This window comes from Muntiacus reevesi, chromosome 1 (genome assembly GCF_963930625.1).
Source record: "Muntiacus reevesi chromosome 1, mMunRee1.1, whole genome shotgun sequence".
In the NCBI taxonomy this organism is placed as follows: domain Eukaryota; kingdom Metazoa; phylum Chordata; class Mammalia; order Artiodactyla; family Cervidae; genus Muntiacus; species Muntiacus reevesi.
The window spans coordinates 91530567-91669785 of NC_089249.1; the positions used below are offsets into that span (position 1 = coordinate 91530567).

The 139219-nt window shown below is 42.5% G+C and overlaps 6 protein-coding genes and 1 pseudogene across 9 annotated transcripts; 3 read left to right on the plus strand and 4 right to left on the minus strand.

The window, feature by feature from the left end:
- Positions 1-14493: 14493 nt before the first annotated feature.
- Positions 14494-15018, minus strand: LOC136144755 (ferritin light chain pseudogene; annotated as a pseudogene).
- Positions 15019-21528: 6510 nt separating this feature from the next.
- On the minus strand, positions 21529-24594 carry OLFML3 (olfactomedin like 3). The gene is made up of 3 exons (XM_065906647.1): positions 24353-24594; positions 23133-23418; positions 21529-22824 (listed from the first exon to the last, which is right to left on the minus strand). Exons 1-3 carry the CDS (start codon positions 24464-24466, stop codon positions 22004-22006), a joined length of 1221 nt encoding a protein of 406 aa, XP_065762719.1. The 5' UTR covers positions 24467-24594; the 3' UTR covers positions 21529-22003.
- A 1553-nt stretch (positions 24595-26147) lies between these two features.
- HIPK1 (homeodomain interacting protein kinase 1) lies at positions 26148-78636 on the minus strand. Of its 2 annotated transcripts, none has more exons than XM_065906667.1 (16): positions 78484-78636; positions 67499-68576; positions 56927-57050; positions 48115-48234; positions 47278-47364; positions 46431-46615; positions 45902-46064; positions 44855-45080; positions 40861-40982; positions 39748-39882; positions 37015-37154; positions 36430-36612; positions 35747-35953; positions 34111-34352; positions 31961-32091; positions 26148-30885 (listed from the first exon to the last, which is right to left on the minus strand). In XM_065906667.1, exons 2-16 carry the CDS (start codon positions 68572-68574, stop codon positions 30397-30399), a joined length of 3630 nt encoding a protein of 1209 aa, XP_065762739.1. In that variant the 5' UTR covers positions 68575-68576; positions 78484-78636; the 3' UTR covers positions 26148-30396. The 2 variants fall into 2 exon arrangements, with proteins under 2 accessions (XP_065762739.1, XP_065762732.1); XM_065906660.1 differs by having other exon boundaries at positions 37015-37157.
- Positions 77184-91206, plus strand: LOC136144827 (uncharacterized). The gene is made up of 5 exons (XM_065902762.1): positions 77184-77201; positions 77979-78341; positions 78431-78939; positions 79793-79845; positions 90694-91206. Exons 1-4 carry the CDS (start codon positions 77184-77186, stop codon positions 79821-79823), a joined length of 921 nt encoding a protein of 306 aa, XP_065758834.1. The 3' UTR covers positions 79824-79845; positions 90694-91206.
- Positions 91207-98852: 7646 nt separating this feature from the next.
- On the minus strand, positions 98853-106670 carry DCLRE1B (DNA cross-link repair 1B). The gene is made up of 4 exons (XM_065906680.1): positions 106242-106670; positions 105247-105412; positions 104566-104748; positions 98853-102011 (listed from the first exon to the last, which is right to left on the minus strand). Exons 1-4 carry the CDS (start codon positions 106428-106430, stop codon positions 100924-100926), a joined length of 1626 nt encoding a protein of 541 aa, XP_065762752.1. The 5' UTR covers positions 106431-106670; the 3' UTR covers positions 98853-100923.
- A 302-nt stretch (positions 106671-106972) lies between these two features.
- Positions 106973-121072, plus strand: AP4B1 (adaptor related protein complex 4 subunit beta 1). Of its 3 annotated transcripts, none has more exons than XM_065906721.1 (11): positions 106973-107162; positions 107249-107436; positions 109150-109374; positions 109814-109944; positions 110472-110619; positions 111200-111696; positions 113039-113122; positions 114315-114418; positions 115166-115373; positions 115795-116076; positions 116322-121072. In XM_065906721.1, exons 2-11 carry the CDS (start codon positions 107324-107326, stop codon positions 116747-116749), a joined length of 2220 nt encoding a protein of 739 aa, XP_065762793.1. In that variant the 5' UTR covers positions 106973-107162; positions 107249-107323; the 3' UTR covers positions 116750-121072. The 3 variants fall into 3 exon arrangements, with proteins under 3 accessions (XP_065762793.1, XP_065762776.1, XP_065762784.1); XM_065906704.1 differs by having other exon boundaries at positions 106973-107148; XM_065906712.1 differs by having other exon boundaries at positions 106977-107117.
- A 2071-nt stretch (positions 121073-123143) lies between these two features.
- On the plus strand, positions 123144-130069 carry BCL2L15 (BCL2 like 15). The gene is made up of 4 exons (XM_065906731.1): positions 123144-123360; positions 123668-123789; positions 126636-126863; positions 127771-130069. The coding sequence occupies exons 1-4, from the start codon at positions 123234-123236 to the stop codon at positions 127786-127788; spliced, it is 495 nt and encodes a 164-aa protein (XP_065762803.1). The 5' UTR covers positions 123144-123233; the 3' UTR covers positions 127789-130069.
- The last annotated feature ends 9150 nt before the right edge of the window (positions 130070-139219 follow it).

Genomic DNA, 139219 nt, shown 5'->3' on the forward strand with positions numbered 1-139219 from the left:
CAAACCATTCAACATCACAGTAATCCAAATATGCTCCGACCACTGATGCTGAAGAAGCTGAAATTGACTGTTTCTATGAAAACCTATAACACCTTCTAGAACTAACACCAAAAAAGATGTCCTTTTCATCATAGTCATGAAGTCCAGAGATACCTGGAATAACAGGCAAGTTTGGTCCTGATTATTACTCATTTTGGAGTACAAAATGAGGCAGAGCATAGGTTAATAGAGTTTTGTCAAAAGAACATGTTTGTCATAGCAAACACCCTTCTCCAAAAACCCGAGAGATGACTCTACACATGGACGTTACCAGATGGTCAATAACATACAGTCAAACTATGATTTTTCCAGTAATCATGTTCAATTCTCAGATGTGAGAATTGGACCATAAAGAAGGCTGAGAGCCAGAGAATTTATGCTTTTGAATTGTGGTGCTGGAGAAGGCTCTTGAGAATCCCCTGTACTGCAGGGAGATCAAACCAGTCAATCCTAAAGGAAATCAACCCTGAATATTCATTGGAAGGATTGTTGCTGAAGCTGAAGCTTCAATACTTTGGCCACCTAATGCGAAGGGCCAACTCATTGAAAGACACTGATGCTGGGAAAGATTGAAGGCAAAAGGAGAAAGGGGTGGCAGGGGGTATAAGGTGGTTAGATAGCATCACTGACTCAATGGACAAGAAACTAAGTAAACTCCAGGAAATAGCGGAGGACAGTCCATGGGATTGCAAAGACTCAGACATGACTTAGCAACTGAACAACAACAATGCTTCATTAGAAAGGAGACCTTAAGCAAAGGTTGAAGCAGGTAAGGGAGTGAACCTTGTGAACATCTGGAGAAAGATCATTCCAGAGAGAGGAAAGAGAAGGTGCAAAGGCCCTGAGGTCGGTGTGACAGGCATGTTCAAGGGTCAGCTAGTAGTCGGTGTGGCTGAGCCAGGAGAGGCTGAGTGGGAGACGAGGTCCCAGAGACAATGGGTCAGTCTGGGGGCCTGATGCTTCATTGGTAATGGCTTTGGTCTTTACTGGAGTGCAATGGGAAACCTTAACTGAAACTCACTTTTCACCTTCCTCACTGTAATGGCCTTCTGTCTGGCCTCCCTGACTCCAGTCTTCACTGGTCAGTGATGCCAGAGTCAGCTTTCTAAGGTTCATCACTCCCATTCTTAACACCTTCAACAGGCCCCCGCTGTAGACAGAAAAGAATAGTTTCCTTGTTGAATTTTTAAAACTTTGTGGTTCAGGTTTAGATACACCTCTCTCATCTTCCTACAGTGCTGTCCAAGGAGCAAGCCCTGCCTTCAACCAGCCGAAACCCATTCAAATTCCTGTGTGGGGCCCCACCTCTCACACTGTATTTGTTTCAGCTGTTCCTTCTGCTTACAGTGTTCAAGCCTTTCCCTTCCATCTCTTCTGGCCACTCAAGTGCTCCCCTAACCAGCCTGGCGGTGGGGAAGGACCAGGAGGTTCCCATCTTGCGCATACCTCTACCACAGCCCTGTTCCATTGTTTTCTCATGGCTCATTCATCCGTCTGAGCCAGAGAGTGCTCTGAAGACTAGTGTCTTTTTCAACTCAGTATCTCTAGTTCTCAGTGCAATTCCTTGCACGTAGTAGCCGCTCAATTAAATTTTAGTTTAAAAATGAATGATCTCTTTCCTTCCCTCTTCAATCCCAACCCATTAAGCTAGAATTAATCTCTCCACTGCTCTTAAGCACCCTCTTGCCTTTGATTTTTAGCAGTTATCACAGTCCAACCTTCATTAATTTTGTGTGTTACAGCCCCTCCTGGATTATAAACTAACTGTCCAGGAACATTGGAATTAATCTTGGTAACCACATTCCATTCTCATCCCCTCACTACCTAGAATGATGCCTCTCACAGGGAGATTCTAATAAAATTAAGAGCATGAGCTCTGGGATTGAACTGACATTTGGTTCTCAGCTTCTAGGTCTGTGAGGTCTTGTCCAGCCACACTTTGTCCATCCTTTTTTTGGAAAATGAAGATGAAGATGGTGATGCCTATTTCAAGAAAAATTAGCACAGGGCTTGTCTGCTCATCAAGGGCTCAACAAAGGCAGCTGTGATCATTAGAGGCCCTGTGCAGAATTTCTCAGATTTGTGTGAAGTTCAGCCCTCATTCCGACCCCACCTCTTAAAAAATATTTATTTAATCATTTATTTGGCTGTGCTGGGCCTCAGTTGAGGCATGCAGGATCTTTAGTTGTGGCATATGGGATCTAGTTCCCTGATCAGGGATTGAACTCAGGGCCCCTGCATTGAGTCTGCGCCACTGGACTACCAGAGAAGCCCTACTCAGCCCCTTTTATTCCTTTTCTTCCCTTGGCTGTGCTGTGGGGTATGTGGGATCTAAGTTCCCCAAGCCCTCTACAGAGGAAGTGCAGAGTCTTAACCTCTGGGCCACCAGGGAAGCCCCTCGTCCTTCCCCCCACCCTTTTAGACCCTTTCAAAGGGGACAGTTTTTCATAGGCTCCCTTAGAACACGAGTGCAAAGACAGTGACTTAAAAATATCTATAAATTGTGTCTGTATAAAAGGTGTCAGTAAATTTCTAAAACTTACCTTAGGACTGAAAAGTCAAAATTCAAGCAATTGTTGAAGAACTTGCTAAAGCTCGAGCTTGTGTCCACAGACCCTAATTGAGAGCTTTTGTTTACTAAGTGGACTTGGGACAGAACCAAAGGCCCAAAGGCAGAGGGGTGGCTGGGGGAGGCAGTGGGCGCGGGAGGGGGTGTGGGGAGGGGCGGTTGGGAGTCCTTTGTTCTTCCCATGATGGGGAGGGGGACGCTAGGGAGGAGGAGTCAAAAAGCTAGCGGTTTGTCCCTGGAGACTCTAGCCTGGTGTACAGCCAGCTGGTGGGAGTGAGGAACCTCCCACCAGAGCCCCCGGAACCAGCAGTGCCTTGCACAAGGCTAAGGGGAGATCAACTGTGGGCAGAGGCAGGAAGAAGTCCTGGGAAAACTATGTAACTCAGAAATTTTTATCTGCAGCAGATGGGAAAAATCACCAAGTCAACAGAGGGTCATCCAAGCAAAGAAGAACCAGGGCAACTAAATATGAAGCCAGATCCCTGCTTCTTCCTGGCCCCATACCCTGCCGGAGCCAAGGCGCCTTTGGGGGCTGCTTCATTGCGGGTCTCTAAAGACCACTTCTCAACCCCAGGCCTCCTAGAACACACGCCTCCCCTCTCCTCTCACCTGGCAGAAGTCAGTTTCTGGCAGTGACCCTGGCCTCAGACCCAGAGTGGAAAGATCGAGAGATTCTCAGAGATCGAAAGAACCCCCTCCCCTGACCCCAGCATCATATGGCAGCTTCTCCCACAGTCAGACAGGCCTTGCCCTCCACAGTAAATAGACCAATCACGTATTATTCCCCTTCCTCAGGACCTAAATAAACATCTAAATGATCCAGACAGCCACAGGCCGACTCCTTCAGCAACTGCAAACAGAGATCATTTACATTCCGAATGAATCTGCAGAGGGCAGCGGCCTCTCCACGCTCTTTTCACATTGGAAGAGGCTATCGAGATGGGGATGTTATTTTCCTCCACTCAGGAGACTTCAGAAGAAGTGCAGATGTGCAGCTAAGCTGAGCACCCTTAAACATTCCCAGTGGCATCTCTGTGGGCTTCCCAGGTGGTGGTCATGGTAAAGAGCCCGCCTGCCAATGCAGGAGACAAGAGACCTGGGTTTGATCCCTGGGTTGGAAAGATCCCCTGGAGGAGGGCATGGCCGCCCACTCCAGTATTCTTGCCTGGAGAGCCCCATGGACAGAGGAGCCTGGTGGGCTACAGGACATGGGGTCGCAGAGAGTCAGACACGACTGAAGTGACTTAGCAAGCACAGCAGCCCCGCAGGGGCAGACGTGTCCTTTTCCCACAGCCATCGAATGTGACACAGCTCCTGGGAGCCCTCTTTCCCCGGCGGTCAGATCCTTAGTTGCCTCCTGGAGGAGCTGTAGATGAGCGGAAAACAGCTCTGTTCCAGGTGCCTGTAGTGTAGATCAGGATCCGAACTTGGAAAAGAAACTCAACTGCTGACCCAGAGCCCAAAGGCCCAAGCAGAGCTCCCTTGCCTTCCGTCACTGTCTTCTGCCCCTTCTTCAACCCCCTCGCTCCTCCGTTCGCCACTGGAAGTTGGAACCCTTTTCCAGAGGCCTATTTGGCAACAGTGTGTGCCAAAGGTCTTACTGAGTCTGATTTCTAGGAACTATCCCAAGAAAAGAATGTTTTGTTTATATCCGGGAGTGTTCTCTTTGAAGTGTTATTTATATTAAACATAAAATGACCCAACAGTAAGGGACTGAGTAGATGATGGTATCCTTATACACTAGAGTATCATAAAATCTGAGGGAAAAAAATATAGGGGAAAGCCCAGGCTACACTGGGAATTGTTTAGAAGCATTTTCCAATACATTATTTCTGCATGTTGCCAATGACATAAAGATAGAGGAAAGCAAAAATATGTACAAAAGAGGACTAGAAAGTTATGTTGTTGTGTGGGGGGTACATGGATGGTTTCTTTGCTCTCATCTTTTTTTCCACAGTTAGCATGTCTTATATTTCAGTCAGAGTGTAAAAAGCAATTAATTGTCCATCTTTCTAAAACACAGACACATACTTTTACCCAATACATGTATTTGTAGAGCAAACATCTTAGTGGATGGTCTTCTGAGAAAAGCCAGAGCTAGAAAGGGCAGGTGACAGAGCAAGTGATAGATGAGTGAAAGAATCACTAGCTGGTAGGTCTAGCTCCATAACTTGCAGGACCCAGGACACAATGAAAGCAAGGGGGCTCCTCTTTCAAAAATTACGAACCCCAAGACAGCAAGAGCAGAGCATTAAACAAAGTGTGGGACCCGTCTAAGTGTGGGGTCCTTTGCAACCCCTGTGCAGGCATCACACGCCCAGGAAGCTGGTTCTGTTCATCGGCCTGGAGCCGAACACTGTGGCCCAGCAGGTGAGGATGTGCAGATCAGCAACAAGCTCGGAGGAACTGATCAGAGGTCCCACTGCCTCCTCACCTGTTGCTGAACAGGTTTTCATTCTTCATGAATTCCCCTTCCCAGCAATCAACCTCTGAAACAGAGGCAAACTTCATCATCTACATGCAAATCAGAAACCAGCCAAGATGACTTACACCCTGGATCATAACCTCCCCCACCTTTTTTTTTTTTTTAAGGTAACTGCTTATTTATTCTAAGGATAACAGAAAGATGCCAAACCACCTTCTACCCTGAAATTAATGACAGTCCCTACTGAGACTAGAATGTGGACTTTTTTTAACAAAAATCAATTTCTGATTGTTTTCTCTCCAGAATCATCAAGAACCCAATTTGCACAGTTTAATGGTCTTTTTCTGGTCCCAGTACCTCCTCCTTTTTTTTTTTTTTTTTTTTGCCAGTCCCTTTATTTTGCAAGCAGAGAGGAAATTCATTAACGAATTCACTACAGAGCATTATTCATTCCACATGTCTCATTCGGAGGTTTTTAATATCAGGAGTTACAGTAAATCACCCCTGAGTTGTGATCCTGTAAATCTAACAAGGTTCACAGAGCAGCATCCCTGCTAATGACCAAACGAAGGCAAGGTTGGAGGAAAGTGTTTTGATTCCCTTTGTCTGGGGAGGAGCAAACTCAGTAACTAACCCTTGGATTAAATTATGTGCAAAGCAAATCTCTCCTCTGCAGCCAGTCACAGAGGCCACCTGCTGCAGAAATGCAAACAAGTCGGATCCAAACCACAGCCAGACACCTGCCTAAGCCAGAGCTTGTGAAAAATGAATTGGGAGTCACTCAGGCACAAATGCACACACCAAACTTCTTCCTCCAACTTCTCCGGGAGACCCGAGGCCGAGTTCAGGGGTGGGTGGGGCAGGACGCAAGTTCTACCTCTCACCCTAGTGGTCAGAAGAGCCTCACTCAATTTCTAAGGTGTAGCATGTGGAACTTTGCCCCATGGCCAGCCATTCCAAGGCCTTTGAACTCTTCTCTCTTGACTTTCCTCTTTTTAATCTTGCTGAAAACTTTAATAAAATTTGAATGTTGGAAAATATTGTGAGGGGCATCTATTCCACTCCTCTAACACTTGCCTTCCTCTGTTAAGCCCCACCCAACTTTCATCCAGCCTTTGCTTGAATACCTCCAGGAACAGGGAGCTCACTACCACCAAAGGTAACAAAACATTCTAGCACAGGGCTGACCATTCTTCCTTTTGTTAAATGGAACTCCCTCTCTTTGTGTAACTTATCTCTACTGAGAGCTTTGCTTTATACTTATGCGCCAGATGAAACAACTGTTATGATAGTCTTTCTCATATTTGAAGACAGGGCTCTTACTTCCCACAGGTCTTCTCTTCAGTGGATATTAACAATGCCAGATCCCAGTGACCTTGCCCTGTGACAGCTTCTTGGAGGCTCAATTTTCTTGCTTGCAGAATAGAGATAATAACATCAACTTTTCAGTATTGTTGTTGGGATTAAAAAGAAGGCATGCAAAGCATCTCACAGGAGCCTAGCACCCAGTAGGTACCTAATAAATAGTAGCAGATCTAATTAGCCTCTTCACCTAGAACAGAACAGAACACCTAAAGCAGAAAAGAACATTCCTTCTCAGACCTGACCTAGCAGAGTGACCAGACTGATTCCCGCACCCCCCTACCCCCCACCCTCCACCACCCCACTAATGCTGTGCTTCTCTTCATTTGGCCTGAGATGTCTCATCTTCAGGGGCAGTCACACCACATACAGCACCTACTAATATAAACCTTATAGCAACTCAAAGCCTGAAGTCTTTTTGTTTGTAGACTGTCATGCTACCGAAGGTGACTGTGAAACGGGAAGATGCCTATCAAGGGCATATTGTAAAGGCTCAAAAACAGTGAGGAGCTGTTAGCTGTTACCAGTCGACCAATATTGTCCAGGAGGGGAAGGGGAGGCTGGCCACGAGGCGAGTTGCTGTGGACCCCTGGCAAGTTTCCCTGGCCCTCACTTCTCAGCCATATCTCTGTCATCTCTTGCTGCCTTGGCGCCAAATTCCCTTTGGTGTTGGCTGTTCCCTAATTTTCCTTCTCAGACTTAGAGCTAATTCCCAGCCCCTCACCCTCACCTTTGCAACAAGACTGATTGTTTCTAACATCAACTTCCTCCATTTCACTCGGTATCTCATCGCTTTGCTCTTCTCCAAGAAGCCTCCTACCCACATGCCTGTTCTTATCCTGTGTGGGCTGGTTCTCTCTCTCCATCACACTGACCGTCAACTTCTGCCCAGATGCCAACCTTTCCCCTTCTGGAGACAAACACTGAGGAGAAACAGGAATGAAGCAGCACCCCCACTTTGGGAAGTCCCAGTGCCCTGTGAAACCCAAGGCAGATGCACCATGATGCATGGCTCCCTTCACTTCTGGGGTCTGTCCAGGACCCTCCCACATGGACAGGGATGCCTGAACCAGGATGCGCCACACCGTGAAACAGTGAGAAGTGCAAACAATGGGCAGGAGGGGAGAGGCGTGGCGTAGGAACATAGCAGGGGTCAAAATGAAGGAACCTGAGCTCTGGGATCATCCTGGGCAAGCTCCAAAATAATGCTGGAGTTTAAAAAGATTGCATACATGTACTTAATAGAAGGTACTTCCCTGGTGGCTCAGCAGTAAAGAATCTACCTGCCAATGCAGTAGACCCAGCTTCAATCCCTCAGTGGGGAAGATCCCCTGGAGGAGGAAATGGCAACGCACTCCAATATTCTTGCCTGGGAAATCCCATGCACAGAGGCACCTGGTGGGCTACAATGCGTGGGGTCCCAGAGTCAAACATGACTGAGTGATGGAACAACAATAACATTTATAGAAGATACTTTTTATGTGAATTTTAAAACATACAAAATAATTCTACAAGCTGACTTGGTACAGATATGTGCAATAAACACACAAGGGGATGATACTAATTTAAGGATAGTAATCACCTGTGAGGAGAGAGGTGCGGTGAGGGTGGGGAAGATAGTTAACTGAATCTGTAAGCTTATATGTCTTTTTTTTTTTTTTAAAAGAAAGAAAGATCTACAGTAAGCATCAGAAATGTTAACATTTTAAGTCTGAGTGGTGATTCATGGTTGCCAATTATATTGTTTTCTGTACATTCAAAATATCAATATTTCATAATTTAAAATACTTAAAACTTCCCTCAACCCTGCTTCTCTTTCTCTCCCGCCTCCTGCCCACCACACCTGCCTGTTGAACACCCAGTTTCTTCAATGAATAGCCTTGTTTCACTGCCTCCCCTCCTCTCACCAGCTTGCACTTCACAGCAAACACCCTCCAGCCTCCCTCCAGCTGTTTCCCTCACCTTTCTGACCTCTCCAAATGTTTGAGGGTCCTGGCTGCCTCCTGTTTCTTGGTCCTTCCTCCTATCAGATTTAGAGATGAGGACTTTTCCTAGTTCTACTCAGTCTCCTTCCTCCACTGGCTCCTCTTCATTCTCCCAAGCCTGCTAAGTCCCTTCAGTCGTGTTCAACTCTTTGTAAACCTATGGACCATAGCCCCCCAGGCTCCTCTGTGCATGGGATTCTCCAGGCAAGAACATTGGAGTGGGGCGCCATTTCCTCCTACAGGGGATCTTCCCCACCCAGCGACTGAACCGGTGTCTCATATTTCCTGTGTTGGCAGGTGGGTTCTTTACCAATAGCGCCATCTGGGAGTCCCCTCAACAAGCTTAGTTCGTTAGTTCAGTCACTCAGTCATGTCCGACTCTTTGCGACGCCATGGACTGCAGCACACCAGGCTTCCCTGTCCATCACCAATTCCCGGATCCTACTCAAACTCATGTCCATCACATTGGTGATGCCATCCAACCATCTCATCCTCTGTTGTCCCATTCTCTGCCCACCTTCAATCTTTCCCAGCTTCAGGGTCTTTTCCAATGAGTCAGTTCTTCACATCAGGTGGCCAAAGTATTGGAGTTTCAGCTTCAGCATCAGTCTTTCCAATGAATGTTCAGGACTGATTTCCTTTAGGATGGACTAGTTGGGTCTCCTTTCAGTTCAGGGGACTCTCAAGAGTCTTCTCCAACACCACAGTTCAAAAGCATCAATTCTTCAGCACTCAGCCTTTTTATAGTCCAACTCTCACTCCATACATGACTACTGGAAAAACCATAGCTTTGACTAGGTGGACCTTTGTTGGTTAGCTCAACTCAAAAAGAACTCCCTTAGCAATATGGCCTGATTGGGGGTTTGGGGCTTTTACTTCACTGTACACCTTAGAGGCAATTTATATTCTCATAAAACTCACCTCTTTCCTGACTATACTTGCATCCAACCATCTCCACACCTGGGCTTCTGCCAGTGTCCTCTCCTGGGACACCCTTTCAGTCCAGCCCTTCCTCTGAGGCCACCTCAAACACTACCACTTGATGGTACCTCTTAAAATTCCCCTTGTGGAGTATGACCACTCCCTCCTTGGAACTCTCATGAAGCACTGCTCTCTGACACCACTTATCCTAAACTACTCCAGCCACAGGCAGAGGAAAATCCATGCCTGTCTTATCATTCTATCCTTGGCCACCTCCGCATTTCCCCATCCCAACTAAGTAGTCAGTTTCTGAGGCCCAGAAGTCATCACGTCTTCTCGGCCCCCAGCACAAAGTCTGGCTCTCATTAAATGTGTTGGGAACCACTGCTTTGAGGATTGAAACCACCACGTTTGTGCTGTGTAGGGTGGGTGCCAAAGGCTCCGTAAACAGTGTCCTGTTTATTATTTCTGTGGGTGGCAGGCCTGGAGGTAAGTGCTCTTCAGAGGCTGCAGCCCAAGGCCAAGATGAATTCACAGGGGCATCCAGTGAGACTTGCTCCTGGGGATGCACAACCGGCAACAAGGTCCTGCTCCTAGGAGACTTGTAAGGCAAACTGTGTGCAAAAAAAGGAGAACTGGCCAGGGCTCTGGCTGCTGGCTCTCTCATGAGGGAAGCTGCTCTCCAGGAGAGCTTGTGTGCTGGCGTGTGCTCAGTCGTGTCTGACTCTTTGCAACGCTGTGGACTGTAGCCCGCCATGCTCCTCTGTCCATGGGGTTGGTTCTTCAGGCAAGAATGCTGGAGTGGGTTGCCATTTCCTACTCCAGGGGATCTTCCCGGCCCAGGGATCAAACCCGCGTCTCTTACATCTCCGTCACTGGCAAGTGGATTCTTTACCACTGAACGACCTGGGAAGCCCGCAGGAGCACCTACACCTGTGCAAACTCCCAGTCCGAAGCACTTGCCTTCAAGCTCACGGTGAACCAGTTTGGAAGGAGAGGACAGCCCTGGACGGTGAAGACCCTCCTTCCTCCCTTTGTGTCGTTTCCTCTCCCTGTCCTTCTCAAACATCCATGAAGCCTGAGGAGTAGCTACCACAGCTATAGGAGGAAGTCACGGTCGAGTCTGGGAAGACGGGTCCGTGAACAAGCAGTGACACACAGCAAGACAGAGTGACAGGTGCTGGAGCCAGGAGGGACTCCGGGGCAGGACGTCAGCAGGGGCACGCCTGCAGTGGCTCAGCTGAGTGATGACGAGTGTGGCGGCGATGGTGTGCAGAGGGGTCCTCCCTCCAGTCAGGCTGAGGACCCTCCAGAAGCTGACAATCCTCCCCCCACCACCACCACGAACAAAGTCCTCTTGTAGCACAAGTCTGACCACACTGCAGAGTGGCTTCTATTGATTCACGTCTTTAAACTAGCAGTCCACAAACTGTGAGACACGTTCTGCTGCCACTGCCGCTCAGTCGGGCCAGTCATGTCCGACTCTTCGGCACGGCAGGCAGGCAAGAAGACTGGAGTGGGTTGCCATTTCCTTCTCCAGGACAGGACAGTGAAAAGTGAAAGTGAGGTCGCTCAGTCGTGTCCGACTCTTCACGACCCCATGGACTATAGCCCACCAGGCTCCGCCGTCCATGGGATTCTCCAGGCGAGAGTACTGGAGTGGGTTGCCATTGCCTTCTCCAGAAGACATGTCCACACATGTCTTATTCACTGTTGTGAGGAAGCACAAAGTATATACTTCACCAATATCCATTACATTTATCACTAATCAATTGCCTGTCCAAGCTGGCTTTGACATTACAGTGCTCCCGCAGGTGCTGCTTTTCACATAAGCTCCATTCAGATTTCAGCATCTCTCAGTGACCTCCCCTAACTCAGATGTGTGTCTCACCTCCAGATTTGCTTCATGCTCTATAACTAGGCGGGCTTCCCAGGTGGCTCAGTAGTAAAGAATCCACCTGCCAATGTGGAAGCCACAGGAGATGTAGGTTCTGTCCCTGGGTTGGGAAGATCCCTTGGAGGAGAAAATGACAAGCCACCCCGGTATTCTTGTGTGGGAAATCCCACAGACAGAGGAGCCTGGTGGCTACAGTCTATGGGTCGCAAAGTTGGATGCGACTGAGCATGCACACACTATAACTAGGCGCTGGGCTTCGCTCACCACTGCATGGTGTTCTGACCTTGCAGTCTGAATGCCATCTATGACAGCATTTTCTGCTTTCTGATGACCACTCACAGCGGTTCAATCTCATAACAGGGTCCAAGTTCCATGGAAATCATATCCCCTTTGAGAGTACCTATTACAAGTTCCTTTTGTTTGTAATAATCAACTTTCCTAATGGTGCCTTTTTTATTTGTACAACGTCCCCTTTATCCTTCTTGCCAGTTTTCTCGACCCGTCCCATTCCCAGCAGTCACGAGGCACTCTATGATAAATCTTAACAGTGATCTGAGCAGCAGGTCTGTGTGTGGCTCTGTGATTTACAAAACACTTTCACATGTGCTATCTCCTTTTAGTCATCACACTGCCCCTGTGAGGGAGATACGAATATTGTTTTTACCTTACAGATGAGGAAACTGAGATTATGCAGGCAGAAAAGAGCTGAAGTACAACTTGAATTTCAGATGTCTGCTCTGTGCCCTGCCACTGTCCTGTCCTCAGGGAACTGGTAAGCCATGCTGATCTCTTCCAGACCATGAATCAGTAAGAGTGATGAGCTGCCTCCCTTGTCCTCATTAGAAACCCACAAAACATAAATCCCAATTTGTGGCTGATAATTTGTCTGCAATTTACAGGCTTTCAAATGAATACTAAAGCCCAGTTTAAATGAGATTACTTCTACCTCAATTTAAAATCCAGTGATAAAGACTTCCCTGGCCGTCCAGTGGTTAGGACTCTGCACCTTCACTGCTGTGAATCCAAGTTCAATCCCTGGTTGGGGAACTAAGTCTGCAAGCCACAAGTGACAGCCAAAAACCAAAACAAACAATCAAAAAAACCCACTGATAAAGCTAGCATTTCCCTTACCTACCTGTTTCTAGCTTACAACATTAAAATTTCCCTTAGATATCTAAACAATATACAGCAGTAAAAAATATTTCACCTCAATCTGGACTAAGCAGGGTTGGAAAGGATGGAGAGAGAAAGAAAAGGGAATTTGTAGGTCATAGTCAGGAATGAGAGGAAAAATCCACAGTTGTGATGTTTACCTCCCCTCTGCTGGGAGGAAAAAATGCTTAAGAATCCAGGTCATCAGGCAGATATTCCAGGGGTAGAACATTGAATCCTCAGTCACTACCAGCATAAACCGTACACCTGCTCCACAAATCACTGAGTAAACTGATCACATCATGCTGGAAGGCGCTGGAAGGCACTGGAAGGGCGTGGTGGGCTATAAAATACTTGCATGATTTGGTGACATTAAGCCTCTTCCAGATTAAAATAGGCCATACTTCCAGTCTGTAGAATACTCTGCCACTTTCCTTGTGACGCCAATAAAAGTACCTGGCATGACTGCCAACTTGAAATTTTTCAAAGCCCTTTAACTCTTGTTCCGTCTAAGCTTAAGTGGACGGCTGATTAGAAACAGTGATGGAGATTTCTCAGAGTGGCCCCAAAGGCTACAGGGAGAACTAACAGGTGACAGTGAAGGAGGAGAGAGGAGAAACATGGAGAAGAAAAGCATCATAGCCGCACTGTACACAGCATAATTGGTTCTGAAGGCATCAGGGCAAAGTGACACCATGCAGTAATTGATGCTGATAACCCTGAGTCACCAAGAGGTTAAATCATAGGTATGTCACTGCGAGCTGATCACTCAACTCATTTACAAAATATTTATCAGACACCTCATGTGCGCCTGACTCTGCCTGGATCCCCAGCATAGCAAGATGAATATGACATGGTCCCTGCCCTCAAAAGGCTCTCTGGACTTCAATTTCTTCGAGTGTAAAATGAGGGAGCTAATCTCAATGATTCCTAAGATTCCTTCCTAGAGGTCCTAAAACCTTTATGCATTAGGGCTTGAACCTCAACAGTCCTATGAGACAGTAATCCAGATAACATAATCCTATTTTGCTAATGAGCACCGAGACTCAAGGCGGTTAGCATCTGACTCAAGGTCACACAGTGGATGAGAAGCAAAGCTTGGACACTCAGCCACACAAACCCATCACACTGAGATGGAAAGGTCTTCTTTCTCCCTTCCCTGTGCTCGCTCCACACTGTCTTCCTTCCTCCAAGAGGACAGGCAGAATAGATGGAAAACAGCTCATGCATTTGACAGCTGCCTGGATTTCCAGGTCTCAAATACAATATTCAGAGCCACAAAACAAAAATCATGTGCAATTGGACAGTAATAAGTATCTGTAAGACCAAGTGCAACCAAAGTGCATCGAAGGATCTGTCAAAACCAACAGCAGAATAAATCCAAAAAGTCAACAGTGATGGCTACTAGGGACATGTGCTGAACAACTAAAATATCTCCGAGGGAGAAAACGTGGTAGAAGAGAAAACGCAGCTTGGGAGCACTGTATTTTTTAAAAAAGAAGAGAAAACTAAGACCCAAACACACACATCACTGCTGGTGGAGTTGGCTCAGGTGCAGAGGAAGGGTGGAGGTGCTTCCACACAGCCGGCTTTCTTCCCTCACCGCTGGCATAGGACGCCTGTCAACCCTGCTGTTGTTGATCATGTACCGATTACGGTGGGAAACAAGGGCTCTGTCTTCCAGTAGACAATGTACAAGTGGAGAGCGAAGGCAGCCAGAGAGCCAGTGGATTGAGACAGACGGCTGATCACCACACAGGATACCAGCTGCATACTGTCTGACATGAGACTGCAATTCACAGCCCTGGGGACAAGCATCCAGTGAGCACCTTTATTCTCCTGGATGTTGTGTTAGATATTTTATACACAGTAGTCCATCTACCACTCACAACACGTTTATGAGTGGGTAACACTCACTGACACTCAGAGAATTGATTTGCCCAGGATCATACAGCCAGTGAGTGGCTGAACAAGGATTATTTTTTTCCCCTTGGAGGCAAAAAGCTTTATTGTTTCTATTTAGTCCAAGGGTTGGGAGAGGGCTCCAGGGTGGTTTAAAAGCTGCCTAGTGGTTGCAGAGAGGGGCTTCAGACAGAAGCCCTATTAGGGGGGCTCCTCAAAGGCCGCTGAGCTCCTGAAGCTCCTAGCCGTGCTTGAGGGTGAGCCTTTGGAAGAGATATTCGCCCAGCCCAGCATGGGGACCAGCCAGCCTGTGGAAGTTGGTCAGGTGGTCACCCATCTTCTGAAGAGTTTCACCTCCTCATCTAGGAAGTGGTTCTCCAGGAGGTCACCGAGGTGGGTTCTGCGTGGGCAGAACCTAGGCCATGCAGATCCAATATGGCCAGGTTCGGGTTCTTCTGTACGAGAAGGGTGGCTTCCATAGTGTCCTGGGTTTTACACCACTCATCTTGAGATGGCTTCTGCACATCCTGGAGGAGGACATGACCACCCCACTGGTTTTGCATTTTCAAGAGACCCTTCGCACCCTCATGCTTCTCCTCAGCCAATTTGTTAAAAAAAGTGGCCCAGGCCCTCCAGAGCCACATCATCTCAGTGGAAATAGAAGCCCAGAAAGAGGTAGGCGTAGGAGGCTGGCAGACATGTTGACCAGGTGGTGGACAGCGGGTTCCACCTTAGCGGAACAATTCTGACAAATGTGGGAGTTCATCAGTTCAGTTCAGTTCAGTCACTCAGTTGTGTCTGACTCTTTGCGACCCCATGGACTGCAGCACGCCAGGCTTCCCTGTCCTTCACCATCTCCTGGAGCTTGCTCAAACTCACGTCCATAGAGTCAGTGATGCCATCCAACCATCTCAACCTTTGTCATCTCCTTCTCCTGCCTTCAGTCTTTCCCAGCATCAGGGTCTTTTCCAATGAGTCAGTTTTTCACATCAGTTCATGGTTGATCAGTAGTAAGGAGTTAAGCTCAAAATATGATGTTGGCTAAATATCGTATTTTAACACATATACATGGGATCTAGAAAGATGATACTGATGAACCTATTTGCAGGGCAGCAATGGAGACGCAGACGTAGAGAACAGACTTGTGGACACAGTAGGGGAAAGAGAGGGTGGGGCGAATTGAGGGAGTAGCATGGAAACATATACATTACCACATGTAAAACAGATAGCCAGTGGGAATTTCCTGTATGATGCAGGGAGTTAGAACCGGTGCTCTGTGACAACCTAGGGGAGGGGGTGGAAGGTGGAAGGAAAGCTCAAGAGGGAGGGGACATAGGCACACCTGTGGCTGATTCATGTTGATGTATGGCAGAAGCCAATACAATATTGTAAAGCAATTACCCTCCAGTTAAAAATAATTTTCTTTAAAAAGCAAAAAAAAAAAAATGGTGTTGGTTGATAGAGGACAACTGAGTGGCTGATTCCAAAGGCTGCAACTGGAAAAAATGTTGGAGGATGGTCAGAGCCTGGAGCAAGGGCCCTGCCTGGGTCTTTTTCATCCAAGCACGAGACAGATCCATGGGACCACGGCGGCGCACAGCACCTGAGCAAGGATTTGAACTCAGCTTGCATTCAGAGCTCCAGCTCTTCCAGCTCCTCTGCATAGCCTCTAAGACTGTTTTCTGGCCCCACAACACTTATCACGATGCAATCTTAGACAAATCATTAAATCTCTTATAATCCTCAGGTTCCTGAGAACTGCCTGTCTCATGGAATTGTTGTAGAGTCCGAGGAGATAAAAAGCATGAGCCTTTCTTAATCTGAGAAGACTCCTGAAATCAAGATGATGGTGATAATAATAACAATGCTTATTGAGCACCTATTATGTGCCAGGCACTGGTTTGCTGCTTTACAAGGATTACCTCATTTGGTTCTCACAGCAATATATGGTATTGGTATTATCTGCATTCTACAGATGAAGAAACCCAGGCTCGAAGAGAAGTGATAGGAAATGGCAGGGCTGAGGAGGGAATGGGCTTAACTACCCCATGATGCCTGCTGTGAACCAGATGCTGAACAACAAAGGTCTCCCCACTGCCTTCTGTAGTTTTATTGCCTTCCTCCCCTGTGGCCACAGGGCTTAGCCTACTTTGAGACGTTCTCCTTAGATGTAGGAGCTAGAAATTGTCACTGTGAGAAGGCCAGCATGTCCCGCAGTTGAAAAGAGACTGCATTCTGTTTTTATCTGTAGCTTGTCTTTGTCCAACTGAATTGAAAAATGCCATCAAAAACGTTTACTTCTTGTCGACCTGAGTTAAGGGGCAAATTTGCAGAGTTCCAAGGGTTCACAATCTCCTGGGGGACCACGAATACAGTATTTATTGAGCCCCATCTCTGAGCCAGGGTCTGGGTGAGGCCCTGGGGACACAAAGAATAGCAAAACACCACACATGGTGGTACCGGCTCCACCTGGTATGTGCACAGGTAAATCAGGGCTCAGAGGGAAAAGACCTTGACCCTGCGGGAGGGTGGTGGGGGCCAAGGGAGATTGGAAACAGCCAGGAAAGCCTCGCAGTGGAAGTGGGGCTTCAGAGCTACATTCTGATAGCCTGCACTGCTAAAAAGTTGGCATATATCGTCTCTAATCCTCATTGCAACAATCCTCTTGGGCAGGTGTTATTATCTCATAGATAAGGTATTAAGTAACTTGCCCAGAGCATCAGAGCAGAGTCAGATTGCTGACCCAAGGAGCGCTGTGACTCCAAGTTTGCCAGACCCTAAAGTCACATCAGGCTGCTGCAGAGAATACAGTGTTACAAGCGAGGATGGAGAAAGAAACACACACCACTTGAGGGGCTAGAACAGAGGAGGGTAACTGAGTCGCCATCTGTGAGGTGTCATGAAGGACAAACGGTGTGAGCCAGCCATGGTACAATGACTCAGGACAGGTCTGCAGAGACCCTTCATTATTCTAGTGAGTCCTCTAGGTCCTAGGCAGGGAGGAACACTCTAAAGCAGGGGTCCTCAACCCCTCTAGCAGACCCCCTGCCTGTTAGGAAGCAGGCCACACAACAGGAGGTGGGCAGTGAGGAGGGAAGCTTCATCTGTATTTACAGCTCCTCCCCATAACTCCCTTTAGTGCCTAAGCTCCCCCTTCTGTCAGATCAGTGGAGGCATTAGATTCTCATAGGAGCGCAAATCCTACTGTAATTGCTCATGCGAGGGATCTAGGGATCTAGTTTGCATGCTCCTTATGAGAACCATCTCGAAACCATCTTCCCCACACCAGTGCGTGGAGAAACTGTCTTCCACAAAACTGGTCCCTGGTGCCAAAAAGTCGGAGGTCACTACTCTAAAGAGTCAAGGCCTCAAGGCCATGTGCCCAACAATTCAGGGGATAGGGTGATTTTTTTTGGTGGGAAGGTAAGGTAAGATGAGGAATCAGATTTGGGTTGTAGGAAACCTACTCATATGACTTGAGCAAAAAAAATAAGAAAAGCAAACCAAAAAAAAGGGACTATTTAAGGATTGGGGCATTTTGTAGAGGTATTGTGACCACAGGAGGGCTGGTTGAGATCACTGCTCACGGCCGCACCAGCTGCCCCCTCCCTCCTGCCTCTGCTTCTGTCTGGTGTCTCCTCGTCCTTTGCCCTCTGTGGTCTGGTTCTCACTATCTTTCCGTGGCAAGGAAAAGATGCTTCCAGACAATCTCTCAGACCTGACGTCTCTGATTGCAGTTCTAAATCCCCAGGAAAGAGAATCTGATTTGTTCCCCTTGGGCCACACAGTTGTGGATGAGGAGGTAGGGTGTCCACTCTCAGAGAAGGCGGAGTTGGGGAGGCTGGAGGTCCTGACCCGGAGGTCATGTCAGGGTGTTCTGGAGATGTGTCCAACTCCAGATATCGTCAGAACCCATGTTCTAGAGAGAGGCTGCCAAGAGGCTTTCATTTTGACTTTCTCATTCTGCTCTGCAAAGCAATACACTGGCTTCCACATTTATAATTCTTCTGTGGCATAATTAAATCCATAAATAAAGATTTAATCTTTGAAGCTCTGCATTGTGAGGGCAGAATTTAAAGAGCAGGCAGAGGAGAGCTTACCAGCCCTGGTGGCCGGGGCAGCAAAGGATGCATCCTGGCTGCTGGGGCAGAGGAACAGGAGAGGCTGAAGCTGCAGAGAGCAGCCAAGGGCAAAAGGATGGCTCCTGCCCTCTGGCTGACGCCTGGAAGAGCCCTCCTGGAGCAGAGACGGCACTGCTGAGGCTTAAGGTCCTATCCTGCAGGCTGGGAGACACACCAGGACGGTCTCCGCAGCTCTCATAGTGAGCATGTTCTGACCTAAAGCAGGTAGAGATATAAGGATCGGAGGAAGAGGATGCTTCCAGGAGACTTGGGGAAGGGTCCCTATGCAAGGAGAAGGAATCCAGAAAGTCTGAGACTGGAGGAGGAAAAGGGAAAGGACTCTGGCTCCTGTTTAGCTCAGAGCTCGATCCTGGAGGAATCACTGCCAGCTGAATCAACAACTTCATTCCTTATAACTCGGCCCTCTCCCTCCCCACCATCTGGGACTCAGACAACACTGGCTCAGGTTCCTCCATGAAAAAGTGACAATATGAACATGTTGGTTTCTCTCATGGGCAGACACAAAGGCCAGCACTGGGGAGGAGAGGATATTGAGAATAAAGAGGAGAGCTGGGAAGTGAGAGTGGGGAACTCTTGAGGGCAGAGTAGGGGTAAAAGGGACCCTTTCAACCCTGCTTGTGATGCAGACACGCCTGGACCCAAACATCTGGCAGACAGCTGTCCCCACAGCAGCAGCACCTCCTGCTTCTTGACTCCATTCCTGCATCCCCATCCCTGGTGGTTATTGTCTTCGGGCTGGGGGTTGGAGGCAGATGTGGAACTTCCCTATGGACTCTTAGCCCCTCTTTCCCCCATTAGGGCCTCTGCTTCCCACTGTCTTTTGTTCAACCCAAACCAGAGGTCATAACCTGCTTCTGTCAAGTGACATGTAATGGAGGGTCTGAGAAGGGGCTGTAAAGCTGTTTTCTGATGATAGGATTCAGCCACCAAGGTGCTCTCTCTGAGCAGCAGTTAATTTCTGTTAATGAATTTGGACAGTTCACTGGATCTGCCCACACAGTTCCACTCACCTTCTTAAAACGGCTTCCAAAATAGCGCTAGCTATTGTATGGGAGCCAAAAAGGAAAAAAAAGAAAAAGAAAAGCAAAAAGTAAGAAGTGACAAGACCTCAGAGATTTCTGTCCTTTCAGAAAAGTCTGAGTGAAATTTTCCAAAAAAATTTTAAGCAAAAAAAAACAATAAAAAAATAAAAAAGCTGCTTTTTTCCTCATTGAGGAACCCGGGAAAGAAAAATGACATAAAGATAGGCACACACCTGGTGAGGTTGAAGGACCAGTTTTTAGTCCTCACTCCTCACACTGACGGAGAAGGCAATGGCAACCCACTCCAGTACTCTTGCCTGGAAAATCCCATGGACAGAGGAGCCTGGTAGGCTGCAGTCCATGGGGTCACTAAGAATCGGACACGACTGAATGACTTCACGTTCACATTTCACTTTCATGCATTGGAGAAGGAAATGGCAACCCACTCCCGTGTTCTTGCCTGGAGAATCCCAGGGACGGGGGAGCCTGGTGGGCTGCCGTCTATGGGGTCGCACAGAGTCGGACTGGACTGAAGCGACTTAGCAGCAGCAGCAGCCTCACACTGATGTCATTTACACAGAGTCCCAGAGCTATTCCCTCCTCAGGGTCTTCAAAAAGCCACTTCTGCCGTTTGGTGCGGTAGCAAGATACCACTACAGACAGGGCCCCGTCCTCTGTCCAGCAGCTTAGGGTCCGGCCCTTACCGCGGGTCACCTTAAGGAGCAGAGCTCCTCCCCTCCGCCCCGCCCCGTGTACACGCCCCCTCCTCGGAGCCGGGACCCTGCCTCCGGGCCTGCGGGAACTCCTCCCTCCTCCACAGCCTCTCGTGCGCTGCGGAACCAGATGTTCCGTGGGCAGACCCCTCTGTGGGCTGACAGGTGGTGATTACTGCTGCCAGCCTCACATTACGGAGAACTGAATGGGAGCGAGCCCCCACCCGTCCCGGGCTCCCCACAATAGGGCCTTTGTGAGGTGCTGCAGGGCTTTCTTTTCCCCTGCCGCCCCAACCCACGTCAGGAGCAGCTCTGCCTGGGGAGACAAGACAGAAGGAGGATCGCAGGGCCCTGACAGAAACCTTACCCTGGGTGGGGGCTGGGTGAGGGAGAGAGATATCCTCAGGGGAAAAGACCAGGTCCCTTTCCCCTCCTGCCAGGAGATTGATAACCAAGAGGACCCCCCACCCCCACCCCCAGGGCTGCTCGAGGTCAATTTCACTGTCAAAGAAGTGGATCTTGTCCATCAGAGGGCCTTGCTCCTTGATGTTGGACGTGAGGATGAGGCTGGAACAGGGCCTGGTACCGAGCTTACCAGATGCCTAGAGAATGGGCTCCAAAACCTGGGTTTCCGTCTCCTGTCCCTTCTCCCTTCCTGCACTGGCCTTCTCCATGTCTCGACCAGAGGCCAGGGTGCTAGGCAGCAAAGGGTTAAGTTTCCAGGACTTCTGGACAGACTTCCCCGAGGTCAGGGCCTGGGGTAGGTAGGTGGGGGCGAGGTGGGTGGAGAGGAGGATGTGTTGGGAAACTGGTAAGGACGTGGTCACTGCCCCTCCTCCTCGCCCAAACCGCAGACGCCATGGCAGCCGGAAAATCAGAGCGCTGCAGACCGGAGCACAGTTGAGCAACGGGCCCTGGGCCATGCCAGAGATGGGAGCGGGCTTCAGCGTGGGGGCGGCGCAGAGTCCACTTCAGAAGTGAGACAGTTCTTACCGAACACACATGTATATTCAGGGCTCTAGTTCCCACATTCGACTGCAGTGTGACTAAAATCCATTTTCTGCCTCAAAACCTCAGGGAATTGGAATTAGAAACTCTGCCCCTGGGCCCTGGTCCCACGGCCACAGGCACGGTGCCATTTGGGGTTCTGGGAAGGCTGGTGTGGGCGATGGTGGGTGTGGAGGGAGGCCTTCTGCCCAACCTCCCTAAGTGGTGGATACTCCGCCTCCCCAGGCGCCTCCTGATGAAGTCTGTAACTAGAGAAGCCCCTCTGCCTCGGCCTGGGAGCCCAGCCAAGGCCCTAAAGTGGCTTAAGGAGTGGCTATGTGGCGGAGGAGAAAATGGACGATCATGGGGAGAAATCTGATCCAAGGGCTACCCCAAACACACACAGGCGAGGAGCAGTGGATTTTCCTTTTAATGCAAAAGTCTGCAGTACAGAATGAGTCCCATTCTCTAGGGCACTGAAGAGAAAGGGAGAGGGGGCAGAGCTAAAAGTCTCCTCCTCACCCTCTCTCCCCTGACTCCCACTGAGGCCAGAAATACTCTGTTGCCTGATCATTGGGGTTGCCCCCATATATTTAAGGGTCAGAGCTCTGAAACTGGGTCATCTTTCACTGGTTTGTAGTTTGTTTACATGGGGCAGCAGAGGAGTGAACATTTGGGGCTTTCTCTCTTTTAGCTCAGAAAGGATTCCTTAAGATCTGGAGTCCCATGTGAAATGCATGGGGCCAGGAGAATATAGCTTCCGTGGATTAAAAACACGAGATTTGAATCACAACTTGTCCACATCTGGAGAATGAGGAGCAGGAAATTTAGTCAGGATATAAATGTATGGAGGTGAAAGAGATTTAAAAAAAACAAGACCAGCTCCCTCAAACTTCTTCCTCTTTCTTCCTCATCTCCAGCTTATAGACAATCTGGTAGCCATCATCCCAGGCGTAGAGCTGGCGCTCACGGGGGTTGTAGCGCAGGCTGGCATGGGCACCATATCGGCGGGGGAAATAAGGGAGTGCTGCCCTTTCCGGGGTCAGGGTGCCGCTGGCATCAAAGGAGCATTGGATGCGAGCCCGACTGGCAGGGCGGGTGTTATAGACGACGTAGAGGGTCCCACAGATGACAAAGGCGGCCTCGGCGTTCTCTCGGGGACATGGGGTATCCCATTGCTGCTCTGTGTCCAGTGTCTGTGGGTCTAACTTGGCCAGACACAAGTGCCTGTCATCCTCCTGGGTGGCATAGACAGCCCAAAGGCCCTCCTCGTCAGCCGCCAGGTCTATGTATGTGTCTGCCGTCAGCCCGTACGGGGGGATCAAACCCTCTGCTGGGAACACTGAACTGTCCACCACCGTCCGGTTTGCCAGGTGGAACTTGATGAGCTGCAAAGTGTTCTGCAACTCACCGCCCCCTCCAGGTCCTCCAGGGGGCCTCCGGGCATAATACAGAAAGCCACCATATACCAGCTGGCCCGTGCCTACCCAGGGGAAGGGCACCCGGACCCGGGAAGCCTTCCGGGCGGCCATGGCAAGGGTGAAGTCACGCAGTCTTGGGAAGACAAAGGCTGTGTCGTTCTGGGTCCCATCTAACACGTAGATCTTCTCTGCTGGGCCCAGTGGATCCTTTGTCCATAGACCGGCTGGGCCACCGAACCGCTTCAGGATCTTCATTGATCTCACCTGAGAGATCGTGTAGCCACAGTCTCGTGGGAAAGGAGAAAATCACAGGACAAGGAAATACAGGCAAGAGTTAGATGCTCACTGCAGGAACCTCGCTGGGTGGGCAGTTTGGACAAGAGCGGGCATTTACCCAGTGGATGCCTCTACTCTATGGAAGATTGGGAGAAAGGGCATCAGAGGCCTGGGTCCCAAGAAACTCTCCTTAATGAGCCTGATATTACAGAGACTTCCCTAAAAGAGACTCCAGAAGATAGAGCCAGATAGACTGGGATAAGGAGAAAAAAGGGAAAGACTCAAGGAAGAACACAGGGGTCTGTTTCAGATTGCTTACCTGTTATCATATCGTACTTCTCATTTCTTCTGCCCTTGCCTTTGGTCCCAGGGCCTCCGGTCACCTTCTCATCAACCTCTACACAGGGTAGGGCTGGATTCTGGGTTTCCAGATAGTCCACCTCCCGCTCCAGACGGTCTACTCTCCCGGAGATGGTGTCGGCTTCGGTTCTGAGTGCCTCCCGCTCCTTCTCAGCCACCTCCAGCAGCGGCAGCATCTTGTTCTTGAAGTCCCGCAGCTCAGCAGCATGCCGACTACTCTGGTCCTGGCACTGGGCCAGCCGTTCCTGAAGGGATGGGGCAGCGGGAGGGAGGGCTGCAGGGTCACAACTCCCAGGCAGGAAGAGGCCCGAGCAGGGAGTCAGGAATGGAAAAAGGCACAAACTCAGGCAGGCATCAGCATTCCCCGCAATCCCCAAAGGAAATAAAATGTTCAAGATGCTAAATGTGCAAAGAGCCAGGCTAAGACCCATGCAGGCCCCTATCCTGACTTTGCATCCTCTGGCCTACTGTCTGTGAGCAGTGCCACTGAATCATCTGAGCCTCTAGGGCAGTCTAAGTGCATGAAGGTGAGAAGGAATCTCTGCTCCGTTATGCTATCCCCCTCTTAGGAATTAGGATGCTACAGGCTCCAAGCCATTAAATAGGCAGAAAGTTGCAGATTCTCTGAGAACTTCCAACTTTTAATAGAACCATCAGCTCCTCTTGAGATGGATAAATCCTTGCAATTCTAGCTCTCACTTCCACTCTGTTCCCTTATCCCATTGAATCCCAGAGCTGAAACACAGAGGTATATTTGCTTTGGAACTGCGCTATGAATGTGGGCTTCCTTGGTGGCTCAGTGGTAAAGAATTTGCCTGCAATCCAGGAGATGCAGAAGACTTGGGTTCAATCCGTGGGTCGGGAAGATCCCCTGGAGTAGGAAATGGCAACCCATTCCAGTATTCTTGCCTTAAGAATCCTATGGACAGAGGAGCCTTGAGGGCTACAGTTCACGGGGTCTCAAGAGTCAGTCAAGTCTGAGCACACATGCCCTGCACTCTATGGATGTGGGGAAAGAGGAAGGTTTGCAATTCTGAGAATCCTCTTATTAAAAGATGGAGTTTTCTGTAGGTACTTACAGAGCCTAATTTGTCATCCATCCCCAGGTCCCTGACAAACTGGGTGAATCAACTTAGAAGATATGGAATCCTTCCGGGCTGGGCCAGAAGAGTCACTTACCTCCAAGGCAGCTAATCGGCGTTCCATGTATTCCACAAGGTGGTGCTGCTGTCCTTGAAGGGGTCCCAACCATGCCCAAAGGAACATGACGAGGAGCAGAGTGCGGGGCCCCATGGCAGTGGCAGAGTAGGGCCAGAGTGTGTAGTCGTGTGCGGTCGGCCTCTTCCACTCAAGCCGGCGGGTTAGCTCTGGAGGCGGGGTGGGGGCGGTGCCTCCTCTCCTTCTCCATCCCTGGTCTCTCTCACTACTCTGGAATGCTTTCACAGTCTCTTTAAGGCCCTCCTCCTTTCCGCCTGGATTGATCAAACACAGATGGCCCTATTGCAGAGCAGCCAGAAGCTTTAACCACTTCCCGCCTAGGCTGCAGGCTCCCCAGGAGAGGAGAAGCGGACTGGAAACTCTAGGGCAAAGGCCTTCTGGGCAGTCATCCAGGAAAAGGAGCTAGAAGGGGGAGGCAGAAACCCCAGAGAAAACTCAGCAAACTCTTTATTTCTGCTTTAGAATGCTTCCGATGCTGACTTCAGAAACATTCTTCATTTATCCTTTCCTTTCCCAGCAGTAACAGCATGGATTGTTTTCTGCCTTTGGTGGAAGCTGGAAGCGGGGGTCTGAGAAGAGGTGGGAAAAAAGGCCATAGTACTCACATCTGTAGGACCTTCCTCTACAGCTCGCTGGCGCCATCTTGTGCTAAGCACCTGGTGTCAGCTCAGAATTAGCAGGAAAACCAAGGCTTAGACTTCACCTCCAGTGGAAAATTTTCCACAAGGCAAGCCAAGTAGGCCGAATTTACAAGGGTTTTCATGATTAAAATGCACCTTTCCCCACAGACTATCCAATTACTTAAGGAGCCTCTCTTTGATTTAGACTAAGAAAGACAATGTAACTGAGATTAAAACGAAAGAAACAAAAAACCCAAAACAGGTCATTGAGAAATTCGTAAATTAATTCTTGATTATCTGGAAGAGAGTCTGACAGCAGTCATTCTATATAGTCTTCCTTTGCCTGAAAGCTCCTAGAATATTATCTTACCAAAACTAGAGAGTGTTCACTGAGTTCACACTAATTTTACACTCATTTAGGAGGGAAAAATCTGAAAAATTTATGTTTGTAGTCTAAATTAAATGTACTCTGACTTCCCTACTAATGGGAGAGAACAGACTATTGATAATTTCTTTTGGTTATGGCTCCAAAGGGCGTTTCTAACTGTTTTCTCATTTCTATATTCCAACTATGACTGCAGGAGCCCCAAATGAATTAATAGCCACTGTAAGATAGACTTGTCTTGAAACACATACGTCAAAAGAAGTCAAATGAACATAGCATGTATTCAGAGACCCTCAGTGATGAATCTAGACAAATCAGGAGAAATTTAATTCACTTTAATCATGAGAAATCTGATCAGAAATTCTCCTCTAAAAAACAAAAACTAGTCTTCTAACAAGGCAGCTTGAAAGTAGGGGAAAATAGCATCATCTTGTGGTTATTCTTATTTTCATTTTGGTACTTTAAATATTTGGTGGAACATGGTAGGAAGCAATTTCATTAATGAGTGTCAGAAGTTTCTGCCTTTTCCAAAGGGCTAGATCCAGATGCTCTTAAGTTAGGGCCCCGCACACTCCATTCTGGGGAAGTGTCCCCTACCAGGCCCTAGTCAGTTCTGCTGTGGAGACTTGTATGAATAAGGAACTTGTCTCTAACATTCTACCAGTCTTCAGATGCAACGTATTCAGCCACTCCAAAGATGCCATTGTTGATCCTCTTTGCACCCTTGTAATATAAGTCAAAACCAGTCACATGAATCAGAAAATTTACCCATTTTATTGATGCATTGCAATTGCTCTACATTTTACCATATTATGTAGAAAATACTGAAAATACAAGCTACTTTGTAAAACCAAAGACAAACATTGAATCCAAAGATAAACTATGTTTTACACAATGGACCCTTTTCCCGTAGTTAGTATTAAATTTTAAATATCTATTTTTTTTTGTTTGTTAAAATGATTATTTTACATACTCCCTAAGTACATCTGCATTACAAACATAGCTCAGTAATTCTCAGAAACTGTTTCTAGAGGCTTGTTGTAAAAGGAAGCGCACAACCAGAAAAGGGAGAAAGCAAAAAAAGTTTAAATCGCACACAATAACTAGCATATCAAATACATTTAATAAAGTTGGAATTCCATTGCAATATCAAGGATTCAAAGCAGAAATACTAACGTTACATATAATGTACATAAAATGTACTGCTACATGTAGTGAGATTATTTTTCAAGCTGAATCAAAACCACACATTATATAAAGTTTAGCAACAAACAACCATGTAGACATGCTGCACCATCCATCAGTTTAAAAAAAAAAATTGAAATAGGAAGCAGGCTTGGGTCATTCCTGTCACTGAGAGGCAATTTCATTTCCTATCCTAAAACAAACCATCCTAACCAGTGGGTTTCTGCGTAATAATGCTGAATAAAACACACGTTACTGCACTTGCCTGGCTAAGGGCAGTCAAGCTAGCCCCTCCAGTGGAGGACGATGGATGGCCAGAACTGTTTAAATGGTGTTCTCATTCCTGGGACTGGGGTTTTAGCTGAGCACTGACCAACTCTGGAGTGTTGGTGAGCCTGATGAGCCTAGAGGGGCTGCACCTTCCCACTTTCTCTCTCCCCCCTGAAGTGGGGAAGTTGGAAATACAAGTTCTGAGAGGACTTAAAGTCTTAAGCCGGTCTGAGGTCAGGCCTCTGTGACCGGGGCCAGCTGCTCACTTTATTACGGGGCTTCCCTCATCCTGTCAGGGCCAGCAATGTTAAGCCCCAGAGACAGAATCTAAGCCACATTGAGCATATACGCATTCAGCAGACACAGATGCATTTCATCTTGGTAAATCTGAAACGCCAATTTGCAAAATTAAGACTGAAGATCTCTAAAATTCTTAAAGCCACACACTGCTAGTAAGGTGACTATGGTAACACTATAAGCTCTGGGTATTAATGTCTTCTCCCCATGAAGACTCCTATCTTAAGTGGTATCCACTTACTGGACTGAAGGTGGGGGGGCGGCGCAGGAGTGGAGTGTTTTGTGTGTCCCCCCCCACCCCCCGCATCTCATTTCTTACAAAAACAACAAAACTTATCCCTTGTAGAGGAAAGATAAGAAACAAAAAAAGTTTCCACAGATCTGCCTTTGAGCTAGAAAATGAGAATGTGTTTGGCAAAAAGAGACATAAAGATCAACCACGCTGACACAGAAAACTGTATAATACTCGTGACAGAAACTGTACAAACTGCTTGGGTATCCTGACCAATACAGTGCTGAAAACAGCTCAAAATAATGATGAAAAGAAAGCAGAAAAACACCAACATGTTCCTGGTAGGCTGTTCTGACTATCTGCCCCATCCTGAAAGCCCTTCCTCCTTCCAATGAAGAAATTCCAAATACCTTGACAGCTCCTCGGTGTTCAACCTGGTTCAGAGCTTGCTGACCAGGTCCCATGAAATCTCCCATCTCCATCCTGCACCTCCTTGACACCATCTCTACAAAGAACCAGTCCTAGACGTATCCCTCAAATCTATAACCTTCAGTTCAGATGGAACACATCCACATCTTAGGGTTAACCTTCTTCCCCCAAATCTTTTACGGGCAGGAACTTTGCCATCCCCAGTACCCTCTTCTTGACCCAGATCCGTGCAGGAGCTGAGAGTACAAGGACAATTTCACAGTTTGAAGGGCCCCAAGAATACAGAAGTTGTTAAAAAGAAACCTCAGAAGCCCAATAACTCAACAGGCTTTGGTTCCTTCTTAATATTCTTCACCGGTTAAGAAACCTTTCTGCGAGTTCCCTGTCACCAGCGGCATCACAAAACTCCTCCTCATAGTATTGGGGACATGGTAAGCAATACAACAGGCTCTTTGGTATAAACACATCTGTTACGTGTTTTTTTCAACAAGCAAATATTTTACTAGGAATGTCGACTATTCGCAGGAAGGACTGCCACATGGGAAAAGGAAAAAATAAATCATCTAAAAGTGATTGCACTTACTTAAAAAAATGGGGGGGATGCATATTTAATATTGACTCGACTCCTCTCACCTGCTTCCTAAATTCTCACAGAAGCAAGGTAGCAATGCACAGTGAGAGAGCCACATGGGGAAAATGCTTCTGTGAGAACTCAGCTGAGAATCCAAAACAGAAAGGGGTAGAGGTGGTGGTAAAAAAGAGAAGCTACTATTTTTATTTTCCAATGTCGGCAGGGAAACTGAGAACAATGCATATACACAACACAGCTACTAATCCTGTTCTGATAAATCCCGGTGAACAGCTTTGGGTCCACGGGGGCTTGCTGGTCCGTCCTAAGGCAAGCTCACTGTAAACTCTATGAACCACTACATTATCATATAAGGCACTACAATAAGGGAAGGAGGAGAAAGGGAAGGAAGAGACACACACTGAACAACTCCTCACCAGACACACCTGTGCAAAACAATTCCAAGGGTCTCCTCTCCTTGCAGGCAATGCCCCTGCTCACTCAGCACTACAGTAATATGCTCTATTATAATCGCAATTAGTTCACATACATTCCAACAAGTATCAGTTCATTTTGGTTTAAATACAATGGAGACATCAATTTCATCTCCGGGGTAACACTGGAGGATCAGATACACACTAAATACACAATTCAAGTGTAATCACTACACATTTGATTACAAATAACATTTTGGGTTAGCAGGAAAAATTGCTTGTTATAGTCTTCTAATCAGTATGTACATATTTAATTATGCAAAATATTAAAACACCACCATTACAAAACTTCTAAAATATTTTTAAATTCAGTAATAAATTTTTAAAATATTTTTTGCAATTCCTACATGCACTTATTATATAAGTCTTAGTAAGAGAGCATTCAATTTGCTGCTGGCATACAAAGAAAGCTACTTTTAAGTATAAAAGCTATACACAACGTTCTTATCTGATTTCAGATCCTTTAGCTTTCTCCCCAAATAAATCACATAGAACAAAGGGAGAGATGAGGCAAAGAGAGAAAGAGGTGTATTATTGAAAATTCATACTAATCTTCAGGCAAAGCTCATCAATGCCAGTATCACATAATACAAAGAGAGTTTGCATATAATAAAACAACCATCACCATACAATAATAACCACCTTAATGGCTTTTCCAAGAATAAAATTTAAGCTGAATCAGAGAAAGACTTTTTTAAAATAATTTAAAAAGAATGCACAGGGCTTCATTTAAAGAGAACACCAGGTGCTTTCACGGTAGGTATGGATTCTCCCACACTAAGTTACCAGCAAATGGTGAGCTGCCTTTTTAACACTACTTTATAATAAACACAGGAGCAACTGAGAGAATCCCAATAGTAACACAGAGTAGTATGTAACCAGTTCAGCAAAAATAAAAATTTCCCACTAAATATAACATGACATGAAAACAATACTAAAACACTGTAAGCTTAAATGTCCCATTAGCAAAGGTAAAATTCCGAGGAGAAATGCGAGACAGTAAAATACAGACTTGTGCAAGCTGCTCTTAAGAGAAGCAATTAAGTCTTGGTTTTTAAACAAGCAGAAAGCAATGGTTTTCCTTTCCTTACTTGTTACCAGATTTCAAGTCCTCCTATCAGCATTTTTCCTCTGACCAGGAATTACAATAAAATAAAGTTAAATAAAGAGATACTTCACTTGTTTTTAAAAGCATTTATAGAAATCAAGTCAGAGAGGGAAAATATTATTCAAAGGTAACTTCAGAATGATCTCTCTTCCTTGGTAACTGCAGACGATGGGCATCTGAACTCTTCCAAATACCAAAAATGCTGTCACAAAAATAAAGAATTAAAAAACAGGGCAGACTTTGGGAGACTACAACAATGCAGTCAATACTGAGACAGGGTCCCCAGAGAAAAGCCTTCTGCTTCAGTGGGCCCCTGTGGAGCAAGTTGCTGGCTAAGGAGTTTCAGGAGAGGGTAAGGGAGGGGCTCATGACAGCCCACTGAGAACTCGGGCCCCTCCCCTCCCTTATGCTCACCAACTACAAGTAAGAATACTGGCTGATCTTGGTGGGACTCAGTGGGTATCCAGTGTAAATGGCTGAGCCTCGGGAAGACCCAATGTAAGACTGGGTGGCAAACTGGTGTTGGTACTGCGCAGGGGCCACGCTGGCAGAAGTGAGGAGACTGGGCCCAACGCTGACAGGGACCTGGTGCACCAGAGTGCTCGGGTGGGTGGTATAGGCCGCAGCGTGCCTCGAGGAGCCCTGGGGGGAGAAGAGATGAGCAATGGAGGTGGTGGAGCCCAGTGCAGCAGCAGAGGTGGGGGCAGCGTACGTATACAGATGAGGCTGGCTCGGCAGGTGAGCGGGGGCTGGGGCCAGATGGGGGTGCCCCGTCGAGTGCAGTGGGCTGCCATGCTGGAAGGCGTAGGGGGCCTGGGAGAGCGGGGCCACAAATGCCTGCTGCCTGCGGGGGGCAGGGTTGCCGCTTCTCTCCTGCGAGGTTGGAGCTGATGATGACTGCTGGTTCTGGAAGGAGGGAGAAGGGAGTGAGCAATCTTGAGGTCACTAATGGTCAATTTTGAGAGTTGAGGTTCTAACATAAACTGCTTCTGGGCTGCCAGAGCACAGATCTCCCAGACTGGCAATGCTGTCAGAAGGCGGCCATCCATCCCTCTGCCTCCTGGCAGAACAGATCCTAACCCAGCCCAAACAGCAGCGGTTTGCTCTCCAGTATGACAGAGGAAAGGGGGAAATAAAGAGTTCACAGGGGTTACCCACTCCTACAAGCGAGTAACTGTCGACTCAACTCACCCTATTCTGGCGTCAGTGACTTTGAATCTTCCCTAACCTCTCTTCCTTGCCATTGTTTCTTTTGTTCTCCTCTAAGTTCTTCACATCCCTCTTGAATTGTGGTGCCTAAAACACACGCACTAACTCGAACGTACATCTGCACTTGCATGTGCTCTCTCTCTCACACACACACGTGCACACAAACCCACAGTTACACCCTCACAGGTACACTTTCTCACTGCTAATAGCTTTCATACAAGCACCAGAATTTTAGCTGAGGAAAAAGTGAACACAAATAGAGTAGGGACCCTCCCCACCCATCAGAAGATCAGATGCAGGGAAAAGAGCCCCAAACACCAGACTCGAGCAACATGTAAGACTAGAACCAGTAGATTAAGTGTATAGACAGCTTTTCACTGTCCCTTGCTTCAAGTAAACAGTATGAGGCTCAAGTTATTTATGACCCAGGAGATGAAAGAAGAGAATCTGGTCTCAACGCTGGTGATGGTGCAGAACTAGGCACGGACTAAAGTATCCTCGGTGCTTTCTAAATTCCAGACATTTCTCTAATCATCCAGGACAAACTCGGGAGGTCTGATGGAAAACCTGGATCGTATACCCTGAACACACTCACAGAGGGAATAAAGAGACACAGCACATGCAGATACGATGCGGGACATGGAACACCAAGCTGTTTAACACAAAAGGTGCTTCATTTGGCTTTATTCAGCAATCCAGCCAGAAGCGGGTTTCTCCAGAAAGCAACAATAGGGGGGGTCCCAAACAGAAAGCAGCAGCCCCTAGCGCTTACCTGGCTAAGGTTGAGTGGCTGCGCTGCACTGGTCCCCCCGCGTTGAGCTCGGTACCCTGTGGGGGTGATACAGCATCCAGATGACTGCCCACTCACTGAAGCCACTGGCTTGGTCTTACTGCTCAGGAGACCTAAAAAAAGGGTCAGTCAGGCCTTAGTTATGAGCAGACATGGGCTTAGTATCACTGAACTAAACCTCACATGGCATCACATTAATCAGTCCATGTCTGTATGAGGTTTGCAAGAGTTAAGGTTTCATGTGTATCTTATTTCCTCAATTACATTTATACCAGAGGAACAAAAACTATATTAACCCTTTTTGTCTTCCTATAGAGCTCCAAGAGGGTCTTCAGAAGGGTCACTTCAGTAAATAGTATCTGATCGCCAGTAATGTGTTAAGGTGCTATTAGAAATATAACACAAGTAAGAACAGACCCTGCTCCCAAGAAGCGTAGGGTTTTATGTATGAAGGAATTAAACAAGAACAGAAATGATAATGTGAAGCTGAGTAAGATACTGGTAATACTGCAGAACATTAAGGTGTCAAAGGGGTTTAAAGGAAGGCAAGATTGTATCTTGTTGGGCATTCACTGTCTTGAAATTCTAAGAAACTACAGCTGAATATAAGCATGATCAGTTTTCAAAATCTTGCTTCCTTCTGTGGCCTCATGAGGAAAACTGGAGCACATATTCAGTGACTGGTGGAGTCACTGTTTTCTCTGGACCCAGTACAGGGCAGAGCCCCCAGTAATGCTGCTCAGGGGTCCCCCAGTGGCTTGGTAGTAAAGAATACGCCTGCCAATGCAGGAGTCCTGGGTTTGAGCCCCGGGTCAGAAAGATCCCTTGGAGGAGGAAATGGCAACCCACGCCGGTATTCCTGCCTAGAGAATTTCATGGACACAGGAACCTGGTGATAGAGTCCATAGGGTTGCAGAGTCGGACATGACGGAAGCAACTCAGCACAGCTTGGCAGGAGGAAGTTTTGCCCTGTCTGCAGTGGACAGTTACTTCTGAGGAGCAGAACCACATGTCACCCTCAAACTAGAACCCTGCTTATGTCTCTAGTAGTAGTATAATTCACAGTAAAATATTAAGTTATAAAAGTATGGAAGGCATGGCTATATTGATGCCAAAAATTCACAGGCCTCTCTATAAAGAGAGTATAAAGTTGCCACTGAAAAAGAGCTGCCTAGACAAGGACTATGTTTTCTGGGCCCCCCTGCTTCTAGGTGGGGCCATGTGATGAGTTTTCACTATTTCCGGGGCTGAAGAGGTTACCACTGTGTGTGCCCCCTCCATACTTCCTTCCCCCTTCTGACCGGATACTCAGGATTCCAAGGCTGTAATCCCTGACTTACTGCAGGCCTACCAACCAGGAACACTGGGAACTCATGTGAATAAGGAGAAAATTTCTATCATGTTAAGCCAGGAAAACTGGGGTTTGTTACTACAGTTTGCATTTCATTACCCAATAACTAAACCAGGAAGCCTAACCCCAGCATAACAGAACAAAAAAAGATGGAGGTAATTTGGTTGATAATACAAGCCACAAAAGCATCACTGGTATGCCACTGGGTAAGAAAAGATCTAAAGTACCTACTGCTTTCCAAAAAAGCTTTTGTAATCATTTTTAATATTATCAGGATTCAATATTACCCCATTTCTGGACCATCAAATTTGAATCACCCGTGGCAAAAAAAAAAAAGAAAAAAAACTGCCTGCTAATTCTCCATGCCACCCAACATATGTCTTATCTACCTTCTTCCATCAACAACAGTGAGTACATTTCTGAGACCACAAGCTCATTTTTATACTAATCCAAGCAAAATGAACACAGGGAAATAAAAACTGATGGCAAAAAAATAATTTCCTATTACAAGGAACTGATTCCTGAATTAGGAAAATTTTAGGGAATCTACACCACTAGTCTGTACCACCGGCACAAGCTGTTGCTGCTGTTTCGTTGCTCAGTCGGGTCTGTTTCTTTGCAATCTCATGGACTTCTGTCCCTGGGATTTCCCAGGCAGAATCCTGGAGTGGGTTGCCAGTTCCCTCTCCAGGGGATCTTCCTGACCCAGGGATCGCGCAGGGATGTGTGTCCTAAGGATACACACATTAAAGAATTCAACTCCAGCTGTGACAATACTCACCTGAGGCCTGGGTTGCTACAGTGCAGTCACCAAGCTGAGTTTTCAGTGGAGGTACGATGATGGTGCGGGTGCCAGGGCCATCTCCCACGACTCTGCCAGGCCCCTCCGGAAGGGGCCCACTATTGCCCCGGAGAGCACTCAGAGTCTCAGTGGAGTACGGGCTGCTCAAGGAAGAGTCAGAGTCTGGAGAATCATTGACAGTGACGTAACTGATGACATTAGACCTTGCCTTCAGGCCAGAGCTGAGGAGAAGAAAAACACATGCAAATTCAACCTTCTTATAGCAATGTTTCTTTGCTAGTCTCCAGTCCTCCCATAACAGCAATGATGATAATCATTGTGGCAACAAATTTCTGAATGTTTTTTATGCGTCAAACACTATTCTTACACTCTACATGTATCTCACTGAATCCTCACAACACTTCCATGAAGCAGGTACTCAATCCGCGTTTTGCAGAGAAGGAAACTGAGGCAGAGGGAGATTAAGAAACTTGACTGCAGTCATACAAGTGGTACGTGGTGAAGACAGGATTCAGATCCAGGACAATCTGTCCTGGACTCCGAAGTATACACTTTTAACTATTCTATGTTGCCTCTTAGCCATTCCTATTCACAGTAATTTCAACAGTATTCTTCAAACACCACTTTTTTTTCATATCACCCTGCTAGACTCTAAGCAGTTCCTTATTGTATCTAACTAAACTTTTCACTATAGGTCTTTTTTAAAAAGTTTCTTCACAAACTGATCCCTACCTTACTACTTTTACTTTTTCCTTAATTTTAAATAGGCTTTGCTCCAGTCAAAGCAATCCTACTGGTTATGTAATTTTTGTCATTATTATGTGGAAAATTTACTTTTTTCTTCCCCAAATCAGTTCAATGACCACTCTCAAAACAGTTATCACCTCTTCTATATGCCTAACACCAAAAACCCAATGAAAAGGAACACAGAACCATCAAGGCAACTGACTATGCTCAGACCAAGAGAGGTGTGTATCACAGTCCTTAAACGTATCCACTCTCTCTTAGTTCACTACTCAATTAAGGACTTGGATTAAGGTGTTGGGATAAAAGGAAACAATCTGGTACTTAAATTCTTAAGCTGAATGATCACGTAGCAGTGGGTGGGAAAGAAGGCAGCCCTACTTAAAGCTCTACCTCTTCCAAAGAGGTCTGTTCACATAAAAAATTACATGAATTTCAAATAATCTCATATTTTCCAACTTGTTCCAATCAACTATTGTTTATATGCTTCTGTTACAGTATGTTTCCAGACTTTGAAGTTCCTTAAAAGCAGGGAATCATGTCTGTAGTATATAATGTGCATTCTAAGCCAGAGTAGCTTGAGTAACCATCAAATGTAACTGAACGAATGACTTAACTGATGAACATAAGTAATATTAAAGAAAACCTGACAGTGTTCAGTGATGGAAACTTCAGTGTTCTGGCTCAGTCACGAAAGGCCATGCTTCCAAAATTGCCCTTTTTATTAGCCTCCAACTAATAAAAATAAATGGGGGAAAAAAAATTGCCCTTTTTGGAAGGGCAATTCCTTTCACAGCCACTAGTCTGAAGCCAATAGACTAAGACCAAGAGCCAGGAGTCACAGAGCCAGGGAAACTTTCACCTCTCTTACCTATTGGGCTTATATTTGTTGTCCTCTTCCTCATCAGTGTCACTGCGGATGGTGATGACACTCACAGCAGGGCTGGGAGTATCTGGAATGATGATTGGCTGATGCTGATCCTGAACAGGAACTAGGGAATTATAAGAAGATGTGGTACGGAGGGGGCTGCTCCCAACCAGAGAATAGACTTGAGATGGCAGAACATCCAGAGAGGACCTGCAAGAAAAAGTCACAGGAAAGATCATTCAGGCTTGGTCCCTCAAACTATAATAGATATCTTTTCCCCAGAACTCTTTGATTTCTTTTTACTAAATCATTAAGCCAATACATTTAACTATAAAAGTTCTAAACTAACTGCTCTAGCCAGGGTTTCCAGGGGCAAGAACACCAAAATTAGAATATAGATTTTATTTCTATATGCCTTTTTACCCCATGGTTAAATTTCACTGTGTAAAGCAGGCAGAAAAATAAAACATCAGCCAAAATCAGGCTGGATTCAAAGTAGCAGCAGAAAGAAATGATTAGTGTAACCAGGACACCTCTGTTCTGTGTGCATGCCCAAAGGTTAGCACTTTTCAATTTGGCAGCTTCTTGCTGCTTCATACCAAAAGTGCCTATACTCCACACTCTAAATACCAGGCAACTTCTCTCTCAAACTGGCAGTTTAACTATCAGCCCTAACAGAGACTTACTTAGAAGAAACTGGAGCAGACTGCTTATTCTTCTTTGAAGGGAGGGAGCTGGATTGTTGCTGTCTGACAACGTGGGCAACGCCAACATTAAGGGGCTGAGCAGTGGCCAGAGTCACGTGGTTCGTCAGCAAGGACGGCTGCTGCATGATAGTGCTGTACTGGCTGCCATGAGAGTGGGCGTTCCTGTATCAACAGAAAGAGCAGCGTGAATGCCAAAAACATGCAGAAACTGGACCAAACAGGTACGAAGAGCGATGGAAACAACCAAATAAATAGGCTTTATTTAAGGCTGGGCACCTGGATTATAAGGCTTTGGGGGTTTTCACTGTATGGTTTCTAATTGTATAAGATTTCCTTTAAATCTGAAGAAATCAATTCCTGAACTTAGACCCTACTGTTTTCCTATATTTGAATTTTCTTGTAACTCCATCTCCTAGCTTGATATGGATTCTTTTCTTCAAGGATTTCACAGAGATAAATCTTTCCTTTCCTTTATTTGCTTCCTGTCTCAGCAAATCTTCAAGTGCCCGTACCCTAAGGGATCTGCCCTTGTAAATCTCCCAGAGAGGAACACAGGGCACTTGCCTCCAGTCTGCGAGCTGCTGGCCGCTGCCCATGGCCTCTGGGATCACTGCAGCGGGCTGGACAGAGTTGTGTAGAGCTACCCCAGGCAACTGTTGCCAAGTGGAAGGCAGGAGAATTTGTTGGGTTCCTCCAGGCCAAGCCTGCTGTAAGGAAACACACACAAAAAGATCCAGACTTGACTCATTCTTGGCTTTTTCTTTTTCTTTTTTTTTTAGATGAAAGAAAAATTCATATCTTAAAAGAAGTTCCTTGTAGACTGTTAACTTGCAGAGGTTAAAAAAGAAAGGTCAGAGGGGCTCAAGGTTACAAGTCTCATGAACAGGGAAAAAGAATGCACTGCTTTCTCTTGGCCACCTCTATAACCTGACCACCAGGGTATTAAAGAAAGGCAGATCCCTGGGGTTAAGAGTTTCTACTGCACTGCAGAGTAAAGAGGTAAGCTCTTGTTAAATGCTGGAGTAATATTTTTGGAAAGGGTCTAAAAATGTCCCTAGAAAGAGTTAAGACAACTCCCTTGAGATTAAAAATAGGAATTTAAAAATGTGAGTGCCAATCAGATAAAAGATATCAGGTCAATTTGACCCATAAAACAAAGAGAAGAATTGTTCCTTTTTAAAAGTGTAGTACTTGGAAAATGGAGCCAGATGTGGACGACCAAAGGCCAAAATCCTTTGGCAAACAAGCTTATGCCAGCAAGAGAAAACATCATTTATAGTCATGTGATAGAATTTTTTTAAAGACAATAAAAAATATTTAAGAAATAGATGCAAAGTACCATATTTTGTTTTTAGTAGTTTCCTAAAATATGTGTAATTTGTAGGAACATAACTCGACATAAAAACTAATCACTGAAACAAAATACATTATTTGTAGTTTTTAACAAGCCATGCCACTTGCAATAGATATCAACAAATATGTTTTCTGTACTTCTTATGAAAATTGTGGCATGTCCTTAAAAAAAGGGAACAGATTTGAAAGTCTGCTTTTTAAACCTGAATTCTACAGTACAATCACCTACAATGCCTGAGTACATATTGTTCTGTTTCTTGAATTTCAAACTGCAACGCCATCAACACACTGTTTTAAAAATATTTCTGCAAGTAACAGATCCACTTGTTACAAAGACCGGTTCCAAACAAGAAGCCTTCAAATCAGAGAAACTGCAAACACGTCTGCTACCATAAGCAGAATTCAAAACAAAACAAAACAGAAAATAAGAGAAGTATGTTAAGTCACACCATGCGTCTTTCCATAAGCCAACACCTGCACAAGACAAAGCATGTAGTTTAATACAGAGCAAGAAATAACATTTCAACGTGAGGCAGAAATCTGGCGTTCCAAGCGACGAACTGTTTTGACAGAGGAAGAGCAAAAATATGCAAAGCTTAGCAAATGGCTAGTGCAAACTTAAGAGAAGCAGCAAAGGAGAAGTGTTGACTACCATTCGCAACCTCAAAACTATAGGTGTGCAAGTTAAAACCAGTGGCTTGGATCTCCAAATTGGAAATTCATCTGACTCCCTTATACTCAGCATTTATGCTTATGATGGAATTATTTTGGTCGTGACAGACTTTTAAACTGAAAACCAAACAAACCCCAGCAATCAAAATATGTATTCTAAATGTGTTTTTCACTCACATAAGCCCTTGAGAAACAACAAAAGAAATTTAGAGCTACTTTGAAAGATGGGGAAATATCAGGATTCAACACTATCAAATAGGTTTTCAAATGCTTATCTGATTTTAATTTTTAAATAATAAAATGCTGGATGTCAAATAAATAATTCTAACTCCCCCCCAAAAACCAAAACACATCCAAAAATCACTGTTAGGGTTCCAAATGTTGAAATATACCTCAAAGTTCTGTTTGTTTTCTAATTTCTAAGATCCATACTACTACATTTGATGCTGTATTTAATAACTTTTCTCCATGACTTTTGATAACAAAGACATTATTCTTGCATAAAGTTTTTCAATCATATTTTCACCTTGGTATAAAGACCTATTTATAAAATCATTTATTTCCCTATAAATGAGTTCACCTTTGATTTTAACCAAAAAATGAAATATGATCTAAAAAGACTCTAAAGGGAACATGTTTAAATGGAAGGTATAAGTTGCCACTGATCATGAGTGGCAAAGAGTTATCTTCATAGGTTCATGGAGGGAAAGTTAATACCAACTGAGGAATAAATTAAGAGAATCTGAAACATTTCTACATGCACAAAACTTTTAGAAGCTTAAAACAGTAGGTTAAGGAAGGAAGCTAACTTGCCAAAGAGTTCAAATTCTGGCCATCCAGGTACCTGTAGCAGGGCCAAACTAAGGGCCATCTCCTTCATTCTTAAGGTTCGGAAGGTAAAAGATAGGGCAGAGAACAGAGAGCAGTGCTGAAGCTCTTCTGAGGCTACACCAAGAGTTTTCATCACACTAGGCTGGCAAAGAAGAACCAAGGGATCTGACTCTTTCAGAGTCACACTGAACACCAGAGTCAAACAGTGAGTGCTTCAGCAAATGTCAGGGAGGAAAACAATGAGACATTAAAGATGTAGCAAGAACACAGCCACAAGATGGCACATGCTTCCATGCCCTCTGCAAAGACTAAGTTAAAAAAATTTCTTTTGAAAAATGAGAAAACCAGAAAAAAACAGAACAGAAACAAACAGGAAAAATTAAAAATAAGAAAGAAACCAAAGAAACTCCGTTAGTAACACAATCAAGCGAGGGGAATTACCAGTACAGCCGCAGTCTGTTCAACCAGCGCCGGCCGGCCGGCTGCGCAGCTCAGGGTAAAAGGCACCGCGTACTGCGGCGTGATGGTGGCTACTTGAGGGTGGAGAGTTGCTACCATTAGTGGTGTACAGCTTCCCTGAAATGTAGATTAGGCAGGTGAGCGAAACAAACACCGAGGCAGGTTATCTGGATTCAGAAGGGTTTTCATCCCCCCCCAAGTTATTACCAACAATACGCAGTAGTTTCACATCACTTAAAATTCATGTACCAAACACAACTTTCCCCTCCAACTCCGCACAGCACTGGGCAACTAGGTCAAATGTCAATGGCCTAAAGCAAAAAAAATATATAGGAATCCTTCTTGGACCAGATTCAGAGGATCAGGAAACTGAGTTACTAAAAAACTCAGTTAACAACGGCATGTATTAAGACTTTCTCCTCTTCCTGCTCACAAAATGAGGAGTTTGGATTTCAGGATTTTGCTATATGTCATGGGCCACAAACATTTACACACAGAATTTAAAATATAGTATCTGTTGTTTATAGAAATATTTCATGAGTTCTTGATCACCTTAGTGATCAAGCGATCACTAGTGATCACCTTAGTTGCATTTTGCATGGCAGGTATAAAGTTTTAAAACTTTCTACAGCCTAGTTAAACACAAGGAATGAAGGGATGTATTACTTGAAGAGATATTCTGATATGATCCAACGTCTCAACTGTGATGAAATTCTCAGAGTAAAGGGGACACTAAGAGAGCAAAAGGGAAACCTTTTACTTTTAGAATTTAAGTGTTGCTACATGTTGTACTTTAAGAGCATTTAGATAAAAGATTAACTTCATCCCACAAAATTAAATTTACTCAGGGGACGATTTCTCAAAGTCTGGCTATTTATGTCAATAAGTCTAAGGAAGACAATGGCAGAGCTGCAATAGCGTTAGGAATGAGTACATCATTCCATTATAGATGTTCCATTTTAAGTCCACTGAATATGACCAAGAAAGATCTTATGGTCAAAGCAAATTTCATTTTCTAGGACCAAATATCTGATTCTCAACAGTGCTTCAGAGAACTTCAGCACTCCTGAGTGTCCAAGCTGCGCTGGCTCCTACCTGTGTGAGAACCCCCGACTGTATCTGCAGTGGCTGAGCAGCAGGTGCCTGGGGGACAATCGGCACCGCATTATCCATCCTCACAGGGAATCCAGAGTGTTTTGCTGTTGCTTGCAGTCCAGCTGGAAAAAGCAACATCACAGTTATATTGCTTTGCTAGGCCTGGGGGTACTACCTGTTTGGGGTTTTTTTGGTTTTTAGCTTTTCAGTTCAAAGAATCCACCACCCAGGTTTTCGTTCTAGACACTTCAGACAAAGAATTTCACCAAAGTCTGAGAAGTTAAGGAAAGGGAAATTTGATTCCCTTCAGGTTAGATCAATAGAAAGATGCTTGATAGGGGGAGGGATAGTTTCAGGAAATTCTAAAATTTTTTTTATCCAACAAAGCTTAAAACATTACACTCATTCCACTCCCATTAACAGTAAGGCAAAAATAAACAACTTGCTTAGTAAGTCACAGTCACCTTTTAATCCACTAAAGATGGAAAAAGAATTTTAATTAATTAAAATAAATTAATTTTAATTAATTAAAATCATTAAAAATATACTCTATTAAAAACAAAGACTTCATTACTTTTGGTTAGATAAGGAACATTATAAAAAGCTCAATAATTTATCTCAGTCATCTTTTTGTTTAGAATATTTTAAGGGGATGTTTTAACCCAACTCCTTAAAAATATATTACCTAGGTCACAAATTAGTCATATATTTTATCCTTAACTAGTATGTGAACTGAAGGAATTATACCTAGGATAAAAGTATTTTGAAAGTAGACACTGTGGTTTACAGAAACACTTTTCAGTACTTATTTGAGAAATCTGCTCTCATCACTAACAGCTTTCTAAGAAGACTCTTTCCTAGATAATGGAAAGCCAAGAAAATTTTTGTTGCCTTTTTGTTGCCTTTAAAACAATGACCATATCTCATTACTGTTTTACTCATTATCCTCTGGGTACACATGTTGAAGAAATGTTTCCTACAAATCAGGAGTATCTCATTCTGGGGGAAAAGGGGGCTCAAGATAGTTCCCCCTTTGTTAAGACTTGAGAAAACAACCTTCAAAGCTTTCTTTTAAACCTATCCTGTCAAAGCTTTCTATGTAGAGAATTTAAGTTTCTATTATGCCTCTAATTCACTAAAGCTTGCATTTTTGTTAAAAGAGAGCTTATAGCCATTTTAATTAGAATACTCTGTCAATGACACTTCCTGGGCTATCACCAACTAGTTTCTCTGAAACTTACTATGGAGGTATCAAATGAGCACAACTCATAAACTCTAATATGTTGCCTTCAGCAATTTTCCATTTCATAGTTTAAGTAACTTAGTAACTAATTGTCAAACAGGAAAACACAATCCACAAATGTACAAAGTAAAAGAGACTAGTAAAATAAGAATTAGAATACTCTAATAATAACTTTTTTAAAAGTGCTACTTACATAAAAATAAAAGGGAACAAATTCAGGTATCCAGATTTAAAAAATTACCAGCCATTCTTCCTAAGGCAATGCTATTTAATTAGAAAGCTAGGTAACATCAAAATTCTTGTCTATATCCCCATGGCTTAACTACATTATTATATGTATGTATATATATATATATATATATATATATATATATATAATATAACTACATTATTATAATAGCCTCCTACAAATTGTTAGGAACTGAGGAGACAAAATTTAGAAAGAAATGTTCACTATAGAAGCTCATCTTTGTGTCCTAGGATGATGAAATAAAAGAGGACAAAATTACAGAATAATAGTTTCCACTGAGCAAAATGTGTATCTATTTTGGTCAACTGGAATACTACAGAAAGTAGTATTTATATACCGACCCACAAATGTGACTCTAAGTAAGTATTAGATTGCTACAGTAACTTAGGCTAAGCCACAGCAGTCAAGATAGTTTAAAACTAGCTTTTTCAGGGAAGCCCTAAGTGGAAACAAAAGATTAACAAAAGGCAACACTTTGGGAAGGCTCTCCCTGAGCCCTGAACTAAAAGGAGTAAAGTTCTATTTTTGTTTTTGAACACAGTCCTTTAAATTAAAACAAAAAAATCATGAAAAGTATGGAAAGAAGAATAAAACTACCTAATGATGAGGGCCTATTTTCCTCTAAGTATAGGCATCTTATAAAAGAGCTCATGGTGAAACAAAAGTACGCAAACCTGTAATAGAGGACTGTTGGGCAGAAACCAGCATATGGCTATGGCTGGTAAATCAACTGACAACTCTTTACCACTATTTGAGTTGAAATACTGAAAGATAGTAAAGAATAACACAATATATAAACTATGGGCCCCACTGCCTGGGTTCAAACTGTGGTTCTACCACTAACCAGTCATAAAAAGACTGGGCAGATGAGGTTATCAGGATCAATTTTCTCACCTACAAACTGGGGATAATGACATAACCCACTTCCAAAGGTTGGTTGTGAGAATGAATTAATACATGTAAAAGCACTTAGAACATTATCTGACATGTAGTAATACATATCAGTTTTCAACACTGTCATCACTTTATTCTAAAACTCCCTTTCCTTTGGAAATTTTAAAATTTGCTCTACCTAGCTCCTCAGGTTATTTAGGCTTCCTATATAGGAAAAAAATTCCTAAAGCTATACTTACCTAATTATATCAAAACCAGTTAAACCACTTTTCCCTTCTACCTCTTCTGTTTACATTTTTCTTTGTTAAAAGAACCTTTTAAAAGTTCTTCTGCCTCATCTCTTAAATATCATCTGAAAAGCAGCAGAAAACTTCAGAGTCCCACATCTGAAAATTGTTACAATGAAACTCACTTTGGAAAAGGTGATGGGGAAGAGATGGCTATTTGCTAAGTAGAAGAATCACTCAACATATGATAACCCAAAGTACAGAGTTTACTATGAAGCACACGCAAAAAGTAATTTGGTAAATTAGGCTAAATTTGCATTTACGGATTTTGAATCTGCTCCTCCGCTCTCCCTGTGGTTTCTCCCTGGTTTACATCGCTATCGCTCTCCTGTCCTCCCGGTAATCTCTCAGTCTCCCCTAGCCCCTCTTTGCCTTCTGCTTGCTCGGAGTCTGTCAGAAACCAAACAAACAAGAGAGTCACAGTCAATAAGTAACTGAAGTAAAAAGATAAAAAATGCTAACTGCTTCTATATGAACTGCTAGAGTAGCCTGAATCCAGGTTTATTTCCAGAGGACACTGACACTGACTTTCTAATGGGAAAGTCAAGATGTTGTCAGAATATATCCTAAAAATAATTTAACTTTTTAAATTATTTTTTAAATGGTTCATGAGATCAATGAACACTGAACAACAATGAGAAAATGAGGAAGGACGGAAATGTGAAAATCAAAATCTTATTGTAACACATCGGGTGAGAGTTCCCTTCTTCAGCTACTCTGTTCCTGTTGATAGGCATTTGTAGGAACAATATAATTTATAAGCTGAAGCAGATAATCTTAATAATGCCTTCCCCACACAAATACCTCAGCTCGTAGAATTTTTCAGTTCAATAATGATCTTTACTTCTGAATATAACTTAAGAGATTTCTATATTCTTAAACATGAGTTTTACATTTTTGAATAAAATTACTTTTTCATTTGGGATACTAATTTTATTTTATAATGGAATGATAGAGGAAATACGATTCAGTATACAGCAGTTCTGTTTCAAACAACTTTTTTCAAGATGTATATACTCTGCACATTGAGAAATACATGTTTATGCCAGATACAGGACATTGGTACAAGGTCTCAATGTACAAGAAAACTGGTATCAGGCAATTCAAAGAAGGAAACAGTAAGTGAACTCCTATGCATCAGAGAGTATCATAATTAGACCAGTAACCAGTATAAAAAAGGTCAGCCTTCTTCAGAAATCTTCGTATCAGAGACTGAGTTTAAATCTATCAAAGATCAAAACTAAGCAACTTGATATCTACTTAGGAGCTCCCTAAAGCAGGTAGGTCTGATACATGTAACACAAGGGTTTCCCCACTTACTTTGAAACGCAGGTGGACATACTATAAATGTTTGTTGGAACGGATCTGTCTGAGTGCAAATCTGGGTGGTTCCAGGCTGCAGGGAAACACTCTGCTGGGCGACACCAGGAACGGGTGCGGCAGACGACGGGTACAAAGCTGACTGGTAGTTTAGCAGGGAGACATCGGAATTAGCCAGAGAAAGAGTAGCAGCTGCTGCAGCAGAACTGGAAGCTAGAACACTGGCCTAAAAATAAAAGGATTACAACTGGTATAAACATTTTCATATACACAGAATCTATCCAGAAAACTAGGAACAAAGTTTTAAAATGTAATGCTAACTGTCTTTGAAATAACTCTCTGCTTAAGAAATTCTTCCTATCTCTAAATTTAAGGTCAATTATAAAGTTGGAAAATAAAAAAACCAAGAATAAAAAACAGTTCCACTCTAGGTGAAGCTATATAAATAAACCCCTACCTCTTCCTTCTTTGCAAAAAGCTACTGAGATTCCACAGAATTTCATATGCTCTTCTATTTAAAAGTTAGAACTGGCTAAGAAATTAGGAAACTTAACATCTTCAGAAACAAGAGTAAATGTAAATATCACTGTTTGGCAAACAAATGCAAAATCACTCTTAATTAATGGAATTCATAGAAACAAAGAGTCGATCAGTGGTTGGTGGGCAGGATAGGAGATGGCAGGGGAGGTGGTCAAAGAGTACAAGATTCCAGTTTATCAGATAAGTAAATTCTGAGGACCTAATATACAGCATAAAAAAAAAAATTACTGAAAACACCTTTCTATACATGTAATGAGAACTATCTAACAAAGAGAGAGTCATTTGGCTGAAATCAGTACATGAATAGCAATGATAACTAAAGAAGACAGGTTCCACTTATTTGACTATGCTAAGACTATATTAGCACATGACCAGTAGGTATCGTCAGTCTGGAACTCCTTATGAAGCAACCATCAAAGCAAAGACTGGTTTCTTTACCTCACCCTGTACTCTTACTAGGTTTTATCCCACTTAGGTTCTGAGTTTCCAAAACCATTTACTAAATACCTGATTGTGAACTGTATTGAGTTGGTTGCTGAAGCTCATAGTTAGGTTTGTGCTTGTATTTGGAGCAACATGCGTGGTGAAGGGACTCTTGATCTGACTCACTGTATCATACATGTGGACCCTCCGTTTGCAGATCTCCATGTTCTGGAAACAAGACTTAACACTGAAAAAGAGATTAAAAATTCAATGAAATAAATACTGTGATTTAAGAAGATAGTAAATAACTCAAGATAAATACGATGAATGTTTTTCCCTCCTGAGTACTTTCAGAAAAAATGAACCGAGCATCTTTCAGAGAAAATGAATCAAGCATTTTTATAACCATAAAGAGGAAAAACACACATCAAATTTTTAATCTCATGACTTTTCAGTAAGAAGAAAAACCATCACTGAGCCAAATATGCAAGTACCAAAGCCACTGCTCATGTGATACTTCCATTTAGCAGTAAGATCAACAGAGAACCTGTTGGAGTGTAACTCAACAGAGAACGACATCATGGCAAAATGCCCCAGACCATACTATACTCACTGATTGCTATGTGGAAAATCCAGAAGATGAGTCATTGTCACAAACTGGTGGTTAAGAGTTTTCAGAGGAGTAATTCTCTTATCTGCATCAATTGTTAGCATTTTTTTTAACAGATCAATGTATTCTCTTCGATCCGCCTTCTCTGCCAACATATCTGTTCCCTCTAAGTCTGTAGACATGTTCACCTTCCAAGGAAAATTTAGAAATATTACAGTTCATCACTTCATCTTTAATGCTGACATTTAACATCTGTATTGTGTATATATATTTATACATATATAATATTAATATGTATGCTTTATATATATATATATATATATATACACACAAATATATGTGTATAGATAGATAGATAGATTTCAAAAGAAACACCTGATGAAATTTTTCACAAATGGAAGCTCTTATACTAAAATATTCAATTTGGTACAGTTCATTGGTAGAATAAAGATGAATAAGTTCTTTTTGTTCAAAATCTGTATAAAAGAGGTTAAACAAAAATGACTGTTATTACTTAAATACATGTTTCTATTACTGAAAAGATAAAATGAGCTATATATTCAGTAGAGAAAATGGACAAGAAAGAAACCTTCATAAATAATATTTCAAAATATTGACATGCATCAAGACTAGTTAAACAAAAGCAAAGGAGAAATAATTCTAAAAACATCTTTTGCTAGGATTCAAACATTCTTTTAATACATGGCAGAATATTAATGTGTTTATGTAAAAAATGAAAAAAAAACACTAGATGATAATAAACTGAATCTATCTTTAATATAACTAATAGAAGTGTATCTGATTAAGAAGATACACAAATGTCTAACTTTCTGAAACATTCTATACTCACCTGAGCCATATCATCTAAACAATTAAAAATGTACTTTCGAGCTTCTTTTGACTTGATCCCGGTCTCCAATTCATGTTCTTCAGGTGTCTACAAAATACAGTTTTTAAAAAATTCCATCTGTATGATATTTCCACATTTTATTCTAAATTAAAGCCAGATTACAAAGAAACAAGTATTATCATCTTCCCAACCAGAGGTCACAAACATGAAAGTAATTTACAACCAGGAAGTCTTCCAGTAGAGATGGGACCTTGATACCTGGTCTCCCTTTCAACAGTGATAAAATAAATGTGAACCAATGATGTAGCACAGTTCCTGAAGGATGTCATTAAGAAGAGACATAGCCATTTTTCTCTAAAAGCTACATTCAATGCTAACTATTCGAAAGGTTCAGAGACAGAGAGTACTACTGGATTAATTAAATTACTCACATATCAATGTTTTCAAGAAAATAGGTAAGGTCTTAATATGGGCAATTATAAAATTATGCTATTGTATATTTATTGAGAATTCACTAAAAAAAAAAAACCACTACTAAATTACTCTAGTTCTTCCTATCATTCGATGATAAGTAAGAACTACTTTCCATACCCTCTTCTTAGCTGCTGATTCAAATATATAAAATAATCTCAGCTAACTGTACTGGAATTTAATGTTTTGTTTTAACTAAGGATAAGGCATACGGGTACAGTGAAGTAATTTCTCGAAGTATTTCCTCCTGCAAAAATACATTCTCACTGCCCACCCTCCTTCGCCTCAATTTAATAACTAAACTTTGAATTCAAATTGAGATTAAGGAGTACAGGAATGAGTAGTATAGAACAAAAAAAGTCAGACCTTAAGTCTCCATAGCGGGTACCCCAAATTAGGATCTCTGTTGAAAAACCTAGTAGTTTTTGTTCCGGCACTGAGAAGATATTCAGCTGGCAGGCCTTGTGTTTGTGAAATGTAACGAATCTGAAATGTCAAAATCATCAAAACATTGATTTGGAGTGAAAAGGGAAAATTATTAAAAACTTTCACACTAAAATATTATTAGCTGTAGTCAAAAAAAAAAAAAATACCACAAAGAAATTAACTATTTGATCAATACAAATGAAATTTATCTGAAAATACATATATTATTCCCAAATATTTATTCAGTAACTTTGTCACTATACCTGTTATTTACAAGGAAAACTCAGTTTTGGAAAATTTTCTGTGTGACCTTTATGGGTTTCCTGTAGACTTCTGACAGAGCTCAAAAAAAAAAAAAAAGAGATTTCTAGGACAGAACAGAAAGTTTTCAAAAAACTATTTCATGGATTACCAAGGTTATATTTGTTGATATATTATCAGATTCAAAAGATCAGGAAAAAATTTCCATAAGCCTCTTTCTTCCTTAGCTACCTCTAGCTCTAACCCTAGCTCCAGTCAATAGTCCCTAGTCAATTGTTCCTACTCTAAACTGCCACAGAGCTTCTCTCTCATACCATAAAATTAAGCACTTAATTCAGTTTCTCTATTCCCACATTAATAAAGGGCAGGTACTATGTTCATTCATTCATATTTATTGAACAACTACTTTGAACTAGGCTAGCAGTTCTCAAAGTGTGGTCTGGGGAACACCGAGGGGGTCCTCAATATCTATTTAGGAGTCTATGAAATATAAACTATTTACATAATAGTACTTAGAAGTTATTTGCCTTTTTCATTTCTTTCTCATGGGTATACAGTAAAGAGTTCCAGAAATGATGTGTGATGACGTCATTGCTCCAATGGCTAATGAGACATGTGCTTGCATATTCTTGTGTTTTAAAAGTTTCCCAGTAAATAAATAAATAAAAGTTTCCCAGTTTCATTGTCCACACCTGTCTTTATTTTCACAATTCTTTCTACCCTAAAAGGTAGTCTGCTCCTTTCCCATGCTGCTCAGCTGGTAAAGAATCCACCTGCAATGTGGGAGACCTGGGTTTGATCCCTGGGTTGGGAAGATCCCCTGGAGAAGGGAAAGGCTACCCACTCCAATATTCTGGCCTGGAGAATTAAAGAGTCGGACACAACTGAGCGACTTCCACTTAACCAACTGAAAGGAAAATAATAGGTAATTCTTTTTTTACACTCCCCCCACCTCCAGGAGCTTCCCAGTTGGCGCTAGAAGTAAAGAATCCACCTGCCAACACAGGAGACACAAGAAACAAGGGTTCGATCCTGGGTCAAGAAGATTCCCTGGAGTAGGAAAATGGCAACCCACTCCAGTATTCTTGCCTGGAGAATCTCATGGACAGAGGAGCCTAGTGGGCTACAGTCCATAGGGCAGAAAAGAGTCAGACAACTGAGTGACTGAGCACACCTACTCCATATGAGAATGGCTATATTTAACGATGAAATTAGAAACTTGTAAGCAAGGATATCTTACTTCTCATCTCTCTTCCCCAAAAACTTCACTTTTAATTTTTAATGCAATATATATTTATAGACATAAGCTATATAAACAGAGCTGTTTGGGGTCCTCAACAATTTTTTAAGAGTATAAAGCAGAGGTCAGTCTAAAGGTCAAACCTGGCCTGCTAGCTATCACAAGACAATTTTAGACAACAGCAGGATATTACCCTGAGTCTGTGGGACATACATAACTGGAAGCCAAAATAAAGCATTAGCAAAACAGAAAAAAAAAATTTTTTAATTGCGAATAGGAACATTTTAAATGTGAACTTCTTCTGCATACAAAAAGGGTGAAATATTATGTAACATCCAGGATAAAATCTGTGCAATTAAATACTATGCAGACATTTTAAATGACAGAAGTATATTTACTGACATTGTAAGAAAGATATTTCATAATATCCTAAATGAAAAAGCAGATTACAAATTAAATACAAGCTCACTTAAATTATACTTCCCTGATTCTAAGAGGCACATTTTTTCACATTAACATCTTTGCAATTAGGATGTCTTAACAACTGATAGCCACAATAAATCATGGTTTAATTGCAAGCATTCTTTCTTATAGGTACAGAAAAGTAGTGCATCTCTCAACCAATGGTGTCTTAGATTTAATAAACACAGTGTCTATATATATTTATATTTGAAACATAACTATATGCAGCACATATTCATTCACTCATTCTTTCAGTAAGTACTTATTGAGCCAGACAATGATGATTTTTAAAATAAACATGATTCCTGCTCTCATAAACCTTGCAGTCAAGTGAAGGAAACAGACACTGAATGTATAAGTCAAACTGAACAGGTATCCTGAAGAAAATAAAAAGGCTTCTATAAAAGGAACCTAACCAAGACAGAGGACTGGTGAGGAAAAGGTCCTTGAAGAAGTGACACTTTAGCTAATAAATGAGTAGGGACTGACTAAATGAAATAAATGAGTGGTGGAGAAGCATTCCAGACTAAGAGAACAGTATGCATGAGGGCCTGTGCTAGAAGGAAACACTCTTAACCAGTGCTGAAATAATGCCAGTGGGTCTAGAGCAAGAAAAGCAAAAAGTGGTATGAGAGCAAATCTAGAAAGGGAGAGAAGGGGAGGAACAACCCACATAGGGGTTCAGAGGCCATATTAAGAATTCAGCCCTTTATTCTAAGTGACAGGAAACCACTAAAAGAGCAGAGGAGTGGAATCATCAAATTGGTGTTCTGAAAAAAATCACTCTGGAAAAAAGACTGGAGGGAGGCCAGAGTAGATAAAGGGAGGTTGTCTAGTAGCCCATGTAAGTGATGGAGACAGACTGGACTAGGGTAATAGCAGTAGGAAAAAATGAGTATACTCAAGAGGCATTAGGACATAGATGGTCAGGCGATGAATGTGGGTGCACATGCACACATACACTGCAAAACTACATTTTCCTTCATAGAATTTATCTCAATTGTACTATTTAATTATTTGTATAATTATTAATGTCTATTTCCCATCACAAATATATAGGCTCCATGAGGGCAAGGATAATGTTTTATACAGTGCTGTATCCCATGTAATCAGAGAACCTGTGATACAAAGTAGGTATTCAATAAATATATAAAGAAAATTAACAATTAAATGTGTAAATAAATATAAAATATACCAAAATGTAACAGGTTACCTTGGAGGGGTAGAACTACTAAAGCATGAAATTTTTGTCTCTTGGCTCACTGCATCTTTTCTAATGCATCTAATCTTTTCTAATCTTGTCTACAATGATGAACTTATAAAATTAAAACATTAAAAAATTTTAATAACTGTTAAAGTAGAATGGGAACTATTATACAGATACTGCTTTTCACATAGCTTAAAATAAAGCAACAAGAGCCCCACCTTTATGTAAACAGAAAGTGTTACTGTCATTTGTTATTTTAAACAATTGAAATGTTTCCAACAAAGTTGATGCTATTAACTAATATCTGGAGAGGGTACACACATTTGACTTTAAGACTCACAAACATTTGCTGTAAAATCTCAACTTCAGCATTTCCAAAAACGCCACAGTTGATATCATACTTAACAATGAAAGACTGCTTTCCCCTTAAAATCAGGAACAAGACAAGAAAATCAACTCTTGCTATTTCTATTCAACGTTGTACTAGTGTGGTTCAGTGCAAAGCAGTTAGGCAAGGGGAAGAAAAGGAATCCAGACTGGAAAAGGAAATGGAAAATTTATTTGTAGATGACACGATCTTCTAGTTAGAAAATTGTAAGGAATTTATCACAAAAACTATTAGAACTAGAGTCATTAGAAAAGAGTTCAAGAAGGGTGCAGAATACAAGATTACAAAATTCACTGCATTTCTATACACGACCACTGAACAACTGAAAATAAAATTAATAATTCTACTCACTATACTATCAAAAAAAGAATACTTAGAAGTAAATTTAACAAAAGAAGTAAAAAACTTGAACTCTGAAAATTACAGAACACTGCTAAAGAAAACCTAAATTAATCTGATCATGTTTATGGATCAGAAGTCAGTATTGTTAAGATGGTGATACTTCCAAAAGTCATCTACAGATTCAAGAAATCCCTACAAAAAAATAAATAAATAACTTTCTTGGGACAAAAACAGAAAAATCCGCCCTAAAATTCACACTGAATTTCAAAGGACCCTGAATAGCCAGAACAATCTTGAAAAGAACAGTTAGAGGATTCACGCACAGCTCAGTTGGTAAAGAATCTACCTGCAATGCAGGACACCCGGGTTCAATTCCTGGGTCGGGAAGATCCCCTGGAAAAGGAAATGGCAACCCACTCCAGTATTCTTGCCTGGAAAATCCCATGGACAGAGGAGCCTGGAGGGCTACAGACCATGGGATGGCAAGAGTTGGACACAACTTAGCGACTACACCACCACCACCAGAGGACTCACAATTACTGTTTTAAAAACTGGCTGCCACCAGACAGAGAAAGACAAATACACATGATGTCACTTATACGTGGGATCTGAAACATGACACATAGGAGCTTATTTACAAAACAGAAATAGACTCACTGACATAGAAAACAAACTTGTGGTTACCAAAGGGGAAAAGGGATGAGAGGGATGAATTAGAGGAGTTTGGGATTAACAGATATCCAGTACAGGGAACTATATCTATTATCTTGTAATAACCTATAATAGAAAAGAATGTGAAAAAAAATACACACACACACACACACACACACACACAGAGGAATCATTCTGCTGTACACTTGAAACTAACACAACACTGTAAATCAGCTATACTTCAATTTAAAAAAAAAAAGAAAGAAAGCTGACTACCAAACTATAGTAATCAAAATAGTGTGGTACTGGCATAAGGACAGATATAGGATATAGGTCAATGGAAAAGAACCAACAATTCAGAAATAAATCATTGTATTTATTTATGGTCAACTGATTTTTTACAAGAATGCCCAGACAATTCTTGGGGAAAGAAGTCTTTTAGAAAACAGTATTGAGACAACAGAAAACCCACGTGCAAAAGATTGAAACTGGATACTTTCTTCACCCAATATTCAAAACTTAATTTAAAATGACTCGAAAACCTAAATGTAAGAGCTAAAACTATAAAACTATTCAAAGAAAACATAGGAAAAAAGCTTATATTGATTTGCCAATGACTTTTACAATACCTACAATTATAAGCAACAAAAGGAAAGATGACTTCATCAAAATTTAAAACTTTTGGGTAAACACTATCAACTGAGTGAAGAGACAACCCCATGGAATAGGAGAGTATGTGGAAATCATTTATTTGATACTGCTGCTAATTCACTTCAGTCGTGTCTGACTGTGTGCAACCCCATATATGGCAGCCCACCAGGCTCCCCCATCCCTGGGATTCTCTAGGCAAGAATACTGGAGTGGGTTGCCATTTCCTTCTCCAATGCATGAAAGTGAAAAATGAAAGTGAAGTTGCTCAGTCATGTCCGACTCTTAGCGACCCCACAGACTGCAGCCTACCAGGCTCCTCCGTCCATGGGATTTTCCAGGCAAGAGTACTGGAGTGGGGTGCCATTGCCTTCTCCCATTTATTTGATAAGGGATTAATAATAAGAATACAGAAAGAACTCCTGTAGCTCAATAACAAAAATTCAAAAATGGGCAGTGGACTTGAATAGGTTTCTCCAAAGAAGATATACAGATGCCCAATAAGCACATAAAACAATCCTCATCACCACTAATCATTAGAGAAATACAAATCAAAACCCCAGAGATATCACAACATATCCATAAGAATGGCTATTATTTTTCAAAAAAGAAAGAAAATAACCAGCCTTGGCAATGATGAAGGATGTAGCGAAACTGGAACTCTTGTACATTGCTGGTAGGAATTCAAAATGGTGTAACCACTGTGGAAAGAAGTTTGTGGGTTCCTCAAAAACTTAAACATAGAATTACCATATGACCCTGCAATTCTATTGGTTTGGCAAAAAAGTTCTGTAAGACGTTACGGAAAAACTTGAATGAACTTGTCAGCCAACCGAATTCTTTTAGCTTTACACCCAAAAAAAGTCAAAAGTGTTAGTCACTCACTTGTGTCCAACTCTTTGCAACCCCATGGACTGTAGCCCACCAGGCTCCTCTGTCCATGGAATTCTTCAGACAATAGTACTGGAGTGTGTTGCCGTTCCCTTCTCCAGGTATTGAACCTGGGTCTCCTGCATTATAGGCAGATTCTTTATTGCTGAGCCACCAGGGAAGCCCCTTTAATACCCCAAGGAATTGAAAGCAGGGACTTAAACATTTGTTTAAGGCAGGAGAAGGAGATGGTTGGTGGGAGGGCATCACCAACGTGATGGACATTAGTTTGAGCAAGCTCTGAGAATTGATGATGGACAGGGAAGCCTGGCATAGGGTCCACGGGGTCACAAAGAGTCGGACACAACTGAGCAACTGAACTGAACTGATCCATAGCACCATTATTCATGACAGCCAAAAGGTGGTTAACAACCCAAGTGTCCATCAACAGATGAACACATTAAAAATGTGGTATACATATATTAATATATTTATACACAGACACACACATACACACACACAATGAAACACTATCCAGTCATAAAAAGTAATGAAGTTCTGATACATGCAACAGCATGGATGAAAAACATCATGCTAAGTCAAACAAGCCCATCACAAAAGACCACATACTGTATATAAGGAATAAAATATACTAGAACGGGCAACTCTAAAGAGACTGAAAGGAGTCCCTTGGGTGGTAGTGGTGGGCAGTTAGCGGACAATGGGTACTGACTGCTAATAAGTACTGGGTTTCATTTTACAGTCCTGAAAATGTTCCAAACTGATTGTGGTGATGGTTCACAACCCTGTGAACACACTAAAGACCACTGAGTTGTACACTTTAAATGACTGAATTATATGGTATGTGAATTATATCTCAATAAAGTTTTTTAAAAAAAACCTCAGCTGTAGGAATAAAGATCCTGCCTCATGAATCTTTTTGTATAAGCAAAGATACCTCAAGATAAAGTATCCCCAATCCTGCTCTACAACAACAACATCCGATTTATTCATTATTCAGCATGGGAAAAACAACTTTCTCCTACTACCCATAGTTTCAATCCACACACCAGGTAAAAATTCTCAAAACCACCAGATCATTTCTTTACATGATAAGCCCCCACTGTACCTTAGCTTCTAGATCTAATTTTACTTGGTTCCTCTTCCTAGGAACATTACAATACAATCTGTTTACTAAGTTTGAAGAGATGCCACAAAACAGCTGGCCTAGGAATGGCACTTTGGAGGCGATAATTGCTTGGAGCAAGGTTTCTTAATCAGGGGGTCCATGAATTCCCTAACTTTGTATATAAGACACTGTGCACATATTTTTCTGAGAAGATTCACACCAGATTCTCAAAAGAGTTTAAAGCCCAAAGGGGAGATTAGTGAATTGGTTCAACTAACGGTGGTTTTCCATCATTTAATCTCCCTCACACTTATTTGTGATTGCTAAAATAAGGAAGGTGGCTCCTGTCTCTAAGGTGGATGAAAGACTGAAAAATAAAAAGTTACAAAACTCAACATAACTGGTTACTTATCAAATGAGCAACTCATTGTTTATGTCAGACTCTGATGACAGGAAAGACTGAGGCAAGAAGAGAAGGAGGTGGCAGAGGGTGAGCTGGTTAGACGGCATCACCAACACAATGGACATGAATTGGAGCAAAGAGTGGAGGAGACAGTGGAGGACAGGAAACTGGCGGGCTGCAGCCCATGGGGCTGCAAAGTGTCGGACAGGTCTCAGCGACTGGACAAAAACAAAGAGCAACAGAGACAAGTCCAAAGAGTCAAATTTTTAGAAAGTGGTAAATGCTACATCTACTCTAAAATGAATCTAGGCTGAATAACGGAAAACACTATTTTACTCTTTTTCCTTTTAGAAATTCAAAATAACCATTCGTTTCTCAAAAAAAAAAAAAACAAAAAAACCCAGAAAACAACAAAACAAAAACCTCCTGTACCTACTGTGTCCCAGATACAATGCTAGCAGTTGAGGATACACTGGTAGAATCAAGCAATCTCTGCCCTCAAGGAGCTCACAGCATAGTAGTTAGAATTGGCTTTTTGAAAGAACAAGAAATGAGAATTCACAATTTTCTTCCATGGCAAAACTTTTCCCTTTAGGACCAGTTTCTTGGGAAGCCACAGCATATCTTCTAAAGCTTGTCTATTCTGAAACACAGATCATTTATTAAAGTACCTTTCAACTCTTAAGATTTCCCTCCTAAATCCTATGTTACAGAGACCTAACACACATTGCAGCTTCCGGGGTCCAATATGTTTCAGTATGCAGAGAATAATTACTTTAGTGTGTGTCATGTGTAAAAGGAAATAACAGCACTGAATGAGCCAAAGTTCGCTCTTAAAGTTCCAACTTCACATTCTTACACTACTTTCATACCTTAACTCACAAGACCCTCTAGCTAACTAATGCCTCACTACAGATCTGGAAAAGTAGCAATCTAAAGTAATACTAATAAAATCCTTTATAAAAGTACAGAATTGCAAATATAACTTCAGACTAAAAAGCAGGTAGACAAAATTTCATTCTTTAAAAAATTATTTCTAATTGGATTATTTTCTCCCTGTAATCTAAATACTTCACTAGTACTTCTAATCCTCTAGAATCTTTCACCAGTAACTACTTGCTTACTATTGTTATCCAAATAAACACTCTTACCTGATCATATTCTGAAGCACCAGGATAAAGAGGCCATCCCAGGAACAGCTCCGCTATCACACAGCCCAATGACCACATATCAATAGCTTCACAAAATGGTAAGCCAAGAATAATTTCAGGGGCTCTAGCAAAAACAAAAATAGCAAATTTTAAAAAATACACACTATTTTGGTAAATTGTGTTGTTAATATTCATTTTAGTATCAGTAAAGGTATACTGATTTAATGAAACTAAATACAATCTTGGGTATAAAATCTGTAATTTGAAACTCTTGGCCCTAGATATGTTTTCTTGAATTTCAGAAAGGTACTACCCATGTATAAACTACAAACTGCATAATAATCCCTATAGAGTTCAGGAAGCATCACAAAATCAAACACATTAATATTTCTGCAACAAAACATATGAGCAATCACACTAAGCCAGACAAATACCTTTTTTTTTTTTCTTTCCAGACAAATACCTTAAATAGCCTTACATTGATTCAAGTCAGGTCTTGCTAATAATAGCTTACACCAAACTTAGAAAAAGATTTAGTTTTGAAAGCTTTCTGAATTTTGAAAATTTAGCACTTTTTATTCTTAGCACCTTTTTAATTACAGAAAAATCAATTAAGTGGCCTGACCAATAAATATCTCTGTGACAGATATGCCTTCTGTAGAGATAATAGTGGTTCATACCCTAGTTCCATTATTTAAAAGTCATAGGCAATTAATTTCTCTGTATCTCAGGTTCCTCATTCATAAAATGGAGATGAGTACCTACTACATAGGGCTGTGGTAAGGTTTAAATAAATAAGTAAAAAAAAGATGTTAATGATGATGATGTTGTTGCTCAAATACTAAAGCTCTTGATCAGTGCCTAGAACACAGTAAACACTATGTAACTGTTAGATAAAACAATGACTATTATTATTACATCATCATTTTTTAAAAACTTTGAACCCTCTGTGTGCTTTCAGAAATATTCATTTTGATTAATACTCTAGTGAGAAACCCAACCCTAGGGAACCTTACAGAGAAGACTACAGTAATATCATAAACTAGGAGCTTTATATATATATATATATATATATGAATACATCCAAGGCAAAGTCCCACTTACAGAGAAGGAAACAGATGCAAATAGATTAAGAAATTTATCCCAAATCATATAATTAATAAATGGCAGAGCTAGAATTTGAATTCTAGCAGTCTAGCTCTGAAGTTGAGTACATTGTACTATTACTACCTCTAAGTAAGCAAAAGTTAAATACATACCCTGACGTGAAAAACCAATTCACTGAAAAAGACCCTGATGCTGGGAAATATTGAAGGCAAAAGGGGAAGAGGGAGGCAAAGGATGAGATGGTTAGATATCATCACCAACTCAATGGACATGACCTTGAGAAAACTCTGGGAGATAGTGAAGGACAGGGAAGCCTGGCATGCTACAGTCCTCGGGGTCACAAAGAGTCAGACATGACTTAGTGACTGAGCAACAACAACAAATACATACCCATCTATATACATCTATTTGACATTGTGGTATACATGGTGTTTTTCAAACTGTGACAGAGATAAATGGATTCAAAAGGGGGATGATAATAATAAATGACACATATGTAGGGCCAAGTGTGTACCATGCACTGTTCTAGGTTCTTTATAAATATGGGGTTTACTTAATCCTGTTTACAACAATCTTATGAAAAGTATTATCACTGTTAAGCCCTCAATCACATGATGCACACTTTTCACATTTTAACCTCTCTGAAATTGAGACTCTTACAAATGACAGTATATTTTAGTTTAATAGCAATGCTTTTACTTTCTTATTAGTACATAAATAATATTTCATCTTATAATCAATGGCGCCTTGCCTCTACATTTAAAGTATCATTTCTATTTTAAAGATAAAGAAACCAGACACTGATAGGTTGAAGTGCTCAAGGCTGGTCACCAGCCAGTCTGGGTCCAAGATCTGAGCTCTTAAAACACTTTATCATCTCCAAATAATTTCCTTTCCTTCTAGTAAGTCCCAGAATTTGAATCCGTAAGGACACTCCAGATCCAGATCCCTCATTTAACAGGAGCTAAATGGAAAAGCAGATCTCATTAGGACTCATCTCACAGCTGTCTCCTCGCGAGTGTCCCAAATTTTTACTTTCAAGCAGTATGTGTTTATTGTTGCACTGTGTGTATGTGGGAGAAGGGGGAGGGGGACAAAGATTGAGTGGGGAGGGTATAAAGATATTTCTCTTAATAAGAATATTACTTTCCCAGAGTAATTTTCTAAACAGCCCCTAGAAAACAGGGTAATTTAGAGGACTCCAATAGCTTAAGATCCTGGCCTGCTGGGACTTACACTATTTGACCAGAAAGGGCAGAACCACTAATACCATCAGGTTTTGTTCCATTTGATGTGCACTGTCTTTTTTAGCCAAAGAAAACAACTTTCAAAAGTGACATTCCTGCTGCAGGTGGCTAGAGCCCCACATTACTGATGGAATTTCAGAGTTCAATTAAATACAACCACTGTGTCATATTTGAGAGCATTAATAAACTAGAGGGCAAGAGTACCCTGAAACATAAAAGCCTTTCTAAAATTGAAAAAGAACAAAATTTTTACTTTCACTGAGCAGACTCATTAATTTCTAAGTTCATGACAGTGCCAAAAATAGCTGGCAGGGAGAATGCAAATGGCTTTGTGCCAAAATAAAAACTGGGCTTAGAACATTCCTAAACATCAATTGAAGAGCAGCAGATTGATTTTGCCATTCCCACTACACCAGGAAGACATTTCAAAATCTACAAGGTAGGTCACAGGGAGGGGCCAGACCACCCAATAACTTACTTTTTTTAAAAGACAACCATAACACGTGATAACTATTAGGCTTCAAAGGCTTAAAATTTCAGGGAAATTAAGAAAAATGCTAATTCCATCCCCCAAACTCCATAAAACAAAAAACCCCTAAAGATTGGCTGGAATCAGTTTTTCCATTTGGTCTTGCTCTGCTTCTAGAGTAACAAAAGCAGCTAAGTATTCCGAGCTAAAGCTCACTCAAAACAGTTAACTCTACCACATCTACTATACAAAATGGTAAGAATCAAAAGAAAAAATATGAAAGCAGTAAAAATAAAACAAGGCTGCTCAATCTACTGAGGACTTTTCACTATCATTAGAGCCTAAAAATGTTAGAATATGTAAACTCTAGGAAGCAAAAAGACTGAAGCTATAATTTTTTTATTGAAAATCATTTACAGCAGTTCACCTCTAAAGATAGAATGTTTTTTTTATGATTGACAAATAAGATTGTGCAGTTTTTTAATATACAAAGTGATAATTTAATATATGTGTATATTGTGAAATGAAATTATTTCAGTTTTTTTTAATTTATTTATTTTTTTTTTTATTAGTTGGAGGCTAATTACTTCACAACATTTCAGTGGGTTTTGTCATACATTGACATGAATCAGCCATAGAGTTACACGTATTCCCCGTCCCGATCCCCCCTCCCACCTCCCTCTCCACCCGATTCCTCTGTGTCCTCCCAGTGCCACCAGGCCCAAGCACCTGTCCCATGCATCTCACCTGGGCTAGTGATCTGTTTCACCACAGATAATATACATGCTGTTCTTTCGAAACATCCCACCCTCACCTTCTCCCACAGAGTTCAAAAGTCTGTTCTGTACTTCTGTGTCTCTTTTTCTTTTTTGCATATAGGGCCATCGTTACCATCTTTCTAAATTCCGTATATATGTGTTAGTATGCTGTAATGTTCTTTATCTTTCTGGCTTACTTCACTCTGTATAATGGGCTCCAGTTTCATCCATCTCATTAGAACTGATTCAAATGAATTCTTTTTAACAGCTGAGTAATATTCCATGGTGTATATGTACCACAGCTTCCTTATCCATTCATCTGCTGATGGGCATCTAGGTTGCTTCCATGTCCTGGCTATTATAAACAGTGCTGCGATGAACATTGGGGTGCATATGTCTCTTTCAGATCTGGTTTCCTCAGTGTGTATGCCCAGAAGTGGGATTGCTGGGTCATATGGCAGTTCTATTTCCAGTTTTTTAAGAAATCTCCACACTGTTTTCCATAGTGGCTGTACTAGTTTGCATTCCCACCAACAGTGTAAGAGGGTTCCCTTTTCTCCACACCCTCTCCAGCATTTATTATTTGTAGACCTTTGGATAGCAGCCATCCTGACTGGCGTGTAATGGTACCTCATTGTGGTTTTGATTTGCAAGATAGAATGTTTTAAACTTTGAATTCAGGTCAAAATTCTTTGTAATATTCTCATTATGATATCATCTCTCCCCTTGGCCTCTATTATTTCTCAATCCCTCAATGTAAACTAGACACTGAAATTCTGGTTCTACCTCATCTATATAATAAATTACTCACTCTTCTAGGTTCTTATCAGCTCTGACATTCTAACAACTAGGCTGTAAAACAGATTACACACAGAAAAAAAAAAAATAGCAGCCTTCAGTAGAAAAATGGCATTAATTGTACTTTGGACATAGGGACTCTCTTCTTTGAAGATACATTCCATCCTTAAAGAACAAACGCTAAACAGGCTCTAATTGCTGTAACCAGGTGGTAGAAATAGCAATCTTCGCCTTCTGATTTCCCAACTTCAAACTCCTATAAACTGAAAAATTCCACCTAAATCATAAAGCTCTGTTTCACTGAAACCCAGAGCAAGCTGAAGGTGGGGTAACTTAAGAGCACAAATCATTCTCTGCTCATTTTCAAGAACACTCTTGTTTCATCCCACCCATCGGCATCAAATCAAATAAGAGATGTTATATAAAGTCTAACTTCCTGCATCTGTAGCTTAGGTGTAACTGTGGTTTCAGTGTCAAACGAAATTGGATTGCTTTTTGTCTAGGATAAACTAATGATTATACCCTGGAAGTGAGAAAAAGGTTTAAGGGACTAGATCTGATAGACAGACTGCCTGATGAACTATGGATGGAGGTTCATGACATTGTACAGGAGGGAGCAACACCATGACCAAGAAAAAGAAATGCAAAAAAGCAAAATGTCTGTCTGAGGAGGCCTTACAAATAGCTGTGAAAAGAAGAGAAGCGAAAGGCAAAGGAGAAAAGGAAAGATATTCCCATTTGAGTGCAGAGTTCCAAAGAATAGCGAGGAGAGATAAGAAAGCCTTCCTCAGTGATCAGTGCAAAGAAATAAGAGGAAAACAACAGAATGGGAAAGACTAGAGATCTCTTCAAGAAAATTAGAGATACCAATGGAACATTTCACGCAAAGATGGGCTCAATAAAGGACAGAAATGGTATGGACCTAACAGAAGCAGAAGATATTGAGAGGTGGCAAGAATACATAGAAGAACTGTACAGAAAAGATCTTCACGACCCAGATAGTCACGATGGTGTGATCACTCACCTAGAGCCAGACCTCCTAGAATGTGAAGTCAAGTGGGCCTTAGGAAGCATCACTATGAAAAAAGCTAGTGGAGGTAATGGAATTCCAGCTGAGCTATTTCAAATCCTAAAAGATGATGCTGTGAATGTGCTGCACTAAACACGAGAGCAAATTTGGAAAACTCGGCAGTGGCCATGGGACTGGAAAAGGTCAGTTTTCAATCAAATCCCAAAGAAAGGCAATGCCAAAGAATGCTCAAACTACAACACAACTGCACTCATCTCACACGCTAGTAAAGTAATGCTCAAAATTCTCCAAGCCAGGCTTCAACAACATGTGAACCATGAACTTCGATGTTCAAGCTGGTTTTAGAAAAGGCAGAGGAACCAAAGATCAAATTGCCAACATCCAACGGATCATTGAAAATGCAAGAGAGTTCCAAAAAAACATTTATTTCTGCTTAATTGACTATGCCAAAGTCTTTGGCTGTGTGGATCACAATGAACTGTGGGAAATTCTGAAAGAGATAGGAATACCAGACCACCTGACCTGCCTCTTGAAAAACCTGTATGCAGGTCAGGAAGCAATAGTTAGAACTGGACATGGAACAACAGACTGGTTCCAAATAGGAAAAGGAGTACGTCAAGGCTGTATATTGTCACCCTGTTTATTTAACTTATATGCAGAGTACATCGTGAGAAACGCTGGGCTGGAAGAAGCACAAGCTAGAATCAAGATTGCCAGGAGAAACATCAGTAACCTCAGATATGCAGATGATACCACCCTTATGGCAGAAAGTGAAGAACTAAAGAGTCTCTCGATGAAAGTTAAAGAGGAGAGTGAAAAAGCTGGCTTAAATCTCAACATTCAGAAAACTAAGATCATGGCATCTGGTCCCATCACTTCATGGCAAATAGAGAAACAGTGGAAAGAGTGGCATACTTTATTTTGGGGGGCTCCAAAATCACTGCAGATGGTGACTGCAGCCATGAAATTAAAAGACGCTTACTCCTTGGAAGGAAAGTTATGACCAACCTAGATAGCATATTAAAAAGCAGAGACATTACTTTGCCAACAAAGGTCCATCTAGTCAAGGATATGGTTTTTCCAGTAGTCATGTACGGATGTGAGAGTTGGACTGTAAAGAAAGCTGAGCACAGAGGAATTGATGCTTTTGAACTGTGGTGTTGGAGAAGACTCTTGAGAGTCCCTTGGACTGCAAGGAGATCCAACCAGTCCATCCTAAAGGAGATCAGTCCTGGGTGTTTATGGGAAGGACTGATGTTGAAGCTGAAACTCCAATACTTTGGCCACCTGATGCAAAGAGCTGACTCACTGGAAAAGACCCTGATGCTGGGAAAGATTGAAGGTGTGAGGAGAAGGCGATGACAGAGGATGAGATGACTGAATGGCATGGTTTGAGTAAACTCCAGTAGCTGGTGATGGATAAGGAGGCCTGGCGTGCTGCAGTCCACGGGGTCGCAGGGAGTCAGACACAACTCAGCTGAACTGAACTGAAACTGAAAATATGCTTTCCTTATCTAGACCTTGTCCTTCCATACATAATAAAGTGATCTCAGCTTTAAATAAAGGCCAGCTGGCCTGTTCAAAATGGAAAAGCATTGGGCTGTAAGTATGGCAAACCTTTGTGTCTAAAACCCAAGCCCCAAAGACAGCAACTTTCCTTGGAATTAATCTACATTTACATTTACAGTGGGTTAGGAAATAAAGTATTTTCATCCAGCCACGCCTATGGCCAACAGAAACAGCACGGTGGCAAAAATTTATGTCAACTGATAGTATTCTGGCACGTTATCAGCAAGATGAAGCAATGTAAACTAAAAGGGAGGGGAGGGGAGACTGGCTCTGAAGCCAGAATGCTCCACTAGTCAAAAGGATTACAGAGAAGTTTTTCTGAAAAGACAAGAGGGTAAGGATTTAGTGGACTCTAATAAAGCAACAATGCCACATGAAGAGGACCACTGTGGATAAAATTAATGATAAAAAAAGAAATGCCTGAGCTGCCATTCCCCTTGCCATAGGCCCACCATCAAGTATTACTGTGATATAGCTTTATAAAACTATAAAAAACAGACAAGGGTGGACTGGAAGACAATGTTGTTGAGATATTGTTACTATACAAGATGATCTGCAGATTCAGTGTGATCCCTATCAAATAGCAAGGAGTTTTTTTTCAGAAACAGAAAAATCTATCCTAAAATTCATTCAGAATTTCAGAAGACTCCAAATAGCCAAAACAATCTTGAAAGAAAATAAAACCAGAGGTCTCATACTTTCTGATTTCAAAACTTATTACAAAGCTACAAGTAATCAAAAAAGCATGGTACTGGCATAAAGACAGACATTTAGAACAATGGAACAGAATAGACAGCCCAGAAATAAACCCTCATATTTATGGTCAGAGGATTTTGACAAGAGTGTCAAGACCATTCAATGGAGAAAGGACAGTCTTTTCAGCAAATGGTGCTGGAAAAACTGAATAATCACATGCAAAAGAATAAAACTGGACCCATACTTTATACCATACAAAAATTAACCCAAAATGGATCAAAACCCTAACTATAAGAGCTAAAGCTATTCAAAGAAAACACAGGGAAAAAGCTTCATGACATTGGCTTGGCAATGATTTCCTGGTTATGATACCAAAAGTACAAAGCAACAGCAACAAAAAAGACAAAATTCATCATAATTAAAACTTTTGTGCAAATGACACTGTGAAAAGGAAACCCCACTGACTGGGAAAAAATGTCTGCAAACCATGTATCTGACCAGGGATTAATACCCAGAGTATATAAAGAACTCTTACAACTCAACAACAACAACAAAAACCAAACAATCCAATTCAAAAATGGACAAAGGACTTGTCCAAAGAAGATGGCCCAAAAGAACATGAAATGATGTTCATCATCACTAATTATTAGGGAAATGCAAATCAAAACTACATGAGATATCATTTCACATACATAAGGATGGCTATTATCCAAAAAAAAAGAGGGAGAGAGAAAGAAAATAACAAGTGTTGGTATGTGGAGAAATTGGAACACCATGCACGGCTGGTGGGAATAAAAAATCATTCAGTGGCTGAGGAAAACAGTTTGGTGGTTCCTCAGAAGGTTAAGTAATTACCAATATGAACCAGCAACTCTTAATTCTAGTTTTATACCCTCAAAAAAGTGAAAACAGGGACTCAAATACTTGAATGCCAATGTTCATTACACCATTACTCCCAATAGCCAAAAAGGTAGAAACAAGCCAAGTGTTCATCAACAGATGAAAGATAAATAAAATGTGGTATATACATGCAATGAAATATTCAGTACTGAAAAGAAATGAAATTCTGATACATGCTACAGAATTTCAGAGATTAACCTTGAAGACATTATGCTAAGTGAAGTAAGTCAGACCCAAAGGACAAATACTGTATGATTCCACTTATCTGCAATATTTAGAACAGGCAAATTCACAGACAGAAGATCAAACAGGGGTAACAGGGGTGGCGGTTGTAGGATAGAGTAGTTACTACTTAACAGTTACAGTTTCTGTAACTCTGTGGAGGGGCTTCCCTGGTGGTCCAGTGGTTAAGAATCTGCCTGCCAATGCAGGGGACATGGGTTCCATCCCTGGTGGGGGAACAAAGATTCCGTGTGTGTGTTTGTGTGTGCGAGAGCGTGAGCTCAGCTGCTCAGTCATGTCCGACTCTTTGTGACCCCACTGACTGTAGCTCGCCAGGCCCCTCTTTCGTGGAATTCACAGGGCAAGAATACTGGAGTGGGTTGCCATTCCCTTCTCCAGGGGATCTTCCCAACCTAGGGATCAAACCCAAGCCTCCTGTATTGCAGGCAGATTCTTTACCGTCTGAGTACAGTACAGATCACACACACCTCGGGGCAACTCAGCCCAGGTGCCACAACTAATGAAACCGCACACCACAACTAGAGAAAAGTCCGAGCCACAATGAAGAGCCCACCTGCCACAATGAAGATCCAGCAGAGTCAGAAAACAAAATTCAGAAACAGACAGTGGTGAAGGCTATAGGGCACTGTGAAAGTACTGTGTAACACTGAATGTAAGTGTTAAAGAGGCAAACTTCATGTTCGGCAGGTTTTACCACAATTAGAAAAACAAAAAATATATAGATGGCATATTTTCTGAATCCCTGCACAGGTTAAAATATCCTTGTATTTTTTTCACACATAAAATTCTTAGTTCAGAATTTCTATTCCCTCAAAATTTATTAGCCAAACATAAAACTTGACAAAACTTATTTTGGGGGTTACCTTTTTTACTGTTTCACTTCTTGATTGGGTGTGTGTACAATCTGTGTTTAGTGTATGACCATTAAAATAAATATCAGATTCCCTAAAATTAATAACTAGACAGATAAATGAGGTACTGAGAAATAAAAGTTCATATAAAGATTTTCTCCTTTCTTTCAGTAATGCTCCTTGATTATAGTACAGACAAAATTCTATATACTAGCATTTCAGTTCTGTTCCAATAATTACTATGTATTGAAAAGGTAGCTTTATTAGAAGCATCAATATGGAAATATAAATCACTAAAGTATAAGGTCCTTGGGTCAAGGCCATTTTAGGATAACCAAATGAGTTCATATGCAAATAAGTTCAAAGACCTATGAAGAATATTAAAACAAGAAGAGATCTTAGCAATCATCTAATCCAATTCTATTATGCAAGAGAGAAAACGTAAAATAATAAAATGATGCTACAGTTAAAACTTGGAATTAAAAAAAAACACAAAACTTGGAATTATTCCAAGGCATCTCACCTGCCAAGACTGGAACCTGAAAAAATAGCAGCATATGCCCAAATTCATCACAATTAAATAAATATCTTATATATTTAAAGATACTTTAAAAAGGAAAGATTATGTATAAAGGTAGCAAAGAAGGAACCAGATGCTAGAATAATTCAACTAAGAACAAATTTCAGAATCAGACTGAATTAATTTTTCTAGAGTTAAAATTTCAGAAATAAAATAATGTTACATACAGGAATGCCACATACAGGGAATAAACTGAAGTATATTACCCTATTCTTTGCTGAAATCTGTAAATAATTCATTGTTATACGTAGCCCTTTGTAGTACATGCTAAATATAAAGACAGATCTCTAGTTTAAGACACGTTTTTTAGCATTTGCCACTTGCCTGTAGTAACGTGACTGTAAGTAGGTTGAGCACACAGCTTTGGAAACGTGACTAGCAGAACCAAAGTCAATGACCTTCACTCGGTAGGGCTGGCGCACTGGATCAACCAGCATTATGTTTTCAGGCTTAAGGTCAGCATGAATTAGACCAAGGCTCTTGAGCTTCATCAGGGCGGTGGCCACCTGCTGCAAGATTGGCCTGATGTACTTGAGTGGCAGTGGACTAAACTTGTTCTGCTTTAGAAAATCATATAAGTTCTGCTCCAGCATCTCGAACACAAGGCAGGTATGATTCTTATGCTGAAAGCACTCATAAGAACGGACAAAATTATACTCATCAGCATTTTCACTGCTTAGGCGGGAAAGGATGCTCACTTCAATCTGTCCCTGTCTGGCATAGGAGGGGTGGTTCTTCAAGATTTTAATAGCCACAATTTCCTTGGTGCTCCGCTTCCAGCACTTAGCCACCTGTCCAAATGTTCCCCGACCTAGGAACTCCAAGACTTCATAGCTGTTTGTCATAGAGCAAAGGATCTCATGCTGGACCAGCTGGTAATCCCCTTCTCCACTGGAACTGCTACTCTTTGTGGTGACAGTGGTGGTCGTGGCAGCAGCACCCACCACAGTCCTGTTTTGCAGCATGAGAGGGGGATGTTCTTCTATGATTTGCACGCTACCGTTGCTGTCAACTTCCTCACTTTTTCTTTTCAATCCACATTTTTGATATGGCTCAAGCAAAGAAACGTTGCTTCTGTGAGTCAGGGTCTGGCTGCTTTGGAAGGTTGATGTAGCGGCACTGGCCGAGCTGTCAGCAGCTGTTACAACAATATGCTCCACTGCAGGAGCTGGGAGGAGGAGGCCCTGGTCGTAAGCAGGGATGTTGAAATTTGCTACCTGGTGAGAGGAGTTGGCTTGCCCTTGTGTGGCTGGGAGGGTTTTGCTGTGGGTATAATATTTGTCGTTGCTGCTCTGTCCAGAAACATCCCAGCCAGAGGGCTCTATTTTCAGTTTCTTCGCACTGCAGAAGGCACTCGACGACACTGATGGGGGGGAAAACACCTGCAGCTGTGATGCCATACCTACATTGAGAAAGAGGAAGAAGAGTTAAACCCTTAATTTTATACAACTCCTCACTTAGTACAGTAGAAAATTTTCAGTTCAAAAAAAACACAAGTAAAGGTGCATCTGGCTGACTTTTTATTTTATACATTTTCCAAAACTTGTTGCCCATTAAAGAAGGATAAATTTTTCGTCTAATTACACATCCTGAATCACTCTTTGAGACTCAGCAATAATAGGAATGAATAGTATGAACATCTATGATGGTTTAGAAAATAAAAACAACATCAATAATGCCTTAGATGACTGATCATCTACTATGTACCAAGATCTAAGCACTTCAAACACATTAATTCTCACCACAACTTTTTGAAAAAGATACTATCCTTACTTCCACTCTACAGATGAGGAAACTGAGGCAGGGAGTGGTTAAAATAATTTGTCCCAAATAAGACAGCTCTTAAGTGGCAGGACTAGAATTCAAAACCAAGTTCTTTGGCCTCAGAGTTTATTCCACAGTTCTGTCTTCATTCCTGTCCTAATTAGCTTTTAATCAATCACTTAAATTTAGACATAGCTGGTATATAATATGTAACTATAAAATTCATAGATGAATCAGGTTTGGACAGGATACTCAATACTGCTAGGTAACAGGTCCAAAAGGATCACCAGGAACAGAAACTATAAAGTAAACCTAGCCGATGACATTTAACACAAATACAGACTTCCTACTTAGGTTTGAAATCTGGCTAGCACAAAATACAAGGATAAGAGATACAAGGTTAAGCAGGAGCATATATGAGAAACACACTTTTGTTAGCAAGAGAAACCCTATGTAAGAATGTTCCTCTCTCCTCAAAAGCAAATTCAATCTTAAACTACACTCACAGGAAAAGTAGTGTCCAGAATGTGGCAGACAATAGCTCTGTCCACTGCACCGCAAAAGGACCACTGACAAGCTGACCAGGAGAAAGCAATCAGGATGAGGTGAAACCCAGAGAGGATCTTCTGAAGAGCCTTGGGGAAACCATCCTTGGAAAAATATGGGAAAGGTAACAAGAATTGCCCACTTAAAATAGACACCTCGAGTTCAACAAGCCCAAAGACTAATTACAAATTTGGACTAATTTGGACTTTAAAGTCCAAACTTGGCACTGTGGTAAAGAATCTGCCTGCTAACGCAGGAGACGTGAGATGTGGGTTCCATCCCTGGGTCGGGAAGATCCCCTGGAGGAGGGCATGGCAACCCGTTCTAGTATTCTTGCCTGGAAAATTCCATGGACAGAAGAGCCTGGCAGACTACAGTCCGTAAGGCTGCAAAGAGTCAGACACAACTGAGCACAAATGTCCAAACAGTTGACTTAGCAGACAAGCCATTTCATATTTATCTTCTCCCTTCTCAATTATATAACCCTCAGATGCCTCAGGGCTCATACTAATCCTCCTTCTCTTGCTTCCCTCTTTTTACTACTTTCCAACATTATTTATGTTTCTCTATTTGTAAACTTTCTCTCTCTAACCCAGACTCCTCTCTTCAACTCCAAATCCTTATTTCACACTTCAATTTGGATATCTTAGAGACATCTCAATTCAACATGTCCAAAATTCAACTTTTAAGATGCCCACACTCAGTTTTTTACCTCAATTGAGAGACACTACCACACATCCAATATCTCAAGCAGAAAAGGTGGCAATGAGTCTCTGTTTCCTGATCTACAAAATGGTGACAGCATTACCTACATTACGGGGCTCTTCTGAGAATTAAATGATTTAACACAGAGGACAGGCTTAGTGTCTAGAACTCATTTAATATTATTATCCTGACTCATTCCCCTCCCTTAATCCCCATGTCTAATCTATAACCAAATCTTATCACTCCACCTCCTAAGTGAAGTGAAGTGAAGTTGCTCAGTCCTGTCCGACTCTTTGTGAACCCATGAACTGTAGCCCACAAGGCTCCTCTGTCCGTGGAATTTTCCAGGCAAGAATACTGGAGTGGGCCGCCATTTCCTTCTCCAGGGGATCTTCTTGACCCAGGGATCGAACCCAGGTCTCCCACATTGCAGGCAGACGCTTTACGGTCTGAGCCACCAGGGAAGTCACCAGGATTCCACCTTCTAAGCATATTTCAAATCAGCCATGTTTCTCTACCCTTATTGGAACCTTTGTAGTGCAAACTGCCAGGAGACTCCAAACTCATCTCGAATGCACTCAGGGAATCTTTGTTTTTAAACCATGTAGACTGGAGGACTACTCTTTCTTAACCATCTCCCTCCTTCCGCCTCCAGGTTCTTTCATTACTTTAGATAAAGTTAAAAATCCTCAACCTGTCTTAAAAAAGCTCCTCCCAACTCTGGCTGCTGTCTTACAAAACCCCCTCACTTCAGCTCCTCCACCACTCCAGCCAGGCTGCTCTTCTGGCAGTTTTTGGGAGGCCCTCTAGTATGCTGGGAGACTTTCTGTTAGGAAAACTGTTTCTTCTCTCTCACAAACTCCGTCACCACTGCATTCCCACACCATGCTGTTCCTACCTCATAACACTAATTTATTTATTTATAATGCTATATTCCCAGGTACTGTAAAAGTTACATGAGCGCAGGTACCGTATCTGTCTTGCTCTTTTGCTTATGTCACCAGAATGTGCCACACACTGACAGTCGGTATCGGCTGGTTGATTTGACCACTGCCAGCCAACCTCATTTCTACTCCCTACTGCTTGTGCTAAACTCCAGGATACTCAAACGCTTGTTTTGTTTTGGCTTTTCGACATCCCTCTCTTTCAGCTGTGCTGTCCTTGAGATAATGGGGGAAGTCTCCCCTCTAATCTAGACCGTAGCTTTATTAGTCATAAGAGAACACACACACACCTAGAAAGGGAGGGAACACGGCAAACGGATGTCACAGACCATAAAAAAGCAAAGTGTGTGTTTCTTTGTGCCTGAATGTAGCTAAAGACCATCTGCGCTGGACCAAATAGCTGAAAGGAAGAACCCTCAATCTTCAATTTCTAAAATGCTGTCTGGATTTACTTTGAACAAGAGTTTCCATAATTTATATGAACCTTGAAGAGAAAAGAAGTGTAAATTAAAAGAACATTATTGCAATTTAACTCCTAGGTTACAAATTCACAAATCATCTTGTTCCACCTATATCACTGACATAATACCAAACTATAATAAAACTGACATAATACCAAACTATGACAAAACAAAAACTGAAATCAAGTGGTGCCTTTATAAAACTTACCTATTAATATATGAAAAAATAACATCATAAAATCAAACATTTTTGAAATTGATTTCCATCAGATATTTGCTAAATCTTTTAACAATCTATCAAAAAACATAAGCTCAACCTTCTTATACCTAAAAGTGAAAAAGTGAAAGTGAAGTCTCTTAGTCGAGTCTGACTCTTAGCGACCCAATGTACTGTAGCCTATCAGGCTCCTCTGTCCATGGGATTTTCCAGGCAAGGGTACTGGAGTGGGTTGCCATTTCCTTCTCCAGGGGATCTTCCCCCAACCAGGGGTTCTTCCCCCAACCAGGGGTTGAACCCAGGTCTCCCACATTGCAGGCAGATGATTTACCAACTGAGCCACCAGGGAAGCTTCTTGTACCTAAGAGTATTGTAAAACTACCTGAATACAAAATCTGCAGTTTGTAGCAATGTTAGGAATATGGAGGTTTAAAGTAATAATACTGAAAAGAATTCATGAAATATAACAAATTTTTTAAGTATGGTCATAACTAGACACTTTGTAAAGATATTCTATTTACCAGAGCAATGTAATGACAACTTGTCACCCAATGAACTAAATAACAGATACTGATGGCTTCAAATTCACACTGAGCATTGCAAAAAGTACAAGTTCTAAGAAACTGTTTTGAAAGTTTAAGCATATAAATGAATATAATTCTTATCCAGTAAGACAAATTTAAATCCACCCATAGGGAAATAACAACCCACAATTTCAGTGGCTTTCCCCCTCCCCCCACCCCTAGCAAGGGTATGTGATACTGCAGTCACCAGTTTGCCACCAGAACTCTTACAGTGTGGGTGACATTCATCCTGACCTCAACTAGCACCATGTGGGGAAAAAAAACCCAGAATCAAAACTGCCTAGAAAAATCTACACTCTTACTTACAATTTGAAACTCAGCTAAAAACAGCCATCTCTAGACACAAAATACTATGCCCCACAAAATTTGCTTTGTCAAATGGGGAGACACTTTTCTTCCTAGGTTGAGACTTCCCAAGCAAAACTATGCAACAGAATTAACATCTGTGGAAAATTTACTGTGTATCACACTCTGTTGAGCATATTACACATATTTTCAATTCACATGAGAACTGCTCCCAATAAATTAAAAGCTAACTTCCTGAAAATGTTGCACCTCTTGACACTAGCAGTAAACTAGTCTTTGCATTTCAAACCTGATTTTCCAAGGATTTAACTATCTAAATATAATGACAAACTTGCCACTGAATTAATCCCAAACCAGAACTGGTAGCCAAAAGGCTACTGGTACTTGTATGTATTACTAAAAAGAGAACTGAGTCTTGCTAGGATCCAAGGCCTTTCACTTTTCACTTTCATGCATTGGAGAAGGAAATGGGAACCCACTCCAGTGTTCTTGCCTGGAGAATCCCAGGGATGAGGTGAGCCTGGGGGGCTACAGTCCATGGGGTCACACTGAGTCGGACACGACTGAAGCGAATTAGAAGCAGCAGCAGCAGGATCCAATGCTATCAAAAACAGTCAAATTAACAGCTTCCCCACTCCCTCCCACGGGCACATCTATTTGACAGTATTAACAGGGTGCCCCACCTTAGGGGCAGGATTCCCTGGGGGCTCAGTGGTACAGAATCACCTGCCAATGCAGGAGACACAGGTTCACTCCCTGGGTGGGGAAGATCCCCTGGAGAAGGAAATGGCAACTCACTCCAGTATTCTTCCCTGGAAAATCCCATGGACAGAGGAGCCTGGCGGGCTGCAGACCATGCATGGGGTAACAGAAGAGCTGGACATGACTTAGCAACTAAGCAACAACCACTACCATCCTACACTACAGTCAGATAAGTGAGGAGTGAAAGTGTTAGTTGCTCAGTTGTGTCAGACTTTGCGACTTCATCTTCTGTAGCCTGCCAGGCTCCTCTATCCATGGCTTTCTCCAAGCAAGGATTTTCCAGCAGGTTGTCATTTCCTTCCCCAGGGGATCTTCCTGACCCAGGGATCGAACCCCAGTCTCCTGCATTGCTGGCAGACTCTTTACCCACTGAGCCACCAGGCCACCCACTGGTCAACATTTTGCCTTAGTCTTCAGTGACTTCCTTCTTCTCCCTGAACACCAATAATAAATTCCCAACACTTTTACTTGGTGTCACCTTTGTCTTTTTGATACAATTTAACAACTGGTTACCTAAATAACTGTAAAATCAGAACTACATGCTGATTTCTTCCTCTAGAACTTGTCCTCAGCTGCCATGTACACAGAGGTACATATTCTCCAGTACACTGATACAGAAAGAGTATTCAGTGAGTAAATAAGAATACACATTCTGTAAAAAAAAAAAAAAAAAAAAGGTAAGACTGGGAAGAAAACTCTTCCACTGGAACACCAGATATCTCTCACTCCACCCCTACTGTACAATCCTGCACTGCTTACTTCAACTGCCTAACCTGTCTCCCCAAATGGTACTCTCTGGCCTTCTTTTTAAGCTCCCTTCTCCAATTCATTCTTCACCTTACAATCAAAGCTTTTACAAATGCATATCTATCTCCCATTTAAAATTTTAGAATAAAGTCCAAAACCTCTAATTTGGATTGTCAGGCTTTGTAAGCTCTGGACCCTGACTATTTTGTAGCCTCATGTCACCGACTCTCTCCCACAGCACTCCCTTTCCCAGTAGTTCTAAATATCTCCGGGTCTAAAGAAGGCCTTGACTTCTCCTGCCTCAGTCCTTCACATATACCATTCTCTCTCTACACTTCATTCTACCCTCTTGGTTAGCCTTCTCTGAACTACCACTTATCTTTTCAGCTTCGACTTAAAGTTCACGTTTTCAGTGTGGCACAAGACTGTTAGTCTGGATTATAGTTTAGTCTCTCCTCCATCCCACGCACAAAGCCAGACTCCATTTACCAGTCCCTCTCTTCAATACAAAGTGATAATGAGCCTTTAGCGTTCTCTTCCTTTTCCACCAGGAGGAACCCACGAAGACCCAGTTTCTGCCATGAGACAACACTCGAGGGAGGGCAGAGCAGCAAGATGGAAAGAACACGGGTACCTGAATGATCATATAGAGCAGAGTCCCCTGTCCATCAAAAAGTAGCAGAAGAAGGGCCCAAAAAGGAAAACAAGGGCCAGAACACAAACTGACTTGTGGGCCACTCTGGATTTTTATTCTAAAGTATGACTATTTGAAATCATTTACTTAAAAGTTAACTTCTAAAAAAAAGTTGACTTCCCTTCTGAACTGCAAGTTCTAAGAGGGCAATTGTCAATAGCAGAGTATCTTCTTCCTTTGTATCACCAGCATCAATCACAATGGATGGAATACAGCATGTGTCAAATGTTTGATAGAACGAATGACTATAAAGAGACCACATTATTTCTCCATATATAAAGGGATCTCAGAAGTCATTCTCACTAAATTAGAGAAATACACGTGATAAAAATTACAGCCTCTTGTCTACAAGATAATACTTTTCTAAGTATAGTAATACAGAAGAAAAAAATAACCTTGAAGCCCTGTGGACTCTATTTGAATCAAAGTTCCCCACCCCCTTTCCTGCAGCACTTCCTTCAAATGGAACCATGTGAAAGGAGCCAGTTCCCCAACCAATATGCAAAAACAGGGTGTGGAATAGTGGTGTTAGCAGACAAAGTAGTAACTCTACAATTCTGTGTAATTTCCAGCCATTTAAACCAATTCTGGAGTGTTTTGGTAAACTGGCTGAGGTGCTTTCCTTCTAGGGAAGAAATTTTTTTCCTAAATTTCAATAGCTCTCTTAGATTTACTTGGAATGATGAACCTAAAGCAACAGAACAAAAGAAAAGTAGGTTTTTCTGGTGTTTGGTAAAATGGTACTATCTTAGTATATACACAGAACAGTCTATAAGATCTATAAAGTTTACAATAAAGAAAACTATACCTCAGTTTCTATCATAAGAAAAATGACAAATTAACAAAGCATAGACCAATATGAAACACGAACACTAAGAGAGGACCCTTAGCCAGAAAGGGCGTAAGGAAAATAGGACTCAAGTAAGGTAACAACAGTCTGACAGATGAAAGGCAGATGAAGGTCTTACAGATGAAAGAACTAACTTGAGCAAGTATTCCAGGGGATATGGAAAAATGAGAAACTGTTTAGAGTATTTGACTGAAGAAGACACTGGCAAAAAAAAAGTACAGTGATTCTTACAGCTAAAATAGACCTTAAAAGACCCTTTCTAAAACCTCCTAATTCCAAGATGAGAAAAAGTAGACCCAAGAAAGCCACACAAGTTTTACCCAGAGCTAATGAGCAGTAATGCTGTCAAAGAATTCAGGTTTTCTGATTCTTTTTCATTAAGCATGGTGGGAAAGCATTGTACCAGGCACCCTTAAAGAAGCCAAAAGAAATGCACCTAAGTTTCCCTATCTTCAAAGAACTTAAAATGCTGCTTAGTTGATGTGACACATAAAAAAGAAAAATATAAAAACAGGATGTAAAATTTGTCTAAGTGTCAAATTATGCTCTGCAAAAATACATAAGGTATTTAGGGAGCTGGGAGATTGGAAACAAAAAATAAAAACAAAAAAGGAACCGAAAAGCAAATCAATGACTGTTGAAGTGGTACTTGAAAGAAAAATTATTTTGATGACTTCTGTTCAGAATGGCATTAAAATTTAAGGGAAGAAACTGGGGAGGAATTAATAATTGTAACTTTAAAAATTATGGATTGCTTTATACAGTCATGAAAATAAAAGGGCCGATCAGGAAGTTCATGTTTGCAAAATTACCTCAAATTACAAAAGAACCAGTTACAATATATAACAAGTTGCACAAGTTCCAAGTGTAAGAAGTTCATAAGGCAGGTTTGGCTCACTGATTTCTACCAACAGAACCAATGACTAAGCTGTGCTTATGAAAACCAAACCACAGAAAAAAAGAATTCTATTTTCCAGAGATTTGTGGATGTTGAGATTATCTTTTCTTTCCCCCCCCCCTGTTAGTAGAAAGTTCTGGTTTGGTTTTCAATCTCAAATTACCAATCAACTTGCTCTGCAATCCATAAAACTACAGTATCCAGATAGGATAAAGATATCGCCAGCAAAAGTCTTATTACTAACCAGAGTCAGTATATTTACAAGATCTCATTCACCATTTTACTGGTAAGATGCTTTACTAGCCTGACTGCCTCCAGTTGCAACCACAAGTACCTTACCAAAATATTCTTCAAGCCAGGGAACAGTGCCTTAAAGTCAATGATATCCTGCTTCACACCATCAGTACCAGTTCTACAACACAGAACCCAGAGATTATTACATGTATCTCCAAAATCACCAGCTGCATTAACAACTATATAAAATGACCTATTAGTGTATTTTTTAGATGTTTTACAGAAAGCTTTAGACCTATGTATGAAAAAGAGCTGGTAATGATTTGCATTCTCTATAATCTTAAAAAAAAACTACAGACCAGGAATCAAAAATAGCTTTACACAAACAAGAGCAAAATTGTAGGTTTTACTGAGGGCATCAGCCACTTAATTTAACCCCATTTCATCAGTAGCAGGAAGCCATGCTGCTGTTTTCATCAGTTACTAGGAAACAAATAAGATAAAGGAAGGATTGGGCAGAAGAGTCTATAGCTGAAATTAACAATTTGATACAATGACTGAAAATTCCCAAAGAAAAAAAGCACCTAGAGCTGCCTCAAAAAGAGAATCTGCAACATAGTCAATGGTTTAATTGGAGAAAAGACACACTCGAGCTCGGGGCTGTTTTTTCCCCCTTCTCCAGCCCCTCCTCCCTTCCCCCACCTAAACAGGAAAGAAAGCGCGCCCAGCGTAAACACAGGCCAAAGCTCACGGTTTGTCACCACAACAAACTGGAGGTTACACCAGCGCTCTTGGAGACTGAGTCCCAGGTCTCGGTTGCTAGGCACAAAAACGGCCTCTTTCCCACAGACCTGTGAACACCGGGGGTGGGGGGCTGGCGCGGGGAGGCTCACCCAAGAGTTTTGGTGGTTTCCTCCCACCGCCCCCCCAGGCTTTTTTTTTTAAACGAAAGGTTTGGCAAAGTGGCGACAAACAGCTAAAGTTTCCCTTTGAGCCAGACTTCTAGATCTACCTAACACAGATATACATTTAGGTTGGCCGGTCCCACTTAGTCCCCACCATCATCACGATTTACCAACCTAACGATTAAAGAACACAAGCGGAGAGGATAGGAGGGCTTCCACACCCACCCCACCGCCGCCGTCCGTTCCAGACACCTATTCCTTGTCCCCAACAGCACAGACAGCCTCAAACCAAAGCGCTAAGCAGCGCTGTGAAATTCACAAGCGCAAGCCATACACTGGGAACCGGCCACGACACGCGAGGAAAAACCGGCCGGGTGAGGAAACGCCAGGCGGCCCCCTGTCATCTGAGGACAACACGCCCAGGAGAGAAGTGGCAGGACACAGGAGGAGTTGCCCCGAAACAAGCCCGCAGCCTCCCCACTTTCTTGGGAATGCCATCCCCTCCGCGGCCGGGAGAGGCCAGGCCACAGGGCTTGGCGCCGGGTCCCGGGTGGGGGCAGCCGAGGGAGGCGCCCCCCGCAAGGCCGGGCGCCCCGAAGAGCCCGCGGCCAGCCCGGCCCCGCCTCGGGGACCCGATAGGAGATCGCTCCCCGCCGAGGCCCCTGCCCGACCGCTCTCCCGCTTCGACTCACCGCCGGTGTGTCTTCTGGTTCTCAGCCGCGAGCTGGGGCTGCCGTGAGGAGGCGGCGGAGGAGACGAGATCCGGGGCCCCGCCGCCGGGTCATCATACCCCCTGCGCGAGCCGGCCCGGGCCCCGGCCCCCGCCCCCCGGAGCCGTCCCCGCGCCCGTCCCGCGGGGGGAGCCCTCTCAGCCTCCCGCCCGCTCCACCGCCCGGCCCCTCTCCGCCGCCGCCGCCGCCTCTGACCCGCGCGCTCCCTCCTCGGCCTCCCGCTGCTGTCCGGGGCCACCGCCGGGCCCCTAGCTCCGCAGCCGCGGTTGTCGCCAGACCCGACAAGCTGAGCGCCGAGCGTCCGCCCTCATCCGGCCCGCCCCGCCTCACGGGAACTAGTCCCGGGTCCCGCGCCATGACACCTACTGAGGCGGAAGTCCGGGAGAGCAGGAGGATTACGACGACCTCATATTACGGGTGGGAGTGGAAGTGGGAGTGGGTGGGCCTCCGTGGGGAGCCAGCGTGGATAGAGTGCTGGGGTCATCTCCCCGCCCCCTCCTCACGGCCAACACCGAGGTGACTTAAAGGTGCCTAGAGTCGGCGTGAGGTCCAGGTTTAAAATGTCATCCCCGCCAGTGTGACATCACCACCGCCTAGTGTGACACCTCCAGAGACTGAGCAGCGCGCGGGGAGGCAGTGCCTACCGGGAAGCCCCCCTGCTGGTGAGGCATGACCCAAGTTTAGGCTTTAATGTTTCCTTGCTATCTAGAGTCGTTCTAGCTGCTTGGCAGAGGTGTATGGGATCTGTGAGCCTCCATGCCCATTAGGACCCCCTGAGGGGGCTCTTCCATTCCGTCCTTGGGAAGCTGGGTTTGCAACAGGAGGTGAGAAAGAATAGCTGTACTCTGAACCCTACCCCCCCCCCCCCCCAAGCGCTTCAGAGAGCTCGTACTACCATCATTTTCTCTCCTCTACCAGGAGATAGTAAAACCGGGTGTTCAGGAAAAGGAATGCAACGTTCTGGAAAAATAAACACTGCCTGAAAACTGCTGCTGCTAAGTCGCTTCGGTCGTGTCCGACTCTGTGCGACCCAACAGACTGCAGCCCACCAGGCTCCCCCGTCCCTGGGATTCTCCAGGCAAGAACACTGGAGTGGGTTGCCATTTCTTTTTCCAAAAACTAGATTATCCTAAAAGAAAGACAGTTGCCATCTCCCTCGGCCAAGAGATTCTGAAAGTCTTCAGATCTACCTCTTGGTGTGTAAAATGCTCTGATTCCTAAAATGTGGGACATTTTTAGGCAGACAGTTTATTTTTTTTCCTTCCCACAGGTTCTGGAGGCGGCAAGGATCTGAGCCCTAGAAAGTGACTGTACAGAACTGTGGTATTTACTTGCATATACTCTTTAAGGGGGCTTCCCAGATGGCGTTAGTGGTAAAGAATCCACTTGCTAATGCAGGAGATTTAAGAGATGTGGGTTCCATCCCTGGGTCAGGAAGATCCCCTGGAGGAGGGCATGGCAACCCACTCCACCATACTTGCCTGGAGAATACTGGAGGAGAGAGGAGCTTGGTGGGCTATCATCCATAGGGTGGTAAAGAGTTGGACACAACTGAAGTGACTTAGAATGCTGGCACTCTTTAAGGAGAGGGCCGATGTAGCTAAAACAAGATTATATTATCAGGTTACATTTCTCAGGTCCTAGTCATTTTACCTCTTTGGGTTTTGTTTGTTGTTGTTATTCAGTCTCTTAAGTCATGTCTGACTCTTTGTGACCCCATGGACTGCAGCACTCCAGGCTCCTCTGTCCTCCACTATTTCCCAGAGCTTGCTCAAATTCATGTTCATTGAGTTGGTGATGCTATCTAACCATCTCATCCTCTGCTGCCTCTTTCTCCTTTTGCCTTCTGTCTTTCCCAGCATCAGAGTGTTTTCCGATGAGTTGGCTCTTTGCATCAGGTGACCAAAGTATTAGAGCTTCAGCTTTAGCGTCAGCCCTTCTAATGAATATTCAGGATTTGTTTTCTTTAGAATTGACAGGTTTGATCTTCTTGCAGTACAGGGGGCTCTCAAGAGTCTTCTCCAACACCACAATTCCAAAGCATCAATTCTTCGATGCTCGGCCTTCTTTATGGTCCAACTCTCACATCCTTACGTGACTACTGGAAAAACCATAACTTTGACTATATAGTCCTTGGTCAGCAAAGTGATGTCTCTGCTTTTTTAATATGCAGTCTAGGTTTGTTATAGCTTTCCTTCCAAGGAGCAAGCCTTTTAATCTCATGGCTACAATCACCTTCCATAGTGATTTTGATGCTCAGGAAAGGAAAATCTGTCACTGTTTCCACTTTTTCCCCTTCTATTTGCCATGAAGTGATGGTACTGGTTGCCATTATCTTAGTTTTTTGAATGTTGAGTTTCAAGCCAGCTTTTTCACTCTCCTCTTTCACCCTCATCAAGAGGCTCTTTACTTCCTCTTCACTTTCTGCCATTAGAGTTGTATCATCTGTCTATTTGAGGTTGTTGATATTTCTCCCAGCAATCTTGATTCCAGTCTGTGAGTCATCTAGCCTAGCATTTCGAATGATGTACTCTACATATAAGTTAAATAAGCAAGGTGACAATATACAGCCTTGTTGTACTCCTTTCCTAATTTTGAACCAGTCAGTTCCATATCTGGTTCTAACTGTTGCTTCTTGACTTGCATACAGGTTTCTCAGAAGACAGGTAAGGTGGTCTGATAATCCCATGTCTTTTAAGAATTTTCCACAGATTATTGTGATACACACAAAGGCTTTAGCATAGTCAATGAAGAAAAAGTGGATGTTGTTAATGTTTATTTTATTTATTTACTTGACTGCCCCAGACCTTAGTTGGGGCATGCAGGATATTTTAGTTGTGACATGCAGGATCTAGTTCCCTGATCAGGGATCAAACCCAGGTCCCATGCATTGGGAGTGTGGAGTGTTAGCAACTGGACCAACAGGGAAGTCCCTCGTTAACCTCGTTAACCTTTGGATCAAAGAGATCATTTTTGTGAAGATGTACTCAAGTGGTTATGCTGCCTTTGGAGACCTTAACAACACTAGGAACAGTTCTGTTGGGAAGGAGAAAGTTTATTTCCCTAGAGAACCAGGGTTAGCAAGAATGTTCAATTCCACAGGGAAGTTTTGGTTACATATTTTCACAGAAACTTGGAGGACATAAAGTACTACCTTGAAGCTGACCTGGGAAACATCTAGACATGGAGAGTAGGCAAACATGGTTGCTTGGGGAGCCAGGAGAAAGGCAGAACTTGAGCTCTAGGGAAGAGCAGATGTCGCTTGAAAAGCAGGCTTCCAATACACTAACTGCTTACTGTGCTTTGGTTCAACCCAGCTGTATGACAGGCCTCTAAGCTCCTGTTAGGAGAATAGAACATTATGTCCCTTTCTTCTTGTCAAACACATCTCAAAATTTGCCCTGAGGATGCCTTTTCTGTTTAACTCCTACTTAATTCTAGTTATTCAGTCATGCATCATCATTTGACTACTTCACTTACTTCTTGTACATTATTTATTTATACTTGATCTCATTTTCATTGTTCTTTGGTCATTTCCTCAGTCAGTCTCACTATATGGAGACCTTTTAAAATCTGGTATTTTCCCCCTCTCTAATATTTATACCCATCCAACAAACTCTGCCTGCTCAATGGCAGGCACTCTCCTAGACCCTCAGTCAGATGCGAGATGAATAAGACATGGTCCTTTCCCTCAGAATAGTTAACAATGTTGTGGGGATGGGGGGATGCATGGGAGATGTATTTCCGTGAAGAAATACATCTACCTGAAGAAGATTTGAATGACAGTGTCAAGGAAGACTATCATTCACCATCAGAGAAGGTGATATTTAAACATGGTCTTCTCAAAGAAGTTTCAGAGTTTAGCTAGAGTTCATTTGTTCATTCAGCAGAAATCTACTGAGTATCTTCTGTGTGCCAAGCACTGTGTTAGAGTTAAAGATGCAAAGAAGAAAAGGTGTGGTCTGTGCTCTGAAGGAGCTCACAGTTCAGCAGAGGAATGTCAGGATTTGGAAATTAAAATGGCTGAGTCAGATTTTGAAAGGCGACGCAGAGCTAGTAGAATTTAATCAGACAAGTAATATGAAGGAATGTGTGCTTTAAAGAGAGAGCTGGTAGCAGTGAGGAGGATGGCAGGCTGGAGTGGGAAAAGCCTGGAGAAACCGAACGTACTTAGCAAACTATGATGAGGGCTTGATGAAGCAGAAAACATGGAGAGAAGGGGGCAGATAGGTGAACTATTGGGCTTCCCAGGTGGTGATAGTGGTAAAGAACCTACCAGCCAATACAGGAGAAGTAAGAGACGTGGATCTGATCCCTGGGTCGAGAAGATCCCCTGGAGGAGGACATAGCAACCCACTCCAGTACTCTTGCCTGGAGATTCCCATGGACAGAGGAGCCTGGCAGGCTGCAGTCCACAGGATCACAGAGTCAGACATGGCTGAAATGACTTAGCAGGCACGCGTGTGAACTATTTCCTCCCAAAGTCAGGGCAGCTGGAGACGGAGATGGAGCTGTTGCCAGCTGGAAGCACTGATGTCTCATCTAGGGTATGACATCCCTCTAGGGCTTGGAGCCTGGATTCAGTATTGTCGGCCAGAAGTCTCTTCCGCAGGAGCTGCAGTGCATAAGGCCAAGTAGACGCTGACCAAAAGGCCATCTTGAGAGAAACTAAGACAAACTACCTACACAAGTAGTAAATATGAGGAACCAAGAAGGAAAAAGATTTCAAGTAGAAACCAACAGTTGCAAAACTGGGAAAACCAGATGAGAGTGAAAGACTGAAGTGAAGAATAGAGGGCAAAACGTGGGAAATTTTTTGAACTGACAAGAGAGAATCCTCACTGATTTTTAAAATTTATTTATTTTTAATCGGAGAATAACTGCTTTACAATTCTGTTGGTTTCTGCCATATATCAACATGAGTCAGCCATAGGTATATATATGTCTCCTCCCTGTTGAACCTCCCTCCCATCTCCCACCCAGTCCCACCCCTCTGAGCTCCCTTTTGATAGAGCAAATTACTACAATGTTTTACATATGGTAACGTATATGTTTCAGTGCTACTCTCACAATTTGTCCCACCCTCTCCTTCCCCAACTATGTCCACAAGTCTGTTCACTATGTTTGCCTCTCCATTACTGCCCTGCATATAGGTTCATCAGTACCATCTTTCTAGATCTCATATGTATGTGTTAACACATGATAACTTGTTTTTCTCTTTCTGACTTACTTCACTCTGTATAATGGGCTCTTGGTTCATCCACCTCACTAGAACTGACTCAAATTCTTTTTTATGGCTGAGTAATAGTCCAGTGTATATATGTACCACAGCTTCTTTATCCATTCATATGTCAGTGGATGTCTCAGCAGCTTCCATGCCCTAGCAATTGTAAATAGCGCTGCAGTGAACTTTGGGGTACATGTGTCTTTTTCAGTTATGATTTCATCAGGGTATATGCTCAGTAGTAGGATTGCTGGGTCACATGGTACTGTTATTCCTCGTTTTTAAATGAATCTCCATACTGTTCTCCATACTGGCTATATCAATTTGCATTCCCATCAGGAGTGCTGCAGGGTCCCTTTTCTCCAAACCTGTCTAGGTTTGTCATAGTTTTTCTTCCAAGGAGCAAGCGTCTTCATGGCTGCAGTCACCATCTGCAGTGACTTTGGAACCCAAGAAAATAAAGTCTGTCTCAGTTTCCATTATTTCCCCATCTATTTGCCATGAAGTGATGGGACTGGATGCCATGGTCTTTGGTTTTTGAATGTTGAGTTTTAAGATAGCATTTAAGCTTTTTCACTTTTCTCCTTCACCTTCATCAAGAGGCTCTTTAGTTCCTCTTTGCTTTTTTCCATAAGGGTAGTGTCGTCTGCATATCTGAAGTTATTGGTATTTCTCCTGGTAATCTTGATTCCAGCTTGTGTTTCATCCAGCCCGGAATTTTGCAAGATGCACTCTGCATATAAGTTAAATAAGCAAGCTGACTATATACAGCCTTGATGTATTCCTTTCCTAATTTTGAACCAGTCCTTTGTTCCATGTCTGGTTCTAACTGTTGCTTCTTGACCTGCATACAGATTTCTCAAGAGGCAGGTAAAGTGGTCTGGTATTCCCATCTCTTTAAGAATTTCCCAGTTTGTTGTGATCAACACAGTCAAAGGCTTTAGCATAGTCAATGGAGCAGAAGTAGATGTTTTACAGGAATTCTCTTGCTTTTTCTATGATCCAACGGATGTTGGCAATTTGATCTCTGGTTCCTCTGCCTTTTCTAAATTCAGCTTGAACATCTGGAAGTTTTCAGTTCACATATTGTTGAAGCCTAGCTTAGAGAATTTTGAGCATTACTTTGCTAGCTTGTGAAATGAGTGCAATTGTGTGGTAGTTTGAACATTCTTTTGGCATTACCTTTCTTTGGGATTGGAATGAAAACTGACCATTTCCAGTCCTGTGGCCACTACTGAGTTTTCCAAATTTGCTCTCATATTGAGTGCAGCACATTCACAGCATCATCTTTTAGGATTTGAAGTAGCTCAGCTGGAATTCCTTCACCTCCACTAGCTTTGTTCGTAGTGATGCTTTCTAAGGCACATTTGACTTCACATTCCAGGATGTCTGGCTCTAGGTGAATGATCACACCATCGTGGTTATCTGGGTCATTAAAATCTTTTTGGTATAGTTCTTCTGTGTATTCTTGCTACCTCTTCTTAATATCTTCTGATTCTGTTAGGTCCATACCATTTCTGTCCTTTATTGTGCCCTTCTTTGCATCAAATGTTCCTTGGTATCTCTAATTTTCTTGAAGAGATCTCTAGTCTTTCCCATTCTATTGTTTTACTCTTTATTTGCATTGATCACTTTGGAAGACTTTCTTATCTGTCTTTGAAACTCTGCATTCAGATGGTATATCTTTCATTTTCTCCTTTGCCTTTCACTTCTCTTCTTTTCTCAGCTATTTGTAAAGCCTCCTCAAACAACCATTTTGCCTTTTTGCATTTCTTTTTCTTGGGGATGGTCTAGATCCCTGTCTCCTGTACAGTGTTACAATCCTCCATCCATAGTTCTTCAGGCATTCTATCAGATCTAATCCCTTGAATCTGTTTGTCACTTCCACTGTATAATCATAAGGGATTTGATTTAGGTCATAACCTGAATGGCCTAGTGGTTTCCCCTACTTTCTTCAATTTAAGTCTGAATTTGGCAAGAAGGAGTTCATGATCTGAGCCACAGTCAGCTCCCGGTTTTGTTTCTGCTGACTCTATACAACTTCTCCGTCTTCAGCTGCAAAGAATATAATCAGTCTGATTTTGGTATTGACCATCTGGTGATATCCATGTGTAGAATCATCTATTGTGTTGTTGGAAAAGGGTGTTTGCTATGATCAGTTCATTCTCTTGGCAAAATTCTGTTAGCCTTTGCCCTGTTTCATCTTGTACTCCAAGGCCAAATTTTCCTGTTACTCCAGGTATCTCTTAACTTCCTACTTTTGCATTCCAGTCCCCTATAATGAAAAGGATATCTTTTTTTGGTGTTAGTTCTAGAAGGGCTTGTAGATCTTCATAGAACCATTCAACTTCAGCTTCTTCAGCATTTCTGGTCGGGGCATAGGCTTGGATTACTGTGATCTTGAATGGTTTACCTTGGAAACAGAGATCATTCTGTCGTTTTTGAGACTGAACCCAAGTACTGCATTTGGGACTCTTGTTGACTATGATGACTACTTCATTTCTCCTAAGGGATTCTTGCCCACAGTAGTAGATATAATGGTCATCTGAATTAAATTCGCCTATTCTGGTCCATTTTAGTTCACTATATAAGCTGTATGAGCTGTTTATATTTTCTGGAGATTAATACTTTGTCAGTTGTTTTAGTTTGCAATTGTTTTTTCCCATTCTTAAGGTTGATTTTTAATCTTGTTTATTGTTTTCTTTGCAGTGCCGAAGCTTTTAAATTTAATTAAGTCTCATTTGTTTATTTTTGTTTTTAATCCGTTATCTTAGGAGGTGAGTCAAAGAAGATCTTGCTAGGATGTATATCAAAGGTGTACTGCCTATATTTTCCTCTAAGAGCTTTATAGTTTTTGAATGGATTTAAGACTTTAATCCATTTTGAGTTTATTTTTGTGTATAGTGTTAGGAAGTGTTCTGGTTTCATTCTTTTACATGTAGCTCTCCAGTTTTCCCAGCACCACTTATTGTATGGCTCTTTTCTCCGTTGTATAATCTTGCCTCCTTTGTCAAAGATAAGGTGCTCAGAAGTGTATGGATTTATCTCTGGGCTTTATATCTTGTTCCATTGGTCTATATTTCTGTTTCTGTGCTGGTACCATACTCTCCTGGTGACTGTAGCTTTGTAGTATAGTCTGAAGTCAGGAAGATTGATTTCTCTAGTTCTGTGTTTCTTTCTCAAGATTGCTTTGGCTGTTTGGGGTCTTTCGTGTTTCAATACAAATTGTGAAAATTTTTGTTCTAGTTCTGTGAAAAATACCATAGGTAGTTTCATTTGGATTGAATTGAATCTGTAGGTTATTTTGGGTAGTATAGTCATTTTCACAATATTGATTCTTCCAATCCTAGAACATGGTATATCTCCATTTATTTGTGTCACTTTTTATTTCTTTCAAGATTTTTCATGTTTATTTATTTATTTTTGTCTGTGCTGGGTCTCCATAGCTGCACATTGGCTATCTCTAGTAGCAGTGAAAGAAGGCTGCTCTCTAGTTGCGGTGCACAGGCTTCTCCTTTCCATGGCTTCTCTTGTTGTGTAGCATGGGCTCTAGAGTGTGGGCTCATTTGTTCTGGTACATGGGCTTAGTTGCTCTGCAGCATGTGGAAACTTTCCAGACCAGGGATCAAAACCATGTCTCCTGCATTGACAGGTGTATTCCTAACTACTGGAACACCAGGGATGTCCCCCTCACTGATATCTTTAAATCTAGACTCCAGGAAACTTTTTATTTGCAAATAATTTCAAACTCATAGAAAAGTTGCAAGAATGATAATAATAATATAACCCATATAACCCTTTATTCAGATTTACTAATTAACCTTTGACCCTCTTGCTTTAACATTTATGTGCTTGTTTGCTCAGTTGTGTCTGGCTCTTTGGCCTGTAACCTTCCAGGCTCCTCTGTCCATAGGATTTTTCAGGCAATAATACTGGAGTGGGTTGCCATTTCCTCCACCAGGGGATCTTCCTAACCCAGGGATCAAACCCGCATCTCTTGCAGAATAATGATATTGTGTCCTTCTCAGAATATCACACCCAAAGTCAGATGATGTCCCTGTCCCTCACTGGGTAATAATTTTTTTTGATTGAAGTGTGCTTGATTTACAATACTGGGAGTTTCAGGTGTACAGTGAAGTGATTCAATTACATACACATATTTTTCAGATTATTTTCCATTGTAGGTTATTATAAGATACTGAACATAGCACCCTGTGATACACAGTAAATCCTTGATGCTTATCTATTTTATGTATAGTAGTTTATATCTGTTGTGAGTTCCCAGGTTGCACAGTGGTAAAGAAACCATCTGCCAATGCAGGAGATGCAGGAGACTGGGGTTCAATCCCTGGGTCAGGAAGATCCCCTGGAGGAGGAAATGGCAGCCCACTCCACTATTCTTGCCTGGAAAATTCCATGGACAGGGGAACCTGGCAGGCTGTAGTCCATGGGCTCACAAAGAGTCAGACACAACTGAGCACAATGCATGAAGTTTATATCTGTTAATCCCATACTCCTAATTTATCCCTCCCCCTTCTCCCCACTTTGGTAAACATAAATGTATTTTCTACACCTGTGAATCTGTTTCTGTTCTGTATATAGATTTATTGATTCTACATATAATGATAGAGTGATAATAATTTTGATCACCTTGTTGAGCTATCTGATTTCTCCACAGCACATTTACTAGTTTTTCTTGTTATAAGTAATCTGTGGGGCGACAGCTTAGACCACTGGAATATCCTACTCCTCGTTAAACATGTTCCTTTAGATTTATAATCAATTGGTGATTCCTACCTGTACCAATCCTCCCTTCTCTCAATTAATTTAGTTATCTATTTATTAATGATATAGACTTGGGGATTACTATGTTTTTCAATGACCTTGCTGTTCTTAATTATTTGAATGCCAAAAATTTCCAGCATACTCTATAACAAGATATTCTAGATTCCTCTTGTACTTTCTCTTTCTTAACCCTAAAATCAGCCATTTCTCTGAGGAGTCCTGGTTCTTTTTGTGGGGAATTATATTAGAAAACAAAGTCTGGGCACTAGGTACGTAATGATTTCTTAAAGGATACTTGTGGCCTTGGGTATGACTGCTAACCCTGAATGGACAGTTTGCTTACTCATCCTTTCCCCCAGGGTTGCAAGACTCTGGTATCCCCAAGATTTTTCTTTCCAAGGCTCCTTTGGGTTGTCTTTAGCAAAGAAAGCTTTGGTAGAAGAATATGGCAGACATTGTTTATTGCCTATTCCGTGAAGAGTTCAGGTTCACAACTGCTATAGCAAATAAAATCCATAATTCTGTGGCTTAACACAATTAAGTTGCATTGCTTGCTCATGTCACTAGTCTGTTGTTGGTGGCCAGAGCAAAGTACCAGGGATGAGAGAGTTGCTCTGCTCTGTGGAATCATTCAAGGATTCAGGTGCCTCCCATCTAAATTCTTGCAGCTTCACCATTCTTTGGAGCCTTGAATTGCTCCACTGAGTATTTTGCATCTGGCCAGGAAAAAAAAGGGAAGAGAAAATAAGGGTGATTTGTGTGGGAAGTTTTTATTTATACGCCAGAACTGGAGGTAGCAAATACATTCATCTACTCTGTACACTTTACATTGTTGGGAACTCAGGAACATGGATGCTGCTAACTGCCGAGAGATTAGGAGATGATGCAATCTAGCTGTGTGCCCAAGAGGAAAATAGATATGATTTAGTAAGAATTAAGGGAATAGTTATCGACTCTAGTATTCTTGCCTGGAGAATTCCATGGACAGAGGAGACTGGCAGGCTACAGTCCATGGGGTCACACAGAGTCGGACACAACTAAGAGACTAACACTGTCACACTTACCCAAATGCCATTCCCTAGATTCATTCTTCCCTATTAATAGAATCCCAGTTTCATTCAGATAGAAGGAAGATCCTTTGATTTCAAGGAAGCTAAGTTCCTCTCCGTTAAGTGAAAAAATGAAAGTATTAGCCACTCAGTCATGTCCGACTTTTTGTGACCCCATAGATTGTAGCCTGCCAGGCTCCTCTGTTCTTGAAATTCTCCAGGCAAGAATACTGGAGTAGGCAGCCATTCCTTTCCCCAGGGGATCTTCCTGACTGAGGGATTGAACTCGGGTCTCCTGCATTGCAGGCAGATTCTTTATCATCTGAGCCACCAAGAAGCCCTCTCCCACCCCCCAAATCAGGGGATAAATCACAGTTCATCTAAATTAATGGTGATACCATTTCTCCTTGCCAATGATTGATCTAGGAGTGGGTACAGGACACAGTTCTGGTTAATGAAATATGAAAGGAAGTCTTCTGGGAGGCTCCTAGGGAATTTTTTATTTTTTGCATAAAGAGAAAAATTTCTTTTGCTCCTGTCTCTTGTCTTTTGGCTAAGACAAAAGGATGAATACCCAAGATCTGGAGCTACCATGGCTAGCTACCATGGCTGGAGCTACTGATGCTCCAATGGGGCATCAGTCTTTGTTTTTAGTAACTATCTTAAGTACATTTTTCATGTAAAATGTGAACAGAGGAATAAATATGCCATTATGTTATCATATATAAGGGATATTAGCTCAAGTATGACAGGTACACTCTTGGGAAGAAGTGGTTATCATCTGCACTAGGCTGCCAGACAGCCCTGGGATTAGAAGCTAAAACCAGGGCAGAGAAGAGCATGATATACAAAATTGAAAACTGAATCACCCATGCACATTTGGAAGCTGCCCAGGATAATCAGGTAAGCAAGAACTCTCCATATCATCATGAAGGTCCCTTCTATATATTGTGAGAAGGCTATGTCACCTCACTGCATCCACATTACTCTCCTTCCCCAGCATCTCCCCATTAAAGCTAGGTTGGTTACTGGGCTGAATAATGTGATTGCAGGCAGGAATCTGACTTGCTTGCTCTCAAGTCTACATCTTGTTTTCTTTTTGGATCACAATAGGACATTTTGAGGATTGGGTTCCAGCAGAAGTGATGACTTTGGCCAAACATGATCTTGAGTGAAGACTATGTTTGTGGGATTAAAGAGAAAGAGTCAAGGACTTCCCTCGTGGCGCAGCAGATAGGAATTCACCTGCCGATGCAGGGGAAACTGGTTCGATCCCTGGTCCGGAAAGATCCTGCAGGCAACTGAAGCCTGTGCACCGCAACTACTGAAGCCCGTTTGCCTAGAGCCTGTTCTCCCCAACAGGAGAAGCCGCCACAATGAGAAGCCTGTGTACTGCAGCCAAGAACGGGAAAGTGACTCGAGAGAGAGGTGGTGGTGCACAATATTGTGAATGCATGAAATGCCACTGAATTGTACACTTAAAAATGGCTGTTTGTTATGTGAATTTCACCTCAATTTTTTAAAAAAAGGAGGATGGAAGTTTGCAGGATTTAGAAATAATGGGTAAAAGACTTCACCCCTAATTTTTCTGATTTTCAAGGGTCAACCCAGAGACTCTTCTGGGAGAAGAGCAAATGCCTTAACCACTTATACAACAATTATGAGGGAAGGAGGGTTTGAGGTTTCATTTCTGTTTCCTCCCTTACCCACACCATCGTGTGGGGTAACCATCGTCCTGTCTCTCACTTTCTTCAAATACTAGATCTTTATTCAGCAAAACCAAGGGATAGTGCTTTTCTCTCCCTTTACCTGGATCAGCATCATTTCTCATTATCATGCCTCCATCATTTCCTAGCTTCTCACCTTTTCTTTGACCAACTGTTACATGCATGAGCTTTTCTCACCTTCATTCCATACGTCATTCCCTATCATCAGTTCTAAGCAAAAGCCAAAACATGCTTTAAGAATGCACACAGAGACCCACAAGGAGAGGGCAATAAATCAGGACAGGACCTCAAAATTTAAGAACTGATTATTGTCTATGCTATATCATTTTGCAATTCCTACAAACTCTGAAATCAAAAAGACCTTAATGAAGTATCCCTTGCCTAACAAAATTCCTGATATGTGGTTAGTAATAATAGCTATTTTGCTGAGTAAATTACTGAGTGTTTATTCATGGTACTCAAAGCATCAGAATTCAGTAAACTATAGAGTTTAAGAAACTTCAAAATAGCAGTCTTCACCTTTGACCATGCATTTAACTGATTTATTTTCTATTATTGCTTTTAGAAACTCATTTGTATAAAATCCGTAAGTTGTCATCAAGTGATTAGCAAGTGGTTCTCTCTGGTTGGGGCGGGGGAGCTGCCCTATCAAAACAAACATAGAGGGTAAATTTTCTGATGTGAAATAGGACTTCTGCCTGACCAACCTCAGTGCTCCCCAGAATGTCCAGTATAAACAAAAAGCATGGACTTTGGAGCTTAATGTCACTAGGAGTCCAAACTCTTCTAGTTACGAGGGGATGATAGTGGGTCTGCTCATGAGCCTCACTTATCTCATCCTTAAAATGGAGATGGTAATAATACCTTTTCTGTACCTCCCTCATTCTGTACATTGGAAAATTTCTTCAATGTTACTTTAAAAAAATATCCTGAAATCCACTACCATTCATCTCTACTGATAACTGTCTACAAAATCAGAAAGTCTCTGAGAAGTAGAATATAGAATAATAACAAATATGGATTTGTCAGTCCTATCTTGATTTAAAAATGCAGGTTTTAATTATGTATGTACTGACTAAGAGCCTTGCAGAAAGAGACTGCTCTTTCATGAACCAAAATTGCCTTGCTCATTCAGGTGCATTTCTGTAAGGAGATAAAATATCACTACTTGGTGAATTAAACAGAAAAGATTAAATCAGACTAAATATGATAATGCTGTGTCTTCTACTGTATCTTATAGATCTCTCCTAGAAGATGCAGCTATTCAAAGGTCAGGACTAATGTTATTTGCTATAAAATTTCATAATAATTTAAATAATTAAAAAAATAAGTACTCTCTGATAAATTCATTTTTGTTTACTGAAAAGTTCTAGTCTCTCAGGAAGTGTAACCTCTAACCCCAAGGCTTGTGTTGACTCCAAAGCAAGTAAAACATGTTTTTTCCTCTTAAGTACATAGTTCTAAAACATGTCTATTATAGGAAATAATGTTGATTCATAAAATATTTCAATTATTTACTTGTAGATAAATCTTTTTTTTTCTTCTTCCTTTCTTCATTTCCTTCAAATATGTTTATCTATATAATATCTTTGGGTATAGATATACTTTTCCCTTGTGAAAGCTCTGGTAGAAGAAAAGGGACGTCTCTCTCCCTTCAGTTGCTTGTACTAAAGAGGTAACTCTGATTTTTATCCAAACACAATGCAAAAACACCAGTATCTCTCACAGCTGCAAAAGCTCCTGACTGTCATTCTTGCTTCATTCTTGCTCCATTCTCCATCTGTTGCTTTCAAAAATATGTATCAGATCATACCACCCCAGTACACTAAAGCACTTTCCACAACACTTAGACTAAAACCCAAACTTCTTGCTCTGTAGGTCACATCTGATCTGACTCCTACCTCTGCCTCTGATCCCATCTCCTCTTCTCTTCCACTTGCACAGCTCTTGCTGATGTTCCTTGGGCATAGAGCTCATGGCCATCACGTGGTTTTGGTGCTGATGCTGCCCCCAGATCTTCACCTGGCCAGCTCCTTTTCATCTCTCAAGTCTTGAAGTGTCATTCCCACTGGGATGCTTCCTTGACCTTTATCTGAACTGCTCCTCACATCCATTAAATCAGTATTAATATTTTCTTCTTCCTCTTCTTTTAAAAACTTTTAAATTTATTTTTCTTCTTATTATTTATTTATCAATTTGGCTGTGCCAGTCTTAGTTGTGGCATGTGGGATCTTTAGTTGTAGCATGCAAACTTATAGTTGGCGACACATGAGATCTAGTTCCCTGACCAGGGATCAAATCCGGGCCCCCTGCATTGGGAGCATGGAATCTTAGCCACTGGACCACCAGGGAAGTTCCAGTCTTATTTTCTTCTTAACACGTATTACCATTCGATAATTATTTATGCATACTGCCTCTCTACTTTAGAATGTTGAAGTTCCATGTGGGTAGGACTTTTTCTATCTTGGTCCCTATTTCATATCCCCAGTGTCTAGAAAACTTGCCTGGCACATAGGCATTCATTAAATATTTGTTTAATGAACAAATGAATGAAGAGATTTATGGGCACTAGTTTTCTCACTGGGATAGTTGCAAGTTAATATAGAGATAATATTTATACTGTATCTGCCAAAACTTAAGCATTCAATAGTGGTCAGCTCCTGGAGGGCTTTGAACTCTGCTTTATTCCCTCTTGGAGAGAAATAGTGTTTATTGAAGGAGGATTGCCTAAAGGATGTGCGATGCATCCATTCCTCCAGATTAATTCATTTATTCATTCACCCAATGTTTATCATTAAGAACCTGGTATGTGTTCTAGACAGCAGGAATAAAACAGTGAACAAAGCAATCAAAAAGAAAAAAGGAATCCTAGAGTTTACATTCTAGTCCATGAGGCAAACACTAACCTCAATAGATGAATGATATCATATGGAAAGTGCTCTGTAGAGAAAATGCAAGGCAAGGAAAGAGGAAATGGTGGGCAAGGTGGTTGCAATTTTAAATAAGATGGTCAAGAATAGCCTCATTAAGCAAAACCTTGAAGTAGGTAAGGGAGCCATGTGGGTGGAAAAGATGGTGGGGAGAGAGAAGAAGTAATTGTCTACAGGGTAGATTGGAGTAGCTGCAAGGAGGTCAGCATGCCTGGAGCAGAGTAAGTGAAGGTGGCAGAGGAGGAGTATATGAGGCAATCTGGAAATCATAGGGGCCATGCAGACCACCAGGAGAACTTTGGTTTTTATTCTGAGTGAGCTGGAAATCCATTGGAGGATTTGAGCAGAGAAATAACATGCTATGACTTATATCATGGCTATCATGGGGACTCTGTATTTGGAGAGAAGGGGGACAGTATTGGAAGCAGAGAGAACATTTAGGAGGCTATTGAAGAACTTGCACAAGAGACAAAGTTTGCTTGGACAACGGTAGTAGAGGTTAAGATGGTGAAAGGAAGATTCAGGATACAGGTAGAGTCAACAGGATTTACTGAGATGCAGGTGGGAGGGGAAAGCAATGAGAAAGGGAGAATATGAAACCAAGCTTACTAGGGACATGTAATAGGATTGCTTAGCAGTATGGAAGTCCACTCTGATGTTTGAAATCACAATTTTAAGATGAAACCAGACAGTCTGATTGAATGATTTCTCCAGGAACATCTAGCTGCTCCGATACAGGCAAAGAGTAAATGGATACTATGGTTTATCCAGAACTGGAGTTTTCCAAGGTAAGGTTGAGTGAGAGAGAGAAAGGGAGTGATATTATAAAGATGGACTGTAGGATACAGTTCAGTCAAGGAAGGAAGTGAAGATGAGAGGGCTCATGAACAGTGAAACATTGGCAATGAAGACATGAGCAAGTCAGCTGGAGAAAAGAGGGTTTAAATTTGAGATTTCAAATGTAGTATAACTTCTGGTAATGACAGGGTGGTAAGGTAGAGGGAAATGAGGTCTTTGGAGATGATGAGGTCAGAGACTGAGACACCAGAATGTTGATACCATCCAGGGTGGAGATAGCGTTCTGGAGGAACAGAACAGGTGGAGGTGTTGGGGAAGCAGCACTCAGAAAGCATGGAAGCTCCCAGCCCTTCCCACATACCTTGCCCTGTGCATTGCTTCCACCTGGCTGTTCCTGAGTTATATCCTCTTATAATAAACTGATGATCTAGTGAGTAAAGTATTTCTCTGAGTTCTGTGCATTGCTCTAGCAAACCAGTCAAATCCAAAGAGGGGATCATTGAAACTTCCAATCTATTGTGGTCACTCAGAAGCACAGATGATGACCTGGACTTGCAACGGGCATCTCAGGTGGTGAGGGGACAGTCTTGTGAGACTGAAGCCTTAATCTGTTAGATCTGATGCTATCTCCAAGTAGACAGTCTCAGACCTGAGTTGAATTGTAGGACACCCAGCTGGTGTTAGCATTGCTGGTTGGCAGGGAAACCCCTGGTTCCAGTTTAGGAACTGGATGCGCAGACCTTTTAGCAGCAGGAGTCTGGTTTCACCCTCATGCTTTGTTTCTAGAGTCTGGTTAGTAGGGGGAGTGGGCTTGACCCAATCTTCTTCGCTTCTCAAAAGCACACCTTTCAGAGAGCACATTAAGGATGGGACTGTAGCACTAGGGCTGAACTTCATCCTCCACTCCCCAAAGTTACTAAAAATTGATGAGAGGAGTCAGGACTGGTTAGATAGCTCGAATGCAGTAGCTTGCTTGTTTTTTAAAATTTTTCACAGTGCTGGGTCTTCTCTGCTGTGCGAGGGCTACCCTTCAGTTGCGGTGCTTGGGCTCCTCATCGTGGTGGCTTCTCGCTGCGGAGCGCAGGCTCGAGGCGCGGGGGCTTTGGTAGTTGCAGCATGAGGTCTCAGTAGTTGTGTAGGGGCTTAGTTCCCCCCACGTCGTGTGGAATCTTCCCAGACCAGGAATTGAACCTGTGTCCCTGGCATTGGCAGGTGGATTCCTAATCATTGGACCACCAGGGAAGTCCCAAGAGTGTTCTGATTATGTAAATATTGCAAGGGAAAAACTAACCCAAGGTGCGCCAGAAGTTTTGTGTGATTGAAAGATGATTCAGTAAGCTTTCTGTTTAGGAAAAGAACCAAGTCCAAGATTCTGGGAGCTTTCTGTGATCTGGTGGGTCGAGGAGGTGTTCAAAGAGAAAGTTACCTAGGAATGAGACAGTCAAGGTGGAAGGGTATCTAAATAAAAGCACTGTGACCAAAATAAAGACAAGCTTGGGGCTTCCTTGGTGGCCTAGTGGTTGAGAATCTGCCTGCCAATGCAGGGAACACGGATTCGATCCCTGGTCTGGGAAGATACCACGTGTCTCTGGGCAACTGAGCCTATGCACCACAACTACGGAAGCCCACATGCCCCAGAGCCTGTACTCGGCCCCAACAGAAGCCACTGCAACAAGAAGCCCAGGCACCACAGCAAAGATTTGCTACAACCAGAGAAAGCCCACTCTGAGAAAGTCCAGCAACGAAGACCTAGCACAGCCAAAAATAAATAAATCATCTGGAATAAAAAAAAAGACAACATTCTGAGGATGAGAATCCCCCATGGGCAGTTGTAGACACAAATATTACATAAAGGCAAGCAGAATCATTTTCTAGTGATGTAGATGGGATATCCTACAGAAGAAAAAGGGGGAAGTGCCAAGAACTCAAGACAAAACAGCTTGTGGTGGTGGTGCTTAGGGAGGGTGGGAGGTGGGAAGCAGGTAACAGACCAAGGGCTACTCACCAGTGATTGCATTGAAAATTCATGCACATACAGGGAACTATATTCAATATCCTTTGATAAACCACAATGGAAAATATGAAAAAGAATGTATGTATGTATAACTGAATCACTTTGCTGTACAGTAAAAATTAATACATTATAAATAAACTATACTTCAATAAAACAATTTTTTTTAATGTGTACATGAATCTCCAGATGGAATTTCTCCTATTTATGAACCTCTCCAAGAATGCAGAGGGAACTGTCTCCTTAGGAGTGGACTTGAGATAGAGAACCCAGATCTAAATCCCTTTTCTTGAACAAGCAGACTCACTTATCTTCTATTTCCTACCACAAAGGGCAGTCTGGGTCACGTGTAAGAGATGGTTGCCCCAGGCCAGTCAGGCAGATTTTCTTCCCTAAAGGGACTTAAATCACTGTCAGTCTCCTTGTGGAAAAGTACAAGTTTTCCCACAGATCATGAAGCAAATAACTAATTGATCTCTAGGGAACTTTCTTTCTCCCAGTAACTTGAAGCTTAATTGCAAGATCTTCACAGATCAATGGGGTCATCCTTAGATTCTAAAAATAAATTGGCTTCTTAAAGATACATGCATTGAAGCATTTTTGTTTGAGAGTGTTGAGAAATCAAATAATACAACTGCCAATCTCTATTATAAGCCAGAAAATTTGATTTAGAATAGTATGGAATCTTCTCATTGTTAATACACAGACATGCTACCGACAACTCCATTTCTCAAAGCCCTTCGCTTCTCACCCTCCCCCCACCATCTGAATTCATATAGATCCCGCTTCAAGGAATACGCGTGACACAGCATGTGCCAAGAGTGGACCAGTGTCCTCGCTGCTAGAAGATAACTCCCATCTGGGGGCCCTTGCACTGAAGACTACCTTATCTCTCCCAGCCACCTTTGCGTAGCACAGAAGTGAGACAGCTAGAGGCTCCCAGATGAAGTCTAAACCTTGCCCACATAGTTTAGTAAATATTTATTAAGTACGGAAGATGATTTTCCACGTGTTGACATCTACCACCCTAATAACTTCATTTGAACTTAATGAGTCTTCGTGGCATTTTTAAATTTTATTTTTGGCTGTGCTGGGTCTTCATTGCTGCCTGTGGGCTTTTCTCTAGTTGCAGAGAGTCAGGGCTACTCTCTAGTTGTGTGCAGGCTTCTCACTGCAGTGGCTTCTCTTGTTGTGAGCACGGGCTATAGGGTCCACAGGCTTCAACAGTTGCAGCACACAGCCTCAGTTGTTGGCTGCCGGGCTCTCGAGCACAGGCTCTAGAGTTGCTTAGCTGCTCTGTGGCGTGTGGGATCTTCCTGACCCAGGGATCAAACCCTCATCTCCTGCATTGGCAGGTGGATTCTTTACCACTGAACCACCAGGGAAGCCCTTTCATAGCATTTTACTGCTATCCTCTTCTGCAGAAAAGGTAGTAAGGAAACTTTCTGGAGGGCAACTAGGCACCATTTGCATCAAGAACTTAAAACTGCTGGGATTAGCAGATGCAAACTATATAGAGAATGGATCAACAGCAAGGTCCTACTGTACAGCACTGGGAACTACACTCAATATCCTGTAATAAACCATATGTATATATATGTATAACTGAATCACTTTGCTGTACAGCAGAAGTTCACAGAACATTGAAAATCAACTACACTTCAATAAACTAAATTAAAAAACCTTAAAACTGTTATCCCACTTCCAGCAATTTACTCCAAGAAAATAAACACTAATGCCATGATATATGCATAAGGATATTCATTGCAATATGTATAACTGTGGAAAAAAGAGCACACAAAATGATAAATAAAACAAATAGTTTAATTAATGTATACCCATAATAGGGTATTATAAAACTATTAAAATGACATTTTGTATGAGAAAGTGCTTAAGATATTAATAAAGTGAAATGCAGGATATAAAACTATATACAGTATTACCCCAATTTGGAAAAAATTGTACATTTAATATATTTGCACACACAGAAAAAGACTAGAAGACAATTGATCCACATGGAAGAAGTTTGATTTTTTTCTTTCTATTTTATGACTTCCAGTTTATTTTATCAGAGAATAATTTTTTTAAGAACCAGAGGCTAAGAGAACCAATATTTCAAATACCCACCATGTGGGAGGCACTGAGCTAGGAATGTGACCAATTATCTAAGCTCCATAGCAGTCAGGAGAGGTCAGGTAGCCCTAGTGGTAAAGAACCCACCTGTCAATGCATGAGAGATGTGGGTTCGATCCCTGGGTCAGGAAGATCCCCTGGAGACGGAAATGGCAACCCACTGCAGTATTCTTGCCTGGGAAATCCCATGGACAGGTGCTACAGTCTATGGGGTTGCAAAGAGTCAAACACGACTGAGCGCACACACACAAGCATCTCCATGGCTGGTTTACAGATGAGAAACTGAGGCTCTGTTATGGAAGCCTGGAATCTCTACTTGCCCAGGTGCCTTGGACTCACGCCCAGGACAGCGCCCACGTCCCCTGCTGCCCCACATGCCTCACCAGTATGGTTCCTGGCAGGCCCACGGCAGGGTTGCAGTGAAGGTCACTGACAAAACAACTGTGGACAGGTTGCCCTAGAGAAAGGCCTTATTTTGCTTTCTAAACTCTTCATATCTTCCTCCAGAAGTAGACAATTTCCTGCCCCCTGGAAAAGAAACACAGGCCTCTTCATTGGGAAGGTTTGAGCTCCACTGTGAAACAGTTTTTATCCATGTGTCCGGCTCCACATGCCTGCACCCTCTGAGACCATGGTGTCTGCTGTCCTGCTTATTGGTTTGGCATTTTGTCAGACTGTGAGCAGAAGGACAGGGCAGAACGTCACACCCCCACCCCTTCCACCAGCTGGCTTCTTGGTCTCTGCCCTGGATACTAAAACCAACAGGCTGTGTCCTCTGGCTCTCAACCTGAGGATGGGGGAGGGGAGACACAGAGTGGAAGGGGGGACAGCAAGGATCCCAGCTATGTGACCAATCAGGACTACCTGGCAGCATATTTGATCTCTGTAACCTTATTTTGCCAAACAGTCGGGGCCTCCAGGTGGCTGAGAGGCCCATTCTAACCCTCAGCCTAATTGTCGGCTGAGTTCCAGGTACTGCCTTGGTGAGGGGCGTCCAGTCCCCCCAGCTGGCTCTCTTCCAGGTAGGTCCCCAGGGACACTAACTGCAAACTCTCATGGAGGAGAGGTGGAATTTTTCTCCACTTTTCTAAGGACGTTCATCACTTCCTGTTCCCTCCCTGGGGCAGACCCAGGAAGTGACTTAGATGGGGTCAGTGACATTCAGGACTGGAGCATGCTGCCTGGGTCACCACTCTGTCTCCCTGTCCCACAGTTCCTGAATCAAAGACAGAACTACCTAGGAGCTTTCATCTAGGAAGAGACAGAAGGGGACCTGGGGAATGACACATGACATGCAAAACAGTGGGAATAAACTGGTCCTTTCTGAAAAGACCCTTCATCTCTCTCTGCAGTCACAAAAGAGGACTACATGCTCAAAAAGGTTACAGAAATACTGGGCTAAACAAAGTTAAATAGATTAAGTTCCTATAGGACTTCTCAAAACCTTTAAGTGCTCACAAATACTGTAAAGGTATTAGAATGGAAAGTGTTTCTTAAACACCAGTCAGTCAGAGAACTAAGGATTCCATAAGCACCAGGAGTCCAATGAACACACCTTGAGAAGTGTTGTTACAGGGTGGGCCTGTAACACAGAAAAGTAAGGCCCCCAAATAAGCCATCTGCCACTATCTTCAAAAGTACAGTAGGGCTGTGGTACTGCCCATTTCTTAGTGGTGGAAATACAAAGAGTGCTAACTTTGAAAATAAACAACTCTTGATGAATTAAAAAAAGTGCAGAGTTGGATCAAACAAGGTTGTCATTCTGTACTCTCCCATCTGTACTCAAGAGTTTATGATATTTTTCCACTTGCTGGTCGAAGATCCTGGGAGAAAATCCTGTCTGGATAAAGTCCACTGGAGTCAGAAGGTATTTGAGTGCCAGGTCCCTGAGCTCAGGAGCCAGAAGAGGGGCAGCCTCGCTGCTGGGAGACAGGGGAGAATCCTGGCCCATCCAGGCTCTCTGGTTCTCTGTGGCTGCTGAGGCCACACTGTCTCCCACGGGTACCAAGTAGGACCCTATACCAATTTCCTCCCCAGTTTTCGGAGAAAGAAATTTCTCATTTGTAGACCTTAAGTGGACTGGAAAACCCGAAGGGGTAGTTAATACAGTCACCATCTTCTGGGACTCAGAGGAAGGGACTGCCCCCTCCCATTCTCGGCTGCAGACATCTGGGAACGACTGCTTCTTGATCTGCAAAGGATGGTGGGACGGCTGCTTCTCAAGCTTCCCCGCCAGGTTCTCATTCTTGGTCTTCGAGTCCCTGCCTGCTTGAGAGTGATCAGCATCTTCCTCAAGGGATTCAAACACGACACCCTGGGTTCTCAGCCTCTTGAGCTTCCTTTCTAAAAAAGGCCAGAGAAAACTTGGGTTTCTGGAGGAGGAACTCATGTATTGCCGTACAGAGTCTGGAATCAGGGGCACAGAGAGGCTGGGGCTCAAGCTGTCCTGAAAGAAGTCCCTACAGGGCTGGCGCCGGACAATGGGGACCACCTGGCAAGGCTTCAGGGCTGCGACAAAGACACGGAGCTCCGAGTAGGAGGAGTGGTCAGAGTAAGGGATGACGTGGATATTCGGGTGGGAGCGGTAGATCTGCCGGCTGGTGGGGAGGATGGCGATGGTAGGGTGGGTCTGGTTCCAACGCAGCATGGCGGAATGGCAGATCTCCATGTGGTCCACAGCATGGATGCGGCCAGCCTTCTCCTCCACTGTAAACACATCTGCCAGGCCCAGCAGCTGTACCAACTCCAGGCGCCGAGGACTCAGGACCACCCAGGTCTGAAACTCCAGGGCCAGACGCTCCAGCAGCGACTCTTTGCCCAGGCTGTAGAGTCCTGAATAATGTTAAAGAGATTGGGGAAACTAACAAAGGAAGACAATGAGGCTATGTTACTGTAGTTGCTGTTCGGTTGCTAAATCACATCCAGCTCTTCTGTAACACCTCAGGGACTGTAGCCCGCCAGGCTCCTCTGCCCATGGGATATCCCAGGTAAGAATCCTGGGATGGGTAGCCATTTCCTCCTCCAGGGGATCTTCCTGACACAGGGGCTGAACCCGTGTCTCCTGCACTGGCAGGCAGATTCTTTACCACTGAGCCACCAGGGAAGCCACAATGAAGCTACGTGCTTAGTCACCCAGTTGTGTCCGACTCTGCGACCCCAAGGACTGGAGTTCATCAGGCTCCTCTGGCCATGGAGGATTCTCCAGGTAAGAATACTGGACTGGGTTGCCATGCCCTCCTTAATGAAGCTATGGGGGAATCCTAATAAGTCAACAAAGTGTTTAATAAAAATACACAAAATTAATGGGACTATCCCCTGTTTGTATATCAGGAAGGAGGTGCATGTGAGCTAGGTATATGGAGGATGGGGCTTCCCAGGTGGCTCAGTGGTAAAGAGTCCACCTGCCAATCTAGGAAATGCAGGCAGTAGGGAAAATCCCCTGGAGGAGGAAATGGCAACCCATGCCAGGATTCCTACCTGGAGAATCCCATGGACAGAGGAGCCTGGCGGGCTACATGGAGTCACAGAGGGTGGGATGGGACTGAGCACATATGGAGGATGGGGTAGGGAGAGATTTAACACAGAATCCACTGATTCATTCAGTTCAGCAAAGGAACGCACCTACCAAGTGTTTAGCACTGTGAAATAAACAACAATCAGTTAGAAGGTCCAAATAGTACTTAGAGAGAAAGAAACAGAGGCCTGAATCTGGATAATGCTTATGGTAACAGATACAGGAGATACTATTTAAGCAGTTGTTCACAGAATTTTTCTGAAGGTATTTCAAGTCTACAGTCAGATTGTGACCTCCTTTTAAGAATCTGTATTTCCTTTATATCTACTTTATTCCTCATCATGGTTCAAAATCTCACTCTTTGGGCACAAATGCAGCTGATTTCTCTCTCCCTATCCCCCCTCACCCTTTTTAAAAAGAACCTATTCTAGGTCCTTTACTACTAGAATTTAAGCCCTCATATTTTATTCATTTTTCTATTCCCACTGCCTATCAGAATATTTGACACATAGTATGGGCTTATTGTATATCTGAAAAATTAATCAAGCCCTTCTGGATTACCCTCCTAGCCAGCTATGCTTCTCTAGGAAAATTCTGTGTTAAAAACTCCAAGAAGACTTAGGACTGGTATCTCTTCGTGAAGTCAAGCAATCCTGAAAGAGAATATCTCTCCATCAATTTGGTGTCACTCTGGAAGGTATATAATTTGTTTTCAATGCCTCTGTTTAAGCCTATTTTGAAACTCCTTTCAGAGTTGGAGCATATCCTTCTAAAATATTCATCATGATGGCAAATCTTCTTCCTTTTGTGGATTTATTACAATTTTGGAAACAATCAAAAAAGTCATTTGGCTTCTCTGGTGGTCCAGTGGCTAAGACTCCATGCTCCCAATGTAGGGGGCCTGGGTTCAATCCCTAGTCAGGGAACTAGATCCCATATGCCACAGCTAAGACCCATCACAGCTAAATAAATTAAAAAATTTTTAAAAAGGTATTTGGAATTAAATCTATTACATTAAAAAAAATAAAAACTGATTTTCATCAACTATCTCAAAAGGCAATTCCAAGAATCCCCAAATGTTTTGTACTCTTGTAGAACTACAAAATCACAAGCAGACAGCTGTGATTTCAATGTATCTAATTGTAAGCATAACACTCACTTGAGCATCTACATTCTGATAAACTGCATTCACTTTCTAACAAATATTTATCAAATTCCTCTATCAGGCATTAATCTAGGCATCTGGCATATATCCATCAAGTGAAACTAAGAGCCTGTTCATTGTGAAATTTCCATTCTAGCAGGGGGAGACAGATAAGAACTAAATACAATAAATACATAAACTATGGAATACATTATAAGGTGATTACTGCAATAGTGTCCCTCTCCTACTTAAAACTCTTCAATAGCTTTTTGACCTAAGAGCAATGGTTGGATTTAGGATCAAGTGCAAAGTGGCTTACAGGCACTTCAGTCCCTCCTGCCTTTCCAGCCTCCTCAACCACTATGCGCCTGTCACACGGCTTCTTCTCTGTTCCACAAACATGTAAGACTTCTTCCCACCTCCAACCATACTCTCAAGGAATAAATGCGTGTGTGGCAGAAATGGGGATAGGCAATCAACAATAAGCAATAGAACAGGAAAACATGAAGTATGTGGGAACTTGAGTGCCATGAAAAAATGAAAAACTTGAATTGACTTAGGCGATCTGGGGTTGGGAATGTGGGAGCAGAGATGTATTTTTAAATAATAAGGTCAGGGCAGATTTCATGGAGAAAAGGAGATCTGCACAAAGACATGAAAGATGTGAGAACCCCCAAAGAACCTAGATTCACTAGTTCCATGAGTGAGAGAAAAAGGAAAACCCTCACCAATTTTTATGTTATGTTGTGGGTGCTTTCGAATGAGTTCAACAATCTGGTGGGCAGCTTCTTCTTGGGAAGGAAGAACCAGGTCTGGGTTGCAATTGGTATTGTCTAGGTATAAGGTATGAATCTGTTTCCCCAGTCTTAGGGCTGGCTCCTTCAGCATAGATGGTGTATACCGAAAATCACCTGGGGAAAAAATATGGGAGGCATAGTCAGAGACAAAAGCATAGAAGACAAGCTTCTCCCAATTCCAACAGCAGATGGGCATTTGCCTACTGGCATCTTGGAAAAAACCTAGCACCTTGGAAAAATCTAGCAGTGATCTAATGTAGCAGAGTTTCTTTGTGGAAATGTCTCCATTGTGCTTCTGCATTTTCAGTACTCTTTGCAAAGTCTGTACCCTTAAAGAATGAAAAATCAATTGAGAAAGGATCATTCTGCTCATGTGACATGAAGCTAGGAGGCCTCCAGGCTTCTACTATGAGTCAAAACAACTCAAGAAAAGTAATGTTGGAAATTTCCTGGCAGTCCAGTGGTTAGGATTCAGTGCTTCCTGCTGCCAGGACTGGTTCAATCCCAGGTTGGGGAACTAGGATCTTTAAAACCATGGGGCTTGGTAAAAAAAAAAAAAAAAAAAGTAGTGTTTAGGCTGGGAAAGTGGGAAGGAGCCCTCTGGAAGCCCACCTGTGTAGAGGATGGTTCCAAAGTATCCTTCAAAGAGAAACATGACAGAGCCCGGGCAGTGATTGGCATCCAAGAGGGTGACCGTCATGGTCTCTCGTCCAGCTTCATCTAGAGACAGGACATGGCTCTCACCAACCTCCAGGGCTCGGATCCACTGCTTAGACACCTGAAGAAACAGCAGGTCATCCCAGGAAACACAGACGCCCCTCCCTGATACCTCCCTGGATCAGAAGCTGTGATAGGGATCACAGTCCTCTCTTCCTCCTCCCTCTCTCTACCCCATCCTTCCTAAAAGGCTAAATTGAGTCCAGAAAGCAAGTCTACTTAACCATTCTTCAACTTTCCAAACCATAATAATCCCTTGGAGTGCTGTGCTTAGTCACTTAGTCATGGCCAACTCTTTGCCACCCCATGGACTGTAGCCCACTAGGTTCCTCTGTCCATGGAATTATCCAGGCAAGAATACTGGAGTGTGTTGCCACGTCCTTCTCCAGGGGATTTTCCCGACCCCAGGATCCAACCCAGGTCTCCCGAATTGCAGGCGGATTCTTCACCGTCTGAATCACCAGGGAAGCCCTTGGGGGGTGCCTGTTAAAAAAATTCCAGCCAGATTTCCAGGACCTGCATCAGCTATGTCTACTGATTCAAATGCGGGAGGAGGGAGGCACTGAAGAATCTATTTACTCAGAACATTAGATGAATTCTTAGGAGCCAAGATGGGAAAACACTGGCCTAGCTTATGTTTAGAGGTAGGAACAGTTTCCTTGACAGGCCTAGAAGTCCTCCCCAGTTTTATCGCTGAAACATCCCAAGCCGGCCAGTTGGAAACCACTCTTGTTCTGGGTTTAATATGCATTTCTGGGTTCCCCAAAACTGTCGCTTTGGTAAAAATCAGTTCTCCAGGCCACAAATCTATGACTCCAGGACTGACAGATCGGAAGGCCCCACCCAGATGCCAGGACTAATTCTCCTAGGCCGACTCCAACCCCCCATACCTGTAGGTGACGGTGCAAGAGGTAAGCCGTGATTGGGGAGCAGTAGAGGGGCCGGGTCCAGGTGCTAGTCAGACCCACGGTGTGGTCCGAGTGCATGTGGGTCAGGAAGAAGAGTCGGGCGGAGCCAGCCCGGCGCAAGCTCCAAAAGTCCACCGCGATGGGCGTATGAGGGATCAAGACCCCATTCATGGTGGCGGGGTTCGAGTCACCAGTGGGTTCTTTATGGGAACAGAGTTCCTGTGTGAGGCTCCTACCATGCCGCCCTGAAAAAAAACATGCTGGGGCAAGAACAGGGCTAGAGACCGTAAGGAAAAGCCAGCCCACTGAGGGAATGAATGGCTAGACTGGGCAGAAAGAAGGAAGTGACCTTGCTGGTAGGAGTTTGGGTGGAATCTCAAACCGCAGAAGGCGCCCAACTGAGCGCCACTCCCCCGGACGCGCAGGACCAGGGGCCAAAGCCCGGCACTCAAAGCGCGCGCTGCTGGGCGGAGACAGGCCGAAGTAGCCAACTTCCGATTGCCCGCAGCAGCTCCACCAGAGGGAGCCGCGCGGCTGCGCCGGGAGGTGAGAGGTTGGGGGAAGGGCACCCAAAGGTCGGGATCCAGGCTGCGCTCGGCGCTCCCTGGGAGAGGGTGATTGGCAGCCGCTCTACGCGGTCCCTCTGGAGGAGGCGGGACTTCCGCAGAGAGCTTGATTGGGCCTCTAGGTGATGGCAACCGCGTGGAGGCGCGAGAAAGGCTGGAACTGGAGAGGGAGGGGTTCACGGACAGTGGGCTGCGGGGCTGGAAATCAGGCCGAGGACCTAGAGGTTGGGCAGAGTTTTGTGGGCGGAGCGAACCAGCCTGCAGGTCCCGGGATAGAACCGCAAAGCCTCGGGTGGGCCTCTCCCGGAAGCAAGAGGGTTGAAGTTGAGTATGCTAGGTCCTGGTTGCGGGCCTTGGGGAAGACAAGGCTGGGGCAAGATCGCGCCTGTTGTCCCTTCACTGACTGACATTTCCTTTACCCAGGTCCTCACATCAGGGCTAGAAGGAGCCCGAGTTCCCTAGGGATCTGTGGGAACTGCCCCGTGACTGTTGGAGAACATGCCGTACCTTGGCTCCGAGGACGTGGTGAAGGAGCTGAAGAAGGCTCTGTGTAATCCTCACATTCAGGCTGATAGGCTGCGCTATCGGAGTGTCATCCAGCGAGTGATTAGGTATCACCTAACGCCCTAATTTCCCCATTGCCGTCCCCACCAGGCCTCTCTCCCCATGGCTGCGCAGAAAGAATTAATAAACTTTCATGCATGGCAGTTGTATGGTTTGGTCTTTCTGCTTCTCTGGAATGACATCTAAGTCTCCCCTGTGGGGCATATTTTGCTTCTTTTACTCAGTTGGGTGGTTTCATCCATATCTTGACCTTGTACTGCTGATCTATATCTAGTACAGACGTCCTTTTTTATCCTCAGACTCACACATCCTGTTGCTTGCTTGGTATTTCTGCCTGGATATGTCTTCAAAGACATGCAAAATAGCACCTGCTTTCTTCCCTCCACCTTCCCAGACCTGCTCTTCTGCTTGTATTGTGTTGATAAATGTCACCACCCAGCTGACCAAGTGTGGGAGTCAGTCTTGATGACACCTGATCTTCACTGCTCAAGTCAGGTGGTATGGACTTATGGTTCTAAATATCCATCCTCTTTTTAAAAACTTGGCACTGCTGTTCTGGTTTCTTTATAAAAAAGAATTACCATAGTTTAAGAGTAGGTCAGGGCTTCCCTGCTGACTCAGTGGTAAAGAATCCGCTGCCAATGCAAGAGACTCCAATTCCATACCTGGGTCAGGAAGATCCCCTAGAGAAGGAAATGGCAACCGACTCCAGGATTCTTGCTTGGAAAATCCTATGGACAGAGGAGCCTGGCAGGCTACAGTCCATGAGGTTGCAAAAAGAGTCGGATATGACTTAGCAACTAAAGAGCAACAAAGTATCAGGTCTTGAGTGACTAAAACAACAGCAGAGTATTAGGTCATCTTGCTCTCATTTCAGTTAGAGTGATTTTCCAATATATGAATTTGACAATATACCTCTTGCCTGTAGCAAACTTTGTATCACAAACTTTAGCATGTACAGAAGTTTCTAAGAATGCTTTTTAAAATTTTAATGCTTTTTTAATGCTTCTTTAATGCTTTTTAAGAAAATGTAAAAATTTCATTCAATCCAGGAATTCTGATTTCAGTAGGTGGGATGGAACCCAGGAATCTGCATTTTGAACAGACATCCCCTCAAATTCCTATAGGAGATCACAGTTTCTCAGACTGTGATTTTACAGAATAAAGTCTAAATTTCTTACCATAACATCCAAGGAAAACCCTGTTAACTACCTTCAGACTGTCAAAAGAACATACCATTCTTGCTCATGTCCACATGCCTTACAGTATGCATCATTACCTATCTACTAGACTTCCCTGGAGCTCCTGCTAATTTGGCTCGAGTATTACTTCTTGGCAGTGTTAGATACCCATTGCACCTTATCTCTTCCTTCTGTTGTAATACTTATCAGTCATTCTGTAATTAGAGGTGTCCTTGTCTGCCTGCTTGGTCGATTTGAGTTCCTTCAGATCTGAGAACATGCCTTCCTCAGATTATGTCCCCAGAACTTACCCTGGAATGTAAAAGCTGAATGCTGTTGGAATGTATCAATACTTAGGAATTCTGTAAGTGTGTGTTGAATGAATAGAAGAACGTTTATTGCAGGCCGTGTAAAGTTTTGTGTGATATGATAGAAAAGGTAGACATGGTTGCTTCCCTCTAAAAGGTCACAATCTAGTTGGCCATCCAGGACATGTATAAGTAAAAGGCTTTCTGTAGGTTGTTGGTGATGAGTTGGGGAATATGTTTTTTACTTTTCCCTGCTGTGTGTTGGTTTCAGGCACATGACTCAAGGGGTGGACATGTCTGGTGTTTTTATGGAAATGGTGAAAGCTAGTGCCACTGTAGATATTGTTCAGAAGAAGTTAGTTTATCTCTACATGTGTACCTACGCTCCCTTGAAACCAGATCTGGCTCTCCTGGCCATCAATACACTGTGCAAAGACTGTTCGGACCCCAACCCAATGGTGCGAGGGCTGGCATTACGGAGCATGTGTAGCCTCAGGTGAGCACATTCTTCCCTTCCTGCATGTCAGTGGCTGATGAGTTCATGTGGTCACAGGCAGATTTTTAATGGTGACAATTTATTTGAGCTCCTTAGTACTGGGGAAAATGTGGTTGTAACCTGAACTCAGGTTGTCAGCCATTACTTTGATTTAAAAAACTATATAGATGATTAAGGGATTTTTTTCCTACTTTACTCTCAGTGAGATGGTTAAAGATTTCTAAATGTGTGTGTATTTTAACTTGCCTGTGCAGCATTATCCACATGAAAAGTCAAGTGAGGCTTTTTAAGTTTGGCAGCAGCTTTCTTGAGTTTGTTGAGAAGAATCTGACCAATGCATATTCAAACATCTACTAAACCCTCTGTTCAGTGAATAGGGGCTAAATTATGTCAACACTAGTCCTTTAGGATCTGGCTGACTCCAGAATGTGTTGCTTAGGATGCCTGGTGTGCAGGAATATATCCAACAACCAATTCTCAATGGTCTGCGGGACAAGGCTTCATATGTCAGGAGGGTAGCAGTCCTTGGCTGTGCCAAGATGCATAATCTTCATGGAGACTCCGAAGTGGGTAAGTTTCAATGGAATCTATCATGATCAGTATTTATTTGTGCTTCCATTATATGACTTTGTAAAAGATTATGTCGTTTTGGTAGAAAATAATAATGTGGCTCTATTGGATGTCCCTTTTTTAAAATTTCATTTTATTTCTTAGATTTATTTTTATTTGGAGGATAATTGCCTTACATGTTGTGTTGGTTTCTGCCATAGAACAACATGAATCATCCAGAAATATTCATATATCCTCTCCCTGTTGAACTTCCCTTCCACCCTAGGTGTCTCTTTTAAGTAGGATGCAAGGCTTGATATTTTCTGAGATTAAAGAAGTTCTTTCTTTGGGGTTCAGGTGAAATTCTTTGCATCAACTACTTAGGATAGTCTGGAAATGGCAATTTTTAACCATGTACATTGTTACTGCCTTTGTTACTTTTGTGTAATAGCAGAGAAGTTCAGCTTTGTCTGCCTAGAACTGTCATTCTGACTCTAGTCCCGTGATTCTGAAGCTTTTGTTTATATGAGATCTTTATTCTTTTGTAGATGGTGCCCTGGTAAATGAATTATATAGTTTGCTGCGCGACCAGGATCCAATTGTGGTTGTGAACTGCCTGAGGTCTCTAGAGGAAATTCTGAAACAGGAAGGAGGTGTTGTCATCAATAAGCCCATCGCCCACCATCTCTTAAATCGGTTTGGATGCCTCTGTTCTCTTTTTATCATGATCAGATCTGCATCTCTGCATCATAGTGGGATCTTGTTGATGTATTGAATGAAGGAGAGGTTCTTGAACAACTTCTGTAGAGCAGTAGAAAAAAGTTAACTGTAACCATTAACTACCTCATGTTTCATTGTAAGTTTTATGGGTTTTTTCCTTTTTTTTTTTTTTTTGGTCTTAGTTTCTTTTGATAATATAGAGAGATGGCAGAAAGATCCTTCGGGGATAGGTTCTGTCCCCTGCAGTCACTATGTCCCCGAAACTAAGCCATTCACACATACTATCTTACAATGTAGAGAGTCTGGGTCTAGGGTATAGCAATCATGTCTTTGGCCTTAGATGAGTATGCATTTGTACTGTGAGCTCATCTTGTTATTTAAAGACTTTGTATAAACTTTAAGAAATATATAAAAAGAATAATTCGATTATGGTACAACCTATTTTTAAGAATTCTCCCATTATTGTGATGTGCAAATGACTAGTAACAGAGAAATCGCATGGAGGTAGTCCTAATTTTGTTGCTAACATAGCCCATTTGTTTTCTTTTGGGGGTAGAATGTCAAAACTGGACCAGTGGGGCCAGGCTGAAGTCTTGAACTTTCTGCTCCGCTACCAACCCCGAAGTGAGGAGGAGCTGTTTGACATTCTCAATCTGTTGGACAGTTTTCTCAAGAGCAGCAGCCCAGGAGTGGTGATGGGAGCCACCAAACTCTTTCTGATCTTGGCCAAAAAATTCCCCCATGTGCAGACCGACGTGCTCATGCAAGTCAAGGGCCCTCTGCTGGCTGCTTGTTCTTCCGAGAGCCGAGAGCTCTGCTTTGCTGCCCTCTGCCATGTGCGCCAGATCCTGCACAGCTTGCCGGGTCACTTCAGCAACCACTACAAGAAATTTTTCTGCTCCTATTCGGAGCCCCACTACATCAAGCTCCAGAAGGTGGAGGTGCTATGTGAACTGGTGAACGACGAGAATGTGCAGCAGGTGCTGGAGGAGCTTCGAGGGTACTGCACAGACGTGTCTGCGGACTTCGCGCAGGCCGCCATCTTCGCCATTGGTAGGTGTCTGCTGCTTTTCCATCATGAGAGCCTACACCAAACAGCTAGAGAGCTGGGGAACCACAGAAAGCAAAAGGGAATGAATCTTTTCAAGGGAAAGTATTTAGCATCAAAAAAATGGGTCAGTGACTACGAATAAGTGGAGGAGGAAGGCTCTTTTGGTCAACACCGGTGTTGCCATGTCTTTCTAGGATATAGACTACAGGTGATTCAAACTATAACATGATTGATTAATTGATTTTAAAAAACATTTATTTATTTATTTTGGGTTGCACTGGGTCTTAGCTGCTGCTCTCAGGCTTTCTCTAGTTGAGGAGAGTGGGGACTGCTCTTTGTTGTGGTACACAGGCTCCTCATTGTGTGGCTTCTCTTGTGGAGCATGGACTCTAGGTGCACTGGCTTCCCTAGCTATAGCTCTTGGACTCTGGTGCACTGGCTGGGTAGTTGAGGCTCCCGGGCTTAGGTGCCCCGTGGCATGTGGGATCTTCCTGGAACAGGGATCGAACCCGTGTCCCCTGCATTGACAGGCAGATTCCCATCCACTGTTGGACCATCTAGGAAGTCCAACACAATTTATATTGCCTTTTGTTGTACCTTACCAAAAATGCTTTTCTGTAGATCATCTTCCCATAGTCTTGTGAGACAGTCAAGAAAAGTAGACAAGTGGTTATTAACTTAGTTTTCAAGATGAAGCAACTCGGGCACAAAAAGTTTCTTCAATTGCCCAAAGTTTATATAGTTCCTGAACTGGGACTAAAACCCAGCTTTCCTGACTCAAAGTGCTGTGTCAATTCAACAATCATTTATTGAGCTTCTACTCTGGGCTACTCCGTATTGTGCTGCATAGACCAGCATGGAGTAAAACCTAAGGCCTACAGACCTTTTCACACTACCGTGTCTGGAATCTAAAGAGCCAGAGTGAGCCACAACGTGAAAGCAGCTGGGGAGCTCAGTTTTGGAGGACTTCAAGGGAAGGAGGAGAAGGAACTCTCCTAGATAGAATAAAGTATGGCTATTTTTAGGGACAGAGAAGAGGAAGCAACGAGGGGAGTAGAAATCGCAGGAGGCCGCTGCCAAGTGTCCGCAGCGGGAATACTCCTGTGCGGGTGTGCTGCAGCAAACTGGTGGCCACATAAACACTCTGAAAGTTTCCAACCTTGTTCAACAGGGAATTCATTTTTACCTAAGTTCCCTTAAATTCTTATTTCATCAAGCAAGGGTTTGTTTTTTTTTTTTTTTTAGGTGTTTCCGGTCCTCTTTGTTTTTGGTTGGTAGGAAATTGTTTTAGAATGAAGTGCTAATATTTGACTTAACACTTATTCTGCTTTCCTTCCTCTGTAGGTGGCATCGCCAGGACCTACACCGATCAGTGTGTGCAGATTCTAACAGAGTTGCTGGGGCTTCGACAAGAGCACATTACCACGGGTAATAGCTACCATTCTAGGATTTTTTTGTGTGTTTTGAGGGGGGACCAATTTCCTGGCTTGTGATGGTTTCTCAGAATATGTTTGTTGTTGAATATGAGAGGTTTAAGCTTTTCTTTTCATCATCATCAGTTGCCACCAGAGGAGCATATAGACCTAACAGGGCAGGGAGTCTTCCGGTTGCCATGAGTCTTCAAGGCTGTTGTATAGCTAATGAAGGGTGCTAAAGATGACCTTGCTTGTCATTTCCCCACCTTTGTCCCTCTTTTTGCTTTACAGCAGCAACTGTAAGCAGTGGCTGCCAGACCTGGGACTAGAATGATGCAAAGGTGCCAAGGATACAGACATTTAAGGAGGCACTCACTATTATATAGAGCATGGATAAACAACAAGGTCCTACTCTACAGCACGGGGATCTATATTCAGTATCCTGCGATAAGCCAGAATGGAGGCCTTCCCTGCTGGTCTAGTGTTTAAGAATCCACCTGCCAATGCAAGGGACACGGATTTAGTCCCTGGTCTGAGAAGATTCCACATGCAGCGGGGCAGCTAAGCTGGTGCGCCACGACTACTGAAGCCTGTGCACCTAGAGCCTGTGGCCTGCAACAAGAAAAGCCACCGCAATGAGAAGCCCATGCACTGCAACTAGAGAGTAGCCCCCACTTACCACAACTAGAAAAAAGCCTGCACAGCAACGAAGACCCAGCACAGCTAAAAAAAAAAAAAAGCCTTACGAGAAAAGAATATATGAATATATATATATGTATATAATGTATCTAGAGAGTCACTCAGTCTCAGGTTCGTGCAGGTGCCACCTCTGTGTGTCCTCTTATGTTTTACAACCTGGCACCTTGCTTGGGTCCTTAGGGCTTCACCATAGCCCCAGCGTCTCCATTTCTACTGTCTTCAGAGCATCATTCAACAGCAGCACTCCCCCACATTTGTATATGGCCTTCCAGTTTACCAAGTGCCTTTGCATACATTAATTCTTGTATCCTCATGGCAATCTGAGAAGAGCAACACTCATTTAGGAAATCGTTGCCCATGCCAGACTTTTCTCGGATAATCACTGACCACCCCCTCCAACACCCGTTTTGCAGACATTCCCGCAGCCTGACCATGTGCCTTTTCTAAGATTCCTTCCCACGCGGAGGCACTAATCCTATGCTCTTGTGTCCCGAGCTGTGCTGCAGCGGTGGTGCAGACTTTCCGGGACCTGGTATGGTTGTGTCCTCAATGCACGGAAGCTGTGTGTCAGGCCCTGCCCGGCTGTGAGGAGAACATTCAAGATAGTGAGGTAGACTATGATTCTCCTTTACTTCTAGGTCAAGGGGAAGTGCTTGGGACCTGCTCTCTGAAATGGAATCTAATTATTCTTTCTGTCCAGTGTCTGAAGCGGGAATTCTTAGAATCAATTGCCACCTCAGATTCTCTTTTGGGTGTAGGCGGGATATAAATTATGCAAACATTAGGATTTAACTATGGTTTCCTTACAAATATTTTGATACCATTATTGCCGTGTAATGTATTCATTATTTTGAGTGAGAGATTTAGACCATAGGGTTTTCAGCTGGCAGGAAAATCAGAGTCATTTGTGGACTTTCTATAAATGTTTAGGCTTCATCCCAGGTCTACTCAAATATTCACAAGTGGGAACCCTGGACACATATACTTTCAAGAAGCCTTGCAGGCAATTCTGACGTGCACTCTAGGTTAGTCACCACTTTAATGGAGTAACTTAGGGAAATCTTCCAGTAACTTTCACTGGAGTGTGAAGCCCCAAAACTGAGGAATCTTTATTGCTTAAACAACATAGGCATGAGAGTCATAAGTCTCCTTTTTTGGTGGTAGAATTTCGTTCCTATTTGTTGTAGAGAGTTTAGTAGGGGGTAGAGAGCAATAAATGCAAGTTGAAGCAAATAAAATATACTTTTTTAGCTAACTCTAGGGGAGAAGCAAGACCTTCTGCTGTCTGCCGTCTGCTCTCGCCTATGTTTTGGACAGCCAAATGTTAAGCATCTGTTCTTACTCCCTAACTCCCTAGGGGAAGCAGGCACTTATCTGGTTACTCGGTGTCCATGGGAAGGGAATCCCCAATGCTCCTTATGTGCTGGAAGACTTCATAGAGAAGGTGAAGTCGGAGACGTTCCCAGCTGTCAAGATGGAGCTGCTCACAGCTGTGCTGCGCCTCTTCCTCTCTCGCCCGGCTGAGTGCCAGGACATGCTAGGCCGCTTGTTACAGTACTGCATAGGTGGGCTCTTCAGAGGGAAGGGTACTTGCCATGGCCAGTTCTGTATACCTCCTGGTGGCTCAGATGATAAAGCATCTGCCTGCCATGCAGGAGACCCGGGTTTGATCCCTGGGTTGAAAAGATCCCCCAGAGAAGGGAATGGCAACTCACCCCAGTATTCTTGCCTGGAGAATTCCATGGACAGAGAGCCTCGTGGACTACAGTCCCTGTGATCACAAAGAGTCAGACACAACTGAACGACTAACACTTTCACTGTCAGTCATAGAGGTTCTCACAGCTTTCATTGTTTGATGAGCTGTGTCTGAGACCCAAGGAGAAAATGTCAACATTTCCTAGGGTTTCCTCCCTCCTATTCTGGTGGGCACTGGGATAGAAAAAATGTTTTTATTTTTAATTAACTCAATCTTTTATCTTACCTCAGAGGAAGAAAAGGACATGGCAGTACGAGATCGAGGTCTCTTCTATTATCGCCTCCTCTTAGCGGGCATCAATGAAGTAAAGCAGATCCTGTGTAGCCCTAAATCTGACCCTTCCCTCAGACTTTTGGAGGATCAGGCAGAAAGACCTGTGAACAGCTGGGCCTTGGACTTCAACACTCTGGTGCCAGTCTATGGCAAAGCCCGCTGGGCAACCATCTCTAAATGCCAGGGAGTAGAACATCATGGCCCAGAGCTTCCTAACACTGCAGCCTTTCCCACATCAGGTAAAAATCATCCTTATTTTCTATCTTGTTATGAAAAATCTTTATGGTAGAGAGTAAAGTACCCCAGCTAAACTTCAGATTGTTGCTTGAATTTCGTCTTTGTGAACAAGAAAAATTGCCATTGGTTATTTAAGCCATTTCTCCAAAGATAAAAATCACATTGTGTACTTTTGGAAATCTAGAGTTAAAAATGTAGTTCCAGCAGACTGAGAGCGTCTCTTAAACAAGCTTTCTGACTCTTGTAGGACCGCTGATTCCCGCAGAGAACAAGGAGAGGGTCCAGGAACTCCCAGATTCCGGAGCCCTCATGCTCATCCCCAATCACCAGCTTACTGCGGAGTGTTTTGAGAAAACTTGGCTGAGCCTCAACGTTGCTCATCAGCAGGCGTTCCCGTGGCAGGGGGCAGTCCATCCCGACACCCTGCAGATGGCGCTGCAAGTCGTGAACATCCAGACCATCGCGATGAGCCGGGCTGGGACTCAGCCATGGAAAGCCTACCTCAGTGCTCAGGACGACACTGGCTGTCTGTTTTTAACAGAACTGCTGCTGGAGCCTGCAAACGTGCAAATGCAGATCTCGGTGAAACAAAGCGAGGCAGGGACAGAGACACTGAAGAGTTTTATTTCTGTTTTAGAAACTGTGATCGGAACGATTGGAGACATAAAATCATAACGGCTTCTTGTCTGTCCTGAGTGAGATGAATAGCTCTCAGAGTTCCTTAGTTTTTCTTATCATCACTGCTTGTAAGTCCAGATAATATCAGATGCAAAGGAGAAGGGGAATCTGGAAATGAGGATTCTTCCATTTTTGTCCAAAGAACATTGACATGTTCCTCTCATACCTATTGGTGAATGACCCCACTTTTCCTAGTGATGTTGTAAAGGTTAATGTTGTTGGGGAGAGGGTGAGGGTAGAATTTGTATTCTTTTCTAATTAGTTTAAGGAATTATTTTACTAATTAAAGATGTCTGATGTGTCTGGAAATTGACAGAGACATCAGTTTGTAAGGGTCATCTTTTCTTCCCTGGATTATTACAGTAAATTCCTTACTGTTATAATATTTCTAATAATGTTTTTTTGGCCAGAGTTCAAAGTCCTTAGCATGATATCCGAAGTTCCTCCTCTGTGCCATGTCTCAGCGCTCACCAGAATACCCCGTGTTCTGGCAAAAGCAAAGCACGTGCAGTTCCCTGAATATACTCAGCTCTCTCTTATCTCTGTGCTTTTACTTCCTGCCTGCAGTATTTCCTCACCCTCAAATCTTTTTAAGTAACGCTTAGTCTGTCTTTTGGTGTTCAGCTCAGATATGAGCTCTTTCAGGATGTTTTCTGTGACCCTCGCTGCCTTCATTGGGGTTTCATTCAAGCTGTGAAAGCAGTCAGTGCATATGTCTAGCAGTACTATTGGGGTGCCACTAAAGAACCCAACCTCCCAATGCAGGAGATATAAGAGACATGCTTTCGAACCCTGGTTTGGGAAGATCCCCGGGAAGAAAACCCATTCCAGTATTCTTGCCTGGAGAATCCCATGGAAAGAGGAGCCTGGTAAACTACAGTCCATAGGGCCGCAAAGAGCCGGACTGAAGCGACGCAGCACAGCACAGCAGTTCTATTGTAATTGTTTTCTTGTCGCTCTTTCTCATGTTTAATTTTCTTCATAACTGACCACCTTTTAGACATGGAGACAACTTATGGCCAAAACAGATGCAATAAACTGATGGTAAAGTATAAATAACCAGAGAATCCAGCGTAGGAAAAATAAAAATACCTGTTAAGACCAGCTGGGTTAGGGATGGGAAAGTATACAAATGTCCAGGCTGAAAGGGTCTACATAGTTGATACAGTTGAGGTAGTATTTAGCTTTGTAAGTGATTTGCATGCTAAGTAGCTTCAGTCATGTCCGACTCTTTGTGACTTCGTGGACTGTAGCCCGCTAGGCTCCTCTGTCTGTGGGGATTCTCCAAGAATGAATACTGGAGTGGGTTGCCATGCCCTTCTCCAGGGGATCTTCCCTACTCAGGGATCGAACCTTCGTCTCTTGCATCTCCTGCATTGGCAGGTGGGTTCTTTACCACTAGCGCCACTTGGAAGCAGTCAGAATTAAAGGGGAATGGTTGTGTAGTTGTCACCAGAGAGAAAGAAATATTTCAATTCTAATTTCTAAAAGAAATTTACATGTAGTTTTACACGGATGGTACTGAATGGTATGTAGAATACTTGTGTGACAAGTTAGTAAAGTGTTTCACATGACTTTCTTGTAGTGTTCTTCAATATGAATAGAGAACATAATTTTAATATGAAGCTTAGTGAGGGCATTCTTGAAGGACTAAAGATACTACGACACAAATATCATGCAGCTTAACTGAAGGACTTCTTCCACCTGGATCCATAGATGGACTGCATATCCTTCAAATAATGCTTTGCCTATGATTTCTCTCAGCTAATCTTTTAATAAGAGTAGAAAACAGATAGTGCTGAATTTTCTGGCAAGGGCCTGGATTTAGTCAGTTGTCTGTCTCTGCCAGACAATTTTTAAGGACAGTGATTATCTTTCTTTCCTTCTGTCTACAGTGCCTACAAGATAGTGGTTACTCAATAAATAGTATTGAATGAATGGCTGTAAGTTTTGAATAATTAGATTCTGATGGTATTTGTAGACTGGTGTTTGAAGTATGTATTGTTATATTGCGTCAACCATATAGAAGATAATAGATGGAATTCCATCTTGGCTAGGGTTTCTCAGAAGTGGTGCTACTGACATTTGGGACCATATAATTCTTTGCTGTAGGGGGTTTATCTGTGCACTGTAGGATAATCATCAGAATCTCTCATCTATACCATTAGATGCCCTCAAACCCCCGTTGTGAGAACTAAAAATATCTTCAGATGTTGCCAGGTTACCCTGGAAGTCAAAAATCACCCACAGTTGAAAAAGACAGATCTGGATCCTGGATCCCCAGGGACTGGGAGGAGGAGGATCAGAACATCTTCAGAACCACTTTCCATATTTTGACTTGTTCAGTTAAACTGAATGTTTAATTAGGTACTAAAACAAAGTCGAAGTGTTAAGTGCTGCCAGTTTTAAGTGTCGGAAGGAAACAGGATGTGAGTGGTAGAAATTGAGTAAATTGATCGCCTTCTTAAAAAATTAAGGGTTATCACTGAAATGTTGAACTAAAGAAAATTAGGTACAGCTCAGTAATTGAATGTTAACTACAGTGATCCTAACTATAGGAGCTTTTAGAATATTAAGCCCTACTTGGTTGCTTTCCTGTAAAGTAAGAAGCATAGCAGAATATGAAACTGTTGCTTTTGAAAGCACCACCCTGTTGGCAGAATGCAAAGAGGAACTTAAAGAACCTTTTGATAAAGGTGAAAGAGGAGAGTGAAGAAATTGGCTTAAAACTCAACATTCAGAAAACTTAAGATCATGGCATCTGGTCCCATCACTTCATGGCAAATAGATGGAGAAACAATGGAAATTATTGTGACAGACTTTATTTTCCTGGGCTCCAAAATCACTGTGGATGGTGACTGCAGCCATGAAATTAAAAGATGCTTGCCCATTGGAAGAAAAGCTCTGACAAACCTAGACAGCATATTAAAAAGCAGACACCACTTTGTTGACAAAGGCCCGTATAGTCAAAGTTACGGTTTTTCTAGTACTCAGGTACAGATGTGAGAGTTGCACCATAAAGAAGGCCAGTACCAAAGGACTGATGCTTTTGAACTGTGGTGTTGGAGAAGACTCTTGAGAGTCCCTTGGACAGCCAGGAGATCAAACTGGTCAATCCTAAAGGAAATCAATCCTGAATATTCATTGGAAGGACTGATGCTGAAGCTGAAGCTCCAGTACTTTGGCCATATGACGGGAAGAGCTGACTCATTGGAAAAGACCCTGATGCTGGGAAAGACTGAAGGCGGGAGGAGAAAGGGATGACAGAGGATGAGATGGTTGGATGGCATCACTGACTCAATGGACATGAGTTTGAGCAAGCTCTGGGAGTTGGTGATGGACAGGGAAGCCTGGAATGCTGCAGTCCATGGGGCCGCAAAGAGTCAGACATGATTGACAGCAACAACAATTTTAAAATCATCTCAATGAAGAGCTGATTTCTTTTAACTATTGCCTGATTTTACTCATTTACAAGCAAAATGATTAAAGCTTCCCTGGTGGCTTAGATGGTAAAGAATCTGCCTGCTGTGCAGGAGACCTGGGTTCAACCCCTGAGTCAGGAAGACTCCCCTGGAGAAGGGAATGGCAACCCACTCCAGTATTCTTGCCTGGAGAATTCCATGAACAGAGGAGCCCGGTGGGCTATGGTCCATGGGGTCCCAAAGAGTTGGACATGACTGAGCGACTAACACTTTTACTTTCATAAAATGAAGTTAATTATTTAATATTCCTCCTCCCTAGGAGCACTCTCTAGTCTCTGCAGATATATTGGTTTGATGATATAGGCAGATGCTTATCTTTAAAATCTATGAAGGTAGTTGATACTGTGCTTTTAGAAAAATGGCCTTCTAATGTCTTAGTTGGCAACACATATAATGAGGGCCCACCAATGACTGTGGTGCTTTGGAACATTACAGAAGCAATCATTTACATAGTTCCTGATGATCATTTTATGGCTACGGACCAGCAACTGTTAGATGCCTCCATTCCCTCTTCCTTTTTTAATTGGAGTTCCGTTACAATTATTCTATCACTTTTTCATAGGTTGAGTGTTTGGGGGTGAGGAGACAAATAACTTATTTTCTTAGTTACAGGTCATCACATTGAGAGGAGCTGTACCCCAGGATCTTTGTTCACATGCAGGCCTGGTGCAGATGACAAGATCCTGGATTTTGAGCCAATGATATAATGAGATGAGGCTTTGGGGAAAAGATATAAATTATTATGACCAGAGCAGCAAGAGAAGCAAGTGAAAGTGAAAAAGTTCTGGCCTCATTTTTCAGTAATAATTAAGAGTACAATATTTGAACTACACGAGTGAAGAGTATGTGGGCTGGGGGCAGGGAGGGGAAGGGATGGGTGGGTGGGGAAGGCCCAGAGAGAAGTAAACAAAGAAGGAAATTTTACCCCACATTGCTTATGAAAGATATACTCTGGTTCTCTAGCCTCACACCATTGACTGTACAAAATAATGCAAAGGATAGATAAGATTAGATTCCCAAGATGGTACTTGCCCATAATGCAAAGGATAGCAAAGATTAGATTCCCAAGATGGTACTTGCCCATAAGTATACCAGTAGTGAAATGAGGAAGGTGGCTTATTATTATGGGGAAAGGTTTACTATTGACAGTAAGACATACTTGGTTTTAAATTTCTGTTCTACCACTTACTGATGCCACTTACCTTGGGGAGGATATTTAACACCAGCTGGATTGTATCTTACAATTTTTTTTTGTTTTTGTGTATTATTTTGGGAGTATGTCATAAATGTATTTGTTGGAGTCCTTAACTTGTCAGTGGCTAGCTCTAGTGTGAAAGGACACTGGCCTAGAATTATCTTTGCAGAATCTTCTGACATTAGAGGTCTGAAAGCTACTTAGACACTGTTTATAGCCTTGGTGATAATGACAAATAAAAATGACTCTTTAGCTATATAATTCCTATTTCTAGTCCCAAAGGAACGTATGATCTTTTTTCTTTTTTTTTTTAAAGAATGGAACAGAAAGCAGAAGATTGGTTCTGATTATTTTGCATGCTAGAAATTCCACTTTGAACAATTAACTTACTGTTTATGCTTGAATGTCATCCTACTAGTTCACCAGGTCAGAATACCCTGGAAAAGTTGATAGGTTTGAGTGCTGCTTCTGAGACACAAACCCAGAATCTAGGTGTAGCGCCATTAAGAAGGCAACCACTAAAAAGAAGTGTCCAGTCCTGAGAACCTGTAAAACACTGATGAAGTCCAGCCCTGTTGGAAGACCCCAGTTAATTCTATTAGAGAGTAGATCCCAGATTCCTTTCATCCCGGTGATTAGACCTTGGGCTAAAAGGAAGACATTTAACTCCTGCTATATTTCAGATGGATTTCCCTGATGGCTCAGACAGTAAAGAACTACCTGTAAAGCAGGAGACCCAGGTTTCCCTGGGTCAAGGATATCCCCTGGAGAAGGGAATGGCCACCCACTCCAGTATTCTTGCCTGGAGAATCCCATGGACAGAGGAGCCTGGATGATTACAGTCCATAGCGCCGCAAAGAGTTGGATGTGACAGAGCAACTAACACACACACATATTGCAGATACTGCTTGATCCTTCCACATAACATTATCTCATTTAATCCTCATTATTTCCCTGTGAAATGCTTTATATTATTCCCATTTACAATTCCTCAAATGCCCAAATTTTTATTCATCTCCTCAGCTTTTATATGTCCTATTCCCTCCATCTGGAATGGTTTTACTCCTAATCTTTGCCTAATGAGTCCTTACTTGTCCTTCAGAGCTCCTCTCAGATGTTACAACATAAAGGAAGTCTTCTTTATTTTGGTTTGTTTCCTTACTACACACTATAATAACACACTGTATCTCAATAAGCACAAGAAATTATGTGATTAGTTATTTAAATCTGTCATTTATGTCCAAGTGTGAGCCCCATGAGGACAGGAACTGTATCCGTGTCATTTTTCTGGATTATTTATATGCCAAGTATGTGAGGTTCCTTACACACAGGTACTCAGTAAATAATCAATGTGCCATTGTGGCAAATGAATGCCATAGTCATGAGGTGAACGTTTGTGTAATATATCCTCAAAAACTTCTTTCTTTAAATTACACCATGCCCAGAACCCAACAGGAAGTTTCTTAGTGATATTACCCAAGAGACTCTTCCTTGTCTCTATTTCAGTTCTAGATTGGCTATCTCACTAGTATAAGTTATCCATTAACCCTGGCTCGGGCGTGGCTCTCAGATAGGGAACTGAAAGTCTTCAACAAACCTCTCCAGCTGTGTGTGGGTGAGCTCTACAGAAGTCTTCCCCTTTCTGAGCAGCTGTTTTGAGGACAGGTGGAAGAAAAGACTCCACATCCCATTAAGTAACTTTACGTGAGGACACATCCGGTTTACCAGGGTTTCTGACTTCCCTGCTGAACTGAATTGCTTGTCCTGTAGGAAAGCAAAACTTGACTGCAAACATACATCTAAAATGAAGAGCCCTCGAACTTTTGAGGAGCAAACAGAATGCATAGTGGATTCTCTCCTCGCTGACTTCTTAGGCCCCGCTTGGCAGGTTGGTAACCGGACCATACGAAGTGAAGACAAAACAGATTCAGGTAAGGCTTCTGGGCCTGAGGTGGTAATTGCAGGTCAGTAAGAGAATCTGAATCTGCTTATTTCCTCTGAAGTCTCAAAAGGCAAACTAAGTTTTCAATATCTGGAGTCCTTGTAGCAGGGAAAGAGATTCTCAGTGAAGGGAGAATTTTTTGTCTATTGGTGTTGACACTATATTAAAGATTTTCTTGGGAGGATGAGGACTGGATTGTTTAAGAGTCTAGAGAACGTTCTTCAATGCCCAGGTCCCTGGGGCTTGCCATCGCTTCAGGCATTGTGATAAATGTGACTGTGCCCCATCTGTTTTAGGGGAGGTTTCCTCTTTTGATGTGGCCATCATTGCGGGTCGCCTTCGGATGCTGGGTGACAAATTCAATGGAGAATTGGAAGCTTCTGCCAGAAATGTCATCGCAGAAACCATTCGGGGACAGGTCAAGTTTCCACTACTTCTTTCTATTTTGGGCTTCTTGTTTATTCTATTTCAGACACTGTTCTCTTACTACGCCTATACAACTGTGACTACAAATGTTCTATGAAAGATTTGAGGGCTTATTGCATCCAAGGAGATACAGCAGGAATTCTTCAATTCCAAGTCTTTAGCAGTTGACCAAAGACAAGGTGGTATTGAGGTGAAAAGCTTTTGGCACAGGCTCATCAGCCTTCTGATTATTTCTGATTGTTTTTCATCAGAGCTGTGCTTTATGGCATAGAGTGTGTATGTGTGTAAATATATATATACTCTCTATATATGTATATGTGTGTGTATATATATATATATATATATAGAACTTTATTCTTGGTAAAACATTCTATTCTTTTAGCACCTTTTAAAATATTTTGCTGGTGAAAGTGAAAGTCGCTCAGTCACGTCCCAACTGTTTGTGATCCCGTGGACTATACAGTCCATGGAATTCTCCAGGTCAGAATACTGGAATGGGTAGCCTTTCCCTTCTCCAAGGGGATCTTCCTAACCCAGGGATCGAACCCAGGTCTCCTGCATTGCAGGCAGATTTTTTACCAGCTCAGTCACAAGGGAAGCCTTTATTTTGTTGGTAGTGGGCATCTTTTTTCCCCTCAGGATCCAGCAATAAAATTATATATAGGAAGGACAGGCATTTGACAAGTCTGATGCAATGGGGAATAAGTACTTACAGCAGCCCACTTAGGTATATCTGGCTTTTCATTAGAGTCCTGATTCTTGGATTCTGTATTGGATATAAATACCATTGACCATGTTTTAGAAGAGGTTGCTGATTAATATCAATAATAACAGCTAGTATTAACTCATTACCATGTGTCAGACAATATTCTAAATGTTTTACACTTATTATCTCATTTAATCCTTACACTACTCTATGAGGCATCATAGAAACAATTGTAGTGCAGCTTCTCCCCATGTATGTATAACATTGTGAGAGCAAACGTCTAACCCAATTTTGTCCACTTGCTGTATTCACACAACTTAGATTGTAGAACCTATAGGCCAGGTGACCCCAACCTGTAAGATCTAATCCCTGATGACCTGAGGTGGAGCTGATGTAATAATAATAGAAATAAAGTACACAATAAATGAAATGTGCTTAAATCATCTTGAAACCATTCCCCCACCCCTAGTCTGTGGAAAAATAGTCAGTCTTCCACAAAACTGGCTTGTGGTGCCAAAAAAGTTGGGGACTGCTGATCGGTCCTCAATTTTCTGACTCAATATCCATTTAAGCAGATAAGGAAACTGTGTGTGTGCTTAGTCACTCAGTCGTGTCTGATCCTTTGTGACCTCTTGGACTGTAGCCCACCAGGCTCCTCTGTCCATGGGGATTCTCCAGGCAAGAATACTGGAGTGGGTTGCCATTCCCTTCTCCAGGGGATCCATCCAGGGATCAAACCCAGGTCTCAGGCATTGCAGGCAGATTCTTTACTCTGTGAGCCCCCAGGGAAGTCCAAGTTTCATGTGTATCACATAATTCCATTTCTGTATACACCACAGCATGCTTGCCACCAAATGTCTGGTTTCTCTCCATCACCATAAAATTAACTGCCTTTTCACATTTTGACCTTATTTTTTATTTCAATGTGGACTCATGAATTCCTACTTTATTCAATGGGTTATAATCTATTGCTATCATTATTTATTTGTATGCCCAAATTGCCCCAGATTCTACCGGTAGGAGTCCTTTCAATCTGGACTGTGATTTTGGCATGTCCCTATCATTCTCTGAGTACTACTTTAATTTCTTTTACAGAAGATCTTGTATTTTCCAAGCCCCAACCTGAAATTAGCCATTTTCCAGGGAACTCTGATTTCTTTTTACAGAGAATGAAATTTGGAAAACAAGATTTAGGCATTCTCACTGTGGATGACCTTCTCAGCTTCTTTGGGTTCTAACACCCTCTTCTGACAACCATGGGCCCTCTATGCCACACCACAGAAATCTTTATTGGCCCCACCTAGGGCTTCCCTTGTGGCTCAGCTGGTAAAGAATCCACCTGCAATGTGGGAGACCTAGATTTGATCACTGGGTTGGGAAGAGACCCTGGAGAAGGAAAAGGCTACCCACTCCAGTATTTTGACCTGGAGAATTCCACTGACTGTATAGTCCATGGGATTGCAAAGAGGTGGACACGACTGAGCAACTTTCACTTTCACTGGCCCCAAATAATGACTTTTGGATCAAACTTTTGGGGAAGGATAAAGGAAGAGGAAGAGCTTAATCTATTTTTTACTTTAGAGTTTCCCAGACTTCAGTCATTTAAGCCAGACATTCAGAATTTGACCAGCTCTACTGTCATGTACTTAGGATTTTTCTTTCAAATCTTTTTTTTTCTTTAATCATTTTGTTCATCCTGAACAAATTGTGGGTTTGATGTTTTTGTTTTGTGTTTTTTTTTCCTAATACCCATTGCAATAAATTAAAAAATATTAAAATAAGAAAAGTGTATCCATTTACTCCTTCAGATTACCTTATGGATAGGAGGGGAGTTGGGGGAAGAATGGATACATGTATATATACGGTTGAGTCTCTTCGCTGTTCACCTGAAACTCACAACATTGTTAATCAGCTATACGCCAATACAAAATAAAAAGTTTGAAAAAATATTATCTCAAAATAAATTTACTTAATTAAAAATATGATCAAGGAAAAAAAAAAGATTACCTTAGATACAACTAATGTGTCCTTGCTGTTCTTTGAGAAACACTTGCTTTACTGGATTCCTGCAACTGTAGCCTCCTGTACTTGTTTAGTGATATTCCACTGATAGATCCTCTGTCTTTCCCCAGGCAGCAACTGTACTTCAGAACACAGTAAAATCGCTCAGCAATGCCTGGTGTGCCCAAGATTCCAGCTTGGCTTACGAGAGAGCCTTTCTGGCAGTGTCAGTGAAACTTCTTGAACGTGTGGCCAGCATGGCTTCTCCTGAGGTGGCAAGACAGGTGGCAAGGCCCATGACGAACATGATCAATGGCAACACTGCCATCCGAGAATACATCCAGGGCCAGGGAGGATGGGTAAGTATTTTGGACTCCTGGCTTTGCTGGACATTGGCATTGTTTTTATATTAATATATATATATTTATATTAATGCCTGAGACTCCAGTTCATGGTTCTTTCTGTCAATTGGAAACCATGAAGGAAAACAGGCCCTCCAGCTTTGCTGAAAATGACAGGATTATTCAGGGGGTTTTTTGCCATGGAAAAGGTGAGCAGTCAGAAGCTCAGTCAGCAGGTCTTGGACCCCAAAGTATGCGTGCATGCATGCATGCATGCTAAGTCGCTTCAGTCATGGCCAACTCTTTGCGACCCTATGGACTGTAGCCTACCAGGCTTCTCTGTCCATGGGATTCTCCAGACAAGAATGCTGAAGTGGGTTGCCATGCCCTCCTCCAGAGGATCTTCCTGACCCAGAAATCGAAGCTGCATCTCTTGCATTGTCTCCTGCATTGCAGGCAGATTCTTTACCGCTGAGCTACCAGGGAAGCCCTGGACCCCAGAGGCAGGTTGCCTAAAATACTGACTGCTAACTTTGTCAAACTAATTTCTACTTCCTTCACGTAATCATCTATGGTTATAATTATGGTGAGGTTGTAACGTCAGTCTGACTTTGCTCTACCCCTTGGTAAGTTTCTGGGTCTTCTTCCCCTAACATCTTTTGGGTGTGTGTTGAGGAAGTTCAGAATCATCTTACTATTGTCTTACTAAGAACAATGACATCTGCTGTAGTGGTAACGACAGGCGGCGTTCTAAGCCTGTGCCTTAGAGCATCTGCTCTGTGGAGCATGCGTCTTCATTTCCAGGATGAGCAAAAGCCTTAGTAGGAGCTGCCTTCCCTTGAAGTGTCTGCAGGTCCTTCTGGTTTCTTAAGGGAATTCCTGAAGACCATCCCTTTGACTGTAGGATATTCATTGTCTTTCCTAGGAAAATCTGGAGGGCTGAAGAAGAGATGGAGCTGTTTCCCAGCCTGAACAGGACTTCTTTGCCTGATTGGATGATTGATCTCTAGTGATTAAACTCAAGAAACAACCAAATCAAAGCCCTCTTTCTCTTAGACAGCACTGAATTTAGCTAAATAATCTCTTTTCTACTGATTGTTAAAGTTAGGAGCATCTCCCAGAGGTCTACAGAGATTTTTATACTTTCTGTTTTTACATGAGGGGGCTTCCACAGTGACGATTTTTAGTGCAACAAATACCTCCAGACACAAAGTAATGACTTTAGAAGTGGAGTTCCAGGCAACAGGGCAGGTTGCTGGAGATAGTGTGGGGGAAAAGGGAGCCCACAGTGAACCATTCCATCAGATTTAGCGCCATCCTCCGATAAGGCATCTTGTCTACTAATTTTGCAGTCTAAAGCATTCCAGGGAGATCTTTGGTTTAGATAAGTTGAGGATTTTCTTTTAAATTCATAACGTAAATGTCACGTTAGTTTCACTGGAGCCAAATTATTTTATGTATTGTCAAGGCTGGAAGCAAGAAAATAGCAGTCTGTTCATCTGCTTTTCTATTAGAAAGGCCAAAGAGCAATAGAGTATTCACTGCATTTCTATCACTACAGAATACAGGAAGTGCTGGCCCCCTTCTGGGACTGTAGGGCCATCCTAGCTTAGATGAAGCTAGCTGTGTACAGGCCACAGTGTTTCTCAGAGTGCGGTTCACTTACCACTTGTGAACCGTATGCGTTGCTGATTTCCAGGCTGCATCCCTAGAGATTCTGTTTTGGTAGGGGTAGGCTGGGGCCTAGGATCCTACCTTTTAATTGGTCCCACTGGTGATTCTGATGTGCATACAAATTTTGAGAACCATCATGTTTGAGCAAGGGTTGGGGAATTACAGCCCACAGACCAAATCAGCCCACAGCTTTTTTTTTTTTTTTAAAGAAAGTTTTTTTGGAATGCAACTACACTCACTTGTTTACATATTACCTATGGCTGTTGTAGCACTGTGACTGTAGAGTTGAGTTATGGCAGACACCATATAGCCTGTCCTGTAAAACCTAAAATATCTACTCTCTGGCCCTTTAAGTTTTCAGACCTCTGCTCTAGAGCTCCATGACCATTTCTCCTTGAGTAATTTAAACTCTATTGCAATCCTGATAATTCCAAAAGAAACCGTAGATAGGATGACTCTTTTTTTCAGAATTTAGTTTGAGTGTTTGTTAGTTCTTGCATAGTCCACACTTTTCTCTAAAACCTTTGGCAAATCAGTGAACTCCGGGACTCCTGAGTACTTGATAGAGGTGTGTATTTCCTTGGTCCTGCCACAAGCGATTGGAAGTGATTGGAAGTAAAACATATGGTTTCTATGGTCTGTGTATCACATAACAGTTCTTAATAATCTCATGGATTAATAGACAGTCATCAAGTAGAGACTTCTTCATCTCTAAACTCCAGAAACTGGATGACTTACCTAAACATCACGAAGAAAAGCACTACTGTTTAAGCGAGGCGTTAATGGCTTTGGCTTAAGTTTAACAAAGCTAACCACATCCCCTCCCGCCAACCAGCCAGCTATCTGGCTCCTCCAGATGTACAGACATAAAGATATAGTGCTGCTAATATATTTTGACTTTTTCAAGTTATGCTATTTCCTCTATTTTTCAGGTTGGCAATCCAGAAATGAGATTTCATGTTTCTTTTTAGTAGAAATTAGCTTTTCTTGCTACCAACTTCAGATACTTGATGTATATCTTTGTCCCTTACATTACTATAAACCCAACATGGTGAGTTTTGTGGTATTTGACCTCTTAGGTGAAATCATTATTTTCACTTTGACTAACGCTGTGCTGTTCATGAAATAAAATTCTCTCTGTGCATTTGATCTAATTCTCAGCAAGTGCAATCTAAATTGAATGATACAGCAACAGGAAGCAGATTGGTGGTTGCCAAGGGCAGAGATTGGGGATTGGGGTAGAGAAAATAAGTGAAGGTGGTCAAAGGGTACAAACTATGAGATGAAAAGTTCTGGGGATGAAATGTATAGCATGTTGACTATAGTCAACAATCTTGTTCAGTCACCTGTTGTGTCCAACTGTTTTACAACCACATGGACTGTAGGCTTCTCTACAGTCTGTAGGATTTCCCAGGCAAGAATACCAGAATAGGTGGCCATTTTCTCCTCCAGGGGATCTTCCTGATTCAGAGTATGAACTCATGTTTCCTGCATTGCAGACAGATTCTTTACTGCTGAGTCACCAGGGAAGCACATGGTTAACAAGACTATAATACATATTTGAATCTAATGGAGTAGATTTTTAAAATTCTCAACACACACACACAAATTGTAGCTATGTAAGGTGATAGGTTTGTTAACTAACTTTATTATGGTGATCATTTTACAAAGATAAATATCAAATCATTGCATTGTATGCCTTAAATTTACACAATATTATATCTCAATAAAAATGGAAGAAAATAAATTGAATGATAAGTATTAGAGGTCCGCAGTGCCCTCTTTTTATTCTTCCCCCTCTTAGCCATGCCAGCTCCCTTTTTTATTCTATGTTGCCCACAAAACATCAGAATGTGAATCTAGCTGCAAGTATACTGTAGTATCTTTCTTGGGGGCCATGCCACACAGTTTGTAGGACCTTAGTTCCCCAACCGGGCCACAGCAGTGAAAGCGCAGAGTCCTAACCACTGGACCACCAAGGAGTTCCCCTGTTCTGTAATACCTTGAGACAGAGGATATGGTGCTAGGCAAATAGATAAGGCAGCTCTGGCCTGGGTGTTGTGTTTGTTGCTAGGCCACCCTCTGTCCAAGCAGAGCTGAAGTGATTTGGGCTGCATGAAAGAGATACTGTAGCCCAGAAATCATGAATGCATTTAGACTGTCTGATTTTAACAACTTGATTTCACCGTAGACAAACCATGTGACATTGGGCAAGTAATCCAACTCCCTTGTGCCTGTGTTCCCACAATAGGATTATTGAGAGGGATAAATGATAAATACACTTTGTGAAGGGTTTAGCCTAATGCCTGGAATATGTTAAGCACTGCCTGAACAATTTGGAGACCCTGTGGTTTGAAATTCATAAAGTTCTAGCTTGACTTTTTTCTCTTCATTAATTCTGCCTCCCACAAAGGCAAACCAGTCTTATTTTACATTTCACCTCAATGTGATTCCTAAATCTGACTTATTTTCCTTCTTCCTAAATCCATACCCACAAACTCTCTTTATTTCTATCGACCTTTCTTATCCCCACACTTTCTCAGATTGCCATCCAACTAACTCAAAGCCTCAGTCATTTTTCCCTTCTCCCTCTCTCCAGTTCTGTGCCCCTGGTCAGTCTTTCTCACTATTCCTTCCTTTTCGTCCTGATTCTTCCTACAAGAATTTATTACCACCTGCTGGGACTACTGATAAAACCTAGTTATGCTTTCAATTGATCATCCTGTTGCAAGCTTGACCCATTCCAGTCTGTCCCATATATTACCACCAAGTTGGCCAAAGCTGTGACTTTTTTTTTTTTTTTTTGGTCTCTTTTTGGATATGGTATAATTCATTTTGAAATTTTACATGCCACTGAACAAGATTTTAAAACTTTAATAAAATGTATTAGGACTTCCCTGGTGGTGCAGTGGTTAAGAATCTGCCTGCCAGTGCAGAAGACATGGATTCCATCTCTGGTCCAGGAAGACTCCACACACTGCAGGGCAACTAAGCCCATGTGCCACAACTACTGAGCCCACACTCTAGAGCGTGTGCTCCACAACAAGAGAAGCCACTGCGGTGAGAAGCTTATGTACCACAACTAGGGAGCAGCCCTCACTTGCTGCAACTAGAGAAAGCCTGTGTAGCAACGAAGACCCAGTACACCAAAAACAAATAATTAAAAAACAAAATAAAAATTCCTTTAAAAATGTGTCAGATGGGAGCACTTACTATTTAAAAACTAAGAATCATTTCCCCAAAGCATTGCTTTGATTACCATTCTTTTGAAATCTTTCAGTAGAAGGTAATTGGATGTATTCATTACCTTGGTGATGGTTTCATGAGTGTGCACACATACCAAAATTTATCAAATCTACACTTTGAAATGTGTAGTTTATCGTATGTCAGTACTACCTCAATAAAGTTTTTTTTTTTTTTTTTTAACCAGTGTTTTCCCATTTCCCATCAAATAAAGCCTGACTTTTCAGCCTGGTATTCAAGTTCCCTCATGGTCTGGCACCAGCTGTCTTTTCTAGTGTTACAAATCAAGACTCTTTTCTATATAACCCATGCTCCAGTCAAACTGAGCCATCATTACGCCATCCTCTGCCTACTGTTCTGTTTTCTATTGCTTTCTCTCAGGCTGTACAGATATCTTCAAGACCCAATTCAAATGTTACTTCCTCTGTGAAGACTATACAATAAGGGATTTCCCTGGTGGTCCAGTGGCTAAGACTCCACACTCCCAAAGCAGGGGGCCTGGGCTCGATCTCTGGTCAGGGAACTAGATCCCACAAGCTTGCATGCTGCATTTGAAGATCCCACATGTTTTGACAAAGATCAAAGATCCCAAGTGCAGCAACTAAAACCTGAGGCAGCCAAATAAATAAATAATTTGTTTAAAGGCTATCTAGATAATCTAAGTAAGAAGTGATCTTTATCTTCTCATAATAATTTTTTTTTCTGGCTCTGACCCTGACTGTCTTCTCATAATTTTGTTTGCACCACATTATGGTCTTATCACAAATGGTCTTAAATTATACTTATTTGTGTGCTTACCTTTTTTGGCCATAGTTGGCTTTTTAAGCAACCTCTACATCTGTTTTACTTTGATAGTATATTTCACAGGGTCCTTAACACTAGGCAGATCTCCCCATTCTTACCACTTGTTAAGAACATGAGCCAGGCAAGGCTCATTCTTTACACCTTGCTGATTATTTAAGCTCCTTCTTTTGGTCTGCTTTCTAATTGCTTTTGAGCCAGTTCAAAAAACTCTTATTTTTTAATCTTAATATAGTCGAAAACTTCTAGAACAGCAGGTAACCCCATTGTCCTAAGACATGTTAGTAAGCTGGGGGAAATACTCTTGTTCGATTAAGTGTGGTAAACACTGCATCTTATATCCTCCCTCTGCATTCGTGATATAGCATGGTGGAGTCACTGAAAAGTCCTGAAGTGAAGAAAAGTTAAACTTTAACCTAGGTCACAAAAATAACTATAATTTAAGACCATCTGTGATAAGATCATAGATGTGGACCTCTCAAATGTGTGTGTGGGTAGCAGTTTAGATATAGCATGATCACATCAAACTCATTGTGTTTATAACAGGACTACTTTTTTTTCCTCTTCAAACCCATTTCTAGGTAAAGCCATTCCTTTCCTCTCCCTGCCCAGAAGTCAACAGTTAAGGCCTCCATCACAGGGGTTATTGAAATAGTCTCCCAGACCTGCCTTTAGGTTTGAATTACTTCAAACTCATTTCAGAGTAATATTACAAACATGCAAAACTGATCATGTTGCTCAGAGGTTTAAAACTGGGGAGTGGGTTTTGCTTGTAACAGGAGAAAATGCAAACCCCTTTAAAAAGCCACACAAAGTCATTCCTGATCAGGCCCCTTATCTGCCTTTTTAACCTTATTTCTTACTTTCCTAGCCTCATTAACCTCCTTGTTTCAGTCCCACCAATTTACCTAAGTTGCTTTCATTTTCAAGATTAATATTTATTAACACTATTTTCTTGGACTGGATGCCCCTTTCTCCTCATATCCCTCACCCCCTCATTTCTAGTGACTCAGTTCAAGATCACACAGACACACTGCTTTATCCAGAGCTTGGGCTTTGATTGGTTCTTAGATAGTGCTTCCCTGGCTCAGATTGTAAAGAATCTGCCTGCAATGTAGGAGACCTGGGTTTGACCCCTAGGTTGGGATCTCTGGGAAGATCCCCTGGAGGAGGGAATGGCTATCCACTCCATTATTCTTATCTGGAGAATTCTGTGAACAGAGGAGCCTGGACGGCTACAGTCCATAGGGTTGCAAAGAGTTGGACACGACTGAGTGACCTGATTTTCACTTTGGATGTACTGAGCACTCCTGGGCTAACTCTGCTGATCTGTTCCTGCCCATTCCCTCCGTTCAGCTGGACCTTCATCCTCCTTTTTGTTCTAAAGAAGTGTGGCCTTGACACATTAAATAAGTTCTCCTCGGCTCCTGAGACTTTGAGGTCAAGTAAACTTGGATTGTACCCTCCCCGCCCATAACTCCGAGTGGGAAGGTTTCTCAGCTTCTGAGAGGCTCCATGTTTTTATTTGTACGATGGCCTGGATGATAATCCCTACCTCACAGGATTGTAGTGAGGAGTGTGTCAGAGTTTGGTAAGGCAGTTTGCACAGCGTCAGGCAGAGGCTCAAAAAACTTCTCCTGAGCAATTCACCCATCATTCTGTTGCAGTGGAAAGGGAAAAAGAAGAATGAGTTTTTCTTTTCTTTCCTGAGAACAAAGAAGATAACAGTGAGCAAGCCTGATCACCCCTGTGCTAAGTCACTTTAGTCATGTCCAACTCTTTGCAACCCCATGGACTGGGGCTTGCCAGGCTTGTCTGTCCATGGGATTCTCCAGGCAAGTACACTGGAGTGGGTTGCCATTCCCTCTTCTAGGGGACCTTCCTGACCCAGGGATCGAACCTGCGTCTCTTATGTCTCCTGCATTGGCAGGTGAGTTATTTACCACTAGCACCACCTGGGAAGCCCCTTGATCACACTTAGGTTTACTTTAAATAACTGTTCCTAATCTAGATTGTTCCTAATGTAGTCTGTAGCTAAATTTGCTTTTCTGCCCTCTAACTCTGCATTAGCTACTTTTTGTACCTATTATCCTTTGACTCTATGCTAATTACATCCTATATCTGGTGCCCACCTTTACAGCACTCTCTCTGCAGACCCCGCCTAGTAGTTTTTCTCCTTGTATTATAGAAAGAAGGCCCAGGAGCACAATACACAAAAGAAAATGAACAATTACTGGGCTATCTGACACCACCCTGTGACTCTGTGACTATTTTTGAAACAATGCAAGAGGAAGAATACAAGATCTTTATACCTTTGTTTCTTATCACCTACCCCGACTGGGAGCCCTCATCATTTATAAGCCTTTAGACTACTCATGGAAGTTGGGGGCACAGTTCTTGGGCATGAGCCTGTTGTGTCTGCCCTCTGCTGTCTAACGATTAATGCCACCTTTCTATTTCCTCCAAACTGTCTCTATATTTTTTTATTCAACTTCAGTGGGCACAGAAACCCAAGACTTTTGGCAGCATCAGTTCCTTCATTCTGCAAATGGTTGCATGCTTCCTCTGCCAGCATATGCCTAAGACAGGAGGAAAGAGGGCAGGGCACAACCACTAAAAGAGTGACAGTCATTGAGGACACAACAAAAACTGGTTGTGAACCTACTAGGCCCAAGATGGCAGAAGATTTGACTTCCAGTGGACCTTGATCATTATTATTCACTCATTGTAATACATTAGTTAGGTCACACACACCACAGACACCAGGACATTTATGACTGACCATAAAAGGCCAAAATTGGGTGGTAGCCCAATTCCTTGAAATCCCCACCCCTTCCCCAAAGTAGCTGGAATAATTTTTGCCACTCATTGGCCTATGAAATTACCCAACCCATAAAAACTAACCACCCCCACACCTCAGGACGCTCTTGCCTCCTGAGACAGACCACACTCTGTCTATAGAATGTGTATCTCTGCTTTCACTTCACTATGGCTCACTCTTGAATTCTCTTCTGCCTCAGAAAAGGACCCTCACTTGGTATCTATCCCAGAGGCTCACCCAAGACCTAGAACATGATCATCCTCTCATGCCTCATTTTCTTGCAATCTCTTTATAAAGGATATTAATAAATCTACTTCTTGCCTATCACTTTGCCCAGGTGGCTCAGTGGTAAAGAATCCACCTGCCAATGCAGGAGACGCAGGAGACATGGGTCTTCCCCATTGTCCTGCGTGTATAGGGATTTCATAAAAATTCATTAAATGGACAAATGAAGGAAAAATGAATGAACAATCAAATGAAAGCTGAGACTTCAGGTTTGATTATATTTTGAACAAGACGCCAAGCCTAAGAGCTCTAACTCTCTATGAAAAAAAAAACAAAAAACATAAATTGCTTCAATTGAAAGTTATCAATTGACATTTGTCTCTTGACTGTTTCTTAAACCAAAGGCAGAGTGTGATTCCTTGTGTAGTGATTCATTGTGTAGTACATGGGAAGTTGACTGTGAAGCTCATGACTGGTGGACTGAAAAACATGATGAGATCCCAGAATGCTGCAGTGACTAGAAGCCAATTGGAAGATGGGTAGGGGACTTTCCTGCTGTGGATGATGTGAAAACATGAGCAAAGCAAATTAACTGAGTGAGAGGTGTTTCGATTATTATTATTGGAGTAAATTGCTTTACAGTGATGTGTTAGCTTCTATTGTATAACAACTTGACTCAGCTATAAGCATACATTTATCCCCTTCCTTGTGAACCTCCCTCCCACCCCCCAGGTCCTCACAGAGCACCAAGCTGAGCTCTCTGTACTCGACAGCAGCTTCCCACTAGCTGTCTCCTTTATACAATATTACTAACTACTAGAAAAATGCAAATCAAAACTATAATGAGGTACCATTATATTCTGGTTAGAATGGCCATCACCAAAAAAAAAAAAAAATCTACAAATAGTAATTGCTAGAGATGGTGTGGAAAAAAGAGGTGTTTTAGAAGCCTTCTCAATGTTTATTTCTAAAAAGAGAAGTAGTTGATTCTGGAGATAAAGAAGGTCATTTCTTTCTGGGCCATTGCAGCCCTTTGGGGTGGACTCTGCCTCAGTAATAGCACCATTTCTTTTATGACACTAGCCCTGTTGCTTGATCAGCAGTGTTCAGGCAAGTGCTGTTTGCCAGGTTCCTGGTCCTCCCTGTAGGGAAAGCCCATCTGCTCCTGGCATGGTGAAGGTGTCCAGGCAAAGACAAGCAGAGACTGCGCCACGCAAGAGACCTAGAGTAACTGATGGAGCGAGTAACCAAGCCAGGGTGGATCTCTCACCAAGGCCTAACCACAATAGTTAGTTATCACAGTAGAGCTATTTTAGGTATGCTCAAAACCATGTGAAGTCCTGTGGGTCACACAAATGTACAGAAGATGCTGTCATTGCCTTTGATAAGCTTAAAACTGTAGGAGGCATTTTATATGTTTTCCTTTGAATAAATTCCTCTTTTAAATAAACTTATGGGAGACAAAGAACATGTGGAGAAACTAAGCTTCCATAGCTGAACATAAAGACTTATACTGGAGAGATGCAGATTTAGAGAAGTTCATAGTGAGATGGAGTTAGGGGCCGGATCTTTGAAGCAAGGAGTAACTAACTAGGCTTTATTTTCATCTTGGCAAAAATCAGGAGAAATGATAGGAAGTAACCAAAGATATGGCCGTAGAATGAACAAGGTCTTACGGTGATGTGGTTGGATAGGTTGGTTGGGGATATTTGATGAGGAAGCTATACTGGTTCTCATCGACTATCAGTAAGGACTTCTGTTGTTCTGCATTAAAGAGACGTCTTAACTTTTTAAAAAATTTACTTATTTGTCTGTGCCAGGTCCTAGTTAGGGCACGCAAGAACTTTGATTTTTGTTGTGGTGTGCGGGATCTTAGTTATGGCATGTGGGATCTAGTTCCCTGTTAGGAATCAAACCTGGGCCCCCCACATTGGGAGCATGGAGTCCCAGTCACTGGACCACCAGGGAAATCCTGAGTCTTAACTTTTATCCAGCCTTAGTTACCAAGAGATACCAGATTGGGAGAATACAGATAGGAAGATGACTAAGAGCTTATCACTGCAGGAATCCAAATGTGAAATGGGGATGGTGGTATACATGGGAACAGAGAAGACAAGTTGAAGTTGAAAGACATTGAAGAGAAAGGATCAGGGGACCTTGGTAATCAAGAGGACGCTTACGAAGCACTGAGTGATTCACACATAATACGCAAAGGCCATGTAAGATCAATGGCCCTAGGATATAAAGGAAGGCAGGGGTAGTGAAATTAAAGCCAAGACTAGTAAGTGGCTTTTCAAGGTAAAACGTGCCTCCTGGGAGAGCAGGATGTTCTGAGAACACGGAATGTCTTTCTTGTTGACTAGTTTATCTTGTCCTAATGATCCACCGATATTCTCTTTGGTTAAAGATTTTTTGTCTTCTAACTCCCAATCCCCATGACACTGATGTTTCCCCTTAAACTGGCACATTCCCCTCTGGTTGGAACAGGTGACAGAGTGATTGACGCCCTTCCTTGTTGTCATCTTTCTTCTGAACAAATGCCAGCGGCAGGTGAGGCAGCAGTGAGATGTTCCTTCCTGACTCCTTTTCAGGCGCTACAGTTTTACTTTCCACTTGAGCCCGCCTTTGATGGTTCTGATAAAGTGTTTATGACTCTTTTACTGCATGGAACTGTTGTGTTCACTTAGGGTTTATGCTGGACTGGTTTAAATGGTTCATTGTAAAAACTCTTCGATTCTTTAAGGTATTTGCTAATCTTTGCTGAATGACCTGTTTTCCTTCACCAGCTCTTGATCTACCCACAAGATACATATGAGTCAACAAAATCGTCATCAAAAAGAATTATGCTCCTATTGTCCTCCAGTATCTGTAAAAAGAAGTGTGAACAATTAAGTGGTAACTTAGATTTATTAAACATAAAATGGGTGCTTTGTTTTCACCTTCAGTTTGTTTTTTGCTTGCTTGAGTGGTCTGCTCAGGAAATGGCCTTTTGGCTAAGTGGGTTTTTGAGGTTTAGTTATTTCACGATATTTCTGTATCTTTGGTTTGAGAGTGGAACAGAATCCTGAGCATTGCTGCTTGCTTTTAAAGAAGATCTGCAGTTCTGCTAAGATGCTATTTTCAGATCCTCATACATTGGATCTCAGCAAGTTTTTGTTTCTTATTGACTTTCTTGGTTTTTTTTTTTTATCTCCTTCTTATCCCTTCATAAAAAGAGAATAAAGTTAGAAAGGGATTATTCTGAAATATGGGCTCAAGGAAAGTAGATGTAAATTTTATTTTATGAGCTGTCTGTTTGTTATTTTACCAGTAAAGTTCTGGTTTTGATGGAAGTGAAGACATTCTAAGGTCACAGAGTTTATGTAACTGTAGGTCTCTCAGCTGTCCAAATATAGAAAGTCACTTTCCTTCAGGTTATTCTTTGCTACTTTGCAAATAAGCAAATTCATTTGGAATATTTTAAGTTTTATCAGTAATTAAATCTATATTTTTAGTTCTGAGATGCTTTATGAACTGGTTAAGAGTGTTTTTCATCATTTTCTGGCTCGTTCACTATTGTATATGCAGCCCTTAACATAGTCCAATACTTAACATTCAGTGGAAATTCAAT

Excerpts from the sequence above, each read along its gene's own strand:
- OLFML3 (XM_065906647.1), bottom strand. The coding sequence starts at position 24,466 with ATGGGGCCCCGCACTCTGCTCCTCGTCATGTTCCTTTGGGCATGGTTG. Across the intron at positions 23,419-24,352 it reads GCCGATTAGCTGCCTTGGAG|GAACGGCTGGCCCAGTGCCA; the intron begins GTAAGTGACTCT and ends CCATCCCTTCAG. Across the intron at positions 22,825-23,132 it reads GAAGTACGATATGATAACAG|ACTGTGGCTACACGATCTCT; the intron begins GTAAGCAATCTG and ends CTTTCCCACGAG.
- BCL2L15 (XM_065906731.1), top strand. The coding sequence starts at position 123,234 with ATGAAGAGCCCTCGAACTTTTGAGGAGCAAACAGAATGCATAGTGGAT. Across the intron at positions 123,361-123,667 it reads TGAAGACAAAACAGATTCAG|GGGAGGTTTCCTCTTTTGAT; the intron begins GTAAGGCTTCTG and ends CATCTGTTTTAG. Across the intron at positions 123,790-126,635 it reads CAGAAACCATTCGGGGACAG|GCAGCAACTGTACTTCAGAA; the intron begins GTCAAGTTTCCA and ends GTCTTTCCCCAG.
- DCLRE1B (XM_065906680.1), bottom strand. The coding sequence starts at position 106,430 with ATGAATGGGGTCTTGATCCCTCATACGCCCATCGCGGTGGACTTTTGG. Across the intron at positions 105,413-106,241 it reads TCTTGCACCGTCACCTACAG|GTGTCTAAGCAGTGGATCCG; the intron begins GTATGGGGGGTT and ends CTGTTTCTTCAG. Across the intron at positions 102,012-104,565 it reads ACAACATAACATAAAAATTG|GACTCTACAGCCTGGGCAAA; the intron begins GTGAGGGTTTTC and ends AACATTATTCAG.
- LOC136144827 (XM_065902762.1), top strand. Across the intron at positions 78,342-78,430 it reads GGCTTGGCGCCGGGTCCCGG|GAGATCGCTCCCCGCCGAGG; the intron begins GTGGGGGCAGCC and ends GGGACCCGATAG. Across the intron at positions 78,940-79,792 it reads ACGACGACCTCATATTACGG|GTTCTGGAGGCGGCAAGGAT; the intron begins GTGGGAGTGGAA and ends TCCTTCCCACAG.
- HIPK1 (XM_065906660.1), bottom strand. The coding sequence starts at position 68,574 with ATGGCATCACAGCTGCAGGTGTTTTCCCCCCCATCAGTGTCGTCGAGT. Across the intron at positions 47,365-48,114 it reads ACCCGCTATGGAGACTTAAG|ACACCTGAAGAACATGAATT; the intron begins GTCTGACTTTTT and ends TGTATTTTGTAG. Across the intron at positions 40,983-44,854 it reads ATGTCCACCTGCGTTTCAAA|CTGGACTGCAAGCAACAGCA; the intron begins GTAAGTGGGGAA and ends TGCTTTTTCCAG.
- AP4B1 (XM_065906721.1), top strand. The coding sequence starts at position 107,324 with ATGCCGTACCTTGGCTCCGAGGACGTGGTGAAGGAGCTGAAGAAGGCT. Across the intron at positions 107,437-109,149 it reads GTCATCCAGCGAGTGATTAG|GCACATGACTCAAGGGGTGG; the intron begins GTATCACCTAAC and ends TGTTGGTTTCAG. Across the intron at positions 109,945-110,471 it reads TCATGGAGACTCCGAAGTGG|ATGGTGCCCTGGTAAATGAA; the intron begins GTAAGTTTCAAT and ends ATTCTTTTGTAG.